A 144,179-nucleotide genomic window follows, 5' to 3' on the forward strand; every position below is an offset into this window, starting at 1 on the left:
CTGATTAAATGGAAAATAGAGTAGGAATGAGGAGTTCTGGAGGCGATCAACATTCTGGTGTCCTGGACATCCCACATAAATGAAATGCTATGATTACCTACATTTTATTTGTAGTAGCTTTCCCACCCGATACACAGATTGATTGACACAGCCAACGGTTGGTGGTAAGACATCATCATCAGTGGGAAAGATCATGTTCAAGGTTGAGATCACAATTGGAGGAAGAGATCACAGTTAATGGGTGGGGATTGATGTCTGGGGCTGAGTGGGGAGGGGGTGGGACGAGAGGCAAAGGTTGAGATGGAGAGTCATATGCACAGTGAGGTGGCTGCTATGTGTACTGACTATAAAATGTACTACAGTTACTCACCTACATTACTCTATCAGTACCTCCCAAACCCACGACTCTACCATCAAAAGCAAAGGGCATCAGGCAGGTGAGAACACCAACATCTGCATGTTCCCCATCAAGTTGCAGATCTTCCTGAATTTGAAATATATCATCATTCCTTACCTGATGCAAGATCCAAATTCTGGAACTCCTGTGGGAATACCTTCACCAGAAGAGCTGCAGCAATTCAAGAAAGTGGCTCCTCATCATCTTTACAAGGGCGATTAAGGGTGGGCATCAAATGCCGAGAAGAACGTTTATGATCGGGGTGGGATTGAAATCAGAAAAGGGGAGTATTTTCAGGAAGAGAGAGGTTGTGAGAGGGTGATCACAAAAGGGTCAAAGATCACAGTCAGAGACCTTGATCAGTGGGAAGACACTTGGAAACTTGGGTTGAAGATAGACCTCAGTGTGAGATGAACCATGGTGAGGGACCTTGGTGGATGTGTTTGTGGATTAGGGAGAGATGGTTGGGTGGTAAGATCTCTAGTGATGTGTTTGTGTAAGGAGAGCCCACGAAGAAGAAGAAATTGTTGGCTGGAGGTGGGGTGGCCAATTGTGGTTCTGGGGAGAGATCTTAAATAGGGTGCACATTGTTGGACCAACTCACAGGACGAGGGAGTGGAGGGCTTTGTGGAGGGATCACAGCGGGAGGGAGGAGATTGGAGGATGTGGGGAGGGTTTGCACTGAGAGGGAAAGGTTGGAGTAAGAGAGATAGAGATGGGAGAAAGAGATCATGAGGGAGATGAGAGATAGTACACAAGTCATGGTGTAAATGCTCCTATACTCTGATTTCTTTGGTCTCCTTTTTATCCTCACAGCCTAAAACCAATATAAAAATGGAGGCGCAAAGCATCCTTAAAGTCTTTAAAGAAATCAGAGAGGGAGGACCAGATGAAGACAGAGAGAGCCAGGGAGAAGCAGAGAGGGGCAGGGAGAGACAGAGAGAAGCAGGGTGAGCCAAAGAGACACAGGGTGAGAAAGAGAGAGCCAGAGAGAATCAGAGGTAGTTCAGGGGATCTAGGGAGAACCAGAAGGAGGCAGAGATAGCTGGATAGAGGCAGAGAGAGCTAGAACGTCAGCTCTGATGAGTGGCATTTCCACAAATGAAGCAACAATGAAATGAAGTAGTTCTATCATATACCAAATGTATTTTTATCCTCTGTGTGACTTTTAAGGTTCAATTCTGTTCTTAAGTATTTATCCAATATCTGTTGAATAAATTTGTTCAATATACAATTTGCTGTTGCTGAGAATCTATCACCCATGGGAAAATAAACTTTAGCCTTAGTGACTTTGATGCTATTTTGAAACCTAGCTGCTGGCTTTGAATACACAATGCAATGTAAATGATCTACTTGTATGAACAATATTCATTCCTTTCAGCAGTTACAAAAGCTGGATCACATATTGTCCTTATTTTGTTTCGTCTAGTGAAAGGACTATCAATTTTAAGAGTTTCTCTTGATCACTTGGAGTGATTAATGCCAGAATCATCTTTGTCACTCATCTCTTGAATCTCCTCTAATACACCATTATGTTTTGAGAAATCATTCCTAGAGCTGCATACAATATTCCAGTCTTATTTTACTAATCATGCAGATAAGGATTAGAATAACTTTTCTTGGCTCTTTTCAAAAAGCTCTTTCTTTTACAATACTATGCTTCACTTTGCCAGATGCTGACAGCATAATGCTAATATCATTATGTAGAAACATTGATCATTGAGCTAGATTACTCAATGAAAATTATAAAACTCACTCCATGAGATAATAGGAGTGTACTGGGGTAGATCATTTTATATGTCTAAAGGAAGGTGCAGGATGAACGAAGATGAAGGTGTTACCCCTTAAAGCTGATGGAAAACCTCTCACTCATGACTGAGTTTAGTCATCCCTTGTAACAGGTTAAAGAAGGCATTAGGATCTTTACCAAAATTGGTGATTGAGGATTGGGGCAGGGGTTCAGCCTTGCTCGAGATTATCAGCAGTCATTACAATTTTATCCTTGGGCTCTAACAAAAAGAAGATTTTTGTTAACATACAAACAAATACACACATTAGGATAAATTGGGGAGATGCTGAAACAGAGGGAACCCGAGAGAGGCAGGGAGATAATTAGGGGAAGGGTGATTGAAGGAGAGGAAAGTGATAGAGGGAGGAGATAAGGTATGGGGGGGGGGTTCTGATGGAAGGAGGCTGAGGTAAAGGGCGTGGATATGATCTTGTATCTGCTTCTTTGTGTATGGTGTGTGGTCAAAGTGCACATGCATGCTTGTGTGTGCGTGTGTGTGTGTGTGTGTGTGTGTGTGTGTGTGTGTGTTTGCCTGCGTGCGCACATGCATGATGTCTATACAATAGAGCTTAGACTTCAGGTGTCTTGAGATCTCCTTTCTCTTTGACCAAGAGCTCACTCTGCCAAGACTGTGTGGTAGCTGATGTGTGATGGCCACTCTACATTAAGAGAAATCACCTACAGACATCTTTTATTCCTTGTAACTGGAGTCGAAACAAGTCATCCTCGATCACAAGGCATTCCCTAAGAAAGTAATCTGGCACCACTCTCCAGATTCCCACCATCTCCACCGCACCACCTGTGGACCTACAAGAGGTGGAATGTGGATTTACTTCAGGTACAATAGATAGTGGGTAGCAGGATAAGTCCCGAAGACAAATTTCTCTGATCGTAAGAAAGCCCACTATTTTCTTTCATAGGCATCTTTTTCTGTGCCAAAATAGCTGAAGAAAACTGATCTGAGCACATTCCTAAGTCAATGTTTTTGGTGCCTACAGTGTAAATGGTCTGCAATGATGTGTTTAAAAATGTGTCTTAAGTTTGCAGAGTTCTGTGCTTAAAGTAGGAAATTAACTGTCTAATTGAAAATTCAGTGTCATTAAGCTATTTGAATTTAGCCTGGAAACTCATCAACAAGCATCCAAAAACAAATTTGCAAATTTGAGGCAATAAGATAACTTGAGTCCCTATTTGCTTTGGTCAGTCAAGGAAATCTTGAGGCTTGCGAGGGCAGATGTTTACAAAATCTCTGATTAAAACAATAAGGTTTTTCAGCTGGTCAATGTGAGTTCTGGAACTTCCTCATCCAGAAAGTATTTGCAATGTAGCTTTCATTTTATATAAGATAACTAAATTCCAGTCAACGTAGATACCTGAAAGGAAGAGACTTTGAAGACAATATAACTTCCCAATATTGTGAAGATTCCAGAAGGATTCTACAAGAAAGATAGGGAAATGATAAAAAGCAAGCTGGGTATTTATGTATAAGGATTTACACTTCAGTGAAAATTGCCTGTATTTATTCTCTCTGATGTAAGGTGGCAGAATGCATAAGTGACACAGTGTGATTTAAACAAAGGATTCTAAACTTACATATAGATTGGAAAAAGTAAATGAGTTCATGTTGAGAGGGTAATAAGTTTCTGCAATCTATACAGGTTCATTTCTATAATAATGTGCTAAATGGCCAAATTAGATTTAGTGACAAGTAATGAACCAGGTTTAGTTAACAGCTGAACAACTCATGATTGTTTGTAAAATTGCAATTGAAATGGCAGGGTCGTATTTGAAAAGGAGGAACATGAAAGAGCCAATAAGCTAAGATTCTAGAACTGGATATGGCTGACTTCCGTGCATTGAGACCACAAAGTAAACAAACAAATCTGTAAAAGGGAAAACCAAAGCAGAGCTGTGGGAGGTGTATGAAAAAAATTAGCGTGGTATAGTACAAAGTATATTCCTAAGGCGCCAAGAACTCTACTTGCCTTCTTCAAGCCTATTGCTATTTTTCTCACTGGTTTCGTGTTATTTGCAAGTTCAAAAATATGACCTTTGTATACAGTGCTGTTTGAAACTTCAGGTCCAAAATTATAAGCTGTGCTTTTAACACAGAACCTTAGCTTTAGTGAGCGTAGATCAGGGAATTGAGATAATAGTGTTCTTGCTATGGCTCTGGCCCTAGCCCCATTGATATTCAAGAGGGTCAATAGATCAATCTATTGTAAGCTGAAGAAGAAATATTTCTTTCCAGTCATGCTGCAGTAATGATCTTTGGGGACGCTGGAAAGGAATAGAGCTACCTTCTTCACAACTTCTTAATACCATGACATCTCCACAACAACCATTAAACTTTGGTGGACTGGGCCAGCTAACTCTTTGAATTCAGACTCAGGTCTGCATGTTGATTTCCTTGCTCTAATGCTTCTCGTCTAAGTATTTTTCAAGAAAATACTGGGGTCTAGAAAGTCTATCGCAAGGAAGGGTGACTAAAACAAAGGCGCAAGAGAATGCAGATGCTGGAATTTGGAGGAACTCAGTGGGTCCTGATGCAGGGTTTCGACTGAAACATCGACAGTTCCTTTTCCCCCACAGATGCTGCCTGATCTGCTGAGTTCCTCTAGCAGATTGTTTGATGTCAAAAACTTAATTGTATGCTTTGTGTATGGGTGGTGCACATCCAGATTTCTGTTCCCGTTTCTCCATGTGTATGATTTATGCATTCTGGGCATAACATCAAATGGCCAGGAAGCACATGTTTACAGGACATTCAGACAAAATTATTCTGCACATACAATGTCCGTGAACAGCACAAACCTCATACAGTGACAGAAGCATTAACAGAGTGAAGGCCTGCTTCAGTGTTAGTTAAAGGGCAGTAGCCTTGTCTGGTCACTTATGATAAATCCGAGCTGTCTATCTTTCCCCGGGTAGTTATAGAGTCATAGAGAGATACAGTATTGAAATAGGCCCTTCACCACACCGAGTCCACATCAACCATCAACCACCTATTCACATTTATCTTACATTAATCACATATTCCCATCAACTCCCCCCAGATTCTACCACTCACCTACACACTAGGGGTCGTTTACAGTGGCCAATTAACTTACCAACCAGCACATCTTTGGAATTAGAGAAGAAGCCAGAGCATCCAGGGGAAACCACGCAGTCACAGAGAGAACATACAAACTCCACACAGAAAGCACCAGAAGTCAGAATTGAACCTGGGTCACAAGCGCTATAAAGAAACAGTTCTACCCACTGCACCATCATGTGGGCTGGTAGGTCCTTCCTTATATGTATATTTCTTGTGACACTTCCACCTTCCCCCTTGATCCTCTCCTCAGCTGAACCCCCGATCGCCTCTTCAATTCCTGCCCAGAACTCTGGAACTGAAAGTATTGAGGCTGAGGTTCTCAACCTCAGACTGACTATCCCCAACCATGCTCCTGACTGACCAACATGTCTCTCCCCACAATTCTGTCCTCCCTCTAATTACCCCTCCATCCTCTTTACTGTCCCTCCTATCCTCTTTATCCTTAACATCCTCTGCATATACCTTTAGCCCTTGGCCCAACTGACTTCTTCTGAACAATCTGTGGTGCAAAGGAAAGGCCTTGGTCCATGTTTAACTGCACAAGGCTTGTCCCCTCACACACAATGCTTAGGCCCGAGTAAGTATAAAGTATCACTGCCAAGAAGCCTTGCTAAAAGTTGTTGTGGTTTCCCTGTGCAGTTCTACTTTAAGATACCTGATCAGGAGCAATAGAATTTCTAACTATTACCAATTTGTTCAGTACTTTTCTGTGTGTACAGGAAACAATTTTGAATGATCACTGATGTGAAAAGATTAATTATCTTGGAAATAATGAAGTGATTTAACATCTGACTGTATTAAAGCCAAGAGGTACAAAACTACCATACAAGAAATTGTATCTAATTAATTCAGCATTAGCCAGAGTTTAGCCTAACTACATTGGGAAACCAAATTTTAAATGTTTACAGCTAGCTCCTTAACATTTAGAGAACAATTGTGTTTGCCCATTCACTTTGAGCCATTTTCACTCAGACTCCATTCTTATCTAGCTTCTTCTTCTTTCAGCTTACTTTCAGCATATAATCGATATGTAGGATATATTGACTTGGCACCAGGCTCAATGGAAGTATGTGCCTCATAGCCAGTAATGCCAGTTTAAGTATCCTTAAAGATTTATTCATATTTATATAATGGCATTTCCAAACATGATCATGTGGTAATCTGCATGGACACTAAACATTGCTCTCCAATTGTTTTGTTCACTAATCCTTTTGTAATAACATTAGTCATTCTGTGTAGTTAACAGCAACAATTGGCTGTCCTAATTGTTGGCCGTTGTAACACACAATGCATTTTATCTGCCCCATTACCTCACTACTTGATAGGAGTTTGCCTTGACCAATTGCACTTTCTGTCTGAGACAGATTTCTGAATTTCCTCTTTCTAGTTATCTCGACCCAATCTGCTGCTGCGTCCGTGTTCACTTCTGCTGAATAATACCTTGATCTTGAATTCTTGCTGAATAATACCTTGATCTTGAATCCCACCATTTGCTTTAATGATGTAGATGCCACACAAGCCAGTTCCATTCTCTATGAATTGACTGCAATGTTGTGCACATTCCTTCTCTGTATTTCCTATTTGAGAAATTCCCAATGTAAGGGGATCACTTTGCTAGCGGTGTTCTAGTTAGCTGTTTTATGTTCCTGTATTTCTCCGCTCCTGACACACTGGTTCCTTTGAAGGAGCCGATGTGTACTGAATGGCTGCCATTGCATCTGCAGCCAGGATTTGCATCATTTGCATCTATGTGACGCAGGCTCTGATTCAGGAATGGAACCTTCACTGCTACCTTCCATTTATAAGCTGTAATTATATTTGTGCCTGATGATGTACAAAATTCCCCGGCATTTTTTATTACCACTTCCATTGAGATTGCAAGTTTTTGAACCAGGTCAAAAGTAAAATTGTGGTTAATGATTTTGCTGCTTAAGTCACACATGAACCTATCCTGCAGTACATGGTTTAAGAATTCAATAAAGTGGCAATGCCTGGATAAATACTTTCGTGCAACAATATACTAACTGAACATTTACCCCGTTCTTTAATTCCTTTTGCCAAGTTTGTCATTTTCTTCCATTTCAAATGGTTGTGAATTGAAATAATCCTTCAATTTTTGCACAGTTTCAGTCGATGAAACATTTTTGCCTTTCTGTGGGGCTACATATTAATAAGTATGCAAAATCTGTTCGAACCAACCCCCATCAATAGAAAAATGTTTTTATACATCTACAGCAAAACTTTGTGTCTGCACATTTTCAATATGACTCTGTACTTCCAAAATATTATTTGCAGTAAAGAGCACTTACATTTTCTCCATATAGATTGTGAAAGACTCATATGAACGTAGAAGAGTACAGCGCAGGACAGGTCCTTTGGCCCACAATGTTGTGCCAAACAAATTAAACCAATGACTCCTAATTTTTCTAATATTCTCCACATATTCATGTGCCTGTCTAAGAGTCTCTTAAGCTCTCCTGTGCTATCTGTCTTTACCACTACCCCTGGCAGTGCATATCCTTGACTATACACTCCTAAGTAGTCTACGTAGTCCATGTATCTTGTTTGTGCTTAAGCTGCAGTTTTATCCCCTTCCCATCTTTGATGCTGGTGCTCTCAAGACATCTCTACACTGTTCAGTTATTCCATGTTTAATTTTTCTGATTTTCAGCATATCTCTGCCTCTCTGGTCACTGCCTACCATTGCCATTGCCTGAACATTTTAACGTGGGTTTACTAACTCACTGTGCGCCAATGGTCAGCAAAACATTGATGTTCCAGGCATTTTCTCTATCCCATTTGTGGAACTTTCAGGTTAAGCATTCAGGCTGTTAATCACCAATCCATGGCAGGTTCTTCAAACAGCTTCTTCAAAAGGACCCTTTTTCTCCAGTCCCAATACGCATCATTAGTTTTGTCTTAACACATCACTGGTTTTGTCTTAACTTAACTTTCCAGTTGCGACATATTGGAAGCTTGTCTAGGTTCCAATACATCACAAAGTGGACTTATTGTACAGGTGTTGATTCATATGTTAAGTATTGGGAGGCACCTGGAGATGCATAACATGTGCTAGCTCCTTACTGAAGACTGACAACTAACTACCAATTATGTTTAGTTCACATGTACAACCCATGTCTTTATATGACATACATGTGAAGTAGTTCCATATTCACACACACACACACACACACACACACACAGACACACACACACACACACACACAGACACACACACACACACACACACACACACACACACACACACACACACACACACACACACACACACACACACACACACACCACAAGGTATAATTTTAAGGAGCAATAACAAAGACTTGCATCAATAAAGTGTCTATAATATCATGAAATGTCCCAAAAGGTTACACAGGAACATTATCAGACAAAACAATGTTACTAAATCATATTTTGGGACAGGTCAGTAAAATTTTGTTCAGGAAGATAAGATTTAAGGAACAAAGTAGAGCTGAGGAGATTTGGGAGGTAAATAGCACTGGGCCAAGGCTGTTGATGATATAGCACATACTGATGGGGCGATAAATTATGGACATCCACAAGAAGCAAGAACTGTTAAGGGCTTTGGAGGCTGGGGATGGGGAGCGGAGGACATTACAAAGATATTGAGGGATTTGAAGACAAAAGTAAAAAAAAACTCAATGCATTGCTTAACTGGGAGCATGCACAGGGATAATGATTGAACAGGATCTTGTGCAACTTCAGATGGCAACAGCATTTTGCATAAGCTTAGGTTTACAAAAGTTTAGACATTGTACTTTGGTAGTACCAGGTGATGCACACATGGTTTTCCTTGACCTTTGAAAGCATATTGTTGTTAATCAAGACAATATGGCTTTAAAGCTAAGGGTTGAATGGAGTGCCAATTTACTGAACATTGGTTCAGCCTCAGACTGTGGCCAGGGAGAGGTTTGGAACCAATGGCAAAGAAATGGTGGTAAGAATTGTAGACTTTGGCTTTACTCTTCTCAGTCAGAAGCAATTGCACTCATCCAATGTTGGATGCCAGACAGTATAACAACAGAGGCATTGGAGGGGTTGAGGAAAGTAACAGTGAGATGAGCTGAATACCCTCAATGTATGTTACAATTTCTGATGATGTTGTTAAGGGATTTCATGTGGATGGATAGAAGAGAGCCAATTTAGGATTCCAGAGATACTGTGGAGTTCCTCCAGCATTTTGCGTATTGCTCCAAATTCCAGCATCTGCAGTCTCCTGTGCCTCCTTTATTCATACTTGTCCTTTGTGCCTGCCACCACAGCCTATCCTGAAGATGTTAGCATCCACATGGATTAATTATTTGCTAAAGCAAAACCTGACTTCAACTGCCTGAAGAGTTTGCAAGATGGAGCTGATTTTCATCCCTTTGATTATTCCCCTCTTCATCTTCCCACCATCACATTTAGGAGGATTACCACTGAGAAATTACACCAGGAAACCAATGCATGCCAGAAGTGGATCTTGGGCAAAAACATAGCAAACACATAAGTGAGGAAAAAACTAATCGTGTCAATGGTAAGAATGAGACTAAAATGGCTTCAAACCTACATCCTTGTAAATTATTACATTGTAACCTTTGATGCCCAAGTATTTTGGTTGTCATTTTGTGTTCAGGTAAGTTAGTCCACTAGATGTTGTGGAACAAGAGTAAGACTCTTTAAATGCCCAAAATCAGGATCCCACGTCAGTTGTATGAACTCAAAGACAAGTTCAGCTAGGCAGAGTCTAGTTGTACCAGAGGTCGTGTTCTAACCAGATATATTTAAGTTCCTCAAAAGGGACCACAAACAGTTTTCAATTTTTGCTTTCCAGGTGCCAGGAGTTCAGCACCCTCCCTGAGACCACCTATAGTCACCCCCTTCACCCCACACAGATTCAGGCAAACCAGCTGATATTACCTACTCCCTGTTATGTTTGTATTCACATTAGCAATGTTTTTTACAGTATTATAATTCCTTTCAAAAGTAAGACTGTAATGGGATTTGTATGATTGTTGAATTATACACTAGAGGGGGGTGTTAGAATTAACTGTTTTTAAAGACTTTAATAAAATGGAAGACATTAACATGTAAAAGCATTTGAATATTGATTTAATTCATGGTTTATTTTTAAAAACTTTTTAATATTTAATCAAGGAAGGATGTTTAAGAAACCATTTGTTCCAAGAACTGAACATGCAAATGAACATTGTGCAGCGATGGTACTGAATAAGAACAAAATATGGAGGATTAATTTGCCTTCTATATCAGGCTGCAAAAGTTAAAAAAAAACATACTTCAAATGTTTGCATAAAAGCTAGGAATGAGGTTGGAAAATTTTGCATTACCTGTAGGCAGATTTCACAGGTGGAATGTGGTGGAAGAGATATAGATAGAGGAAGAGGATGCAGGAGGAAGCCCTTGACAGCCTTTTTTTGTGACTAACTCATTCAATACCCATAATTACAATCACAACACTCCATTTACCAACACCTACCTTTAGAATGTTCCTGAGCATTGTAACCTATACTTGACCACAATGTAAAAATAAATGCTAACACCACTTAATTCTCAAAACCAAAGTTATAAATTGAAGCATGCTAATTCACACAGAAATATATTAAAAAAATCACCCTTGTGCAACCCCTTAGTGTCTGTCTTCCTTGAACCTTTGCTTGGTCTTGTTGTTCTGTTCTAGTGCTCCGCCAGTCCCTGTAGCTTGGATAGTAAAAGGTTTTTGAGTCATAGAGTCACAGAGCAATACAGAACGGATACAGGCCCTGCGGCCCAACCAGTCCATGCCGACCATGTCCACCCAGCTGGTCCCAATTTCCTGAGTTCGACCCATATCCCTCCAAGCCCCGCCCCTCCATATACCTATCCAAGTGCTTCTTAAATGATACTGTTGTACCCGCCTCAACTACTTCCTCCGGCAGCTCGTTCCATATACTCGCCACTCTCTGTGTGAAAAACTTGCCTCTCAGGTCCCGTTTAAGTGTTTCTGCCTCAACCACTTCCTCTGGCAGCTCATTCCATATCCTCACCACCCTCTGCGTGAAAAAGTTGCCCCTCAGGTACCTTATAAATCTTTCCCCTCTCACCCTAAATCTATGCCCCCTAGTTTTGGACTCCCCTGCCCTGGTGAAAAGACATTTACCATCCACCTTATCTATGCCTCTCATAATTTTAAACATTTCTATAAGGTCACCGCTCATTCTCCTATGCCCCAAGGAATAAAGACCTAACTTGATTAACCTCTCCCTGTAACTCAGGCCCTCTAGTCCTGGCAAATAGAAGAATTCAGATGGCCTCAAGCAGCTCTGGACCTGGAATATTTGGTATCAAATACACCTCCTCAGCATGAGTGGCAGCAGTCTGTGCTGACTTGCTGATAAGTAGAGTAATGATTGCAGTAAGCTTGAGACTGACATAGAATTAGTTCTCCATAAAACCCTTGCTACTCTTTCAGACAGCACTTCATTAACTGTAGTTTATCTGTTCGATGTCAAATTCATGGAATGCTGTGACATTTTATGAAGTCTTTCGTATAGAGCTGCCCTGAACCATGCAGCCAGTAATGGTGCTTACACACATTTTGTCTTCTGCTTGTACTAGAGCAGAGCTGAGATATTTCCCATTGAAGCTCCATCACGATTGGGTTTCATAAATGAAGTTCCCCACCATTTTCAACCCCCTGTACAAAGTTGATGTTGGGCTCCTCCACGAGCCTTGACTTGACACATAGGCTTTTCACCAGACCAGTCAATGGGCCAAAAATTGTCATCTTATGCATTCGCCTTTTTCCTCTATTACTGTGCTCATCTGAGTTCTTTGCAGCTGGACGTGTGTGTCACCTTGGCCCATAGGAGTTTGCACCTGTATTACCTCTTTATTCCTGCTCTGGTCTCAGGTCATTTGTGTCTCGTGACTCTCAAAGTGCAGATCCCAGCTCTAGCCCTATCTCTAATCTATGTGCAGTGTCAGTATCTGAGGTAGGCTGGTGATGGTAGGTTTTACTCTTCTCGACTGGTCAAGTGGCAGTCCTTGGCTAACCAGGAGGAAGAAGTATCAAGGGTAGGGTTCTGGTAATGGGATTGGAAGGAAATAAGATATGCATGCTTGTTACATCTGCAATATCTGGATCAGAAGAGGTTACAATATGAGCAGATGAAGGATCTGAGTGGGGGTTTAGATAAGAAGTTACTGCCATCTTTAATGGTTTCAACTTTACCATTGGTCACAGACTCTGTGATGAGTGCTCCACTTATGGGGAGGACTCAGTGGGAATAAACTGATGCAATTACAACTGCCCCCTGCCAGTTAGCTGCCACTGCGCGTGATTATATGCCATCTAGTCCTTCAAAGGAGGGGAGGATATCACGCCCGAGTCTGGGTGATGCAAATGCCATGGTTGAATAGCTGCTGGCATGTGCAGACTGTAAGCAGCAGAGCTGAGTGAGTTTGGGTGAAGTAAAATATTTAAATATTAGGCACAAGTTCTGATTAATAATGCATTTTTGCTGTGTGAGCAATGTATATATCATGAATGGATCAGTGCCTGAGGCATGTGGTCCAGTTGATGAGACATAACATTTGAAGGTGCATTCATTCTATGTGATCAAGGTTGAGAAGTAGGACCTCAAGGGTAGTAATCTCGGGACTACTACCCATGCCACGTGTCAATGACAGGAAGAATAGAAAGCTCTGGCAGTTGAATGCGTGGCTGAGTGACTGGTGCAAGGGGAAGGGCTTCAGATTCTTGGATACCTGGGACCTTTTTTGGGGGAGGCAAGACCTATTTGCTAAGGATGGGTTGCACCTAAACTCCAAAGGGTCCGATATCCTGGCGGGAGTGTTTAATTTAGTTGTAGGGGAGGGTTTAAACTGATCTGGCAGGGGGATGGTAACCAGGATGCTAGGTTACAAGATGCTAAGGTGAGGGAGGAAGTGTATGGTTAGTAGTGATATAAAATCAATAGAAAAGAAGGACATTGGGTCAGAGGAAGTGGAATCCTTATGGGTGGAGCTAAGAAATAGCAAGGGTAAAAGGACAATAGTAGCAGTCATATATAGGCCCCCTAACAGCAGTCAGGAAGTGGACCATAAGTTGCAGATTGAGATAGAAAAAGCGTTCCAGAGTGACAATGTGAAGATAATTATGGGGGATTTTAACATGAAGGTGGACTGGGAAATCCAGCAAGGCGGTAGAACTCAGGAGAGTGAGTTTGTGGAATGTCTAAGGGATGTTTTTCTGGAGCAACTTATTGAGGAGCCCACCAGGGGATCGGCTGTTTTGGATTGGGTGCTGTGTAGTGAACCCGAGGTGATTAGGGAACTAAAGGTAAAGGAACCACCGGGAACAAGTGATCACAATATGATTGAGTTTAGTTTCAAGTTTGAGAAGGAGAAGCTGATAACTGGTGTATCGATATTTCAGTGGAATAAGGGAAATTACAAAGGTATGAGAGAAGAGTTGGCCCAAATTGATTGGAGGAGTAAGTTAGCTGGAGGGACGGCGGAGGAGAAATGGAAGAAATTTCTACAGGAAATAAGGAAAATGCAGGATAGATATATTCCAAGGAAAAAGAAGGTTTTGAATGGAAGGAAGGCACAGATGTGGATAACGAGGGAGGTGAAGGATAAAATAAAAGCAAAAGGGGCGGCGTACAAAGTAGCAAAAATTAGTGGCAAAACAGAAGATTGGAAAGTTTTTAAAAATCTGCAGAGAGAAACTAAGAAGGTCATTAGGAAAGCAAAGATGAGTTATGAAAGGAAGCTGGCGGACAACATTCGGAAGGATTCTAAGAGCTTTTTTAAATACATAAGGAATAAAAGAGAGACACAGGTTGACATAGGACCAATTGATAATGGTGCAGGAGGTATTATAATGGATGATAGTGAGATGGCAAGGGAATTGAATGAATATTTTGCATCGGTCTTCACCGTGGAGGACATCAGCAATGTGCCGGTTAGTCAGGAGTCTCACGAATTGGAACTGAGTTCAGTTGAGATTACTAGGGAGAAGGTGCTAGGAAAACTAAAGGGGCTTAAGACTGATAAGCCTCCCGGACCGGATGAGGTGCATCCCTGGGTTCTGAAGGAGGTGGCTGTAGAGATAGTGGAGGCATTGGCGATTATTTTCCAGGAATCGATAGATTCTGGCATGGTTCCGGAGGACTGGAGGGTAGCGAATGTAGTTCCGTTGTATAAGAAAGGTGGGAGGCAGCACAAAGGAAATTACAGACCTATTAGTCTGACGTCAGTGGTGGGAAAATTATTGGAATCTATCCTCAAGGAGGAGGTTACCGAATACCTAGAGGCGCAAGGCAAGCTTGGACCTAGTCAACATGGTTTTGTGAAGGGGAGGTCCTGTCTGACCAACCTATTGGAGTTTTTTGAAGAAATCACAGGTAGGGTGGATAAGGGAGAGGCGGTAGATGTTGTGTATTTAGACTTTCAAAAGGCCTTCGATAAGGTGCCTCACAAGAGACTGATTAATAAGATGAGAGGTCATGGAATTATGGGTAGGATAGCAGAATGGGTGGAGCGGTGGCTGGTTGACAGGAAGCAAAGGGTGGAACTAAAAGGATCTCGTTCTGGTTGGTTACCGGTTACTAGTGGTGTGCCGCAGGGGTCGGTGTTGGGGCCGCTCTTTTTTACCTTGTACGTCAATGATTTGGATGATGGAATAAATGGTTGTGTGGCTAAGTTTGCGGATGACACCAAGATAAGTGGAGGAGTAGGGAGCATAGAGGAAATAGAAAGGATGCAGAGGGACCTAGACAGTTTAGGAGAATGGGCAAGGAAATGGCAGATGAGATTCAATGTTGAGAAATGTGCAGTTGTACACTTTGGAAGCAGAAATAAGCGGGTAGATTATTATCTAGAAGGAGAGAAGATTGAAAGTACGGTAGTACAAAGGGACTTGGGGCTACTCGTACAAGATACCTTAAAAGTTAACCATCAGGTTGGATCGGTGGTTAAGAAAGCGAATGCTATGTTGGCATTCATCTCGAGAGGTATAGTGTATAAAAGTAAGGAAGTGTTGATGAGGCTCTACGGGGCACTAGTGAGGCCTCATTTGGAATACTGTGCGCAGTTTTGGGCCCCACATCTTAGGAAGGATGTGCTGACGTTGGAGAGGGTTCAGAGGAGATTTACGAGAATGATTCTGGGAATGAAAGGGCTTACGTATGATGAGTGTTTGTCGGCTCTTGGACTGTACTCACTGGAGTACAGAAGGATGAGAGGGGACCTCGTAGCGACATTTAAAATGTTGACAGGAAAGGATAGAGTAGATGTGGCTAGGCTGTTTCCCTTGGTGGGCGAGTCCAGGACCAGAGGGCACAATCTTAGAATTAGAGGGTACAGTTTCAAGACAGAGATGAGGAGAAATTTCTTTACCCAGAGGGTGGTGAAATTGTGGAACTCCTTGCCATGCACAGCAGTGGAGGCCAGATCAGTGGGGGTGTTCAAGGAGGAGATAGACAGATATCTAAATAGTCAGGGTATCAAGGGATATGGGGATAAGGCTGGAAAATGGGATTAGAATACTTTTTTTTTCCCCACCCCATTTCTTTTTCCCTTTTCCTTGGAGCAGACTCGATGGGCCGAATGGCCTGCTTCTGCTCCCTTGTCTTGTGATCTTGTAAGGTGCAGTTTCTGTAGGTTTGTCAGTGTTGTTGCTTATCAAGGCAAATACCAGAGGTAAAGTTACATACCATGTGGTACACACAAAAGCACTCTGACAATGATATGGTTGCGTAAGATCAGTGAACTTCTTGTGGTATTGCATCCAGGTCCTTGAGCCTTGACTCCCCACATTCACTGCCACAGCTACTGCCTCCCACTAAGAGTATGTGTGGAAACCCTTCTGGCTCACTGCAGGAAAAGATAACTTGTTAACTTTGCACCTCCTTCACCAGACTCTTCAGTGCACCATTGAAACTCTTGGAACCTATTTAGTCCTGTGTAATTCTGTGAATGCTTCTTTTGTAACAATAAATTCAAGAATTCCTACCAGCACACATTCTAGTCACAGAACATCTCCCCTTTAAGAGATGCAAGTAACCTTAAGTAAAGCCAGCCATTTCTGAATTTTGCCTTTCTCCCATAGTAATAAAATAGTGTGGTTAATATTAACTGCTTGCAGCAAACTTATAAATAAGCATGCAGTCCAAATTGGAATGCTCTTCTACTAGAAGCAAACAGGTTCAGGTTAATTGCACGTCCCGGTGTTTGTTCTATCAGGCTGTCCAGTTTAGACCACATTATCTACATGGGGTGATTGGCTTCCTTCTGTGCAAAAATGTTCTTTTTGCTCCATTTTTATTTCCATAAATATGTTGAGTTAGATTGAAGAAAATTGGAAGTGGGATATGTTGAGTTAGATTGAAGAAGATTGGAAGTGGGATATGTTGAGTTAGATTGAAGAAGATTGGAAGTGGGATATGTTGAGTTGGATTGAAGAAGACTTGGAAGTGGGAAGAGGCAGACACTAGCTTACATATTTCTGGTTAGTAATGATAGGTCATTAGTCCAAGTGGTAAGATGATTAAGAAGAAGGAACCTGAAAATGTATCATACTCCTAAAAACCTTTGGGAACCAAATCTTCGGAGAGGATGCAGCGAAGTTACACCTTCTGAACACATCTGTTCTGTAAGAATCCCTAGCTTTGGATTGCCAGAAATCCTTTACCAGGATCTCAGTTACATCAGGCACTTGCCCTCATTTATCATGGATCACCCCAGACATTACTCTTAATCTAACGATGTCTTGTCTAACTGATCTCTCTCAGTGCATTCTTCATACCGTGGCATGACACAACGGAGTGGGCATTAGCAGTTAAAAAATAACTTGCAGTATCACAGAGCAAAAAGATCTTACTCACTGCCATAAAGAAGAGAATTGTTTTCCAAAATACTCTGATGATGTTTGGTACTCCAAAGCCTCACAACCAACTCTATCCAGCCTATCAATCAGCAGAAATGAAACAGTAGGTCATGCCTCGCTGTACTTGGAGTATCCCCTATGGTAATATGTCCAGTCCACAGGCTGTTAAAATTGCCTTGGAGTCCTACCTAAGAACAAGACTCAGACTGACAAATAGTAATGAGGCAGCCAGCTCAGCCAACCAATATTAAGTTCACAGTGTGATGGTACAGGAGCAGGGAAAAGAGCTGCTCAAGTTTAACTTCCTTTACAAACCTCAGCTGGAGGAGATGAAGCAAATGTGCTATGGTTAAGGTTCATCTTGGGTGTTGCCAGGAACTGCTAATCAGACCTTCAACTTGTTAGGCAGTAATTTATTTTGCTATAAATGACTCAGGAAATATTTTTACACTAAAATGTTGGTAACAGTTTGTTATAATGAGGTTTGCCTGGATGCTTATACTGCATGTTGTTTCAGAACAAGTCTGGCAGTGGCACTTGTATTCCCAAGTGAATGATCATTTTAGGATTTAATTAAAGAGGATTTTAATGCAACCAGTCAGCCTGTGCAAGCAGTAGTCTGTGTAGAGTATGAAGTTCAATTACAGTTCCTCCACACTGCTTTCTCTGAATTTTTGGCACTGGATGGTCAGAACTGAGTTCTGAATTCCCATGGGTGGGTGGGATTTAGAAATATGAAAAGCAACAGCCAGATTTTGCATCTATATGGAAGGAGGAATCTGTTGAGCTACCTACTATTGACCCTGAAAATGTCTTTCAAGGTGTCTACTGTGACAGCCAACGAGAGATACTGCTTGCTGTATTCAAGGTAGTTATTTTAATGTGACATGACAGAGTTTACAGTTGAGTACAAAGTAAAGAATAAATCTTGAAATACACAACAGTTGATTCAACAAGCATTACAAAAGTACTCAAGAATATCCAATTAGTATTTCTAAAGACCAAAGATTGTAGGGTAATCTGGGTAAGGTATTTAATATTACTCTCTTTGGGTGGCACAGTGATGCAGCCAGTAGATTTGCTGCCTCACAGCTCCAGCAACCCAGGTTCAATCCCCAACTTTGGTGCTGCCAGTGTGGAGTTTGCACATTCTCTCTGTGACCTAGTTTAGCCTGAGTGCTCTGGCTTCCTCCCACATCCAAAGGGCTTGTGGGTTGGTGGTTTAATTTGCCTGCGTACATTGCCCCTATTGTGAAGGTGAGTGCAGAATGTGGGGGGAAGTAGATGGGAATGTGGGAGAAAAGGTTATAGAGAATATCAGTGGGAGAATGAACCAGCATAAACTTGATGGGCTGCAATGGTGCTCTTCTACGTCATAAGGAAATATGGAAAATATTAAAAGGATTCACTTGGTGCATGAACAGTGAATGAAAGGATATTATATCAGGGCTTGAAAATAAAAGCACACATCTTCATGCAAAGTGGAGAAGAAATCTGGATCAATAGGAAAAGGCACATTAACTCTCTAGTACAGTGATCAAGAAAGCATGCACACATTTCCACTTGGAGTTGCACATCCATATTGTTGATGCCAACCAAGAAGTGCTTCAGCTGCAAACTAAAATAACTGATTACTATCAGTCCACCACTTCCCATAACCATCTTTGCTGCTCATGGACCTGACATCCATATCACCTAACCCCAATCTCCTTCCCTCCTGTTATGCACCTGATTTCCCCAAAACTCCTTGCTCCCAGCTTCCAATTTCCTCTTGTTGTACTTCCAGAGATCTTCAGATCTCAATCTCACCTTCAACCACTATCCAGATCCTGGACCAATTCACTGAAGGCCAACAGTGTATGATCATGTGGATATACCTCTGTAGCTCCATTGAAATCAGATCCATTATCTGGACCTTGAGCTTCACTTCTTAGAGTAAGGGAGTGGGGTGGGAAGTGGGGAGGGAGGGGGCGGGCAGGTGGTCAGGGAAAGGAAGATGCAACTTATGCCCAGCACTCACCCAAAATTGATGCACCTATATTTTTGGATGATGAGTCGAAGCAAATAAAAGCTTCATGGAACTGAACAGGTTCTTATGGACAAGAAGATTAAGGGAAATATAATTCACATAGTTAAAATGAAGAGTGCAAGATATAATGTAGATTTAAGCAGTTTATTTAATTTAGAATGTGATTGCAGAATGAGAGATGCAAATGCAAACTTAATCATGTTCAAACTAGTCCAGAGATTAGAAGAAACTGCCTCATCTCCCAGCACAGACTTGGAGAAATACAAAACAAACTCCCTGCAAAAGCAGTTAATGCTGTGTCAATCAAGTGCTTTAAAAGTGCTGCATAAATCAAGAGCAGGGGGAATACGATAGAAATTAAAAGAGAGGTAGGAATGGAAAACTGGTATCATCTATAGTAAAGGGCTGGTCAAAAAGAAATGTTGGGCAGAGGATTTCACTGAGGCAGAATGCCTAGCTGATTTTCCAACCATTCATTGAATTATTTGGAGATTCAGACAAGTTCCATGGATTACTCTACCTTCAGTTCTCCTCCATGAATTCTACCTATGATGTTTTATACCAAAATAGTCCAGAGGAAATGATGCTCCCTGGTCTAAATTGTAAGATTAGGCAAGAATTATGAGGAATCACACAGTTCATTTTGATTTAAGGGCAAGGAGAAACCTCATTGACCTTTGCACCAGAGATAAATGGTCAATGTGATACAATTCTCCTTAACATCAATCCTTTCTTTAGCTTATCCATTACTTCTATCAATATATTTACAAATGAGGGATGTACCAATTTGCACTATGGCTTGTTTTAATGACATAACCATTTGAAACAGATTAGAGAGGGCACCAAATCAGCTGTGAGGCCAGTTGGCCAATATTTCATCAAGACTCTCACTGCTGATCTTTGAAGATTTATATTTCAATTGTTTTGAAATTCACTTAATAGTACTTGAGATAATACATGAATGATTAAGGACAACTTGGGATCAAGGATGCTTTGCATCCCCTCCAGTTTTGTGGGTGGCTGGTGAACCAATATGGGAACCCCAGGCTCTGCCGCAGATGGGCCAGGACATGATTGACAGCATGAGTGGATGGTCATGTGCCCCTTCTGCTGGGTTTGCTTGACCTCCTTGTGCTCTGACTGAATAGACTTGAGGTGCTCAATGGCATCACTAATGACCTTTCTCCAATTTGAGTGGTCGTGAGCCAAGGGTTTCCATGAGTCAATAAGGATGTAATAGTTTGTCAAGCAGGATTTGAGAACATCTTTGAAGCATTTTCTCTGCTCTCCCAAAATCTCTTGCTGTGATGGAGCTTGCAGTAAATTGTCTGTTTTGTGTGTTTGGTGTCAAGCATACTGTGGCATGCTGTGCTATGGTCAGAGACTCAAGCCTGGGGATGTTGATCTGGGAGAGGACAGTGACATTGGTTCACTTACTCTGCCAATTGATTTGAAGGGTTTTGCAAAGGTAGCAATGGTGGTATCTCTCCAGTGCTTGGATATATCTGCTGTAGGCAGCCTGTTTCTCCAAAGTCTACAGTAGTCCATGATCTTAGTGTGAGGTTTAAGATCGTAGAGTTGTAGAGACACACAACATGGAAACAGGCCCTTCAGCCCACTGAGTCTGTGCTGACCATCAACCACCCATCTTCACTCATCTATATCAATCCCATTTTTTATTCTCCCCATATTCTCATCAACTGCTCCCCTGTTCTACACCTCGCCTACACACTAGGGGCAACTTACAGTGGGCAATTAACCTGCCAACCCATTCATCTTTGGGATGTAGGAGGAAACCAGAGTACCAGGAGGAAACCCACGCAGTCACAAGGAGAACATGCAAACTCCACACAGATTGCACCCCTAGCCAGGATTGAACGTAGGTCTCTGGGACTGTGAGGCAGCGGCTCTACTGTTCTTTTGAAGCCAGACTAATTGTATGGTAGGCAAGATTAGAATCCTAGCTCCCTGATGCACAGTAGCTTCCTCTGGGCACATCTCTTGTCGCCTATTACTTGACCTTTGAATGATTGTGGGAAGTGTCTCCTTCTCCCCCATAACTTCTGCCTCCTTGAAGGCAGCCAAAGAGTGTGGCTACCTGTGAGCTAGCCTCTTAAAGGCTGAGGAGTTCTTTGAATGCTTTGCAACAGTGGCAGGGAATGCTCGAAATTGGGTCAAGTCTCACTGGGAAAGCCCTTTTCAGTGTTTGTAGCCAGGGTCTACCACCATTCCAAACTGGATTTTGACTAATTTTGCAACACTTTGTGGGGAATCTGACTGAGAGTTAAACTCAGTCAAATGTTACCATGACTAAAATATGTACAATTCATTTCCTAGGCACTTATACTGTAGTTGCATTGAAAATTTGTTATACCTCACTTGGAGAACTGTGCACAGTGTGGTTTCCATGTTATGAAGAGGATAGGGCATTAAAGAAAATGTAAATAGATTTACCACGTCCTGATACTAGACCTGAGAGGATATATTTACTTTACTATATTTTTATTTAGAGATGAAAAGGCTGCCAGCAAACAAAATAATGTGCAGCTTTAAAAATAAAACAGAGTAAACAGTTCTGTTTCTAGGGGAACTATTTCTAGAGTTTATAAACATAACATGATGTAGAGCACCAAAACCAGACCTTCAGCCCAATGAGTCCATGCCAGCCATCAAATACCCATTTACATTGGCCCTACACTAATCCCTATTTAACTCCCCATATTCCCATCAACTCCTCCCAGATTCTATCACTCATCTACACACTAGGGGCAACTTACTGCAGCCAGTTAGACAATTGACCTGCATGTCTTTGGGATGTGGCAGCACCAGGGAGGGGGGGGGCCCAGGGAGAACATGCAAACTCCACCCCGACAGCACCTGAGGTCAGGATTGAACCTGGGTCTCTGGAGTTGTGAGTCGGTGGTTCTACTAGCTGTGCCACTGTGTAACCCAAGGTGGCAATTAATAAATACAACAGGTAAGTCAGGATAAAAGCTTTTCTAGTGAGAGGTATCATTCTGGACAAGTATAAATTTAATTCTTGTCCCAAACCTGGCCTGACCTACAGCCATTCATACCTGACCTGAGCCTGAGGGCTTATAATTTTAACCACATCTGACCTGGCTACTGTCATAAATGCTGTTGTCCAGAGAATCTAGCCCCAGGCCATACTGTGTGGATCCACTTTACCAGCACTGGAGGCAGGAGGAAACACTCATTAAACTGTGGGTAGTGCACTTCAATATGGTGAAACATGAGCCAGAACAACCTGTTCCAAGGCCATGGAGTTATGTCCTTTTTATTGCCCTATCTAACCCAAAACATATCATCAGGTCCATCAGGCCAAAGTTGGGTGGTCAGATTCTGGCCAGAAAGAGCTAATAATGCAGAACTTGCATTTGAGCAGTGGAGGCACGTAACATTTAAAGTGAAGTCAGAAAAACACCTGATGGAGAAAGAAAGAAGACAGCAAGATAAAGCAGTGGGAGTCTCTTGTTGAGTTTGAATACTAACGTAGATCATTTGAGCTAACTGGCCTCCTTCTGAGTGGTACAGCAGATGTAACTCCACATATGTCTCTGGAGTGAGACTTGAACCACCAAACATTTGGCCTCATAGCTGGGAATGCCATGAACTGAATCATACTGATATGTCGAGGCTCATTTTACTGTAGTTAGCTTGTTCAGAGAATATTGAATTCTAAACTGCATACTCAGATAATTTTAAAACATGGTTCAAGAATGCTTCACCCACATCTACCTTCTCACATCGCAACTCTTGTGTGTTAGAAAAAGCTATCTAACTCCACGAATCAGAAACCTGCTTTTTCAGAGAAAAGAGCATATAGAGATCAACAGAGTGAAAAAACAGGCAATTAAATGGGAAAAATAAAAGAGAAACAGATAAAATATTTTGCAGTTTCAACCATCCTGATACAGATAATGTGAATTAATCACGTGTCAGAAATTCTGAGGCAATAGGAAACAAATTAAAACTCTCTGTATTTTATGAGGTTTTGTTTGGGGTGGGGGGTTGGGTTACAATAAGTTTCTGCAGAAAATGCTGTTGAATCCTGGTTCTGAATTGTTTGTTCATGATAAGAGCATCTGTATGTAGAGATCATGGCCACAGAACAAGACTGCCTCGCACCTAATTTTTGGGTGCCAATTTGCTTCTTGTTTGGCTCGTGGTGAGAATAAGCACATTTTCAGTGTGATTTGGCAAGGCAGCCATACTGAGTAGGGTGTAAAAGTTTGTGATGCTTTTGGACGTCAGGACTGTTCAGTGCAGGTTGATCATGTCATCAGTGTGTAATGCTGATTTAATGATAACACTGCCAAATCGGTCCCATAGTGGTTGCCATGTGTTCAATACCTATTGAGGAATTGCCTTTTAGCAGCAGGAAGGGTTTTGCCCCCTTCCCCACCTGCTTCTCACTACCACAGACACACACACACACACCTAAATACACACATGTACACACCTCCTACTACACACATACACGACCCTGTACACAAGCACACAGACGTCAACACACACACACACGCACACACACACACAAGCACACATATACACATACACACTCACATACACACCAAAACAAACACACACCAAAACACACACACACACAAAAACAAAGACACACACACACACACACCAAGACAAAGACACACACACACACAAACTCCAACATATACCACACTTTCTTCTTCTCAGGCAGTTCCTTGGGATGAAGGATAACTTGCTCCAATTCTGGTTCCATGAGTTCAGGATTCATCAATGTGGGAACAGCAGACTTTTCCACCAATGGAGCAGTAAGTGCCTATTGGAGTGGGTTGGTAGCTTGTGCGCTCATTTTGCTACTTACATGGAACTTCTATGTACTCTTTCTGCATGAACTCTGAATACCATCCTGCATGCTCCTTCTCCACGTTGAATGGTCATGGGCCAGAGATTCTCAGGAACCACTGGGGATGTTGTATTTCTTCAAGGAGGCTTTGAGTACATCCTTGAATCTTTTCCTCAGTCTACCTTGTCATTTCTTCCTATGACAGAATACACACAGACACAGACACACATACACACACACACACATACAAACTTGTCAATTATTGGAAACACTCAGTAAGTCAGGCAGCATCTGTGGAAAGAGAAACGGAATTAATGTTTCAGTTTATGAAGTCTATGATATGGCGTGCGCCAAGCAAAAACTTTGCCTTCACTTCTGGGATTTTACAAAACCCAATTGATTCTAGACTCAGGTGCTTTGGTGACTATTCCCCCATTGTGATAAAGGAAATAAGGAAAATGCACATAAAACAACAGAGTCTGAAAGACGAAGGAAGTGAAATTGAGGAATTGGGGAGATAAACTCTCAGCTGCAGACCCAACCACCAAGGATATTCTAAGACCAACCCTCTCGTTGTCCTCCTCCTCCTTCTTCCACATGAGAATGTGTGATGAGGCATTGATTCATTAAGGAAGTTAATGAATTAAAGAATTCATTAGCTTCCTTAATTACTGAAATATGTGTCATTAAAGAATTCAGTAATTCATTAGAGAATTATTGAAATATGACACATACTACATCCATAACAATTATCGAAAGCAGGACAGAGAACCTCTTTAACAGTGAGTAGGAGGGCCATTAACTTTTACACATGACTTTCCAGGATGGAACAGGAATTAACTGCAAGGTTTCCCAGTCTGCAGCACACTATTGCCCATGGGAATACAAGAGCTATTCTCTCAGCAGAGGGCTCTTGATTTCCATATATGTAAAATGATGCCATGCTATCTCTTACAAAGTGATTAAACAGCCATTGCGATGCTTAGGCAGTGATTGCTCTGCCTGGCCATCATTGGAGGAGCCTTGCAAAATTCAGTCCAATAGCAGGGAGCAGACCACAACAAATTTTGAACAAGTCTATGTGTTGACTGCATTCATGGCCTGTGAAGACTGACAGTATAAGCAAATTATTCGATTCCATAGTACAGGAAAATTGATCTGGAGCCATCAAGGTAGCTGGAAAATTGAAATTTAATTAAATGAATAAATCTGGAATTTAAAATAACAAGCTAGTGTTGCTAATGGTGACCGTGAACTACCAGATTTTCATAAAAACTCATCTTATTCACTTGTATGTGCTTGTGACAATAACATTACGATTGGCTTGCCATTTCAGAGCCACTCAGTTCAAAGACAATTCAGGATGAGTGATAAATGTTAATTTAGCCAGTGACATCCTGCAAACAAATAAACAAAGGAAGATTTTTATTTTGAACAACAGATTGCACAAGCACTAACAATAAAGAATTATACTCAAGCTTATATACAATTCTTCCATTGATACACTGGAAAATGTATTATACTACTGTGTAACATCTGAAAAAGGGGGAATTAAATGTGTATTGGTGTATAAATAGGAATAACATCCATTAGTCCAGAAAATCTGCTGGTCTGGCACCACCAATGTCCAGAAGATGTTGGATTATTTAAGTTTTGCTCTGGTCTTTACTTGTGAACACACCATCCACAGTAACTCAAAATTACCAGGTCAGCTCACTGAAACAGCAGCAGCACTAGATCTCTGTACCATTGTGTTCAATACACTGCTGGCTCACATGCGTAGTCTGATAAACGTTATGCAAAAGTTCTCAAAGTCAGCAGTATGACGGTTGATGTCTATGGCTGTCGCTTGATCCAAGAAATGAAGCAATTAAAATTTTGCGCTCCATTTCTGGACTTCTTTCTCCTGAACATCAACTTGAGTTTGGTCAGGATTGCTGCAAAATCCATTTTAAAGTCCGTTCATCTGTGAATACATCTGTCCAAAAGATCGCAAATTGCTATTCTAAGCAATTGGAAAGGATTGACTAGGATCTAACTTCCAGATGCATGTATATTTGTATCAGGTCATTAGTGAAAATAAGGATGCATATTATACACACACGATTGCCCAAAACCCCTTCTATGCTCACAGATTTATTTAACATTCCAACTTCAACATCAACATTTAATTTAGTAACTCTTTGCTTGCCCTTAAATGCAGGTCTTTAGTATCTGAAAGAACTATTTATTAATTAATCATTCCATTTTCAGAATCAAATGTTGCCTAATATGTAAATATATACTCAGTGGTAGAAAAGTTGTTTCTTAGTAAATCAAATGAAAAACAGCTGTCAACTGTTAAATGCTTTGTGAATTTATAAAAGAGCAGATTAGCAGTGCAGCTAATAGATTATATTACAGCATCGTTTTATGAAGATAACTGCTTCAGATTATTATCATACTAAGTTGATGTGCTTTTTTTTCTGACTGTAATATCCTAAATGGGATTTCTGGAATTCATTTTACTTACACCAGAGAAGGTCAACCAAGTGGGGAAGCATTCGTTCAACTAGAATCTGAAGATGATGTCAAAATTGCAATGAAAAAAAGACAAAGAAAGTATGGGGCATAGATCTGTGGAAGGTAAATTCAGCATTTCAAGAGTTTGTGGAAACACCTTTCTTTGCATGTTATCCGCCTCATGGTGAATTAGTACACTTTAATCAACTGCTTTGTGTTCTAAGCAAATGAAATTCCATTTAGGAGGTTGGGGAGGTGGTTGAAGGTTGTTTCTCGGAATGGAGGCCAGTGACTAGTGGTGTGCCGCAGCGTTTGGTGTTGGGACCCTTGTTATTTGTTATTTACATAAATGATTTGGATGCAAATGCACAAGACTTGATCAGTAAATTTGCAGATGGCATGAAATTAGGAGGTGTTGCTGATAGTGAAGATTATTGTAGATTACAGGGAGATTTTGATCAGTTAGGGAAGTGGGCTGAGGAGTGGTGAATGGATTTCAATACAGATAAGTGTGAGGTGATGCACTTTGGAAAGTCAAACCAGCGTAGGACTTACACTATGAATGGTAGAGCATGAGGGAGTGTAATGGAACGGAGGGAGCTAGGAGTGCAAGCAGCGTCACAGGTAGACAGGGTGGTGAAAAAGGCATTTAGCTGCTGGCCTTCACCAGTCAGGGCATTGAGTACAGGAGTTGGGACATTTTATTGCAGTTGTATAAGTTGTTGGTGAGGCCGCACATGGAGTACTGTGTACAGTATTGGTCACCCTGTTATAGGAAAGATGTAGTTAAACTGGAAAGAGTGCAGAGAAGATTTACGAGGATGTTGCCAGGACTAGAGGGCCTGAGTTATAGGGAGAGGTTGGCCAGGCGAGGTCTTTATTCCTTGGAACGTAGGAGAACGAGGGGTGTCCTTATAGAAGTGTTTAAAAATTATGAGAGGCATATATAAGGTGAATGGTAATAGTCTTTTCTTCAGGGTAGGGGAGTCCAAAACTAGGGGGCATAGATTTGGGGTGAGAGGGGAAAGATTTAAAAGGGACCTGAGGGGTGACCTTTTCATGCAGAGGGTGGTAAGTATATGAAACGAGCTGCCAGAGGAAGTGGTTGAGGCAGGTACAATAGTGTGATTTAAGAAGCACTTGGATAGGTACATGGAGGGGCATGGCTTAGAGGGATATAGATTGAACGCAGAAAATTGGGATTAGATGGGTGAGCACAGTGGTCGGCGTGGACTGGTTGGGCCGAAGGGCCTGTATTTATGCTATATTGCTCTATGAGTCTAAGTTTCCTTGATTATATATCTTAGTGCTACCAACATGTTCAAATAATAAGAAGCATCACATATCACTGAATATTCGACATTGGTCAGAATAAAAACAGAACACATTGCTGTCACAGGTCTGGAACTACTGGCGTCAACTAAATGTCATCCAAAAGGTTCCATTTAATTTAAGATAGAGCTTCATTACCCATTCATTATAAAGAACAGATAAAATATCATTTAAAAATACAAATATGCAAAAAGAACAGAAAATTATATTGATTGTTTTGTTCTTTTAGACAACTTCCCGATTGACCATAAAAGTACTGAATATAACTGGTTATCTTTCACAGTGAAGTGACACATTCGGCATTCTTACACAAAGGACAAAAGGACAGTGGAGATCTCGGCTGCTCATGAACTCCAAGACATTCACGCAAATGTTTAAAACAACATAGGTTGAAGATAAAAGATTGCCTGCAAGCTGTGATAGCAAAAAGCAGTTTGGGTCCAATCATTAGGGATCTGACTCAATGTTTGCCTCTTGTAGGATCCCCCCAGTTGTGCAGCTCCCAATGTCCTGCCAGCCTCACTACTTTGGCCGTTCTGTGAGGCTGAGCAGTCCATGACAAGGCCGCAGATGGTGGAAACCAAGGCCCCTCCATGGGCTTTTGTGATGACCTTCTGACTGCTTGTGCTGTCAAAATCATTCTACACTCTTTACAAATATCTCTGATGATCAGCGACATTTGTGCAGAGAGAAAAAAGAAAATGATTACCTGAAATTGTTGAATTCTGTACTGAGTCCTGAGAGCTGCAATGAGTTCAGATGAAAGATGAAGTGTTGTTCCCTGAGCTTGTGTTGGGCATCATTGGAATAGTGGAGGAAGTGAAAGACAGAGAGGTCAGAGTGGGATTCAGACAGTGAATAAAAGTGACACGTTCAGCAAACAGGTTTCTTTTTTTTCTCTCAACAGATTTTGCTGGATGTTTCAATTTTAACATGTTCCTTGGTTTCCTTTCTCTCTTGCCTCCAGCTTCTGGCACGTAAATCATGGAATCGGACAGAACCGAAACAAGCCCTTGCAGCCCACCTCATCCATGCCAACCATGATACCTATCAACACTAGTCCCATTTGCCTGCATTAGGTCTGTATCCCTCTACACCTTTTTATCTAAGTACCTGTCCAAATGCCTTTTACACATTGTAGTTGTATCTGCCTCTATCACCTCCTTTGGCAGCTTGTTCCAGATAATTACCACCCTCTGTGTGAAAAACTTACCCCTCAGATCTCCATTAAATTTCTCCCACCTTAAACCTGTGCTTTCTAGCTCTAGACTCCCCTGCCCTTGGGAAAAAGACCCTGATGATCTATCCTATCTATTCCTTTTCATAGTTTTATAATCCTCTATCAGGTCACACCTCAGCCTCCTTTCTTCCAATGGAAATAAACCCAGCTTATCCAGCCTTATAAGTAAAGCCCTCCATTCCCAGGCAACATCCTGATTAATCCCTTCTGCACGGTAGTGTAGCGGTTAGTGTAACCCTATTACAGTGCCAGCGACCCGGGTTCAATTCCGGCCACTGTCTGTAAGGAGTTTGTACGTTCTCCCCGTGTCTGCATGGGTTTCCTCCGGGTGCTGCGGTTTCCTCCCACATTCCAAAAGATATACAGGTTAGGAAGTTGTGGGCATGCTTTGTTGGCACTGGAAGCATGGTGATACTTGCAGGCTGCCCCCAGAACACTCTGTGCAAAAGATGTATTTCACCGTGTGTGTTTGATGTACATGTGATTAATAAAGAAATCTTATCTTTTGTTATCACATCCTTCCTGCAGTGTGGCAACCGGAAATGTACAAAATACTCCAAAGTAATGTTTACTTTGACAGCTTTGATTTGCACACTTTTACAGGCATTCTCTTTGTTCTCACCATATCTCTACAACTTAAGCGTACTTGTTTTGTTTTACTTTGCCTGTTCTGTTGAAGGGCCGTTGATCTGAAACATTGATTCTGTTTCTTTCTCCGTGGATGCCACCCAGCCTGCTGAGTTCTTCCACCAATTTCTATTTTTGTTTCGGCTTTCTAACACCTGCAGTTTTTTGCTCCAATTCATGCAATTGGATGTGCAGTTCAAGCCATTCTCAGCCCTGTCTCATTGGGAAAGATGGCTTGGCAGGTTTAGGGGGAAATGATGGAATTTGACAGGAGTCACAGATGACTCTCTGTTACACTCTGTTACACTCTTATGCTGAAGAATTATAAGATATTTATGAAGTGGTATTATTGGTATTGGTTTATTATTGTCACTTGTACCGAGGTACAGTGAAAAACTTGTCTTACAAACTGATCGTGCAGGTCAATTCATTACACAGTGCAGTTACATTGAGTCAGTACAGAGTGCATTGATGTAGTACAGGTAAAAACAATAACAGTACAGAGTAAAGTGTCATAGCTACAGAGAAAGTGCAGTGCAATAAGGTGCAACAAGGTAGATCGTGAGGTCAGAGTCCATCTCATCGTATAAGGGAACCATTCAATAGTCTTATCACAGTGGGGTAGAAGCTGTCCTGAAGTCTGGTGGTACATGCCCTCAGGCTGCTGTATCTTCTACCCGATGGAAGAGGAGAGAAGAGAGAATGTCCCGGGTGGGTGGGGTCTTTTATTATGCTGGCTGCTACACCAAGACGAGAGGTAAAGACAGAGTCCAAGGAGGGGAGGCTGGTGTCCATGATACGCTGGGCTGTGTCCACAACTCCCTGCAGTTTCTTGCGGTCCTGGGCAGAGCAGTTGCCGTACCAAGCCGTGATACATCCAGATAGGATGCTTTCTATGGTGCATCTGTAAAAGTCAGTGAGAGTCAAAGGGGACAAACCAAATTTCTTTAGCCTCCTGAGGAAGTAGAGGTGCTGGTGAGCTTTCTTGGCCGTGGCTTCTACATGATTTAACCAGGACAAGCTGTTGGTGATGTTCACTCCCAGGAGCTTAAAGCTCTAAACCCTCTCGACCTCAGCACTACCTACAACTTATGACTATATAGGAGCAAAAACTGCACAGACTGCATATTTCACTCCATAGAAGAATCTGGCATAAGGCAATAATGTTTCATCACACAAGGCAAGAAGAAAAAGAAATAATTGATGAAATTTGCATGACTTAGGCAACTTGCCCCAAATTGTGAATTTTCCAATCTTTAGTGAGTGCTGAAAATGCAGATCGTTAATGTGAAAGAATCTTTGACAGAAAGCCCTTAAAAAGGATATCAAGCTCTCCAAAATGCTAAAGTTGGCAAGATCATTCTCAATTTCAGAAATAAGAGCAGTTGTTGAAAGACAACAAGTTACTGCTTTAAATAGAGTAAGAGGATAGAATTTCTCACTCAAGCTGTCAGAGAACAATTCTCAGTATCAGCAAGATAAGCAGAGATGGAAACAGTGCTACTATTGTGATGGCAAATGCATGCACAAAGCAGCACGCCTTGCAAAGGGAAAACAGCATATTCTGAGTGGAAAACTCAACCATTTTGTTGTTGTTCAGCGAATGCCATTCATCAAAACTCAAAGCATGTAGTTAGCATTGAAGCCAATGCAGAGATCAAGAACAATTCTTTTTCAATCTTTTTATTAAATTTCAAATTAATATACATAACATTAGTGATTATACACATGGTGAGAAGAGATCAGGATAACAATAATAACAGTTGACATGTACACTCACAGGGAGTAAAATATATAATCTGAACCTCCCAATCTCTTACTAAGTGAGTATGATACAAAAGAATTTGAAAAGAAATTTAATTACATGAAAAGAGAACCCCCAAATTAAAAAAAATAAACAAAAGCAAATTAAAAACTTCAAAAAAAAGCTGGACTGATATTCCTTCGGTTAAAAAAAACATTATTATGTCGTTAGCTCTGCTCCTCTATATTCAAAGGTTATTGAAAGGGATTCGAAAAAGGTCTGCTTATATCATATGGAAAAACTGAATAAATGGACTCCAAACTTCCTCAAATTTAAGCGGAGGATCAACAGTACCACTCCTAATTTTTTCTAAGTTTAAACATGTTATAGTTTGAGAAAACCATTGAAGTGTGGTAGGAGGTATAGGATCCTTCCATTTAAATAGAATGGATCTCTTGGCCATTAATATAACAAATGGAGATATGACAAGCAGAAGCGGATAAATAGAGATCAAGAACAATTCTGATGATCCTCAGTACACATCTATCCATATAAAAATTAACATTTGTAGCTCATGGGTCAGATTATTGGATGCATATTGTCAGTATAAGGAGGAGACAAACTTTCATTGATCTTCATTATCATCCTTTAGGAAATGCCAACAGTGCAATCCTTACAATAGTAATACAACCTTGATAATTCTGAAACATTTGCATTACAAATAAATTTCAAATCCAAAGACTTAACTCAATGCTCTGTGTAATCTCAAGTGACTGTGTTTCTCTTGAGTTATGACACACCATTAGCTCTCCACATTGTAGCCATCACCTGTGCCTCTATTTCTTTTACATCAAATTCACAAATCATTTTACTAGCATTGGAAAGCAGAAAGTTAACAAGGACATTTTGCATATTGACCTCATTCATTTGCAAATTCATAAAGAAATAGTGAAAATGCATTTGGATTCCTCATGTCATTAAAGGTGTTAGATATGAGCTAATTCTATGGGCTTCAACCATAATACAGGTCGTTATGAACTTGAAAAGCCAGAACCGGATTAACTATTATATGCATGTGTGTGCTCAAGCGATCAAATGTGAGCATCATGTAATACTAACAACTATGAAATTATAACAGAAATTAATGGCTCTAGATATTTTACAAAGTAGGACCTTAATGTTGGGTGTCATCAGATTCATCTCGTGGAGGAATCTCACTATCCATCACGCAATGGACTTTTCAGATTCAAGAGGGTCATCTCAGGAGATTAGATACTTCAGAACCTTATATAATCTGGTCTGCAAGGACTTGAAGACACCCTGAACACCAGTGATGACATACCTTTCTACAGCTGTACAGAAAATGATGTGACTTGAAGCATTTTTGCAAGTTGGAAATTACAGCTTCACACTGAACAGTGAGAAATGTTTGTTCAATAAGCTTAATGATGGATTCTTCAGTAACATATTCAGCGGTGATTGTGTTTTACTGGATCCAATGTAACTTCAAGCTATTGTCAATGCTGCAGAATTAACCAATGTGCATCAATTTCACAGTTTGCTTGAGCTGATCATTTTGCAAGGCATCTACCCTCAGTGAACACTGGAAATCTTTGCTCTCAGAGGGTCTTTGGAATTCTCTTCTTCAAAAGGCAGTGAAGGCAGAGTCTTTGAATAATTTTTAAGGCAGAAGTAGATAAATTCTTGATAAACAATGCAGTGAAAGATTATGGGGGTGGGAAAGTGGAGGTCAGGTTACAATTAGATGAGCTATGATTTTTTTTGAATGATGGAAAAGGCTCAAGGAGCTGAGTGGCCTACTCCTACTCCTAATTCGTATGTTTGGATTATTAGAGCTAATATTTCAGATTTAGCTGCACTTTCAGCTCCTTGCACCATCTAACTAAAGCACTAGATATTCAAGCTGTAAGAGTAATGATTACTTTGTCTCATATCAGGCAGGGAAATTAAATGCTGCAGATTACCTTTCGTTTTATCCCTTGCCCAAAACCAATCCTACTACTTGAAAAAAAGATAAGATATCTTTATTAGTCACATGTACATCGAAACACACAGTGAAATGCATCTTGCGTGGAGTGTTCTGGAGGCAACCTGCAAGTGTCACCATGCTTCCGGCGCCAACATAGCATGCCCATGACTTCCTAACCTGTACTTCTTTGCAACGTGGGAGGAAACCAGAGCACCCAGAGGAGACACATGGGGAGAACGTACAAACTCCTTACAGACAGCAGCCAGAATTGAAGCCGGGCTGTAATAGCGTTGTGCTAACCGCTTCACTAACATGCTATTATTCCTTAAAATTGTGCAACTAAATAATAATTTTAAGTATTAGAGAAAGGAAAACTGAAAACAGGACACATGAAATGTGTGCTTATCTAAAGGAGAGAAATGGAATTGGAAAAGATTTGATGTGGATATCTTTTGCTGAATGATAAAAGAGTTTGGATCTGCTCAGCAAAATTAACCAGGCACGGGAATCCCTGACTTAAATGACGTCAAATTTGCCGCAAAGCAACACATTTCATGTCATATAGGTCAGTGATAATAAATCTAATTCTGATTCTGAATCCATCACAGAAGTATTTAACTGGAAATTGAATTAAGTTGTTTGAATCTTACATAAATCATTATTGAAAGCACATTTCAAATATCAATCACAATTTTTAGAACATTACATTCAAAAGGTCAAAGATCAGCAGATAATCATGAATGCAGTGCCCAGAACACTGATACTGAGCTAAATCAAAGTAAATGCTACAAAGTAAGGTGTTACTCGTGTAAGACAACAAATCAGTCATACAAATGGAAACCCATCATGGAAACGGCACCCACTCATGATGACACATATACACTGCAAGATACGCACAATGAACTCACAATTGCACCTACCTCAGATCTTGTGCTATACAGTTATTGCCTTGTCATCCTGCAGAATGTGTTGCAGTCACTGCTCACAAAGGCCATCAAGGCATTGCAAATACTTAACAATTGTTACAAGGGAAGGTATGTTCCCAGAAATAGACTATTTGATACAACACAAAATCAACAAATATCTCATGTGTGTCAAACAACCACAACATCATATCTTCAAGAATGAATGCAAGTGTTGGAGTTGCAAAATGTCCATCAGTTGCAGTTGGTGTTGATTTTGCAGATTTACTCTCTGGTCATTTGTTCATCTGTGTCAGCACCTGTAGTAGGTTCCTTGTTCGGGAAATTGTCAGTTCCACATCCACAAAAACTACCATCCCAAAGCCTGAGCCTGGTTTTGTGCTGTTCAGTTTTCTGCAACAGTGTGAAGGAATAATGGACCACTACTTGACCGTGATAACTTCAGGGAGTTCAGGAAGCTGGGCCTCTGAGATCGCAGAAATCACACCTGGCTGGCAAAGCACAAGTGGTGAAGATGAGAAGTTTAGGTGAATGCGGAGTTATCCATACTGCTCATCCCAAAAGGAAACAATGAAGCAAGAACTTTACCACCTCTTACAAAACTCCAGAACAACCCTGCATCCAAGAACAGGAATGCTACCAGCTGCACTTATTTTTGCACAGCCTATACATATGTTTCTTTCACTACCACTCCAGAGGATAGATTATCAACATCCTTGTTAAAAAAATAGAATGAAAGCAAATGCAGAGAAACATATGAAACTCAGGACTATGTCACAACAGCCTTGGGATGGAGCTCTCGTGAGATGTGATAACTACGTAGGCATTTGAAGTGACCATCATGAAAGGATCCATGACCACAGCAAAAAACAAACTGCTGGAAGAACTCAGAGCAGCAAGCAGCATCCCTTTGCCTCCACAGATGCTGCTTGACCCGCTGAGTTCCTCTAGCAGTTTGCTTTATTCTCCAGATTCCAGCATCTGCAGTCTCTTGTGTCTCAGTGGTCACAGTATCATGTGGTTTGCAAAGCAACAGACAAAACATAACTTTACTCACCCTCCCCCCCTCCCCCCACTGATGACCCTTTCTCATGTCTCCAACACTCCTCTTCCTCACGGACACCCCTGTCTGGCCTTTTACCCTCTCTTGACCTTTTCATTTCCAAGTGCCGACATGACATTAACCCCCTCCACTCCTCTCACCAACTCCAACCTCTCCCTTCCAAATGCACTGCTCTCCACTATCTCTGCACCAATCCCGGCCATGTCATCAAATCCCCAGACAAGATTGGTGCTGTTGTAGTCTGGTGGACTGGCCTCTACCTTGCAGTGGCCAGACGGCAGCTCTTGGACATCTCCTCATGCCTACCCTTGGACCATGACCCCACCAACAAACACAAGGCCACCGTCTCCTAGACCGTCACAGATCTCATCACTTCAGGAGATCTCCCCTCCACCCCCCCCCCCCCCAATCTGATAGTTACCCAACCCGGTACTGCCCATTTCTATCTCCTACCCAAGATCCACAGACTAGACTGTCCTGGTGGGCCCATTGTTTCAGCCTGCTCTTGTCCGACTGAATTTATCTCCTTATGCTGTGACTCTGTCTAATCTCCCCTTGTCCAGTCCCTTCCCCTGTACACCTGGGGCACCTCTCATGCTCTCCACTATTTTGACAAAATCCATTTCCCTAGCCCCCAGCACCTCATGTTTCCCACGGATGTCCACCACCTCCATCCCCCTTCAGGAAGGTCTTAAGGCCCTCTGCTCCTCTCTGCAACAAAGATCTAACCAGCTCCCCTCTGCCTGGCTGAACTTGTTCTTACCCTGAACAATTTTTCTTTTGATTCCTCTCACTTGCTACAAATCAAAGGCAGAGCCATGGGTGCTTGCACAAGCCCTAGCTATGCCTGTCTCTTTGTTGGATATGTAGAACAGAGGTGTATGTAGATGTTTTGGGTTAAGGTGCTGCATCTAGGCTGAGAGGGAAGAGGAAAGATTGCCAGTATATAACAGAACAAGGTAGGGATGGGAAAGGTGATCAATGGAAGAGGAAAACTGGGTGGACAGGTATGTGTGGGAGAAGAACACTGGGGTTGTGGGTTACCCAAAATTTGAAAATTCAATGTTCATTCAATTCAATTTCAGACCGAATGTTTATTGCAGAGAGAGAACGATCCATAATCTTCTAATGTCGCAATGAAGCTTTAGACGTTTGAGGAAACAGTTGCTGGATATGTCGAATGCTTCACTGAGTCCACATACAAGGTCCACTGCCCTACCCTCATCAATCATCTTCATCACCTCCTCAAAAAACTCAAACATATTTTGAGACATGACCTCCCACTCAGAACGCCATTTTCTCCCAAATGCAAGTAAATCCTGTCCCTAAGAACCTTCTCCAATAATTTCCCTTCCGCTGATATAAGCCCCTTCAGACACTGCAATTCAGAATCACAATGGGCTTCCACTACACCACTCAGACATTGGGTGCCTTCTACTTGTGCTGCTGTGGAAGCTGAAACAATATCAGACTTTGGGTAATGGTTAGGTCTGCAATTGTTGAAATGGAATTGGGCTCTGCTTTCATCCTGGACAGGGTAATCTCAGAGTTCTTTCTTCTCCAGTAGTAGTGTAAGGCAGTGTAGCTTCACTTGACCCTTGCTGATTTGTTGCCACTGGCACTGGCTGTCTGCTGCTTTGTCTTGAAGTGTGATAGCAAGTGACACAGAATATGTCTGGATGATCTGACTTCTGCAATTAAATAGTTGGCAGTGTGCAAAAGCTGATGTGTAGATGTGAGATGTTTACATGGTATGTGGTATGTGTTTGAGTGGGTGGTAGGTCCTAGCCCTGATTGATGGAGATTGTAGTCAGCGAATGATGGTAGTCTGTTGTGTTGATGAGTCATTGAGGCTTGTGCTGCGATTAGTGGAACATGGGATTTGAAGGTGTATTCACTGACCTTGACAGGCATGTGAAGTTATTAAACTGCATTCAGAGCCTTGTGGCAGCCCTGCTTGTACCACCTAGACATTTGTGTCTTTTTGATGTGAGTCTGGAGTGCATCCTGATTCTATCAAGAAAGCCAGCCTCCCCACCATTGACTCTGTCTACACTTCCCGCTGCTTCAGGAAAGCAGCCAACATCATCAAAGACCACTCCAGTTCCGATCATTCTCTCTTCTCCCCCCTTCCATCAGGCAGAAGATACAAAAGCTTGAAAACATGCACCACCAGGCTCAAGGATGGCTTCTATCCAGCTGTTATAAGACTCTTGAATGGCCCTTTTGTATGATAAAGATGAACTCTTGATCTCTCAGTCTACCTTGTCATGGCCCTTGCACCTTGTTTGTATACCTGCACTGCACTTTCTCTGTAACTGTACCACTATTATATTATGCATTCTGTTACTGCTTTGTCTATTGTATTATCTCAATGTCCTTATGTTTGGAATGATCTGTCCGATAGGCATAGAAACAATAGCTTTTCACTGTATCTCAGTACATGTGACAATAATAAACCAATTACCAGTTAGAAGATACCTCTTTCCTCAATTGTCTAAAGCTTCCATGCTACATTAGAAGATTATGGATCATGCTCTCTCTGCAGTGAACATTCGGTCTGAAATTGAATTGAATGAACATTGAATTTTCAAATTTCGGGTAACCCACAACCCCAGTGTTCTTCTCCCACACATACCTGTCCACCTAGTTTTCCTCTTCCATTGATCACCTTTCCCATCCCTACCTTGTTCTGTTATATACTGGCAATCTTTCCTCTTCCCTCTCAGCCTAGATGCAGCACCTTAACCCAAAACATCTACATACACCTCTGTTCTACATATCCAACAAAGAGACAGGCATAGCTAGGGCTTGTGCACCTTAACCCAAAATACCTACATACACCTTTTGCCTCCACAGATGCTGCCTGACCTGCTGAGTTCTTCCAGCGTCCTGTGTTTTGTTCCAGTATGTGAGGTCTCTTTTGAATTAATGTTCTTTCTGTGCTGTGCCATTACTTGTAGCCAGCTTATTGGAGGTCAATCACCCCAGTCTCAAGGACATCACTCCAGGAGTTCCTCAGGGCTGTGTCTCAGATCCAAACATTATCTGCTGCTTCTTCAATGATCTCCCTCCTATCATAAGGTCAGGAGTGGGGATATTGACTGATGACTGCACAATGTTCAATTCCATTTGTTGTTTCTCAGAAAATGAAACAGATCATGTCTGTATGCAATGAGATTGAAACAACATTCAGACATATAAGTGGCAAGTCAGGGTAACATTTGCTTCACAGAAGTATTGGGCAATGAACATCCCCAACAAGACAGAATCTAACCGTCTTTCCTTGACATTCAATGGCATTACCATTGCTGAGATCTCCACCATCAATATCCTGGGAGTCACCAATGACCAGAAACTCAAATGGAACAGCCACCAAATACAGTGGCTATAAGAGCAAGTCCTAGGCTGGGCTTCCTACAGTGAGTGACTCACCTCCTAACATCCCAAAGCCTTTCCACCATCTACAAGGCACAAGTCAGGAACTAGATGGAATACTCTTCACTTGCCTGGATGAGTACAGCACCATCAAATCTCAAGAAACTTGACACCATCTTGCAAAGGTTGATTCGGAGAGACTGTTAGCGAGTAAAGGGCCATCCGGGTAGTACTAGGATTTTAGGGAGAGTTCAGGGCCAATATGTTCCTGGTAGATTGAAGGGCAAGGCTGGCAGGATTCGGGAACTCTTGTCGATGAGAGATGTTGAGGCTCTGGTCAGGAAAAAGAAGGAGACATGTATCAGGTATAGGCACCTCGGATCAGTTGAATCCCTTGAGGAGTATAATGGATATAGGAGTACACTTAAGGAGGAAATCAGGAAGGCAAAAAGGAGACATAAAATATCCTTGACAGATAAAGTAAAGGAGAATCCTAAAAGATTCCATAAGTACATAAAGAGCAAATGGGTAACTAGAGAGAGAATAGGTCCCCTTAAAGTGTGGTTCTCCATGTGTGGAGCCATGTGAGATGAGCCAAGTCTAAAGTAATGAATAGTTCTCAACTGTACTTACTGTTGAGAAGGTCATGGAAGCTAGTGAGTTCAGCGAAGACAACATTGATGTCCTGAAACATATAGATATTATGAAAATGGAAGTGCTGGCTGTCTTGAGGCACATAAAGGTGGATAAATTCCTGAGGCCTGACCAAGCATATCCTAGGGTGTTGTGGGAAGCAAGGTTCATGTAAGCCATGTCTACTGCTGTGCCTTCATCAATTTTCTTAGTTACCTCCTCAAAAAACTCAATCGGATTTGTGGAACAGGACTTCCCCTGCACAAAACCATCTGACTCCTCCAAATCAGTCCCTGCCTTTCCAAGTGATCACAAGTCCTGTTGCAGCAGGTAATGCTGCTGCCTCACAACTCCAGGAAGCCGGAAATAACCCTGACCTCAAGAGCTGCCTGTGTGGGGTTTGCACATTCTTTCTGTGACCATATGGGTTTCATCCAGATATTCCTGTCTCATGTCATATCTCAAAAATATACTGGTGGGTTAAATGGCTGCTGTAAATTACCCCTTAGTGTAGCTAAGTGGTACAAATAATCAAGGGAGTGGTGAGGTGGTGGGGGGTCAGGGGAGAATGATGTGTATGTGAGAGAGAATAAGTTGCAGGGGTACAGAGAAACAGGGAGATGGGGAATTGGTTTGATGGGATTGCTCTACTGGGTGCCAGTATGGACCTGATGGGCCAAAGGGCTTTCTGCTGCTTCAAAATATGCAAGTAAATCTGTGTGAGGACAGATTGCTCTCCTGCCATTCACAGCTTTGAGGCCTGTGCTAGCAGTCAGATCCAAGACCTGAGGACTAGCTGGCTGGTTGCCAGCAAGCCCGAGATGACAAGAGTCCAAACTTCCACAGGAGCACAGGGATGTTGAGTCAGCTCTCCCGGTGCTACTCTGGAAGCTGAGACCCTCTGCCATCACCTGTGGCACCGTGGCTGGACCCACTGCTCCTGGAAATGGACGGATCATCACTTGCAGGCTGAGTTGATGGATTCCAGGCTCTGCACAATGCCTTGAGAAAGACTGGAGAAATACTGTGCAGTCTTACGCAGCTCATTGCACCATTGGAAAGACATGAGTGCACTGGAAATGATGCAGAACAGATTCACCAGGATGTTTCGTGGATGGAATATCTCAGTTATGACTAGAACCCACATAGGCTAGGTTTGTTTTCCCTGGAGCAGAGGAAGCTGAAGGAGTACTGATAGAGGTGTGCAAAATTATGTGAGGCACAGATTGGGTAGATGGGAAGAATTTATTTCCCCATGGCAGACGTGCCCAAGACCAGAAGACGCAGGTTGAAGAATCAGAATCAGATTTATTATCACTGATTTAGATGATGAGAAGTCTGTTGTTTTGCAGCAGCAGTACAGTGCAAAGACATAAAATTACTATAAATCACAAAAATAAATAAACAGTACAAAAAAAATAACAAGGTAGTTTTCATGGGTTCATGGAACGTTCAGAAATCTGATGGCAAAGGGGAAGAAGCTGTTTCTGAATTGCTGACTGAATTGGTGAGGAGTAGGAGGTTTAAAGGGGATCTGAGGAGGTGTTCTTCCACCCAGAGGGTGGTTGCAACCTGGAACACACTGCCTGTGAAGGTGGTGGAGGCAGATATTTTCATAATATGTAAAAAGCAACTGGATGAGCATTTGACTTGCCAAGGCATGATAGACTATGAACCAGATGCTGGGAAATGGGATTGGTATGGATGGGTACTGGATTGTTGGCATAGATATAGTGGGCCAATGGTCCTGGTTCTGTTCTGTGTGACTCCATTGTTCTATTGCTCCCTCATACTCCTTGACATCTCTCTTAGGATTTCTGGCAGGTCAAACATTGCACCAAACATCCAACCACATCATTCTTCCCCTGTAGGCCGTTCCGTTGTGAAGACACAAGAGATTGCATATGCAAGAATCTGGAGCAACACACAAAAAGCTGGAGGAACTCAGTGGATGAGGCAGCATCTGTGGAGGGAAATGGACGGTCAAGGTTTTGGGTCGAGACCCTTCAGCTGGACTGCTTGAGGTCTGAATCCTTAGAACAGATGTAAAATCCTGACCTCCAGCAAGTTGGCCCACTGGCTCCCCCAGCCCATGGTCCATTGGTGTTCTTTGTGTATTCCTTCCATTCTCAGATCTGTGTTAGTTCTTTGCTTCTTGGTTTGATTTTATCCAAATGTTTTAATCTGGATAGCAGCGAGCAGATTTATGAAGGTGGCCCTGCATGATTCACCTTCTATATTTCTCCTTCCTCTCTTCACACCAGGATCTGAAAATACCAGAACTCTTGCCGGCTCAGAGCCAATGACTCACATAAAAATTTGAACTTGTCATACATAGGGAAGGTGTTAAGACCGATTTCAAAACCTATTTCAGAACAAATTACAGCCTTATTTTAAACTTGCACTGGACTTTAGAACTTTCACTGAAGAAAAAGATTCTCTTTACATTGGTTATAGCTGGTACACTGGTGTCTGGGGGGGAATTAGGATATGCAGGGCTAGGAGTACAACAGTAAGGGTGGGAAACTGTCTAAAGGGAGAAGAAACATGACATTGTGAGTGGAGGAAAATCGATGATGAGGCAGAAAGGTGCATTAAAGGTTGCAGTGATACATACCAGGGTGAAGGGCATCTCATACCAGGTTGGAAGGATCGAGGAGAGAAAAGGGGAGGAACCAGTCACTGTAATCCATTTTGTGGCCAACTACTGAGGAAACAGTAGGCAAGAGTCCCTGTCCAGAGAGTCAAAAGCAAAAGAACTGCAGAAGCTGGAGATCTGAAATAAAATACAAAACGCTGGAAATACACATTATGTCAGGCAGCATCTGTGGAAAGAGAAGCAATGCTAAAAATTCAGGTCTAAGACCCTTTGTTGGAACCAGGCAAGCGAAAAATCAAGTTCATTTTAAGATGCGGAGATCATTAGAATTAGGTAGTCAATAGGGAATTCAGAAGAAACTTGACTCAAAAGGAGGTACAATGTTGAGCTTGTTACCATAGGGAGTGGTTGAAGTGAATCATATAGGCTCTGTTAAGTGAAGATTAGCCAAGCATAGTGAGAAATGAATTGAGGGCTATGCAGAAAGATTTAGCTAAGCAAAGATAGGAGGAGGCTTGGATGGAGCATAAACATTTACCGTTTGGGACAAATGACTTGTACCACATATCCTATATGATCCTATATAATGTTTTGTCACATGCTAGCTAGTCAAGGCTGGGAACTAAATATACCATATATAGAATGAAAAAGGAAAGTGGAAAATGAAGATGCTTAGGTGATTAAGGACAAAATTATTTCAGTGATGAGAGGGTCTTCAAATGTTCACATTTTTGCTAAATGAGACTAATTTTAATGTTCTTGAAGGAGAGTATTTAAAAGTAAGTCAAATTATATATTCAATTTAATAAATGTGCAGTTAATTGCAAATTAATGCTTTACCAAATGATGATTTGATGGAAGAATCAAAATTTTAACACAGCTTTTAAATGCAATAGAAGGAAATGCAGCATCATGCTGATTAGAAACATCTCTCTGCAATCATCTCAGGCTCTGCAGCTGTGCTACAGTACATTCTGAACCTTCAGTAAATGATGCATTTTGTTTTGCAGCTCCTTAGTAGGTTAATCAGATCATTTTAGAAAGCCAATTCCAGACCAGCCACTTCACCTCTCAAAACCAGCTTGTGCTATAAATAATCCTGCCCAAGCAATTGCAAACAAACTGAAAAGTCAGCATCCCCGTGTTACTATAGAACATTTGTTTTTTAACCAACAGTTTTAATTGCCTCTAGGGAGTGTTGCTGTTATCTTGGTATATTTGTCACCTTCCTGGAGAAAATGTATATTGCCTCTCTGGTACCAGAGTGAGAGAAATCATGGAAAGAATGCAGTATTGTCAGTAGAAGAAAAGGGGAGAAGCCAAAAGTTGTAGTCCATGCTGAAACCAAGGAAATAAGGAGGAAGACATTTGAAGCCCTGCAGGCAGAATTTCAGGAATAAAGAGGAAGTTAAAGCAGAATCATAAAGGTAGTGAACACTGGATTGAACTCAGTGCCAAGCTCCAGAGAGAGTAGAAATAGGAGGATAGAGACATGTTGCAGGAGGAAAGATTTCAGATTCCTGGAATATTAAAGCAAATTCTGTGGCAGTGGGACTGGTTCGCAATTCACTGTTAAGTTACACCTGATCATTGGTAAGAGAGTTGAATGTTGTGGGTAGAAACAGGTGCACAGAGTTAGAAAAAGTAATTCAATTAGATCAGTGAACACAAAAAGAGGTCGACTTGGTTTGGATTGCAAGTGTGCAAATGTATGGTTAATAATGTGTGGACATAAATAACCATGTGGCAACAACTTGCAGTGGCAGTAATTGAAACCTGGCTCATCAAAACAGGATGATTGGATACTTAATATTCCTGAGGGCAAGATACACAGGAAAAATAACTAAAAGAAGAAAAGAATGTACAGCAGATTTGAATGAGGAATATTAATCTGAGTGGAAGAGAGAAATTTTTTGAATGTTCAAAAATAGAAGACATTGTTTGGAGTTCTCTTAATAATAATAATAATGATAACAGTAAGAATAGCCATTACATTAGTTCTTGTTTCCTACTGGAAATGTAATGGAAGAACAGTGATAAAGAAGCAAATTTGCATGTATGAGGTCCCGGGTTCAATCCGCTGCACCTCCACGCTGGTGATCTCAGATTTTAGGGCAGGCACGATAGCGTAGTGGCTAGCGTAACGCTATTACAGCACCAGCAACCCAGGTTCAATTCTGGCCGCTGTTTGTAAGGAGTTTGTATGTTCTCCCCATGTCTGCGTGGGTTTCCTCCAAGTGCTCTGGTTTCCTCCCACATTCCAAAGACGTACGGGTTAGGAAGTTGTGGGCATGCTATGTTGGCGCCAGAAGTGTGGCGACACTTGTGGGCTGCCCCCAGAACATTCTACGTGAAAGATGAATTTCACTGTGTGTTTCGACGTACATGTGACTAATAAAGAAATCTTATCTTATCTTAGATTTCTGAGAGGTACAAGACTAATAAAACAGTAAGAAAGTGACCTTTCACTACTCCAACATTGAATAGCTCATAGTTTAGTTATGGGTAGAGAAAGGTCAGAAATTCTGAGCAAGTTCTGAAGAATTTTCCTTCAGAGTAACTTTCTGCCTAAAGATAAAGAGGATATTGCTGATCTAGTCTTGAGAAACAATATGTGTTAGATGGAATATGTGAAAATTAGGGTGTCATGGGAATTCTGAAGTTAAAGACCAGCACATAGAAATCCATGGTTCAAAAGCTGGAAGTGTGTGTGTGCAGAACATGTACACACCCACTTCTTGTGTTTCATCTGTGCAATGTGCTGAGAAGACATAAAGCAGGATGGAGTATTAAATGTTGAAATTATGTTGAAATGGCTGCCAGGGATAAGCATCTGTATATATGAAGGTGAGTTTTCAATAGCCATTGACATCACTTGGCCATGACTACAGATTGAAGGGGAAGTTTGCTCAGTCAATCTACAGAATAAATAGTTCTTGAGAGAAAACAAAACAGTGTCCTCACATTTCTGCTGCTGTTGGGGACCACTGGCAACAGCAAATATTGGGCAGTTTCTCTGATTATGGTCTTTTGACGTTGCTCACAAACCCAGTCCCAAGGAGAAGTTCACTCAATCAGTGGAAAATCTTCTTTTATACACATGATCAAACAACTTCCATTCATGTGACAGATCACTTCAAATCACATGACAGATCACTATAGCAACCAGCTTTAATCAAGCTGTTTACCACACACTTTACACACTGCTGCACCAGGAAATGTTATAATGTTAGTTGTACATATCAGAAAAGCTTTAGTAAACTAAGTAGAATGCTCAATATTACTATTCTAAACTGGTTACAAAGTTCTTGCCATCTTCCGCATTACATGACAGCAAGTTGAGGTGTGTAGTGTGTGGGTGATGCAGCCAGTGATAAAATATCTGTTTCAAGGTTGCATTTGTGAGGGATGATTCTGAAGGTCAGCGCACTAACCTTGAAATTCTACTGTGGCCGAGGAGTTTTTGGGTACACATTCCAGGATCTGACACATACATTCCCATTTTTCCACATCTTGCATAAACAAGTATTCCCTAGGAAATTCCCAGCAAAAATTCAAGATAAGCCTCTTTAGCATGCGATACTTAAGCTTGGCTGATATTATAAACAGGTCAGAATGAGTCTTTTTGAAAGCCTAGATTTTAGGTTCTAACAAGTTCTGAAGCATTTGCTTCCTTGCTTCATCTTTTGCAACACAAGAAGGAATATGAAATTCCCTAATATCTGATATACATTTATATTGTTCCCAAATATAATCTTTTTCAGACAAAAAATAGAATAAGAAATGATGGACTTCAATTTCTCTTGTACACTCTTAACTGGATGCCACTGATATTATAGTTTCCTTATAAGTGTCATTGGCTGTTGTTTGATCAGTAGTTGACTTTCTTTGGTGCTTCTCCTGCTATTTTGTTGTTCCTTTTTTTAACCAAATAATTTGCACAAAAATATAATTTCTACAAAACTTCCACCAAAGTTAAACTTCATGCGAGAGAACCCCAGGGACACTGAAGCCAAACACTTCCTCCCAATAAATTTTCTCTGTAGTTTTCAAAATGTGAATCATTCTGAATTCAGCAGAGACAATAGCCATTCAGACCGTCACATCCTGACTGTTTAATAGAGCTATCTAGTTTGTCACACTTCCCTGTTCTTCTCCATAGTCGACAAACTCCCTGCAACTATCCATCCTCTTTTGAAAGTTGTTGTTGAACCTGCTTTCACCACCTCTTCAGGCAGTAGATTACTGAACATAATAACACACTGTGTGATTTTGTTTTTCTTCTTGGCACTTCTAGTTCTTTTGCCAGCCACTTCAAATCTGTGTTCCCTGCTTACTGACACTCCTGCTGCTGAATACAGTTCCTCCTTAATTACTCTGTCAAAACCCTTCACGTTTGTGAATACCTCAAGTTCATCTCCCCTTATTCTTCTGAGGAGAACAACCCAACTTCTGCAGTTCTCCCTGATACCATTTTAGCAACTTTCTTCTGCACTGTCACTGAAATATTTCCTAAAGCATGGTGGTCCAAACACAACATTTCAAAAGGCACTGTAAAGATTAAAGGTTAGCAGAACTCCTTTACACTTGAACCATTTTCTGGTATAAAGGCCTTTTGAACAGCTTCTTTCTCTGGCATCTTCAGAAATAATAGGCTATAGTTTAATTCCTTTCTTTTTACCTTGTTCTTCTGATCACGTTGAGCCATGCTGGGATATGATTCAAATGGTGTCTGGTATCCAGTGGTGCCTCATCCAAATGGTCATTCTTCTTGTGCATGCCTATGTAGCAATAGCAACCCATAATCCCTATGTTCCAGCAGGAATCCCGAAGCAGCAATTGGAGGAAGAAACTGTTGACGATGTTCACATCCCTCTCTGAGACCAATTATATTTGTGGCAACTGAGATCAGTAAGTCATTATAGATAAAACCTAAAACATAAAAGCATGGCTTCTAACAGCAATCAACAAGGAACTGACCATAGTATAATGAAGACATGTTTACAAGAGGAAATTAAAACATTCATATGCTGTGAAGAGAGTCAAAAGTGAGGGAGATTGCACAGATTTAGAAGTACACAAACACAGTTAACCAGCCTTTTATGTTTACTTTTCACAGTGTAACTATTGCTTCTAAGAGGCAAAAAAAAATTAGCCTAGAAACTGGATTACATAGCACTGCTTTTTCAAGAATAAAATCAGTCTTACCTGGAGAAGATCTCATTATCAAGTGGAAATGCATCAGTTGTAAAACCGGACCACAATTCAGGCATGATCAAGATGAGCACTTGATATCCTCACAGTGTCAGGCAGGTACAGAATGATGTTACTCATTGTGCACTGCATGTTTCTGTCTGCACCAATATAAACTTTCTCAAATCTATACTCAGCAGCCATCACACAACAGTCACAGTAGAACAAGGAGCGAAGTGTGCTATGCTCTTACTTTCATTGTTATTTAAAGCAACACTCTGCTGACAGTGGGAAACCTGACTGGGCAGCCTCAGGTCTGACTGCAGACTGCACAATCACCTTCCAAAGTCTGCAGAGTGTGTTAAGTCTAATGTAGAGGGTCTTTTATGGGCAGGCATGGTAGTGTAGTGGTTAGCATAACGTTATTACAGCGCCAGAGACCCGGGTTCAATTCTGGCCACTGTCTGTAAGGAGTTTGTACGTTCTCTCGGTGTCTGCATGGGTTTCCTCTGGGTGCTCCGGTTTCCTTCCACATGTCAAAGACGTACGGGTTAGGAAGTTGTGGGCATGCTATGTTGGCACTGGAAACTTGGCAACACTTGCAGGCTGCCCCCAGAACAATCTATGCAAAAGATGCATTTCACTGTGTGTTACGATGTACATGTGACTAATAAAGATCTCTCTCTCTCTTTTTTTGTCCTCAGCATCTAGCTAGTGAGCTCAGGTGCTCAGTGGTGCAGCAGTCCTTGCTGATGGCTCACAATAGCAGGGACCTGGGTTTGATCTGGACCTTGGGTGCTGCCATTGTAAGTATTGTAAGAGCAGACCACATTGGGGAGAAGAATCCCAAAACAGGAACCAACATCATGTTGGAGGTGCTACTCAATCATTGAATGACATGGCACCTGTGAAATCGTTCCAATTATTTCACAGTAATATGTTGTGCTCCGGAGGGGTAATCATTTTGAATCCCTCACTGTGTAATAACAAGTTATTTCTTGAGGACAATGGCATGAAATATATGACATTAGTAGTCTTTTCTAAGTAAAGCATTTCAGGATATCTGCAATGCCAGCAGCTGCCACATCAGTGAGGCTCATCTTGGCACACTGAAGAATGTGGTATGCCCCAAACAAAAATACATTTGAACATTGATGATGTCTAGAGAATAATTTATAATAAAGAAAAATCATAAAACATATAAATGGAACACCATGACTACAAAGTTAAGCACCCCGCGTGTTGCCTATTTGACTAACTTGTGGATGGAGTTCAGTGTTTTAGCACTACACTGCAATGTCCCCTCCATGGTGCAAGTCTGGCTGCTATAAAGCTGTTTCCCTTCTATTTCAGTCCACACACATAACCCACAAGAAGTATTTACTGTAGATGGTTGGATTTAGATTGCTGGTCCCAGTATGGGATAGCTGACTGTGGGGCATGAGAGCGTCTTCTGCCTGGGAGGTCGTGGTGGGGGTTGAATTAGTGTCCTCACAAGGGGAAATATCAGTCTCTTGAACCTTTGCTCTAGGGGACTGGGCAGACAATGGTGAAGTCATCTTTCAGCACCCAGACCACTCCATCATTGTTTCAATCACCACAAGAGCAGTCATCTGATTATGAGTGGCATTTCTCTGTTCAAGCTGCTCCCTGCTGGAGTACTGTTGTTCCAAAGAGCTGCAGGCTACTACTATATGGCAGCGACCAGCCCCCTAGCTGGATCAGGGTGCGACTGTGTAAAAGCAGGAAAGCTTTGTGTGTTCTCTGTCTGTGCCTCCAGAAGCAATGGGTGTTGTCTGACAGGATTGTCCTCCAGCCCTTGCAAGGAAGTGTATATCACCCTGAAGAGCTTATGTCACGGTGTCCTGTCTCCCTAACCGCTTGTGGGAGGTTGAAAATGGATTCCTCCATGATGCTTGTCATCTCCTGCATTCAGTCAGGGAGGCCTGGCAACAACCTAACAAGGAATACAGTGCATCTACAACAGCTTGTTCATGTATCCCAACTGTGGTCCTCATCTGCGTCCTCTAAGGTGGCACTGATGGGTGCAGACCACACCACAACAGACTCCTTATACTTGCTGCTGTTGGATTCGACTGCTTTAAGTAGTTTTTTAACATGTATAGTGTTTAGAACATATAACGTTACAGCACAGTACAGGCCCTTCATCCCACAATGTTGTACCGACATTTTATCCTGCCTAACCCTTCCCTTCCACAGGGCCCTCCATTTCTCTATCATTCACGTGTCTATCTAAGAGTCTCTTAAATGTCCCTAATGTATCTGCCCCCATAACCTCTGCTGGCAGTGCGTTCCACACATACACCACTTTCAATACTCCTCAAGTGGCTGGACAAGGAGTGGCCGCTTCCTAGCTTACTGGTTCATCCATCATGTGAATGAATACATGTTTTCTCATTAGTTGGTTTTGCCACAGGTATCCGATAAGTTTTCTGATTGGACTATTATTAGCTAAAGAGTACCTCTTATCTCAGGTATAAAAGGTGTCTTTTTTTGTTAATCGCTCTCTTCCCCCCCCGCCCCCCCCCCCCGGTCCTAGCTCATTTTTAGTTCCTAGTAGTAAAGCTAGTTCCATGTGCTCTGTGACTGTTTCTTTGTTTTAAACTTTTCCAATGAAAGCTTTGTGAAGCACCAAATTCTTTTCAACTCATTCTTGGACTCCTGAAAGAACCTGCGGAATTGAAAATAACCGGATCCGACAGTGCTAAACTGTATCTTCTTTGTGTCCAGTGTATCTCCCCATGAAGTGTATTCTTCTGACTCTCCTACTCATCCCTGGTGATGCCAGCCTCTGACTTGTGTTGTGGGACACGAGACTTTTAGCTTCACACTGGTCATCATCATTGTCATCATTATTCCCCCTCCTTCTCCTGTCTCTCCACTTCCTTCCTGCTCCTCCATCTATTGCATCTTCTTGTGCACCTCCTGCTCATTCTCTGGATGAGTGGTAATCAGGAAATTATTCCCACATATAGGCTGCATCCAAAGCACCTTCCTGGTGATCCAGCATAATAATAAGTTTGTTGAGTGTAGATCAATTCAAAGAAGATGTAGTCATCATAATGAAGCATTGTTAATGAGCGTCCCTGGCAGATTTCACAAAACCACTGAGCAAGAGATAGTTTGCATCTATGCTCCCTCTGTCCATGAAGAGATATATCACATCACATACTTCGAAGGATCTCTCTTCCGTGTGGGTGGCCTTCTCATGTAGATGTGAGTTCCTTTGCATGACCTTACAGCTGCACATGCTCATTACAATATACGTTGGCGAAAGGTTGATGTGCATTTGCTTTACCCATACCAGTACCATCCACATATAGAAGCCTTGCTTTTAATGAATTTCGCAAACTCTGAATTAAGCTGCAAGTTCTGCTTGGTACTGATTTTAATGCCTTTAAAAGTGACCTCGCCGATTTATCTTTACTTGATGCATTCATGCATATAAACAGAGCTCAGCTTTGGAGCAAGCCTTCAGTCATAGATTCAATCACTGTCATACTCTACTCAATATAATATGCACATGTGAAATAACTAAGGTTAAACATGGGTATACAAGGCTTTCACATTCTGCCAAGCAGTCGCAATATATTGATTCTAAGTTGACTCTGTTCTCTTTTTTGTCTTAAAAAGAAGCACAAAACAAAGAAACATGATTGAAGTCCTTTTCATGATGTCAGGGCCTAGTAATGTTATGATAAGCTGCTTCAGTGACATTAATCAGTACACAGTGGGGAACTCCCACGCTCTTTTTCAAAGTAGTACTATTGGATCTCTTACATTCACTTGGGAGGGCAGAAAGAGCCTTGGTTCAATGCTTTGATAAAAGGTGATACCTTTGAGAGACCAGCACTTGCTGAGAACTATATGGACTGTTAGCCAAAACTTTCAACTCAAGTCTCCAGAAATCAGCACACAATCTACTGACTGAAGGGGACAGGGCTGTCACTGAGTAACAGGTGAAGCTTTTTGTTCTAAAACTGCAATCACTCATATGGCAAGGAAACAAGGAAGGAATTTGCAATTTATCTCATTTTTCTTGGGTACCGTTTTCAATTCAGTGTGTGGTATTCACTGCTCATAATGTGGAGTCCTCTATATTGCATTTAACATCATAGATTTGAGGATTGCTCTGTGGAATTTCTCCATTCTGTCTGAAAATTTGAACTCCAGTCACTGTGATTTCAATTCCCAGTCACACTTTCAGTTTAGACCTTTCTGTTCCCAACCTTCGAAGTGCAAGCCTAAGTCTCCTCATGGTCAGACCAAGCACGTTACAGCTTTCCAATCTCCACAAATATCAGATGACAAACATTTATAAGATATCTTTATTAATCACAGGTACATTGAAACACACAGTGAAATGCATCTTTTTTTTGCGTAGAATGTTCTGGGGCCAGCCCGCAAGTGTCGCCACGCTTCCGGTGCTAACATAGCATTACATAACCTGTACGTCTTTGGAATGTGGGAGGAAGCTGGAGCACCTGGAGGAAACCTATGCAGACACGAGAAGAACGTACAAACTCCTTAACAGACAGTGGCCGGAATTGAACCCCGGGTCACTGGCTCTCTAAAGCATTACGCTAACCACTACATTACTGTGTCTGCCTGCAGCATTTTCTGTTTTTATTCAGATGGGACTAGTTAGATTGACATCATGGTCAGCACAAACATGGTGTGCTGAGGGGCCTGTTCCTGTGCTGTACTGTTCCATGTTCTGTGATCTATTTCCTCTTCTTGGGTGATCCGTTGAGGATGGCTTACTTCTATTCCAGTGTTGTGGGTTGTGAGGTGGCTGATGAGGCCTATGGGGGACCTGGAGATTCTGCCACATTTAAGGCAAGCGGTGCTCGACAGGGCAAGGATGGGGTGGTTTGTGAGGTGATCTCACAAGTCATTGTTTGCAGTGTGCTTCTGGGCATTCCCTGCCCTTGAACATAAGGTTATCAATACCATCCTGAGTGCTTCTTCTCCCCTTTGAGTGGCCGTGGGCCAGACTATTCAATGAGTTTGTGGCATGTTACATTTTGTTAAGGAGACTTTGAGAACAACCTTGAATATTTTCCTCTGTCCACGTGGAACTTGTTCCTTTGAATAAGGTGTCAGTTTTGGAGTGTGCAATTGGGCACGCAAAAACCATGGCCTGCCCAACAGAGCTGACTGAACGTAAGTCAGGTCTCAATGTTGGGGACTTTGGCCTGGGAGACCATGTTGATGTTGGTTTGCTTTTCCTACCAGTAGCTTTGGAGGATTTTGTGGAGACAGTGTTGGTGCTCTCTCTCCAGTGCTTTGAGGTGCCTGCTATCAGTAGTCCAAGCCTAAGAAGTATACCTTAAGGCAGGGAGCACTGCTGTTCAGTAGACCATGAGCTTTATGCCAGGTTTGAAGTCTTGAATGACAGATGTTCTTTTCCTTAGGTGCCAAAGCCATACTTGCACTCTGAAGATTAGCCTTATTATTCAGACTGTTTACTTTATAATCAAAGGTAGGAGCTCTGTCTGGGCAGACTAAAGTCTATCAAACAGGTGATTGTGTGGAGCCATGAGACTGTTAACTCCTGCTCTGGAGGTGATGTACTCCTAAGGTAATACTGCCCTGTTTCATTTTAAGTCCATCTGAAATGCTTTGGCTTAATATTACATCCAATTCCTGCACCAGGCTCTGATACAGTATTCCCCCTGTTCTGTCCTGAAATGTCAACCCAGATCTCTGTTTAAATCCTGGAGAAACGGCTGAATCAACAACCTCCTGAATCAAAGGCCAAAGTCAAACCATTGAACTGAAGTAGCAATTATTATGGAGACACAAGAGATTCTGCAGATGCTGGAATCTGGAGCAACACACAAAATGCTGGAGGAACTCAGCAGGTCAGGCAGCAGCTATGGAGGGATCGCTTAATAGCAAACCAATTTCTCTGAGATGGTTATTTTTAGATGGCTTTAAAGTGCTTCACCAATGCAAGAATGTATTGAGATGATTGGTTAGTCCAAGCATTTCCAGGATTTATTTTGCAAAAGTTTGTACTTTAATATCTTTTCTCTGTTCTGAAACAGCATTTTATGTAAGGAGAGAAAAGCTTTGTATTTACTGTGCTACAAACAAAGCCTGTCCTTTGAAACAAAGGCTAAACAGCTTATAAGTAGGGTAAACTGCCAAAAATGCTGAATGTGTGTGTTATGGGCAGATAAGTCTCAACATAGCCAAATAGCAGAAGAATGGGATATATTTCTTCAATCAATGAAATTATACTGGCAAATAATATATGGAACTAAAAGGGACTGTTCTGCACTTCGAACTGAGTTATATTATTTGAAATTCATCCTGTAATTTAGCATAACACTATAGAAAAGCTATATAAAATCATTTTAATTTATTCAATATATTTAAGTTCAATATTAAAAAGAACTTGAGTGTGAATCATAAGTGGACTAATTACCGTTAGTAGTGATGGTAATCCCTAGGAAATTTGCTAACATTGGCAGCTTCTAGTTGAGCATAAGCTGTGAAAATTACGGGGGAGAAATTGATCTTTGATTGCCAGTACTAAGTGTGAGTGACAGTATCAGCCACTGGATGTATTCAACTCTTTCATGCTGAAGTGAATTGAACAGAATGTGCTACTTCACTAATTTATTAATTGATCTAAACAGTGCAAAAAAAGCAGTCAGTGAATATGGAGGAAAGTGGTGCAGAGTACATTGATGAAAAGGAAGGGAGTCCTTGGGCAACAGTGATTTCTTTGATGACTCTTCACATACAAACCAGGTGGATAACTATAAATGGAGAGCATGAAAGCCTGAGTTACGTGGCTGGGAAATATGTATGGGATTAATTATATACAGTAAAGGCAGTTCCTTTGACCCTCCTTCCTATTAGGACACAATTGCATTCCCTCAGCTTCTCAAACTCTGTGCAAATGACACTTTCCAGAGCTGAACCTCTGATATATTTTCCATTTTCTTCAATCAACGATTCCCGTCCACCAGAGTTGATGTGGCTTTTCACTGTGTCCATTCCATTTCCAGCACTTGTGTTTACACCTGTTCTCCTCTCTCCCAGAATCAGGAGAGCATTCCCCTTATCCTCACCTTCCACTTCACCAGTTTCCACATTCAGTAGATCATTCTCTACCATCTTTGACAACTCCAACATGATGCCGCCACCAAATTCTTCTTCCTTTACCTACCCCAAACTGTCTGCACTCTGAAAGAACAATTCCCCTGAGCCACACTGGGTCACTGCTCCATCTTCCACCCACCAACCCATTCCCCTTCTATCAGCAACTTACTGCTTATTGTGCAACTGCAGGACATTTAATGCCTGTGCTTTTATTCCCAACCTTCCAAATATCTAGGACCCTTAGTAAAACAATGACTTAAACAGAGCAACAAATTTTTGCTGTGGGAACTCAGGGGTCAAGCAGTATCTGTGGGAGGAAAGGAATTGTTAATGTTTTGGTTTGAAACCCTGCATGAGGACATTTATTTCCTCCCACAGATGCTGCTCGACATGCTGTGTTCCTCCAGCAGATTGTTTGTTGCTCCAGATTCCAGCATCTGTAGTCTCTTGTATCTCCAATGACTTAATTGTACCGTTTTCAATTTAGTGTACAGTATCCATTACCCATAATGTGAAGACCTCGACATTGGATTTGTCAGAGATTTGATGATTGCTTTGCGGAATGTCTCCACTCTGTCTGGAACCTTGAACCCTGAGCTCTAGCCACTGTAACTTCCTTGTCCCCACTCCCATTCTGAGCTTTCTATTCCCAACTTTCTACAGTGTTTCGGTGAAGCCCATTGCAGGCCCAAGGCTCAAGGACCAGTTGCTCATTTTCTGACCAAGCACAGCACATTGTCACTTTCCAATCCCAACAATATCAGGTGACAAATACTGGCAGCATTTTCTATTTTCATTTGATATTATCAGATTCCACAGTATTTTCCTTCGGTAATTTCACAGGGTAAATTCTACTTCTCCAATGTATTCCTCCTCTTGACCATTCTTTTCTTTATTATCTCTCCCTCTTTTACCTTACACAATCATTGCTCTTTGTCATTTGATCTCCTGGCCTTCCACCCTATTGCGGTTTTTTCTTTTTATTGCCTCTCTCCCCCTCCGTGTTTTTTCTGCATTTTAGAACCTACTTAGTGCTATCTTTTGCCAGTTTGGTTGAAAAGACCATCAATCTGAAAGATTAACCTTATCTTCCCTTCACAGATGCTGCATGGTTTGCAGAGTAATTCTGGCATTTCTGCTTTCATTATTTTCTCTTTTCATTATGTGATATATGTCCACAGATACTGCAATTACCAACACCTCCAATCCTGAGTGATTGCAGTTCTGATGTACTTAACCCTATGCTGGTTGGAACAGACGGGCTATTTGCCACATGTGACTGACTAGAACTAATTACAGGTGTTTGAAGCTCATTGGATGTGCATTGTTTACAGTTATTGCATTGTTATTGTATTCACCTATCATTGCATACAATAGTTGAGGCATAGCCTCCAGCTGTATTTGAACTGAAGACACAGGAGACTGCAGATGCTGGATTCTGGAACACAAAACAAACTGCTGGAGGAACTCACCAGATTAAGCAGCATCTATGGAGGGAAAGGGACGACCGAGGTTTTGGGTCGAGACCTTGCATCAGGACTGAGAGTGAAGAGGGAGGGTAGCCAGTATAAGAAGCTGTGAGGAAAGGGTGAGAGGGGGGCTGGTAGGTGATAGGTGGAACCAGGTGCTGTGGTGGATGATGAGCAGATGGATTCAGGTGGGGGAGGTGGTAGGGAGGGTAGACCAAAGGAGAAGAAACACAGGTGGACAGGGGTGGGTGATGGGCAGATGGAACTATGCGAGGGGAGGGTAACGGATCTAGGTAATGTTGGGGGGGGGAAGGAAAGGTGAACAATAAGAGGGAGGGAGCTTAGGTGAACTATAGGAGTGGAAATGAAACACAAGGAGTGTGGGTTATCTGAAATTGGAAAATTCATTTTTCATATATTGGGCTGTAGGTTATGCACACGGAGCACAAGTTTCTGTTCTTCTAGTTTGCCTTTGCTCTCACCGTGGTACTGGAGAAGGCTATGGACAGAGGGATGATGTGGGAATGGAAGCCGAGTTAAAATAGCATGCAACCAGAAGCTCAAGGTGGCTGTTGCAGACAGAGTGCAGGGACACTCCGCAAAGCGTTCATCTAGTGCGCACTTGGTCTCACCGATGTAGAGGAGGACAAATCAGGAGCACCAGATGCAGTGGGCCAGGTCAGAGGAGCTCCCACATGAATTCTGAACTGAATCCTAGTGAAGGGTTTCAGACCTGAAACATTAATTCTCTTTCTCTTTCCACAGATACTGCCTGACTCCATTTCCAGCAATTTCAGTTTTATTTCAGATTTCCGGAATTTTCAGTTTTTTGATGTTCACTTATGCATTGTGAAAGTTTTTTTCATATCCCTTCATTGATTTCTCTTCCCCATTACACACACTATTTGATTGCCATTCGATTTTCATATCGTTCAGATTCTTAATGAAGTTGAAATATATAAAGTCATACAGCATGGAAACACGCCCTTCAGCCCAACCGGTCCATGCCGTCCAAGATGCCCATCTAAGCTCGTCCCATTTGCCTGCATTTGGCCCTTATCCCTCTAAATCTTTCCATGTACCTGTCCAAGTGTCTCTAAAATGTTGTTAATGTACTGACCTCAACCACTTCCTCTGGCAGCTCATTCCATACACCGCCCACCCTCTGGTGAGAAAAGTTGCCCCTCAGGTTCCTATTAAATCTTTCCCCTCTCACCTTAAACCTATGCCCTCTAGTTCTAGATTTCCCAACCCTCAAAGAAAGACTGTGTGCATTCACCCTACCTATACTGCTCATGATTTTATACCCCTCATTCTCCTACACTCCAATGAATAAAGTCCTAGCCTGCTCAACCTCTCTCTATAGCTCAGTCTCTCGAGTCCTGGCAACATTCTTGTAAATCTTTTCTGCACTCTTTCCAGCTTAATGGTATCCTTCCTGTAGCAGGGTGACCAAAACTGAACACAATATTCCGAATGCAGCCTTACCAGTGTCTTGTACAACTGTAACATAACATCCCAACTTCTATACTCAGTGCCCTGACTGATGAAGGCCAGCGTGCCAAAAGCCTTCTTCACCACCCTGTCTATCTGTGACACCACCTTCAGGGAACCATGTACTTGTACTCCTAGATCCCCAGAACCCTATGTTTTCTGTGAAGGTCCTACCCTGATATATTATTTAATAGTACAATTGTGTGGTTGTAACTTATTTCCAGCACCACATACAATCTGCAATATAAACTACTGCTGACAAGCAGATGTTGCTCTTTGTGGATTATACCTTGCACCACTTTATAAAAACGTGCGCTACATCATACAACACAGCATGTATTATTCGGCTTTATAAAGTGCGGCTTTGTTTCATTTAACTTTCATTTTAAATGCCAGAAGTTTAAATATGTGATTTAAAAGTTAATTCTTGCTCGTGAGAGAAGTTTTTAAAATTGTCATTTGCTTGTAAATTCCTGGCTCCAGGTCAGAACATTGAATCATGAAACAGTTTTATTTCTTTCCACTTGCTTTTGAAAAGTGGATGTTTTAAATGCAAAATATGTATGGCAAAATACTCAAAATTTGTAGAGGTTAACAGTTCTTCTGTAGTAAGATATTCCTCCTGATGCCATGGTACAACTTGTTTGTTTATTCTCATTTGCTGATCTACTAATCTGCTCACTCAATTTTCCAGCCACTTAATTCTATCCATAATGCTTAACTTTGACTTTTCATTCTCATTTTCTATTTCATACATCAAAACTAACCTTCAAGCTTTAGTCACTATTTCCCCATTGTTCCTATATTCTCATATTGGTTATGTGTCCTATTTAATTTCCCAGGAGGAAAGCACTGATTCACGAAGACTTACATGTATTGAGAAAGATCTTTCTTCGGGTTAAGTTGGTTTAATTCAGTTTAGCTGGTTTGATGGTTCAGGTTCTACTCAAATCATTATTTATACTGCAAATGTACCCTTTGTGTATATAAGTTCTGAACATCTTGATTACATAAATTATTCCATGATGCAAAATACTTTGAACCAAAATTTGTTCCTAGCATTTCACAAATACTTCTACGAGCATTGTGGTATATGAATTATGCATGGCTTGCAGATTACACTTGGCCTTCTTGTATAGACATCATTGTTTTTATGTGACTTCAGACTGCTGCACAACCTCATAACAATATGTGATATACAATGGAGAAAAGTTTATCTCTATTTGTTTTATCCATACTATTACTACTGACAAATAGAATCCTTGCTCTTTATGAATTATGCAGACTGAATTAATCTGCAATTTCTGCATGGTATTGATTTTAGTACTGTGACAAGGATCTCACCTCTTTAAATAATCTGATTTCTCTTTTATTTTTATTTAGTCGATTAACAAGACATTTGTCCAAATTATTCAAAAACATATATAAAATTTTAACTAGGAACTGAATAATGAATTATTAAAACAATAGTCCAGTTAGCTACAAAGTCTGTTGAACATAATCACCTAAAGTAAAATAATGGTAGGAATCAACTGCAATTCATATTTTGGCCATGGCCACGTTCTAAGAAGCTAAAGTGAAAGTGGGATATAAAGAATTGATTAGCCATTTTTGCAAACAGGGTACTCAATGAGATATAATTTAGCCCTTAGGCCACTGAGTAGTAATCTCCAAACTGGATGTCAAGGTTTAAAATTTTACATCAAAAAAGCACAGTTTGCAATTCAATGAGGTGTCGCCAGTGGTGTATCGTAATATTTAATTGCTCCTGGAGGCATAAATGCAAAAATAGATGCCCTGCTTGTGCCAGTAAAATGTTCAATTACTGATGAATTGCATAGAGCTGACTTGTAGACCAGTGGCACTAAACCAAGAGTTAACATATGAAGCTTATTATAGTTGAAGTGCAGCATAATATTCAGTTAAGGTTCAGCAGAATGACTAGTTTACTAAAATGAAACTGCATTTTTGACTTGAGTGAACTATTGAATCTTCGATAAATTTCTCAGTGCCGTCAAGATATGACTGGATTGCCTTCTAAGAATGCCATCCATCTCTCAGTTCATATTCACTCATAAGTTATGGTTTGTTCATTGACTTTGACTTTGCTCTGCATGCATCAAGTTAACACTTGAAGTATTGTTATCTCAAAGAATAAAAAATACCAACAATTAAAAAAAACTAAAAGCACCTGCAATTTAGATATATATAATTAGTATTAAAAATGAATGTTTTTCTTTAAAGGTTGGGGTGAGAGGATAGAAGAATCATTTTTTAGTACACTTAGAACATTTAACATAGAACAGTACAGCACAGGAACAGGCCCTTCAGCCCATGATGTTGTGCCGAACTAATTAAGCTAGTAATTAAATGCCTAACTAGACTAACCCCTTCTGCCTACACAGTGTTCATATCCCTCCATGCATTCACATTCATGTGCCTGATTTGGAGCCTCTTCAATGCCTCTATTGTATTTGCCTCCAATACCACCCCTGGTAGCACATTCCAGGCACCCACCACTCTCTGTGTAAAGAACATTCCCTGCAAATCTCCTTTGAATTTACCCCATCTCACCTTAAGTGCATGCCCTCTAGTATTAGACATTTTGACCCTGGGAAAAAGATACCGGCTGTCTCCTCTATCTATGCCTCTCATTATCTTATACACTTCTGTCAAGTCTCCCCTCAGCCTCTCCTGCTGCAGAGAAAACAACCCAAGTTTGTCCAAATTCTCCTTCTAGCACATGCCCTCCAATCCAGGCAGCATCCTGGTAAACCTCTTCTGCACCCTCTCCAAAACCTTCACATCCTTCCTGTAATGGGGTGACCAGAACTGAATGCAATACTCCAGATGTGGCCTAACTAGAGTTTTATAAAGCTGCAATGTAACTTCCCAACTCTTGAACTCATTGCCTCGACTAATAAAGGCAAGCATGCTATGTGCCTTCTTTACCATCCTATCAATCTGTGTAGCCACATTCAGGTAGCTATGGACTTGGACCCCAAGATCCCTCTTTTAAGGGTCTTGCCATTAACAGTGTATGCCCTCTTTACATTTGATCTCCCAAAGTGCAACACCTCACATTTGGCTGGATTAAGCTCCATTTGTCATTTCTCTGCCCATATTTCTAACCGATCTATGTCCCGCTGTATCCTTTGGCAATCTTCTACACTATCCATACCACCAATCTTTGTATCTTCTGCGAACTTACTAACACACACATCTACATTTTCATCCAGGTCATTTAAGTGACTTGAATGAAAATGTAGATGGTCGGGTTAGTAAATTTGCAGATGATTCAAAGATTGATGGTGTAGTGGATAGTGTAGAAGATTGCCAGGGGATATAGGATATATACTTGATGAAAATATTCCTAGTCATCATGCTCTGGATTATAAATTAGGAAATATGAAAATCAAAATAAACAATGTATAATTTTTTATGACATGTATTTACCCAAGCTGTGCAGTGAATGAAAAGCATGTGCCTTTCCATTGTCTGAATATATTAATTTTTATACAGAAATACACAGGATTTGAAGAAATGGAAAAGATTAATAGAATTCACAACAATGAAAGGATTTAAAATTGAAACATAATGAAAATGTTGCTTAAAGAGTAAATTTCTTTTCAATGCCTATCTTTAAAGAGCACAGCATGGAACTACATGAACACTTGAGTGTGCTCACTGTTGGCGGTAATGTTGGTGCAAATACTTAGGGGTAATTTTAACTTTGACTGATGTCTCCAAAACCAAATGGTCATCCAATATGCTCTCTACTGAGGACTACAATACCTTGTGTTTTACACCATTCACCACAGGTTTCTTCCCTGAGAACTTTTGTATGAAATTCTTCTGTCCGATTCATAGGCGGAGAGGTAACATAGAACGTAGAACATCACAGCACAGTACAGGCCCTGCAGTCCACGATGTTGTGCCGACATTTTATCCTGCTCTAGTATCTATTTAACCCTTCCCTCCCACATAGTCCTCCATTTTTCTATCATTCATGTGACATTCATAAGTCATAAGATAAATTAGCTTAATAGCTGTGGATAACAGAATGCCATTTCAGCTCATTTAATATGAGTATATCCATGTCACCAATTGTAACCTTATGGTTCACTTTATGCCATAATTTTACCAAATCCCATAACATCAGCATCTTGAGGATCAAAACTGAGCAGAAGTTTAACTACATGAGCCACAGAAATGTTTTTCAGCTTTGGGGTTGAGGATGACACTTACTCTTCAGTTCCATGAGTTCTGATGTGGCTGAGGTGTCCTTTTTTGGACCCATGGACCCTGCTGTAGATGGGGCATGAGATGCTTGATGGGGAGCTGGATCGGTTCTGTGGAAGGTTCTGTGCTCCTTTCACCATCTGACAGGGATTCAGGGATCTCAGTTCCCTCTTGGATGCTTGCTCTCTCTTTTGACATTGGTTTGCTCATCCACTGGATTTGGAGGAAATTGTGGATGCAATATTAGTAGTATGTCTCCAGTTTTTGAGGTTCCTTCTGTGGGTAGTCCACTCTTTGGAAAGTACAGGAAGGCAAGGATCACTGCTTCCCGGTAGACCATGAGCTTTCTCATGGGTTTGAGGAGGCAGTGGTGAATTTTGTCACTGAAATTTGTCTTCGCTGTGAGGTGGCTCCTGAGCCATGGAAAATAATGCATGATTTCCATGTCTTGTTTTGGACCTTCATTATTGGGGTGGTGTTTTGTAGTGGGTGCAAATTGGAAGAAGACCCTTGTTCTGCAGGTGTTTAGTGTAAGGCCCATTCTCTCACCTGCTTCAGTGAATGAGATAGCAATAAGTTGGAGCTTGATAATCATGTGGAAGATGCCTTTTTGTGAGTTTTAAATGCCAGGTGGCACACCAACTATGCAGAGGCTTGACAGAATGAGGCCATGGTCCAAGGGGGAGGAAATCCAAAATGAATGGAAAAGATGATTGGAATTGCATGGACACTAACCAACAAAGGGCACACACACAAATGCCTGTTCACAGTCACAGACACACACAGACAGACACACATACATAGAAACACACACACACACGCACGCAGACACATACGCAGACACACACACACACATGCCCTTACACACTGATTCCTCCTTGGACCCCTTCCCGCACCCCCTTTGGACCACTCACAATGGAGCCAGATAAATATTTTGACTACATGCAGATCCAAAAGTTGGGTACCCTGTAGTAAGTTGCCCACCTCCATATACAAGACATATTCAGGAGCATGACATTGTATATTTTCCTGTCCACACCTTCATGACTTCAGTCTCCATGCCAAGCTCCTTTTAAGAACATAGAACAGTACAGCATTGGACAGGCTATCTGGCTCACGATGTTGTGCTGACATTGATGCCAATTTATACTAAATGTCCTCCTCCTGTTTACCATCTATATCCCTCCATCACTTTCATATTCATGTGTCTTTCTAAAAGCCTCTTAAACTCCACCAAAATGCCTGCTTCCACTACTACCCCTGATAACCCATTCCAGGCACCTACCACTCTGTGTAAAAAGACTTGCCCCTCACATTGCCTTTAAACATTTCCCCTCTAACCGTAAAAGCTTGTCCCCTGGTCTTTGGCATTTCTACCCTGCGGAACAGATTCTGACTGCCTGCATCTCATAATTTAAAAACCTCTATCATGTCTCCCCTCAGCCTCCAACGCTCCAAGGAGAACAACCCAAGTTTGTCCAACCTGTCCTTATAGCTCATACCTTCTAATCCAAGCAACATCCTGGTAAATCTCTTCTGCATCTTTTGCACAGTCTCCACATCTTTCCTATAATGGGGTGATCAGAACTGCACATAATACTCCAAGTGCGGTCTGACTAAAGTTTTATATAGCTGCAGCGTGACTTCCTTACTCTTATACTCAACATCCCTACCAATGAAGGCAAGCATGCCATACGCCTTCTTTACCACTTTATCCACTTGTGTAGCTACTTTCAGTGAACTATGGACATGGACACCAAGATCCCTCTGTCCCTGAATGCTATTAAGGGACCTACCATTAACCAGATACTTTCTCCTTTCATTTGACCTCCCAAAGTGCAACACCTCACACTTGCCTGGTTTAAACTCCATCTGCCACTTCTTTGCCCATATCCGTAACTGATCTATACCCTGCGGTATTCTTTGATAGTCCCTTACACTGTCTGCAACTCCACCAACCTTGGTGTTATCTGCAAACTTGCTAATCCACCCATCTACATTTTCATCCAAATTATTGAAATATATCACAAACAACAGAGGTCCCGGCACCGATCCTTGTAGAACACCACTGGTCACGGACCCTCAGCCAGAATAACAGCCTTTCACCCCTACTCTCTTCATTTCCCTGTAATACTTGGCATGTTACAGGGAAATGCAGCACGTGATTTAGAGGAGCAATATGTTATTACTCATTCCTGGAACAATTATGTTGTTATTGTGTTAAGGTGGGCCTGACCTGCTGCCTTAATCACCTAATTCTCAGACAACCCCCCCACCCCAATTGCCAGTGCCCAAACTCCCAGATCAAGGCTCTTACCTCTGCTGAGTGGAGCACCCCCAAATCCCAGCCTAACTTGGCTTCTCATGCAGTATGCATACCCTGAGCTCCAATAAGACTTCGATGTTCCTACCCCTCACCCACAACTCACTATCCCAAAAGACCCAACCACGAGAGGCATATATAGGATAAATAGTCAGAGTCTTTTCCCCAGGGTGGAAAGATCAAACATTATAGTGCATTAGTTTAAGGTGAGAGGGGGAAAGTTTACAGGAGGTGTGTGAGGCAGTTTTTTTTTACACAGAGATTGATAGATGCCTGGAATGTGCTGCTGGGGAGCTGGTGGAAGCAGATATGACAGCAAAGTTTAGGAGGCACTTAGACCGACATATGAACAGGTAGGGAATAGAGAGATACAGACCATGTGCAGGCAGATGGGTTAGTTTAGCTTGGTATCATTGATACTACAGACATAGTGGTCTACATGGCCTGTTCCTGGCTGTGCTACTCTCTGTTCGATGATCTATGCCTTAGAAAAGAATGCAAACATATCTGTTGAGTGACACAGGCCAATAACTAAAACATTTCTGAGGTTCCGGAGGACTGGAGGGTAGCGAATGTAGTTCCGTTGTATAAGAAAGGTGGGAGGCAGCACAAAGGCAATTACAGACCTATTAGTCTGACGTCAGTGGTGGGAAAATTATTGGAGTCTATCCTCAAGGAGGAGGTTACCGAATACCTAGAGGCGCAAGGCAAGATAGGACCTAGTCAACATGGTTTTGTGAAGGGGAGGTCCTGTCTGACCAACCTATTGGAGTTTTTTGAAGAAATCACAGGTAGGGTGGATAAGGGAGAGGCGGTAGATGTTGTGTATTTAGACTTTCAAAAGGCCTTCGATAAGGTGCCTCACAAGAGACTGATTAATAAGATGAGAGGTCATGGAATTATGGGCAGGGTAGCAAAATGGGTGGAGAATTGGCTGGTTGGCAGGAAGCAAAGGGTGGAAATAAAAGGATCTCGTTCTGGTTGGTTACCGGTTACTAGTGGTGTGCCGCAAGGGTCGGTGTTGGGGCCTCTCCTTTTTACCTTGTACATCAATGATTTGGATGATGGAATAAATGGTTGTGTGGCTAAGTTTGCGGATGACACCAAGATAAGTGGAGGAGTAGGGAGCATAGAGGAAATAGAAAGAATGCAGAGGGACCTAGACAGTTTAGGAGAATGGGCAAGGAAATGGCAGATGAGATTCAATGTTGAGAAATGTGCAGTTGTACACTTTGGAAGTAGAAATAAGCGGGTAGATTATTATCTAGAAGGAGAGAAGATTGATAGTGCGGTAGTACAAAGGGACTTGGGGGTACTCATACAAGATACCTTAAAAGTTAACCACCAGGTTGGATCGGTGGTTAAGAAAGCGAATGCTATGTTGGCATTCATCTCGAGAGGTATAGTGTATAAAAGTAAGGAAGTGTTGATGAGGCTCTACGGGGCGCTAGTGAGGCCTCATTTGGAATACTGTGCGTAGTTTTGGGCCCCGCATCTTAGGAAGGATGTGCTGACGTTGGAGAGGGTTCAGAGGAGATTTACGAGAATGATTCCAGGAATGAAAGGGCTTAAGTATGATGAGCGTTTGTCGGCTCTTGGACTGTACTCGCTGGAGTACAGAAGGATGAGAGGGGACCTCGTAGCGACATTTAAAATGTTGACAGGTAAGGATAGAGTAGATGTGGCTAGGCTGTTTTCCTTGGTGGGCGTGTCCAGGACCAGAGGGCACAATCTTAGAATTAGAGGGTACAGTTTCAAGACAGAGATGAGGAGAAGTTTCTTTACCCAGAGGGTGGTGAAATTGTGGAACTCCTTGCCACGCACAGCAATGGAGGCCAGATCAGTGGGGGTATTCAAGGAGGAGATGGACAGATATCTAAATAGTCAGGGTATCAAGGGATATGGGGATAAGGCTGGCAAATGGGATTAGAATAGTTTTTTTTTCTCTCTCTCTTTTTTCCCACCCCATTTCTTTTTCCCTTTTCCTTGGAGCAGACTCGATGGGCCGAATGGCCTGCTTCTGCTCCCTTATCTTGTGATCTTGTGATCTTGTGATGAGCAATGACCAGAGGACACAGTTTCCATGACACATTACAGTCAAAGCCATTATTCCTCTCTGAAGTAAAGTCCGCATTGAGTATCATTGTGAATCAGCAGGAAATGTTATGGTTTTCCTTTCTTCTTCTTTGGCAGTCTCTCAGGATTGAGGCTGACTTACTTCCACTCCGGGTTTGTAGGCTCTGAGGTGGGTAATGAGGCCAATGTGGAAACTGGAGACTCTGCAACAGATGGGGCAGGTGGGTGGGTAGTAAAATGGTCTGCTCCTTTCACTGGGCTTCTGTGTGCTCATTGTGCATGGCCTTGATGATCTCAATATGCTCCTAAATGCTCCTTCTCTACTTGACTGTCATGGGCCAGAGATTCCCAGGAGTCAGTGGGGATGCTGCATTTCTTCAAGAAAACTTTGAGAAAATCCTTGAATCTCTTCTTCTTTCTGCTTGGAAATCTCTTCCCATGAAAAAAACTGACTGCCAATAGCTAGCTTTAGTGCCAAAGGTTGAGGTAACATATAGCAGCTTGTCGCATAATTTTGATTTTACTGTGGCTAACAGACTATCCAAGATTTTTGTTTTTTTTTATAAAGGTTTGTTATTGAAATTGTGGATGGAAGTATTATGAAGACATCAAAATCCCTTAATAACTATCACAATACAACAAGTTAGTATCAAAATACACTCTATAATTTACTACAATGACATACTGTACATCAAGATGTCGTGAATTTTACCAAGGCCAACTAACAACGTGCAAGAATTCTTTTATGCAACTGATGGATTTTAAAGTAACAGATCATTACTCTTCTTAGGGAGTCTTAGATTATTCAATTTTGTAAATTCAGTATGACACATTTCATACAAAAATAAACTAACCATCCTTTTGCGTTCAGTGAGTGCCTTTACTTACAGTGGCACTCTGTTTTCTCAGTTGCTCCATCATGGATGACAGAAGATTGATGATCCCCAATGGAGCAGACGGTGATGATTCTGGTGGGATTGCCCCAAGTAGAGGTGGCACTAGAGAGGCTGGTGTACAGTTTTGACTGGTTTGTTAACGGCAAAAGCAACTCCACTGGCAGAGAGACGAGTGTGGAAACAGAAATGCTCACTTTGAGAAAGAACAAGAGATTTTGCTCCCTGGAGCCACTTACATTCCTTGCCAATCCTACCAATAATCATTTGAAGAAGACTTTGATGGTCAGCTGGGTGGTCACCCTGAAACCGATTTCAACAGTGATAGCTGTACCCTATTGCAGTCCGAACTTCCCTTACAGCATTCAGATCTTTGATGGAAGCTGTGACAGCAGATACTGCACCACAGATACACTGATGGACCTGATCTTATTATTGTTGAATACAGACTTAATGGTTTCTGGCAACCATCTGGTGATGTACATCCAACACCTTCCTTCTGTGGTCTGACCTACCAAGTCCTCTATATCAACATGCCATAGTGTTCTGGTATTAACCTCTAACCCCGTTCTGGCTGCACAGTGTCTCATGATGCATTCCTCTTCTCCATCACATCTTTGAAATCTGTGCACTGTTAGGGTACAAGCTGCAAGTGTGAGTTCAAGTGACGGTAACCCTCCATATTGACTATCTTCTTCTCTGTCTTCCATTGTATATGAAACCTCCCGTTTTTTGGGTGGCTGGAATAAAAGGGGGTGAGGGTTAGATTGTGGTGAAGGAAGAGGGGTAAATGAGATATATACATGATAGATTAATAGATAGAGGTAGGCCATGGAGTGTATTAAACTAAGCAGGGAATGAGGTTGGGGCTGCAGTTGGTAGCAAGTAGCAATTGCAATTGCAAGGGCAGGCACGGTAGTGTATCAGTTAGCATAACGCTATTACAGTGCCAGCAACCCGGGTTCAATTCCAGCCACTGTCTGTAAGGAGTTTGTATGTTCTCCCCGTGTCTGCGTGGGTTTTCTCTGGGTGCTCCGGTTTCCTTCCGCATTCCAAACTTGTACAGGTTGGGAAGTTGTGGGCATGCTATGTTGCCACCAGAAGCATGGCGACACTTGCAGGCTGCCCCCAGAACACTCTACACAAAAGAGGCATTTCACTGTGTGTTTCGATGTACATGTGACTGATAAAGATATAAGAATATTTCACTCACATCAACAATTCATGCCAAGCTACTTCCTGCACTACATTTATGTTCCAGAGTCAATATCTGTGGCATGGACACCGCCACCATTCCTTCCTGTGTTCTGAATTTATGTCTTGATGGCTGCTGGTGCCAGCAGTATCTGAGGAACACATGGTTACTCTCCTTGGCACCTCTTTCACTCAGATCTCCTCAAACCTTAGTTCCCACTCTCTGGCCTCCTCAGCCATTGCTCAAATAACACACCCAGAATAATTCCTGAATAAATTGTCACCATTTCTTGCAGCCACATTACACCTCACATTTAAAAAGAGCAGACTGTCTTTAGGTAGCACCATTCAGTCATGATATTAATACTCTATGCTGTGTGCAGCTAGTGTAGAAAGAGCAAGGAAATCAACTGAGTGCAATCCAAACCTTCATTTTGATGTCCATTTTCAAGAGCTGTTCAATTTCTAACCACACTGATGAAGGAAGAAGAGCTGGACATAGTATGGGCATAGATAAATTATTTCCCCTTGTATGTATCCAGATCAAAGAAGGCATAAATTTAACATAGTCACTAATTTTAATAAAGACTGTAAGAGAAATCTCCATTCACAGAGATGGGAATGGTGGGTGTGGAACTTACTGTTAGATGAATTAGTCGAAGTATCACACAAGGTTACAATTAAATGGAAGGCACGGTGAGATACAACATGGCAACAGGCCCTTCAGTGCACCAAGTCCATGCCAAACTTTGACCACACATTTAAACTGATCCTACACAAATCCCACTTTCTCTTCAACTCCTCCCAGGTTCTACCACTCACTTACTGTTGTGTGAAAAGGTTCTTCTTGAATCTTAAAGATGGAGGACTCTGGACACAGGCTTTGGATTCTAAAAGTAGTTTAATCACAAAGGCAAATGCGGGGACAGAATGAATAGGAACAGATGCACACTCACACACATGCAGGAGATCGTGAACGTGAGGGGGGATTGCTGCAGGAGACCGCGAATGTGAGAGGGGATCGCAACGAGGATGAGATACACACGCACACTCACACTCACACTCACAAACACAAAATAAGCAAGGTACAGCTTATCAAGGGATAAACATTTCAATGCCTGTTTACCTTGACCCAAACAAGCATCGGCCCTAACACTCCCTGGAATCTGACTAAGACACTCCCAAACCACGTGGTGGTGCACACTCTTATCAGTGGTCTCTGCAGCGTTGTCTCACTATTCCTAGGGCAGTTGAAAGAGAGAGACCAGGGGATTGCAACACCCTTTATAGTGCTGGAAGGCTGGGTGGAGCCTGGCCAGGTGACTTAGACAGGCCAATGGTTTGGAGGTCCCGGACAAAGGTGCCTGCCAAGGTCAATGGTCAGACAGGTTCAGGAACAAAGGTGCCTCTCCAAAGCCAATCCCTATGCCCACACATGATGGGTGGGGTGGAGCCGCACCTTGATTGACAGTGGTGTCACTTCCAATCCAAGGAGCAATGCTGTCCTCTGACCAGTGGGGTCAGTGTTGTTACGGTCACGTGACAGCCATGTGCTCTCATACTACACTTACACACACTAAGGAAAACTTACGGTGGCCCATTAACCTACAAACCCGCTTGCCTTTGGGATGTAGAAGAAAATTGGAGCATCCAGGGGAAACCCCTGTAGTCTCAGGAAGAACTCCACAAAGATAATCATACCTGCATATATAGCTATCTATATCTATATATCTATATCTATATATATATATCTATCTATCTATCTATCTATCTATATATATATATATATATATATATATATATATATATATATATCTATCTATCTATCTATCTATCTATATATATATATATATGTATATATATATATACACACACACACACACATATATGTGTGTGTTTGTGTGTGTGTGTGTGTGTGTGTGTGTGTGTGTGTTTGTGTGTGTGTGTGTGTGAGTATGTATATATATGTGTACACACAAAGGGGTAAGGAAATACAGGAAAGCTTTGCTAATCCAGTACGATCAGGACTTTGGTGGTGCTGGACTGACAGTTTTTCTGGATCATTGAATGTAAATGCTAGTAATACCGCAATTTTAATTCTCTTTGTGTAGATGTTGCACAGTATCATAATAATAAATTGTCCAATGAACCTGGCGAGTTTAAATGGAGCACAGGAACTGGGGTCCCGGTGAGTTTGAATGGACTATGCAAACTGGGGCCTGTGTTTCAAAGCAACATGGGAACCTGACCCCGATAAATTTCAAAGGAGCATGGGAAACATTACTTGGTGAGTCAGATGTCAAACAATTGGGATTTCTCAATAGTTGGAGAGCAGATTAGCATAATTTTAAAGGGATGTTGGGGGCAGATAATAGGAACGGGATGAGCCTTGTGGAATATCAGTCTTGGGGAGACTAACTGAACTGAATGGTCTGGTATAGGATCTACCACCCTGGTAGAGATCACAGTTTCCTCCCCACTCCAAGCACACTGAGCAGGAATGTATCAGGTGGTGACAGTAAACCTTCAGAAGTGTGGAACAAGACCCTGACCTTTCATTGCAAATGTGCAAGTCTGTTACGCTGATGGGAAGTGTGGCAATGCCCAAGTGGCCAACTGTGCAGAGGTTGAGTACTTCATTGACATATTGAAATAGAGTCAAAGAGACATATAGCATGGGAACAGGCTCTTTGGCCCACTGAGTTCATGCTGACCATCAACCATCCATTTACACTATTCCTACAATAACCCCATTTTTTATTCTCCCCACATTCATAGAGAGATACAGCCAGGAAACAGGCCCTTTGGCCCACCAAGCCCTTGCCAGCACCCTCCTATTTATGCTAATCACACATTAGCTCCACTTTCCCATCAACTGCCTCCAGTTCTACACCTCACCTACAAACTAGGGCCAATTAACAGTGACCAATTAACCTACCAACCTGCACGATTTTGGGATGTGGGAGGAAACCAGAGCACCTGGAGGAAGCCCACCCAGTCACAGGGAGAGCATTCAAACTCCACACAGACAGCACCCAAGGTTAGGACTGAACCCGGGTCTCTAGCACTGTGAGGCAGCAGCTCTACCAGCTGTGTCACTGTGCCACACTTGAGATTCCAAGTTGCAACTTAGACCCTTATTTGAATGAAACAACCGCTAGTCAGGTTTATCAAACATTGAGAACCTCACCAATAAAGCGGAGGAGCTGCTGACTCCACAAGGTAAGTGGCTCTTCAAACATCTTGAGTGGGCCGCAGGTGTGATATATAAATAAGGGATAAAGACTCAGCATGTTAAAACATCAGTCTTCAGTCCTGGGTCAGTTAGGAAAGGTGAATATACACTGCCCTTGCCAGAGGTGAATAAATAAATATAATGCAAATGTTAGTCAAGAAAGCCTTTGTCTTCTGATCCACCAACTGGAGCTTTTCTCTCATTCCTCCCGTTTGCCAACCTAGCCCACCCCATCCAGTCTTGTTTGGCATGATCTCTCTCCAAGACCAGATGTCCTATTTTCCTCATTGTGTGGTTCACCCAAATACCTCTAACCCCTCCATTTTGACTTTTGAGGTCTGTCCTTATTGATTGTTGAACCATCCATAAGAATCCCTGGCTGGGGTCTCCAACCCTGGTTTTCCTTTCTGGGGCAGACAAGTGTTTACTTATTTACAGAAGGAGGCTATTCAGCCTATTGAGTCCATGCTGGCTCCCAGGAGATCAATCGCATCAACTCCATTCTCCCCCACTCCTTCTTTCCCTGTACCCCTGCAACTCATTCTCTATCACATGCTCATTATCTTTTTTTTTGACTCTTTTGCCACTTACCTTCACTAATTTACAGTAGCCAATTAATCTACCATTGTGGCTTTAAGATGTGGAGTGAAACCAGACCACCCAGCAAAAGCCCACATGGTCATGGGGAGAAGGTGCAAACTCCACACAGACAGCACCTGAGGCCAGGATTGAACCCAGGTCCGTGGAGCTGTGAGGCAGCAGCACTAACTATTGCCCTACTATGCGATGCTTGATGTTCCATTATGGGAAATGGATTACAGAAGCAATAACGAATTTGGCAAGATCGCCAAGACATCAGCCTTCCCACAAACCCCTTCCCTACCTCCTCTGCATCCTCCCCGTTAATAACTCACCCCCTACAATTAAGTGAAACTGGTACCACCAAACTAATGTTGGTACCTTTAACTGACTATTGAGCAACACATATATTCACAGCTGTCAGCTGATATCAAACCATTGTTCCAGTTTCGCTGAGCACTTTGAATTATATCCACTCATGATCATTGCAGCCTGCTATTGATGGATTTAATTTTCTCACCACCCTTTACAGAAAGGTCGCTGTACCACATTTGACAGGCAGCAGGAGCACTGGTCTTGACTTATGTAAAGTAATACAACGTTTCACCTAAGAGAGACCAGCTGTCTAGAGCATTATCAGATAGAATTGGCAAATATTTGCCTTGAGATACGTACACAAACCCAAGGCATCCCATTTTAAATTGTCAAGAGTTTTTTTTAATTGCTAGTAGTTTCACAGGTTGATGCATTTTGAATCACATTTAAGTAGAAACATGTTCAGCTACACCAGAAGAACATGCTTGTAAAAAAACTGTAACATGTTAGGTGATAAATTTAATCTGGATCCTTCACCCATCTGCTAATTATTTCATGCATCTGAAGTAATTGCTTTTTATTGATCTTTAAAGTACTTTAAGATATGTTTGCTGTCACACAGATCTACAGAATTTTTTCATAGATAAATGAATATGATAATGTTTAATTAGTGTAATGCAGAATCAAATAGCTTCAGGGTTTTATTAAAAATAAAAGTTTTATTCACTTTCTGCCTATTTTACTTCCTTGAGACCAATAATTTCTTATTGTTTTTAAGACAAGAATCATTTAATGATTCCCACCTTTTACCACAAACTCGGTGACAGAAATAGCATTTTTATTAACTATTTTTCTTCTTGGAAAACTAATATTTACAGATCAATTTTGCAGCCTTTAAAATGGTCAGTTTAAAAATATAACATCAGTGCAATTGGAGGAATTTTTGAAATGCATTTCAGCCTCAAAATTGAGAAGTATTTATGACCTGGAAATGCCATAACCTGGCAAAATGTTGCCCGTCCTCTTGAGATAACATTTTACCACACCTTATGACTGCTGATGGTACATGTACACAAGGTCTTGGTGAGCTGTGCACATGCATACCTAAATGTCTTTGGTCCTCACAACTTCTCGAGAAAATATTTTGATTTGTCATTCTCAGATCCAAATCCTCCTCATATTTCTCCATGTTGCACAATGAATTTTATTTGCCGTGGTTTTGTCTACCTGTTTTGCACAGACTGCTTTGCATTTTCCTGTTCCCATCCAAAACAACTCAAATAGAATTATTTTGGAAATGTGGAGAGGAAAGCTTGTGCTTGTTTCCAACTACCATAGGCCCCAAGCATTACATTATGTATCTGTTCCTCCATTAGCTTAACTAGTAAACAGATGGTAGCAACACAAAGACTTGCCAAAAATAACTATTTTTGGTTCTTAGGAATGGAAAAGCAGTCCACAAAATCTGGTTGGTAAGTAATATCACGCAGGTTTGTGTTTTCTTAACACAGGATAATTTTACATGAGTGACTAACACATCATAACTTAAAGTAAGTGCGGTACTTCCTAAAGTGTGGCACTCCAGCTAAACAAAAACAGAAAGAGTTATTTTACTTGCTTCTATTCATAAAAATGCTTTTGGAAATTATTTGTTGGGCAGAAACTATCCACACTGAATGGAAGGTATGCTACTGTTGGTCCCTATTGATTATAATAACTTGTTCAAAAAGATCAAGGCATCTCAAATGCAGACTAAGCAAACCAATTGGACGATAGAAAGCCCATCTCTTTAAAGCAACCACCCTATCAAAAAATATTGACTCTCTTTGTAATGGAAATCAGTGAGCAGCAAACTGGTACGGACTCTCCCATCCTATCTGATTTTCCTCACTTGCCATATTGAATCTCCACTGTATTATTCCTAAAAATTGCATTTTGCATGCAAACGTTCATGAACAAAATCAAGTGAATCATTCATAATCCTCCAGTCTCCATTTTCGTCCAGTCCTGTCCTTATCCTGAAGCTTGAGTAATGCTCCATCCTTGCAATGGGCAGTGGCACAGTGAAGCATTCCTCTGGGCGAGTAGAAAGCAACTCTTCCAATCCTCACTTGGCCTTCCATACCAATGCAGCTTTGTTCTGCATTCCTCTTTCTTGGCCTCTAAACCTAAAAGGGCTAAGACTGCCTCTCAATTCCGATTTGCTTGACTCCCTGCTCCCAGTTATATGCCTTCCTACTCCAGCTTACCTTCATTGATGTGGAAAATATATATTGAAGCTGTTCTCCTGCTGAACTCTGGGTTGCAATAAATGCTATTACTACAATCCATAAGGCCAGTGGCTGCTGGAATCTGCTCATCCATGTGGGAATTATTGTTTTCCTCTGTCATCTCTCTTTTATTAGCAGAGTGCCTCAGATTATCACCCGTGGGAAGGATGTAATTGCAGAGTGGGATACAGGGCATGTCAGTTGTTTCTGAGGAGTTTTATATTGGTTCAACCTGCAATACCAGTGGACTTTCCCCCTGTAGCTGTTTTATTTGCAGAAGCAATTGTTCCTTCTTAAAAAAACTGCAAGAAACAGAGATAAATCTTTTGCATTATCCTTTACATCTGGGACCATTTTAATATATAACATTCTTAAAATTTGAAAATTGCATTACCTTGTAATGTACAATTCTGCTTTCAAGTACTTGGGACTCAGGAATAATAAGCTGGAGGCTGTGAATCAGTGCACAGGCAAGACATAGATTTCTGTGAACTTCATCCAGAAGTGCTTTTTGAATTTTAAGTGCTTCTTCTACTGTATTGCAGACAGACCCAGAAAAATCCAGAACCTGACTTTGGTTTCATTATAACCAAGACAATAAAAACATTGTTCCACACATCTTCTTTGGAACTTTGCTCCTATTGTAGCCAGTACACCAGACTGCAGACTTTGTTCTTAGCAATGTATGCGACGGACCATACAGTGCTGTGGGAAGTGGCATGGTGCAGCATTTATTAGGCACCAGAAAATAACCTTTGCATTCTTCATGTACCTGGTAGATAGTGGAACTGATTTACATAGCCAGGAGTTGAAGCTCCCAGTGCAGCTTCTGATGTGATCTTGTTGCTACAGTAATTAAGTCTGGGTCAGCTCTGGTCCATGATGATCTGTTGGAAGTTGATAGTGAGGGATTAGACAATGGTAATGCTGTTGAACATCCAAAAGGAATTGGTTAGATTTCCTTTTATTTGGAGATGGTCGTCTACTGGCACTTGAGGGCATAAATATAACTTACCACTGATCGGCCAGAAATTTATCCAGTGTTGTTGAACATGCACATGGACTGTTGATTGTGGGTCCACCATTTTGATGGAGCAGAGGCCTCAGCTGTACTGAAGGGTGATTCATCACAGCCTGAGATCATGCCCAGATTGCCATCTCTGGCCTCGTTTCTTATCCTCCTTCTCCTCTCCCCGTTGTGGGGCTTGCAGACAAAGGCAGCCACCATATAATGCTCAAGTTCTGAAAGGTGTAGCAAGTGCAGGTGAAGCAGCTGAACACCTTGGACTCCCCTGAGGGTGGCCCAGACTTACTAAGATGGCTGAGATACGGCCCAAGGATCCTAATGGTTGTTTGCATGAAGTTTCTTGTTTTGCCGTTCCTCTGTTTGTAAATGAGCCCAGCTGACATGAGCTTACACCAAGGGTCATCCATTCATTATTGCAGTGGCTAATATGTAACAGGCAAAGCAGACTGCCGCAGAATGAACTAGTCGTGGGACTGTCCTGGGCGCATGACACGGACCATCATGGTCTTCTGCTGGTATCTGGATTCTCATGGAGTCCCTAACACCATATGTGTCTGATCTATCTTACCTGAACTGTGGCTAATCCGGCTTTCTGCAAAAATCTGCATGCTCACGCTGCCTGCTTTTCTCTGCTCAAGCAGAAGATGAATTCCCCTTTGGTGGAGTGGAGGGACTCCAGGAAGTCTTGAGACAGTGATGTGCTGTAGACTGCAGGGCGTGGCAGATATCTGGTTCTAAAGCCTGAAATGATTCAGAGGCCACAGTGACCTTTCCTTTCACAGGCAGAACGGACCAGGCAAAGGTCTAGGGCTGAAGCTCTTGCAGAAGGTGATAAGTTACGGTGGCCACCAACATTGACAATTTCAGTCTTTATGTTGTTCAGCCGTACGTTGTTCCTCAAACATGGGAAGATGGTGTCTTTGCTTTTGGAAGACCATTAGAGGATTGGCATTCCTGGGCCAAGCTCACTTCTCCCTACTCATTCAGCCTCTGGCAAGTAGGACTTTCCTCTCAGAATCTCTCTTCTTGTTCGCAGCCATGGTGGTGACTTTGTAGGATCACATCTACAGGTCCCTCTTTTTGAGAGCAAAGATGAACATCACCTCAGCCTTCACCAAAATTCTCAGCCACAGGTGTGGACACAGTTACCTGTGTGTGCATCACACAGTATAAGAGCTGCATTGGCATGACCAAGCTTGTCAGACAGACATAAAATTAGCATTGTACAATTAATAATCTCACCAGTTACCTGGCCATCGATGTAAAACCACTGAAAGCAGCTAATTACTCGGAATATATGTGGCTCTGTTTGCACTCGTCAGTGGCAAGTTGGTGGACAAATGGGTCAGAGAGGAACAGCTAATTCATTTGCGTGGACTGTGAGGCAGAGCTCCTGACTGGGAAGAGGATAAAGAGTTCAATGGGCGAGTCTGAGAAGGTGCCAGTACTTGGTGCTGTTGTGGAGAGTTCTGTAATCAGGACTGGAATGAGGCCTATCATTGGGATAAGCAGCATGAGCTGTGGCCTGTGGAAAGGCAGCTTGGTGGAACAGAGATCAGTGTTTGTGAGTGGCAGTCCTGAGATCAGAACGAAGGGAATAGGTCCATGATTGATTTACCTTTTCATAGTCTCCAAGGAATACTGCAAAAGGCACTTACCAAAGCCTTACAATTCCTTGTAAAGATGTTTCTGCAGCCCTCTATTCTAAATCTCCGACATGAAATCTTTTATCTCCAGCCTATAGCTTTTGATCCTTCAAAAAGAGAGACAGTCCTCTTCTGTTCAGCTTGTTCCCATCTTTCATCATTTTAATCCCTTTCATCCCAATGGCTTTCATTGTCAATTTTTCACACTACCACACCTTATCGAACTGACAAATGGACTTAGGGATGGGTTCTTGGTGACGGTGGAAGTAACCGGGTCTGAGACCACATGTCCGTCTCAAGTTGAGCAATCAGAATCACTTCTGTCAGAATGGTTCTGAGCTCAATTTGGCCAAATAAACCCTGAGGTGGACTGTACATCAGTTTCAACCGAGATTCAGAGCTGGGTACCTGTTTGGGACATTGCAGAGTCATTTTTTACCCTGACAATTGTTTAGACTGAATTCTGGAATCATGAGTTGACATTCTTTCTTTATGTTGCTGTATCAGGCTCACTGTTGCATTGGCACACTCAGAGACCCCGTTAATGATTCTGAGGTGGGCAGAGAGTGGAAGGGACTTTCCAGATGGTAAACCAGAATTTTGTGCTTCCTGTGCAACATGTTGATGGGTTGATGGGAAAGCAGCAGTGAGTGGACTGTGGGACTTTTGATGTTTGGATCACTAGCTTTAGGGTCGCAACACAAGGAAACAATAGCTGGGGGAAGCAACTAGTCATGTGCGTCTGAATGTGGAAGCTAATCAGTTTTGTTTAGGATTTGCTTAGAATCGCTCCTGTTCCCCTGACTCCACAAACAGTACAACAGGAGCATTCAGCTGATGGGTCTGTACATCTTGTTTCTTTCAATCTGTTGTGTTTCCTGAATCTCTGGGAGACTGACTTCCAGGTGTAGAAATTAAAAGTGAATTTCAAATGGAGGTAGCAGCTTGATTGAAACATTGTCACCAACCTGCCTCCTGAGAGGAGATTGGTTAGTTGCCCTTGTGGTCTGAGTTGTACCACCTTCAAGCTCTTTGAACTCTGTGTGAAAAACATTCATGTATCTGTATACATGGAGCGAACAGCAGTAGGAAGACATAGGCCTTCGCCACTTGTCTGCCCATGTTTGGGTGGAGTGATGACATCCTTGTCGGTGTGTCGTTATTGTCTTGTCTTTGTGAAATAAAGTGTGTTCTTTCACAGCTTTCCAACCTTTCAAAAGTCTCCCAGCAGCTGGAAGAAGTGACAGGCATCTCAATGAAACAGACCACAGTAGATTACAGTATTCCTTCTTCACAGACTCAAAACATTCCACTTCACCTTCTTAGCAGGACTCGAAAGCTCATTACAAACAATGATTACAAGGCTCTCCATATTGCACAGCACATGACTACTCTACATCTTGGCTTAGTTACACAACACATTGGCATTGCATTTACTCCCACTAAATTGGATTGTGATGTTTCTAAGTTGCCAAATACAGATGATATTTTTTCCTTATAATTACCCGATACAAAAAGAGAGTAACCTAGCAATTCGTCGTATGGTGCATGTTTGAATTCATCAGGAACTTAAATTACGCACAGCACATGCTGTGACTTTCGTTCATGCAGTTCCTTTGTGTGCAATGCACATGCAACACACACACATACAAACATACACACATATGTAGAGTATGCTGGGGTGAAGCCAGTCCCCGTATGACAGCAGTTACCACCTTCACCTGCTCAATTGATCCACTGAGCATTGGCCACACACAGGAAAGCAGTTCTGAAGAAATTATACACGGGTGCAATTTAGAGGGAACTATTAGTGTAGGTTTGTTGTTGACTCAGTTGGAACTAAGTTTTCAAAGTGCAGAAGACTGTTGCTGGAAGTCTTAGAATGACTTTTGCCCAATCTGGAGGGGAAAGTGTATGAACGGCATCAAAGAATCCTTTTGGTCAACACCATGCATCAAGGAAATTACAAGGTGCACTTGTTCTGGGGCTCTCCGCTTTGCTCACCATGTATCAGATTCATGCCAGAGGGATGGATGACTGGCTCATGGAGGCAAGAGCTATTCCCTCACCTTGTTTGCTCCCCACTCCATTAAGAGCTCTGGATCAAGCCGAAGAATCCAATTAAAATCTCAACCATAAGGCCACTGAGATATTGGGGTGATTTCACAGTATGGATTGATCAGGTAGTTCCCAGTGGTACTCTCTAGGGAGGGTTTCACAACTCACTACTGACTGCTGCATCGTCCGCAATTCAGCAAACACGAGGGCACAGTATTTGCCCACTGCAAAGCAGGAGGAGGAAGAGGAGGTGACAGGCAGCCAATAAGAGACTCTGTCTCTGGATTATGATTCTCTCTTCTCTCCTCTTCCATCAGGTAGAAGATACAGGAGCCTGAGGGCACGTACCACCAGACTTAAGGACAGCTTCTACCCCACTGTGATAAGACTATTGAACAGTTCCCTTATGCAATGAGATGGACTATGACCTCACGATCTACCTTGTTGTGACCTTGCACCTTATTGCACTGCACTTTCTCTCTAGCTGTGACACTTTACTCTGTACTGTTACTGTTTTTACCTGTACTACGTCAATGCACTCTGTACTAACTCAACGTAACTGCACTGTGTAACGAATTGACCTGTACGATCGGTTTGTAAGACAAGTTTTTCACTGTACCTCGGTACAAGTGACAATAATAAACCAATACCAATACCAATACCAATATGGTTAGGGTTAGGGTTAGGGCCCCATGAGCTCAGGCCACAACCATAAAGGCAGCCATGTCATAAGACCATAAGATATGGGGGCAGAATTAGGCCATTTGGCCCATAGAGTCTTCTCTACCATTCAATCGTGACTATTTTTTTTATTCATCCCCATAACCCTTAACCCGTTTACCAATCAAGAAGCTACCAATCCCTGCCTTAAATACACCCAATGACTTGGCCTGCACAGCCCTCTCAGAAAGTCAGAATGCAGCAAGTCCACTTGGAGCCGACAAATTACCCACCTCATCACAACAGTGCTAGTAAAGATCATTTGCACAGAGTGTAAGTTTTAGCATTTCTCCTTGACAGTCAATAATATTAACATTGCCCATTCCCCAACAGCAGCATCCTGGGGATCACCTTTCACCATAGACCAGAAGACACATGTCTGTTAGACCTTGTCTTTATGGTGTCTCTGCTGTGGTGTCTGGGGTAGAACTAGAATGCGACGTGTCCTGCTGAGGACATTCCCATGAGTTATCCTTCCCATCTCAGTTGACTTGTGCCTGGTGATTCATCTAATGCAGATCCCCCCCTCCCAATGGATCTCAATGGCAGCATGGGTAGTGAGGAGATTACAGAGGTTTCAAGGGGATCACGCCTCAGTCAAGGGAATATAAACAATTTAAGTGAATGGTTAGGGATATGGCAGATAGAGCATAATAAGGAAAAATTAAAAGTCATCCACTTTGGCAGAAAAGTGGGCAGTGGAGTATTTTTTAAGCGGAAAGAGATTGGAAGGTGTTGGTGTTTAAGACCCATGGGGTCAATGTACATGAATTACTAAAATTTAACATGCAGGTTCAGCAAATAGATTGTTGGCCTTTATTTTAGTATAAGAGTGGAGATGGCTTGCTCTAATTATATCAGTACAGGGCCCTGGTGACACTGCATCTGGAATATCGTGTATAGATCAGGTCACCCTACCAAATGAAGGATATACGTCTGTCTGAGGGAGAGCAACAAAGTTCACCGGATTGATCTCAGGCGTGGCTGGTATGCTGTACGCAAAGATGTCATTGCAAAAAGCTTATTCTCTCTTTAGTTTAGAGGAATGAGAGGTGATCTCATTGAAAAACTTATCTTACAGGTTTGACAAGATAACTGCAGGGATGATGTTTCCCCAAGTTGGGGGGTCTAGAACCAGAGGTCACAGTCTCAGGATTAGAGGTTGGCCATTCAGGACAGAGACGAGCAGAAATTTCTTCACCAAGAGGATAATTAACCTTGGTAATTCTCTAATCTAGAAGGCTGTGGAGGCACAGTCGCTGAGTATATTCAAGGCACAGGCTGATATTTTTTAAATATTAAGGGAATCAAGGAACATAAAGTTTGTGCAGGGAAGTGCTGCTGAAGCAAAAGGTCATGTCCTTATTGAATAGTGGAGATGCCACAATGGGCTGAATAATCTATTGCTGCTTTTATTGTTCTTATGTTATGTTCTGTATTGTCCATGAACTGCCAAGGTTTGAATTGCATCTGACAGTCATATCCAAAGTGCATATGACTGTCAGATGCAGTGATGCTCTAGCTTCTTCCTTTTCACTCTTACAATCTGGCTGGATGGTATTTTTTGGGTATCCAAAATGAGAAAGGCACTAAGGTACTGTCATGGAGAGAGGAGGGAGCAGGTAAACCACCTGCATTATGTAAAGCAGGAATGATTGTGAAAGGAGTAGAAAGTGGGATTAAATATGAGTATCCTCATGAATTCCAGTCCAATGCTAGACTCAGCCATTTGGCGAGCTGAGCCAATGATAACCATCACCAACTCATCCAGGGCTGAGTGTGTAGTTAGAGTAGAGCCCCCCTCCAGTCTTCGCCTACAGTTTGCAGTTGCAAGCAATCCGTTTCCTGCAAGAGTAAGGGTGGGATGTTAGTGAGAGTGTTTCAATGGGCATGAATGAAGTAGATCCTGCTGTTGAGGAGGTAGATGTATAAACTGTGAGGATTGGAGTTGCAGTAAGAGTGTCTGTAGTGGATAGGTATGGTGTGTTGCTGTGTTCATTAACCTTGACCAGATCTGTGAGATCAGGTTTACATACATTTATCCCCCTGTCATCCTCCACCCATTGCCACTCAGTCCTGAAGTCTTTCTAGGCTGCCAAATGTGTAGAACCTCTCTGCAGGTGTCCAACTTTTCTGGTAGGATTGGAGTGAGTGAGATGAGGAATTTACTCCCATTCCCAGGATACCATTATTATAAGTCAGAGAGTCATAGAGTCACACAGCACTGACAAAGGCCATTCGGCCCACCCCATCCATGCCAACACCCATATTGTTGTCCATGTTCCCCAAGCTGTGTATTGGCTTCCAGCTTTGCCTCGTGCTCAACTCTTCTTGAAGAGGGGCAGGCATGACATGAACTGGAGCTGGCTGGATTCACACGGAGTGAGGGATTCCTGAAGTTATTTATGCATAATACGCTAACAGGCAAAATATGAAAATGGCGTCTAATAGAACTCAAGTCCTTGAACAAGGTGAACCTAAGAAAATCATGCACAAACAGTAAGAGGACTAACAGCATTGATTTTTATGTGCATGAAGCTCTAGGCAGTCTTATTTAGTATTATGTGGCCCTGAATGAGGTGAATAGACTTAATCTGTCTTGTGGATGAAGAAAATGCAGGTGCAACACTTTAAATTATTGGAATTCTGAGTTTTGCGAATGGCACTCAGATCATTCTGAACTGACACTTTAATAAGCCACACGTTACTTGCTATTCATGCAAGAACTCTTTTTCTTCTTCACAGGCTGTTCCTCAAGATTGAGGATGACTTACTCTCACTTCAGTTCTGAGGACTCTGAGATGGCTGATGAGACCATTGTGGGACTCATAGACTATAGCACTGGTGCTTGGTGGGGTGGGTGGGTGGATAGTTTTGGAGGTGGTGTGCTCCTTTTACACTGCACTTGTTTTGTCTTCACAAATGGAGATGAGGCTCTCAGTGCCATCCCAAATGCTCCTTCTCCATTTTATAGAGATATAGAGTCATACAGCACAGAAACAGGCCCTTCGGCCCAACTGGTCCATGCTGACCAAGATTCCCATCTATTCTAGTCCCATTTGCCTGCGTTTGGCCAATATACTTCTAAACCTTTCCTATCCATGTAACCTGTTCAAGTATCTTTTAAATGCTGTTAACGTACCTGCCTCAATCACTTCCTCTGGCAGCTCATTCCACATAACGACCACCTTCTGGGTGAAAAAAATGCCCTCTCGGGTTCCTATTAAATCTTTCCCCCCTCACCCTAAACCTATGTCCTCCAGTTAATTCACCAACCCTGGGAAAAAAGACTGTGCGCATTCACCCTATCTACGCCAATTAAGTGATCTTGGCCCAGAGATTCCCAAAATCAGTGGGGATGATACACTTTTTCAAGGAGGCTTGAAATAGTGTAACATGAAAGTGTTAATAGTATAAGAAGAGGAAATGAACGCAAAGTAATGCCAAGTGTTAAAGAGAGCAAAGAATGGTAGCAACAATTGGGACAAATAGCTATATCCAAAGGTAAATACAAGGATACATGTTGGTATGGCAGTGGGAAGGAGAATTAAAATGAAATTCAATTGGAAGCTCGAGATGACAGTTGTAGACAAAGGGCAGGTGCTCTGCAAAACAGTTGCTTAGGCTACACTTAGTTTCTCCAGTCTAGAGAAGGTCACATCATGAGCACAGATGCAGTAGACCATTTTGGCGGAGGTGCAGTTGAACCTCTGCCTCACTTGGAAGGGCTGTTTGGGTCCTAGTAAACAATTTCAGGTAATCCACAAACTCACCTGTCCATCTAGTTCGCTTCTCTCTTTGTTTGCCTTTCCCACCCCCAGCCCTCCTCACCCGCCTGGTTCCATCTGTCCATCACCCCCTCCACATCTGGTTTCGTCCATTACCCAACATCCTCTGTCCCACCCTTCCCTCAAACAGCCATATGCTGGAAATCTTTACTCTTCTCTCTCAGTCCTGATGCAGGGTCTTGACAGAAACATTGACAGATACTTTTTGCCTCCATGGCTGCTGCTTGAGCTGCTGAGTTCTTCCAGTGTTCTTTTTCTCATTTCTGCTTCCAGCATCTGCAATCTCTTTTGCCTTCTAAGGAGACAAGTTATTTGCATTGAAGTATCTCAGAAATTCATTGCTGGTTAGCAGCACTAAATGTGGTTTGGAAGCAGCAATGATTCAAACTCTGCATCCAAAATTCAGTAGGGAGAAAATGATTTTCAGAGACAGTGTTTTGCTACTGCCCACCATCCATAGAGTAAATTCAAGGTAACCACACCTATATGGAACCTTATCAGTTGCTACTGTTTGTTTACATTTTTAATGGAAGAGAATTAATATTAGCTTGAGCTAATATTAGTATTAGTATAACTGGTATTGAGATAATATTTATTTCAAGACTGGTGGCAGCCCCTACACATAAAGTACAAGACTTCTTAAAAACATATGTAGGTCAAAACCACCATTCTGCAGCAATGGGAATTAAAATTATCTCTAAAGCTTTTTTTTGAAGCAGCAAAACTTTGCAAAATTCAACATCAGAAATTCATAGAAAATCATTTGTAGAACTGAGAAAGGATACAAATGAATGTGCAAGTTGTCAAATGCGTAACGGTTCTCAGAGTTAGAAAGAACTGTGAACATTTCAAATCTAACCAGTTCCACAGCAGGAAAGCTGATAAAACGTATGCAAATGTACACAGGGATACATCACACAGACCTTGAACTGAAAGGGGATCTGAGATAGATCTCTTGTACCGTATTAATTATATGATCTGTCTTTCACTTATAGATTTAACTTCTGCATCATTACCAAGATGATAACCAGACAAAACCAAGCCAACCTATGTCATGTCAAATGTAGATTTCAGATGGGTCTTGACTTGACGTTTTTCAGGTTAATGGTTTTATTGAGTGCCAAGGTATCTTGCTTTACTTTCTTTTGAAATGCAATACCAAGTCTTCCAGGTCAGAAAACAATCAATGTGATACTCTAAATAACAACTGGAATTAACATGCTGCAGGGACTCCTATTTCAATACCTTTTCATTCCCCTCGACGCATGTTGAGGTGAAGCAACAAGAAAGTAAAACTGCTTGCATACATGGAAATTATAGGGAGTAAATGAAACAACTGACAAGAGCAATAATTGAGATTGACTTTTCTTCAGATATTTTAGTGTAGTCTGTCCTACATTTCCTCAGGTCATCATTCTGATCCAAGTCAATTGGGGTAATTTTAAATCCTGCTCCCCAATTAATAGGGAATGGTGCATACAGGGGTTCAGCAACAACAGCAATAACTTGCATTTAAATAGCATCTGTAATGTAGTAAAGGACCTCAAACATAAAGATGATGAAGTATTTGTGACACTATTCCTATACTCATCCAGCAGTTTAACAGGGATGACGTTCAATGAGTTAGTCATGCTCTGATGGTAAGCTCAAAGTCAAAGTCAAAGTCGAGTTTATTGTCATATGCACAAGTGCATCTATGCACAGGTGCAACGGAAAACTTCCTTGCAGCAGCATCACAGGCACAGAACATCATATAAGCAGCATTCATGAGGAAGACATAAATTAGCCATAAATTATACACAATTTTTCCAAGAAAGAACACAATTAGAACAAAAAGAAACGAAGTCCATTTTAGTGCAAGAGAAACAAAGGACTGCAGATGCTGGAATCTAGATGAAGAAAACAAGAAGATGCTGGAGGAACTCAGCAGGCCAGTCAATGTTTCAGAAAAACAGTCAATGTTTCGGGTCAGCACCCTTCTTCAGGACCTGAAGAAGGGTCCTGACCTGAAATGTTGGCCATCTGTTTTTCTCCACAGATTTTGCCTGGCCTGCTGAGTGCCTCCAGCATCTTCTTGTGTTAGTGCAAAGTGGTCAAAGTGATCGTCATGTTGCTAAACTGTAGTGATTAGTGTTGTGCCGGTTGGTTTAAGAACCAAATGGTTGAACGGAAGTAGCTGTTCTTGAACACGGTGGTGTGGGACTTTAGGCTTCTGTACCTCCTGCCCGTAGGTAGCAGCGAAAAGATGCTATTATTACTGGAAAGTGCAAGTAATTTTAAATCCAGTTTGATTAAGGCCCATACAGACTCAAATCTGCTAGCAACATGACTCATCCTCATCACTGATGGAACATGTAAGGGGTTTAAGTCGTGTTTTATAGAATTTTCTGGCCTCCCATCTCTCCCCTGATTGATGACTTTCCAACTGCCCACAACCCAGCCTATTGCCCCATTACTTGGCATAAATTGATGTTGAGGTAGGTAAATAAGGCTTGGGAGTTGAAAACCCTGGGTCTCAAAGTACAGGTGACTGGATGCTTTGGGCCCTGTTTTTTTCCTGTTGATGTTATGTTCACCTTATGTGCTATCCAAGTTAATATCAGTGCTATCTGAGAAGTTGAGGTCTGACATAAGTTTGTTCACAACTATGCCCCAATTTTAACCAGCCACATTTGATTCTTGAGCTCTTATTTACATCAGATATGTTTTATGTTTTATTAATTTCAGTGGAGCCTAAAACTAACCAGGGTGCGAATTAGGCAAGTAAAATGACACACACATACACAATCCATGCTAGGCACATTAGGTTACAAGCAGGTGTTAGATTTCTTTATAATTCATTAAAAAATTTCTCCAAAATTTGTTTCCTTGTTGGTACGAACCATAAAGGAACCAAACAGATAGGATGGCTGCTCAGGCATTTTCTATACCATTGAATTAGACAATGAATGATCTGTATCTCAACTCTGTTATTCTACCCTGCCCCCACAACACTTAAGCAGCAAATACATATCAATTGCTGCTTTGAAATCTTCTATTTATCTACATCATCCATGGTTGGGTAAGGGAGGGAACTAGATTCCTGCAGATTTTTGGGTGAAGAATTGGCCACTGAACAGCCCTGCACTGTTGTTAAGTGTCTGTGTCCTCATCCTGGACTATCCCACATGAAGAAATAATTTCTATCAAATCTTCTCACCATCTCAGATGTTAGGAACAGTACAATATTCACTACTTATTTCAAGTGTAAAATGAGGTCCATTTTATATTTCTCGCCAAGATACGTTTGCTGCTTTTCCCTCTCAACATGTATGCTGAGAAACTTCATGGGAATTTCAATTCATCTTGCTCTCCCCTTCCCTCAACCTCACTCTCCGTGCAAGTTATACAAGTCATATTTTCACTCAGCAAAATTCCCTACCTCTCTCTCTGCCTTTTAGTTGTGCCTTAAGCATACCTTGTCGCCCAGCCTTTGACTATCTGTTCGTCTACACTTATGTGGCTTAACATCAATTTTTAGTTTGAGAACACTCTTGTGAAGTGCCTTGGGACATTTTTGTTACAATAAAGATGCTGTAAAAAGGAAGTTGTTGTTATTGTTTTTTTGTAAAATCCTTTCATAGCATTTTGGAATCAAATTTGGGCTAACATTTTTCTTTACTGCTTTGCTTATGATTTATTTAAAAGGGAGTTAGAGTGCAATGTCGCTGCTGGTTGAAAATCATTCCCCAGGAAGCTGTCAGCTTATACATAATATATTTTAAGTCTTTTAATATAAGAATACTCTGAAGCATGAGTGCAGCACCAACTGCAGTTAAGTTTTATATTTTCACTAGCACTCTACTGAGCTGCAGTGTCACACTTTGGCAGATTTCAAATTATGTGATTTATTGCTGATGTGATGTTTAATAGACAGAAATTAAGATCTGGAGAAATGGAGGTTTATCGCCAACATTCCAGGGCTAATAAAATAAGGGACTTCAATTAACTCAGGTCCCTATTTAACATCCTGCAGATCAGAACCTTAGGCTGAGGAATCTCTAGTTATTTATCAAAGGCAGCTCTTTGCTTCAGAGAGATCCATCCTATTTTTCAATGATTTTTCCATAACTTTCAAACATCTAAGGCAGGGAATGCCATATTACCTTATTCCGTGTTATATCATTTTCTGATCATATTTGGTTCAACGTATGTGGTAAGACCACACAATAACTATGTTGGTCATGTGCACACCCATAAGAAAGTAGATCCCATGAATGAGAATATTCCCATACAATTAGGATATTGTCTACACTTCCCCACTTCCCAAAGTTTTGTATATCATTTCTTTCTAATTTATGCTTCTTGCTTAAACTTTTTGGTTTAGAGTTTGCAGTAAGGATTGTTCAGTCTGATTGGCTGAAGCACCTTGATGTTTTTAATCTGCTCAAATAAACCACAGATCCTTAGTAGAGAACAGTGAGCTGGATCAATTGCTGAAATAGAGCATGTCTGCAACTTACCACGCATGGAAACTTTGTGGACAGCAAGCACTGTTGCTCTTCCGGTTACTGCAATATTTGGGCCTGAGACTTGTGTAGATCACCACAAAAAAAATGCAACTAAGTCAACAACCCACAATGTGGATAACATTCCCAAAATTTTAATCTGCATTTTATTTTGAGCTGCCTATGTCTTGGCATGAGGACTCTTGCCAAGTGGTCAAAACCAAATTCTTAGACCCCAGGATTGGAAGGTTGCTTAAGCAAATTGATATAAGAAGACAGATTTTTTTAGCATCTGATAGCCTTAGGAAACGATGTGGCATTTTTTCACAATGTGGTGGGTCCCATGTTCCTGCACTTGAATTCTTTATTCTACTGATTAGATTGCACTGCAATGTCATGATTGTTTACTGTGGAGAAAATGTTCTCAAGCCATTTTGTGAACCAACATTTCCAACAGGAGAGATTAAAATCAAATAGTGTGGAGCAACTTGTCTGTACCTCACTGCAATTACCCAGAATTCACTATGTGTTTGTTGCTCATAAAATAAGAATCAGAAATTGATTTGCTACTTACATTGTCACTTATACCTTGTTCGGGCTCAACGTAAATGTTCTTATTAATCATTTTCTAACTAACCATAATAGCTACAAGAAAAGGTATTATTGGCTAGTAGTCAATTGAACCCATTTACTATATAGAATACATGCTAAGTTTCCTTAGTAAAAATAACTACCTTATAAATAAAAAATCTTCAAAATACAGAAGAAGTGCCACCATGGGGAGGTGAAATCTTGAATTATTAAATACAATATTAAATATAGATCACAGTATCACAAAGATAGGGAACAATGAAGAAGGCATTTATTTTGTTACACTGGGAGCTTCAGGCAAGTTCAGCCATTGTACTTCTTACAAGCAAGAGGAACAACCTGAAACAAAAGTGTCTTTGCAAAAAAAAAGTTGGTCCTTATTAGTGACAGTATATCAAAGGTAGGAAGTGAGAAAAGAGATGCAATGGACATCTATCTCAAGGTATGGTCAAGGTAAAGTTTATACTTTTTCTTTCTTTTAACCCAGTACAAATTTTAGAGGGAGGAATGGCAGTCATTGGAGTGGTATGCTCCTCCTATGAAAGGTGGGAGATCTGTAAGAAGTCAAGTATCCCTGACAACTATGTTTGCAGGAAGTGTGTCCTGCCGCAGCTCCTCTTAGACCATATCAACCAGTTGGAGCAACAGTCAGACACACTGAGGAGCATACAGGAGGCAGAAACTGTTATAGATAGGGGTTTCAGGAAAGTGGTCACACCATAGGTTCAGCCAGACAGATCAATGGGTGATCTCCAGGAGGGACAGGCAGGTAGTGCAGGACAGTTGCATCTGAACTGGAGGGGGCCAAATATTCTTGTTGGGGAGGTTTGCTAGTGCTACTCAGGAGTATTTAAACTAGTCTGCCAGGTGGTAGTGTATCAGATGAGAAAGTTGAAGCAAATATAGAGGTTCATGCAGGCAAGGTCAGTAGGCAGGCCAGGTAGGGGCAGGACAAGGGGCATAGAAGGTCTGATAGGCTGAACTGCACTTACTTTAATGCAAGAACCCCACAGATAAGGCAGATGAACTCAGAGCATGGATTGGCACAGGGGATTGTGACATCTACCGAATATTGAACGGCCTGGATAGAGTGGATGTGGAGATGATGTTTCCAGTAGTGGGAGAGTCTAGGACCAGAGGGCACAGAAGGACGTCCCTTTAGAACAGAGAGGAGGAGGAATACCTTTAGCCAGAGAGTGGCAAATCTGTGGAATTCATTGCCACAGATGGCTGTGGAGGCCAAGTCATTGGGTATATTTAAAGCGGAGGTTGATAGGTTCTTGATTAGTAAGAGAATCAAAGGTTATGGGGAGAAGGCAGGAGAATGGGGTTCAGAGGGAAAAATAAATCAGCCATGATCGAATGGCGGAGCAGACTTGAAGGGCCGAATGGCCAAATTCTGCTCTTATGTCTTATTATAGCTATTACAAAAACATGGTTGAGGGATGGACAGGACTGGCAGCTCAATGTGCTGGGTATTGATGCTTCCAGTATGACAGAGGTGAAGGTAAGAGAGGAGGGGGAGTTGCATTATTGATCAGGGAGCATCACTGTGGCACCTTGAGAGCATATCCCAGAGGAACGACCAGTGAGGCCATATGGATAGAAATTAGAAATAGACTGTAATTTTTTGTTCCAGTTGTGTTCTTTCTTGTAAAAATTGTGTATAATTTATGGCTAATTTATGTTTTTCTTGTGAATACTTCTTACATGCCTGTGATGCTGCTGCAAGTAAGTTTTTCATTGCACCTGTGCATACATGTACTTGTGCATGTGACAATAAGCTCGATTTTGATTTTGACTAGAAATAAAAAAGGGTGATTACATTGACGGGATTATACTATAAATCCCTTCAATATTCAGAGGGAATTAGAGGAGTATATATGTAGGGAAATCACATGTAGGTGTAGGAACAATAAGGTTTCAATAGTAGGTGACCTTAACTTCCTTAATATTGACTGGGACTGCCTTAGTGCTAAGGGATTTGATGGGGCAGAATTTGTTAAGTGTGACCAGGACAGTTTTCTGGAGCAGTATGTGTATGGCCTCAGAAGAAAAAAGATTACATTTGATCTCCCCCTCTGAAATGAGGCTGGAAAAGTGGTTGGCATGTCGGTGGGGGAACACTTTGGGACCAGTGATCATAATTCTATTAGTTTCAACATAGTCCTGGAAAAAGATAGGTCTGGTCGTCAAGTTTAAAGTCTTAAATTGAGGGAAGGCTAGTTTTGATGGCATCAGACAGGAACTCTCAAAAGTTGACTGGGAGGGGCAGTTTGCAGGCAAAGGATGTTTGGCAATTGAGAAGCTTTTTAGAATGGAGTCCAGGGTCAGCATGTTCTTGCTAGAGTGAAGGGAAAGGCTGGCAAGATAGGGAACCTTGGTTAATGTGGGATAGTGAGGGTCTGGTCAGGAAAAATAAGGAGGAAAGTGGGATCAAGGGAGCCATATATAAGGGAGTATATTCTTTATACTCTTGAAGAGTATAAGGAATATTGTACACGTAAAAAAGAAAGTAGAAGGGCAAAAAGGAGTCATGAGATATCCCTGGCAGATCAGATAAAGAAGAATCCTGAAAGATTTTATTAGTAAGAGTAAAGGGTTAGCTAGAGAGAGAGTAGGTCCCCTTAAGGATCAATGTGGTAACCTATATGTGAACAGCAGGGACTTGGGGAGTTTTGTTGAACAGAAAGACCTATTAGTACAAGTAGGTACTTCCCTTAAAATAAAAACACAGGTTGACAGGGTGGTGCAGAAGGTGTATGGTGTCCCTGCCTTCATCGGCTGAGGTATTGAGGATAAATTTGTACAAAACCTTGGTTAGGCCGCACTTGGAGTATTGTGTGCAGTTCTGGTCGGCACACTACAAGAAAGATGTGATTAAGCTAAAGAGGGTGCAGAAAAAATTCACAAGGATGTTGTCTGGATTGAGGGCTTGAGTTAGAAGGAGAGATTGGATAGGCTGGATCTGTTTTCCTAGGAGTAATGGTGGTTGAAAGTTGACTTGGTATAGGTATTAAAGTTATGTGAGGCATAGATAAAGCAGATAGCCAGAATCTGTTTCCCATGGTAGGGTTGTCTAAAACTAGAGGGTATAGGATTAATGAGAGAGGGAGAAGGTTTAAAGGGGATCTGAGGGGTAAAATTTTCACACAAAGAGTAGCTGGTATCTGGAATGAGCTGCCAGAGAAGGTGGTGGAGGCAGAAAGAGTAACATTTAAGAGGTGTTGAATGAGCAAGGCAGGGAGGGATATGGAATTAATGCAGGCAAGTGGGATTAGTATAATGGGCATGATGGTTGGCATGGCTGTGGTGGGCCGAAGGGCCTGTTTCTATTGTGTACGAATCTGTGACTCTATAATGCAAGATCTCCATCAAACTCCTGTGGGAAATAGCTCCTCAGATTCACCAACTTTGAATAAAACACTGGAAGCAATTCCACAGTGATAAATCTTTTTCCTAAGAAACAGACAAATCTTAACAAAACAAATAATGTTTTATTTTCCTTGTGGGCAACAACAAAAAGAACTGAAGTCCAGCAAATAATTATCACTAGTATAAAAAAAACATATAAATTCATAAAAAGAGTAGATTTGTATCACTTTCGATATCAACAAAAGTCTCTGCTTTTGATTTGAAGGATGGAATTTATTGCATTACTTTTAAAGGTTGGCTTCAGGGTGTTTGGAATCGTGTGCAAGCTGGCCTGCACTTACAGGCTGACCTCCATTGTGGAAATGTCAAGCCAGAGGGTAACCTTGCATCAATGCACTGCACAAAGGACAACAGATGCAGCCTTTTCCTCACCTCCGCCTCCAGCTTGCACTGAAATCGAGGAGTGGAGGGGGTGACCTCTTGTGGTCCTGCTCTTGGGAGCCAGTTGGAAAAAAGTCCCTTGGAGCAATGTTGGTGGAAAGTGTGTGCAGTGAAGGGCATGTGATAGGGAGGGCTCAGGGGGCTTGATGGTCACTAGAAGTTCTGCCCCATCACACCAGATCCTCAGATAGTTTTTCTGTTTGCTGGAGACCTGGTTCCCAAATGTGGGTTTTAACTCGATGTGGGTTTCTGATACAGGATTGCTCTGGTGAATTAGCTTCCCCATCCAAGGGGGGGATGAATACAGTGGAGATTTTAGTTTTGTTGTCTCATTTAAAGTTCACATTTCTTCCATTTCAAGTGAGAACTAAATATAAATGGGCACATGGTATGGAATGTGTCAACCTTGGCAACCAGTTGGCTTTCAGTTAAGTGGCAGGGCAGGAAGAAAGGGGAAGGGTAGGACAGAGTCCACTTCAGGAGATGATTCTTGCTCCCTCTGGAATTATTGGGATGATCCCTTGATGTATCCCAGTAACACACAATGTCCTTCGACCTTCCTGAAAACGATGGGGCTCCCTGACTTAGATTATGGTTAAGATGTTTAAAATCTTTTACTATACTAGAAGGACCAAAATGCACATAAAATCATGGTGATTTTGTTATTTGATAGTTCTCATTACCCTGCAGTTAGCATTGAAAACAGTGTGGGAAGCCTGAACCCAGTGCAGGTGAGTAACCTCCTCCATTATAACAGAGTTTCTACAGGATGGCAAGAGTTAAAATCAATCCCTTGATAATGACTTTATAATTGACCTACTCAGAACTGCAGCAATTGAATCATTGCCTGTGAAATGGCTTACCAGTTCAGAGATCAGAGAAATTTGTGAATAAAGGGGAGCTGTTTAGCCATTGAGGCTAATTGACCTAGAGAACCATCTACCGTAATCCTATTTCATTGCTCTTTATCACTGCTGGTACATTGTAAAGCTATAATTAAACCTAACACTTATAATGATATTATTATCCATGCAAAAAATGATAAATAGAGTGGCCCAGATTTTCCTGTTAAAATTCCAGTGAGGCAAATGGCACTCAATACTATTTGTGGGTAAATCGCACGACATTTCAGGTGGGAGCACTTATGTGGTATGATGTACAAATTTAGAAGTTGCCTTTCAAAATTTGCTGCTCAGTCATTACCTTCTCAAGTGCAGCATTTAATTCTTGGTTTCACAATTAAAATGCATTGACTGGCATAATTCCTGGACCTGCACTGCAGGGAAGTTAGGATTTTTCCACTCAGTCAAAATGCCAGGCTTCTCACTGAAGCTTTCACCAGTCATTCAAAGTCAACGTCATGGAAACCTTAGGCTTTTCAGGACCTTCCCATGAGATCTCTCTGCCACTAACCTGAATCCTGATCGCCAAGGGTTGGGAAATTTAGATCATGCCATGTGCCAATTTACATTAAGTTCGGCATCCATCTTGTTGATGGCATTTGTCAACAAGGAGGATGTGTTAATGCTGGAATTTTTCAGTGTCAATCAGTGGTCATCCCCAACACAAAATCCCAGAAATTCATCCTCGCTGAGAACAGAATGCTATCGATGTTGGTATCAACACTTGAGGAAGGAATCAGGAACTGACCAGAGACTGGAAGTAAAAAAAACTGGGTGAACCTTGTCCAGAATTTCACTGGAACATTAAGGGTGAGTGTGGCTATAACAGTTTGCACTACAGCAATGACCCTGCTCTACTCTGCTACAGAATACTGCTCTGACTCAAGGTTCTACAGCTGTCACATAAAGATCACAAGCTAGGTGTTGCCTTTAGAATTGTGATAGCAATATTTAAGTCCATTGCAAATAAATCATTTACTCACTGTGCTACTGTAGTTTGTGAGATAGAAAGAATATGAGCTACACCAATACTTGCATTCACGAAGACTTGGAAGCACTTAATACTGTCGCTGAGACTAAGAAATAGCAGTTAATTTTCATGCCAAGATGCACTGACTAATGGGATACATGTAGCTCGATGAACCAACACCTCATTGCTGATCACTGATCCAACAGCAAAGATTATTGTTTGGAACCTCCATCAGAGAGAGTAGGGGTATTAAATCTAATCCATTTTGGGCATGGACTTTCCAGCCATCTGCTTCACAAGTGGATGATGAGGGAACTTGAAGAGCAATTGTATTCATAAGTCTCAGACCAAGGAGCAGATCAAAAAGACCTACCCTCTCAGATCTGCTTTGAAAACCATCTACTTCTCCATTTGGCATCACAGGAAGTCATCAAATAAAAATCAAAACTCGATATCCTGATGAGAACTTTACTTGTCATAAAAAATACCGGTAAAAGAGACATGTTTATCAAGGAGATAAAACTTAATCACTGGCAAACAACTCTGCTGCTGAAAATTAACAGAGTTTCATACTTCAGCTTTTAATTACGTGTGGAGGTTTTCTATAAAAGAAGTATATACTTTTGATTTCTTATTCTCTTATTTTTCTCAATCCAAATCTTTGTCCTTCTTATGCTCTCTGCTCAAGAATTTCCAGTGAATTTCCTATTCCAACTGATACCTCCTTGTTCTTGCCTGTCCTGTTCACCTTGGTTCTAGATCCCCTGTGGAGACCACACCTCCTAGAAATTAGATTTCACCTATTTTTGGTGCTTTACAATATTGCTGAACTTAGTGCAAACTCCACAATTGGATCCCTGTCAAACAAAAATTGTGAAGTTAGTCAAAGTGTCATTTGGACACTTTGGTCATAAGCCACTTGAGAGCCAATAAATAGGTCAACGGAATGAAGTCCATCATCCTCGACCTTGAGGGATAACCACGATGACGATGACATTTGGACCAGCATTGGGTCGGTTTACACCCAGGAATGTGTGCTGATATGGAGACCTGCACAATTCTCAATGGGATTATGTGCAACTCAGAGGCACTGTTGATACTGGTGTGGAGCAATCAATTAAAGGTACACTGCCTGTGGCATTCTGACAGCAGCAATGCAATAAATATTACTGCCACAGGAGTCACGGAGAGGAATGTAGGAGTGCTAGTGAATGAGTCTAGGAGGGAGGTGAGGGTGGGGTGAGGAGGTGCCAAGGCCACCATTGAAAGACCCTGCGTGAGGTAACTAGAGTTGTCTACCCTCGGTGAGTCGTTAAGTGGGAAAGGTACTGTGGTGTGAAACTTTACAGACAAATGCGATGTGTTATGTCCCTTTAAAAGCTGACTTCAGAGGTAGTATCTGCTTAGCCAAGTAACAGCAGCTGTGAGAACTTGCAATATGTCAATAGATCACAGTGTGTTGAAACTAGAGGTATCAATTCCAGGTGCTATTGCATGGGGAAACCTCATAATTAAACCACATAATTAGATAGCTTTCACAAGCAGCGTTAGGGTGACCTACATTACTGTCTTAATGCCTTTAGAAGTAATGATGTAATTTCTAGCCCTTGTTTTCTACTTAGTGCTCTGCAGCAGCAGCCTGGAGTAGAATAGAAGCTTTTTGGTATTTTATTGGCCAAATGTTTGGAATGAATAACCTCTGAGGTAAACTAAAATATTCTGCTAACTCTTTATGCTGATGATTCACCACCACAATGCTTATGACAAAATAACATTATTACTGTTTATTTGCTTCTGATGGTGAGGGCTTCTATAATACACTTAGAAATAATTGAGCTTTCATTATGGTTCATTCATTTATCATTTTACTGCACAGTAGATATTTAAGTATTCAGTTGCTATCATGTTATCAATTGATTTTCAGAACCATTTACTGACAGGTGTAACATTATATTAAAATTTAAATGAATGAACGATGGCAAAATAAATATTGGCACGTGCTTCTCTGATGTACGTTAATCTATGTGATTTTATTCATGAGAACCCTTTAAAATCGTCTGGTCTATGCTTTGATTCTAACTTCAAATTAAAAATCTTTTCTTTTGTTTTCTTTTATGACAATAATTTTTCTTCATTAACGTGTGCTATGCTGTGATTCTTCTGCAATAAATTTTTCAATATTAATGTCATTTGTATGTAGTTTGATAGATATTAATAACATCCATTTGTTTTATTGATCCATATGACACTTGGAAAACCTTTTACGTAGCAGATTTCCTTGTGAGTATTTCCCCGAAAATCACGTTAATTTCCCTGAAACAATGTTGACTGCGGAGAATTGGAGCCAAAATTGGTTCAGTGGCAGGAAGCAAAGCATAATGGTTGAAAGTTGTTTCTTGGAGCTGGAAAGCTGTTCCCAGTGGGGTTCTATAGAGCTTGGTACTTTCTCCCTTGGTTTTTGTCACAGATTTTAACGATTTAGATTAAATTGTGAGGAACACAATGAAGAAGTTTACAGATGATACAATGGTTGTGCAGTTAATGGTGAAGAAGAAAGCTTTAGAATGCAGGGAGATTTAGATGGGCAAGTCACTTGGGCAGAAAAGTGACAAATGGAATTTATTCCAGATTTTCCAATAGATTTGTGTCCATGATCCACATCAGTTACATACTGATTGACATCTTTGCAGATGCCCTTGTCTCTTCAGACACTTCTAGAATGTATTCTTTGCAGTCTAAATGTCTTATGGATTTTACACCTGTCCTCTATGATGTATAGAACATCGAACAGTCCAGCACAGGAACAGACCCTCCGGCCCGCGATGTCTGTGCCGAACACAATGCCAAGTTGAACTAAATCTCTTCTGCCTGTAGATGATTCATATCCCTCCATTCCCTGCACATTCATCTGTCTATCTAACAGCCTCTTAAACTCCACTATCTACTTATGCAACTACCCCTGGCACCCCGTTACAGGCACCCACCACTCTCTGTGTAAAAAAACTTGCCCCGCACATCTCCTTTAAACTTTCTCTCTCTCACGTTAAATGCATGTCCTTCAGTACTCGATATGTCTACCCTGGGAAAAAGATTCTGACTGTCTACCCTGTCTATGTCTATCAGGTATAATCATATTCATCTTCTCAGACTATTCCATTCTATACTGCTCCTCTCCATTGCTTCCCATTTGAAGATTCAAAACACCTTGAAGCTGAGTCATAGAGTCATACAGCATTGGTATTGGTATTGGTTTACTATTGTCACTTGTACCGAGGTACAGTGAAAAGTTTGTCTTACAAACTGATCGTACAGGTCAATTCATTACACAGTGCAGTTACATTGAGTTAGTACAGACTGCATTGATGTAGTACAGGTAAAAACAATAACAGTACAGAGTAAAGTGTCACAGCTACAGAGAAAGTGCAGTGCAATAAGGTGCAAGGTCACAACAAGGTAGATTGTGAGGTCGTAGTCCATGGAAACAGGCCCTTCAGTCCAACTGGTCCATGTTGACCAAGATTCCCATCTAAGCTGGCCTCATTTGCCTGGGTTTGGCCCATATCCCTCTAAACCTTTCCTATCCATGTACCTGTCCAAGCACCTTTTAAATTTCATTAATGTATCTGCCTCAACCACTTCCTCTGGCAACTCATTCCATATCTGAGTCTGCCACAGTTGGGCAACGGTAGATTCAGCAGACATTATCAGTGTTAAACCAACCACCATCTGGTTCAAGTAATCTATTTCTTGCCTTGTATCTTGATGCTGCCACCATGAAGTCCATGCATTCTCCTCTCAGTTTGTTCAGCTCGATCTGTGAGTGTTTGACCCCTGTTGGTATAATTAGCAGCAATCTAGTTGAAAACAAACATTTTGACAACTCCACCTGCTTCAAAACAGATAATATTATCAGACTCTGCTGTTTGCTGTGATCTCATTTTGAGCTTTCTGTTAGATCCCAGTCATCCTTGCCATGGATCTAGCTTTCTACTTGTGTCATTAACTCACATGGCTGTTTTGCCTGTGTGTTAAAGGGTGCACAGCAACTTGGGGCCCAGTTTGTTAAAGGAAGCATGAGAACTGGGGCTCTGCTGTGTTAAAGAATGAGAGGGAACCAAGCCCCATTATGTTAAAGAGATAACAGGAACTGGAGCCCTGGTTTGTTAAAGGAAGCATGGGAACTGGGGCTCTGGTGTGTTAATGAGCAAGAGTGAACTAAGCTCTGTCGTGTTAAAGGGAGCCGAGGAACCAAGGACCCAGTGTGGGAACTGGAGCACCGATGTGTTAAAAGAAGCACAGGAACTGGGAGCCCAGTGTGTCAGTAGAGCAAGTATAGGAACTGAAACATTGGTACGCTAAAAGGAGCAGAGGAACCAAGGAACTTTGCAGTATTTCAACCCTGTTCCAGAGCACACGCATAACGGGACATTACTTTTCATTCGTGGAATTTGCCAAAGTTGTGCCTCGGGACGTCTTGCACCATTACTGAGCAGTCTGCTATTATACAAGTGATGCCAGGGATTGTACTGTTGTTTCAAAAGGAAAGAAGAGATAAACTCAGTAATTACAGGTTAGTTAGTTTAACTTCTGTAACGGCCAAACTATTGGCATCAAATCTGATGAACAGTATAAAATAAAACTTCACTGGAGTTTAATCAAGGCCAACTTCCAAGAATTTGTTCAGGGTAGGTCATGTTTGCCTAAATTAATAATTTTTTTGAGGAGGTATCAAGGAGGTCGATGTGGACAGTGCATTTGATGCAGTCCAGAAGTTTTTTCAGGACCAGCACAGACATGATGGGATAAATGGCCTCCTTTTCTGATTCTGTGATCCTCATCACCAGTACAGTGTGGATCTTCAGAACTATTGAGAAACTGTAAACCCATGGCTCCAACACTCCAGAGCCAAGATCACCAGAATCTCAGTTGTTGATAAATTGGTAAATTGGTTTATTATTGTCGCATGTATCGAGGTACAGTGAAAAACTTTGTTTTGCATACCATCCATACAGATCATTTCATCACTTCAGTGCATTAAGGTAGTACTTAGGAAAAGCAATAACAGAATGCAGAATATTGTTATAGTTACAGAGAAAGTGCAGTGCAGGCAGACAATAAGGTGCAATGGCCATGAAGAGATAGATTGTGAGGTCAAGAGTCCATCTTATTGTTCTAGGGGACTGTTCAATAATCTTATAACAATGGGATAGAAGCTGTCCTTGAGCCTGGTGGTACATGCTTTCAAGCTTTTGCATCTTCTGCCCGATGGGAGGGGGAGAAGTGAGAATGTCCAGGGTGGTGAGGTCTTTGATTATGTTGGCTGCTTTACTGAGGCAGCAAGAAGTGTAGACAGAGTCCATGGAGGGGAGGCTAGTTTCTGTGATGTGCTGGGCTGTGTCCACAACTATTTGCAATTTCTTGCAGTCTCAGGCAGAGCAGTTTCCATACCAAGCCATGATGCATCCAGATAGGATGCTTTCTATGGTGCATCAATAAAAGTTGGTGAGGGTTGACGGGGACATGCCAAATTTCTTTAGCCTCCTGAGGAAGTAGAGGTTCTGATGCACTTTCTTGGCTGTGATGTTCACATGGACAAGGACAGGCTATTGGTGACTTTCACTCCTAGGAACTTGAAGCTCTCAACCCTCTCGACCTCAGCACCGTTGACGTAAACAGGAATATGTGAACCGCACCCCCCCCCCCCTTCTTAAAGTCAATGACCAGCTCTTTTGTCTTGCTGACATTGAGGGAAAGGTTGTTGTCATGACACCATGTCAATGGACTCTCTATCTCCTTCCTGTACTCCAGTTCATCATTATTTGAGATTCGGCCTACTGTGGTGGTGTCATCTGCCAACTTGTAGATAGAATTAGAGCAGAATCTGGCCATGTAGTCGTGGGTGTATAGGGAGTAGGGGGCTAAAGTAGGGGGAAGTGAAGTAGTTGAGCTGTGGTATGCTTGTGCACACACAGAGGCCAAGCTCCAAACCATTGTTAACTCAACCACTAAAGAATTCTCGAGGATACAACTTACAGTTGACATTGGCAAGACAAAGATCCTCTGCCAACCTGCCCCCACTGCACCACTCTGACCTCTGACAGTGAGACGCTGAAAAAATTGAACCACTTCCCTTGACTTTGGAACAACCTCTCAGTGAAGGCAGACGTCAGTGCTAAAATTCACCATCACCATCAATGTGTCAACACAACATTTGGTCAGTTGACTAAAAGGGTATTTGGAGATCAAGACTTCAGACATAGGACAAAACTCCTGGTCTAGTGGGTAGCAGTGAACCCTGCCCTCCTTTATGCTTCTGAGACTGGGACTCCCTACAGTGGGCATCTTGAGGTACTCAAAAGAGCCATTGAGTCATACAACATGGAAACAGGCCCTTCAGCCCATCAGGTCTGTGCTGTCCATCAAGCAACTATTTCCATTAATCTTAAACTAATCCTATTTCATTTTTAACAATCTACTCTGCACCACCCCACCCCCCAACAACAGACTACCACAACCTACAAACCTGCACCCCTTTGGGATGTGAGAGGAAACCAGAGCACCCAGAGGAAACCGACGACATCACAGGGAGAATGCTCAGTCTCCACAGAGACAGCACCAGAGGTTAGGACTAAACCTGTATCACTGGAGCTGTGAGGCAACGGCTACATTAGCTGCAGCACTAATAATACTAATAGTGACTTGGCAAAGTCTGCCAAATTCACTGGAAGGATAGGCGAACCTACATCAGTGTCCTCTCCTGGGGTAACGTCCCCAGCACTGAGGCCCCGATTAAACTCGACAACTACATTGGGCAGGCCAGGCCTGACCCCAGACTACCGAAACATACACTCTGTTCTGAGCTCTATTATGGGAGGAGATTACTAAGGGGTCAGAGGAAAAGATTCAAGGACATGCAACATCCTCACTGACTCCTGGAAATCCCTGGTCCATGCCTGCTCAAAGTTTAGAAGGAGTTTTTGGGATGGGATTCAGGACCTCAAGTCTGCACATCAGGGGCACACAGAATCCCTGGATAGGCAGAGGAAGGAACACAAGCTACTCATCCACCTCTCCCGTCAGCAGCTCCCTCCCCCGTCTTTGGAAGAGCCTGCGGTTCCCACATTGGTTTCATTCCTCACCCCAGGACCCACAATACTAGAGTGATGCAAGTCACCATCAGGGACTGCCAAAGCAGATTATTTGTTCTTCTGAACTGGGCAGCAGGTGAATATTACTTCTCTCTCACTTACACACGGAGCATCAAATATTGTGGCAGTTTGTCTAAACCTAAGGCTGTAACCTGGCTACAGCAATGTTTCAATAATTAACCACATGGCTTAGCCCTTGAGATGATAGCGACCCTACTATCTTTCAAGAAACTGCACAACCATTAAACAGAAACCACGGTAACATTGGGTCATGGAGGTCAATGTCCACGTCTCAGACAACAGCTGCTTTATCATGTTGGAATCATCTTCCAAGCCAGACTTATTTTAGAGTGTATTAAGACAGCAAGGATGGCCATTCAATCCTGAAAAATACAACGTTGGTATGCCACCTCGTTATTCCTCTTTTGCACTATTTATTTTTTTTGTAACTTACACTAATTTTTATGTCTTTATGTCTTGCACTGTACTGTTGCCACAAAACAACAAATTTTGTGACATATGTCAAGGATAATAAACCTGATTCTGATTCATGAAAGAATTAGGATGCAGATGCACTCGAGGGAATACACAAACCACCATTATTGCGCTTAACTTTGGCATATTGAAGCAGCACTTCTGCTATCCTTATAGATCAAATCGTTTTCAAATCAAAGGCCTCTCACTCCCTATCTCCAAGGCTATTAGATAGTCCATAATTTACCTGTACAAAGGATGCTATTCACAGGGGAGAATACATCTGGATCCAGGCCAGTGGACGTGGTAGAGACTGACCATCAGGGTAAATCTCCAAACATATCTGTGCAGCTAGGAAGACTTGCATGCAAGCTCTAATTGGCTGAATGCCTGGGTTTTTGACAAGTACATAATAAATTATTGCAAAACGTATTGAGCACTGTCTTCATTTGCAAAAAAGTAGTACTCCAGCTGAGCTTTAGATCTGTATCTGTAGGATCTCCACTGCTGATGCTCTTGGATCATTATGCACTTCATGGTGAACTTCAAACAGGATAACAGTGTAGCCCAACTTTTGAGTTCTTCCACATTCCTAGACACATCATGTTAAATCTACTGGATAAAGGCAAGTGACTCCAGCACATGGCATAATGCAGCCTGTTTCCATAACTATGCCATCTAGGGATGGGAATTCCAATCCTTGCATTACCAGAACCAAAAGACTCCAGCTGGCACGTGATCAAGTGAAGTGAATCATGCAAATCAATACCAGTATCCAGAGCAGCAAACATGATGCCTTAATTCCGTCACCACTGCTGGACCTGCTGTGCGGAGCAGCCAGTGCAAATCAAAGGATGGTCACTGATGAGTGAGAGTTGACGACATGGCAGCTGACTGTAATGTGCAACCCCCCGCACATCAACTCAACATGCATGCAATGAAAAGCATTCTTGCGCACAAGAGTTGACAGAGCAGACCGTCAGCATGCTGCTACAATACTTCTGACATCTGGAAAGCTCTGGGCTATCTGGAAAGCCTTGAAATGTTTGGTAGGGAGGGTGCTTAGATTCGTAGTTGTCTCCTGTATACTACACAATGTTGTTGTTAAAGGGTCTCAGGCCTTGCTACTCCTTATAAGACTGAGGAGCACAAGCATCAAGAAATGGTGGAGCTAGAGGAAGAGTAGGAGGATAATCCCTTCCTGGCTGGGGTGCTTGTGAATAACTCATCCATGTTTGATTACCAGGAACTGCAACCCAATTTGCCCACTTACTGTCAATGCCACACCAGTCCACTCTGTCACTGAGCTTCTCAACTTTGCTTGAACACGATGCAAAAATGAAAGCCACAAAAACCTTAAGATTCTAACTCAAATCTATAAACAAGATTATAATTGTAGAGTCAAACAGCACATATATGGATCCTTCAGCCAACTGAGTCTGCAGTGACTATCAAGTTACATTAATTCCACACTAATCCCCTTTTATGTTCCTCACATTTCTACCACTCACCTACGCACCAGGATCAATTTACAGTTGCCAATTAAGCTACAAATCCACGCACCTTTGGGATTTGGAACACCCGAAGGAAACACACAGTCACAGAGAGAATGTCCAAACTCTATGCAGACAGCACTAGAGGTCAGGATTGAACCCAGACGTCTGATACCTTGAGGCAGCAGCTGTACCACTGTGCTACCCCAAAATCATGTCTTATTGCATACACCCTTGCACAGCTGTAGTGCTGTGTTCTATATACCTATGGGTGTTCTAGTCTTCCTCTGTGGTACTCTGTGACTGAGCAGTTCAGTGGAAGGTAGTGAGGGAGACTGAAGAGGACCTTTGAGGGCAACCACAAACACAAGTGTCGGCAATCTGGGCTGGTCTTCAAGCATCTGTTTCTATTCTAATCTGTTCTAATCCATGGCAGTCTGAGCTTGCATGGGAGCAAACTGCATCCCCAGATGTTGGGTGACTGATGCTACTGCTGCAATGGAAGATGCTGCATAATGGCTGAGCCCATAAGATTATTGATGTGGTTGGGCACTACGTGGTACTGGGCTCCAATATACTCTTAGATATTTTATGTAAGCTTCTTGGCAGGCTGCCCAATGGACCAAGTATCTCATTGTGCATACTCATTGGCCTTCTCAAGCCTGCCCTATTTTCCTCCTTAGTTCAGCCATCCTGGCCAAGCTTGACCTTGATGTTCGTTGTGGCCTACTCGCTTTCAATCCCTTGCCATCTGCAAATCCTGCGGCTGTGCTAAATTAGGCGCAATGTCAGGATCTGAGTTGTAGGCTGCAAGTGTAAAATTGACTGAAGGTGTGTCTTCATCATCACTGCCCACTTCTAGTCTCTCCATTGTTCTGCCAGGTTCCAAGTTATCTGAAAGGAGAAAGAGTGTCATGTTTACACCACATGCAGTGTGTAAATTAGAAGAGATTGGGAGATGGAGGGAGGTGGGGGTGATGAGAAGGAGGAAGAAAGTAACCAGTTTGAGAAGTTAAGGGATGACTTTAATTAGGTAAAGGTTAATAATGTCAAGGCAAAAGACTATGTATATAATAAGTGAATTATACAATGAATGGAGTATATCATGGCAGTGAGGCTCATGAAATAGTTGTAAATCGGCAGGGTGTATGGTGAACAGTGTGTGAAGCCGAATGTTTATAATGTGTGGTTGACATATAATATGTGAAGTGTATAGAACTGTGTGTTTAATGGCAGGTATACTATTAGCATTGGTGCATCAGGCATTATGTACAGCAGACTCCATTTCTAATAGATGGAACTCTAATTAGCATGATTTATCATATGCCAAGTGTATAATAGTTAGTTGAATAATTGGGAGTATATAATTGACATGTAAATAATGTAAGGAATAATTTTTGTCGATTCTAAAGTAAACGGGTGCACAATGAATAGAATGTACAACCTGTGGAATGTACTATATGGGTATAATTCATTGGGTGTACATTGTGCTGGATATGCAGGGTGGCATCTATAATGGGAGAGGTGCATTATGGGAAGAGTGAACATTGGCTGTTATGTCTAAGAGCAAGGGGTAAGTAATGGGCCGGGAGTAAAATGGACAAGGTGTATAATGGGCAAGAAATATAATCAGCATCAGCTTCACGATGCCTGAATGTCAATAACGGGTTGAAAGTCAGCCATTTCGTGACAGGCAGGAGAGGCTGGTGGTTGGGAAGGATGTTTAAATGTGAGCTCTATAGAGTCCATTCATGACATGCTGCACATGTATCCACTGCCATTGTCATAGTCAACAATATTGTGGTGTCCAAGTGGTTTGCTGTGGAGAAGCTATGTCATTGGTTAATATACTTATGCTAACTCTGTTGCACAATTGGAAAGCCAATGTGGAATTAACTGGGCTGCATGCATTTCCCAGTGAGTGGGAAACACGGTCGTGGGTGAGGTCCAGAAGCTACCAATAGAAATGCCTTTTCTGACACCTCAGGAAGAGCTGGATGCTGTCCCCAACTTTCAGGTGAGCCTACAACCTCCCTCAGGCCTCAGCCAGAGCCTCACACACACTGTAGCCCTTTTAGTCTCAGGCTTCTTGCACCAACCCTCTGAGTTACCAGCTACCCTCCAGGTTTCCTGCTTCCAGGGCACTCTACCATCTGTTGGCTGTCTGGCAGGAGGAGAACCACTAAGATTCAAATTATTCCCTGCCTTGACAATCGCAAGGGCCTCTGCGGCCCAGGCAGAGCCAGGTACTGCATCAGCTTTTGGCTTCAAATTTCTTACCACCTGTCTGAAGTGTCAGAGCCAATGTCTTTTGGCAGCAAAGAAAACAAAAGCAGAATGCAGGAAAGTTATTGAAAAGTATTTAGTTACAAAGATTCTGCTTGTACAATAATCCCCTTGTTGAGAGAACTTTGTTAACTCTGCTCCAGATGGGCAGATGGAGAAATTACTGTGCACAGTGGGAAGAAATTACACGTGCTCAGGTTAGGCAGTGGTTTAGGTAGTAAAGCAGCAAAATTGAATTCAATCCCACCTGCATTTGGGTACTGTGAGTGCTGACTTTGCTTGGATTTCTCGCACAAATTGTGTGCACACATAATTAGCTTAGCTTGTGTTTTCAGCAAAATGGTCAGGAATGAAGCATGTATGTCACTCAGTGTACAGAATAGACAAACTGTGATGTCTATCCTCCAGTCAATCACAGCTCAATAATCTAGTGAACACAAAGAACCTGAACGTTTAGTAGCAGGAAGAAAGCAGCCAACTTCACTGTTTAAAGGAATCCTCAACAACCTGCAACTTTATTGGTGATTGATTGGAAGCAGAGTTGGTGATGTAGGCTTGCAAAGGTTTAATTGAGGGATGCCAGTGGAGTTTAAGAAGCTGAGAATAAGATTGACTTACACTGTTTTTCTGTTTCACTTCAAGGAGATTGGTGAAAGAGCTGTAACTATGATGTTTATACAAAACTCCATTCCTTTATCTGTGTAACATTCAATATTTTTGTCAAGCGATTTAAAACCTCAACCATAATCTGGGAAAGTGTTCTTCATTTTCCCACAGAAATAGAGGACTCTCAAGCAGTGAGTCCTCTATTTCACATAATTTCTGGAAACTTGAACTGACGGAGAAGTCTGCTGCCTGTATCCTAACTCGTTTTGTCTTGTTCACCCATCATTCCTTTCCTCACTGACTTCATGACTCTCAAACATATCCAGTGTTTCACTCCTCTTTATCTCGGTAATTCCCTCCAGCCTAATACTTTCTACCCCATCTCTCTGCTCTTACAATTCTGGCACGTTAGGCATCATGATTTAAGTCATTCCAACTTAGAGCCATGACATCTGTGAGCCAGGGTCTCAGATTTGGAAGTCCTTTCATAGACTGCCTTTGTTTCTTTTTAAAGTGCTTCTTAGAATCTACCTCACTCTGCTAAAAATTCCTCAAGTGACTTATTGTCAAATTTGGTACACTGCTCCTCCTGTGATGTACTTCGTCAAGGGACCTATGTTTTGTAACATGAGGCTCTTTGTGCAGTTTCCTGGATATTGGAAGGGGATTCTGGATTGAAGGGAAAGTGAAGTTTACCCATTGAAGTGGTCAATGAAGCACAGGGTCATAGAATCATACAGCAAGGAAACAGGCCCTTTGGCCCACTGATTCCTTTGGCCCATCAAGTACTCATTTACACCAATCCTGTACTGATCCCATTTTATTCTCCCCACATTCCCATCAAATTTCCCAAGACTGAACACTGGGTACAATTTACAGTGGCCAATTGCCATGTCAAGTGGCACATCTTTGGGATGTGGGTGGAAAAAAGGAGACTTGGGGGAAACCTATGCAGTGCCTGGGAAGATGTGCAAGTTCAACACGTGCAAGGCCAGAGGTTAGAATTGAACTTGGGTCGCTAGAATTGTGAGGTGGTAGCTCTTCTAGCTGTGCCTCTGTGCAGCTAGTAGAGCTACAGTAACAAAATGGATTGTAGTGATAGCACCGTTGCTAAGTTTAACCAACTTCTGTATTTCAAACGACACTTGAATTACTAGGATAAAACTTACTGAGACTTTCACTTGGCTTGGAACTTCTGTAAATTTACTGGCTACTAAACTGTTCTGCATACTGTGTGTCAGTTTGGCACTACGGATAACAATTTGCTTCCAATTTCTTGTGTGAGTCACAAGTGGAGGCTTTTGGTATGTTTCATGTAATCATACAGATATCAATCCCACACCTCAAGTTTCAACAACAGCTTCTTCCCCATTGCCATTAGGTTTTTGATTTGACCAAAAAAGCCCCTAACACTACCTCGGACTGTATTTTTTTTCCTCTCTCAATCTTGCACAAGTGTTTAATTTGTTGTTTATTTTGCACATGTGTAAGTTATGTATAAATTATGTTAATGTAAGTTTATGTTGACTTATGTTTGTCCTCATCATGCAATGTACTGTGCTGCTGCTGCTGCTGCTGTGAAAAGCTAATTTTCGTGGCATTTCTACCCTGTGTATGTATGCTTATGACGACAATAAACTTGAACTTGGGTGGTTGAGGGTGCACTGCATATTTATGTTGGAAGTATGCAGAGTATGAAGCTCGTGCAACGATGACTTAACGCTGCCATTTCCAATCGGACTGTGCAATCAGGCCATGGTTGTATATTAAGCATGCACAGAGAACTCAGCGTTCAGCATCAGGAAGAACCTCCCTTAACTGCGCCAATATAATGAATCCACAGTGACTCACAGGATTGTTGGATGTGCACATGAACTGGATTTTCATTGATAGCTTGAGAAGTTATTCTAGGATTTTGTAGTGTGAGGTGGAGACTTGTATGATCCTAGAACAATTCCAGCAGGTCCTGGTACTATGGGGGTGCAATTCCACTACTTCAGCATAACATGGAGAAGAAAGAGAGAAGCTGCCCAGGAGCCCAAATCAATTTTCCATAGGAAGTTCTACATCAGCTTGACTGGATAACAATGCTTGAGTCAGAGCATCCTTCAGTACAGAAAAGGTCCCTCATCGAGCTCATTTTACTTTATTTTCCCCATATTTCCATCAACTAGTCCCTAGACTCTACCACCCACAAACACACTAGGGGCAATTTACAACGGCCAATTAACCCACCTACCAGCAGGTCCTTGTTCATGTGAGAGAAAATCGGAGCACCCGGGGGAAACCCATGTGGTCACAGGGAGAACGTGCAAGCTCCACACAGACAGCGTGGGAGGTCAGGATTGAACCAAGACCACTGGAGCTGTGAGACAGCAGCTCTACTAGATGTCCCACTCTGCCGTCCTGTTGTTCCAAGCAGATCGACAGAGACTTGTCAACCTTAAACAGTCACAGCTGCAGGCACAGTGCACAGACTAGAGCTACTTAGCCAGAGACAGAGAAGACAACCATTGTGATAAATTACATGCCTCAGGTTCTTTCTACCCCTGTGCAAGAAGTATAAGTGATGCCTTGCAGTCTGCAAGACTGCATTACGGAGTTTATGGAGGTTCCCTAACACAGGACAGCTAAATTCATCTCCATCTCCTTCGATGGAGAACCGCAGACAGAATAGGCAAGTGTGCGCATGGATGGGTAAAAATACTGTATTTCCAAATGACAGCAGGAGCTTTTGATTGCTTTTATCGTCTTGAGGATGCTACACCAAAAATCTGAAAAATGTGGTCACCTGAAGGGGTACATGCCCCTTTCCACCCAGCTCCCCTGCACCGTGTCCCAAAGTAATGCTGACAAACACCCAACGAAGAGTAGCCTGAAAGTATTCCTTACTTCTCAGAGGATATGTCTGAAGGTAGCAAAACCTCAACAACATGCAGACATGAACTGAAAAATGGGAAATAACATTTGCACCACAAAACTGGAAGAATTCTAAATTTTTTTAAAATTTTATTTACAGCGTGGTAACAGGCCCTTCTGGCCCAATGAGTCCACACTGCTCATTTTAAACCCAAATTAACCTACCCGTATATCTTTGCAATGTGGGAGGAAACCGGAGCACCCGGAGGAAACCCACGCAGACACGGGAGAACGTACAAACTCCTTACAGACAGTGACGGGAATTGAACCCCGATCGCTGGCGCTGTAATAGTGTCGCGCTAACTGCTATGCTACCGAGTAAGAAAAGAGTTTAACTGGTTCACCTGACATTCAATAACACTATCATCACTGAATTTCTACCCCTCCTTCCCCCTACCTCAATTACCCTGTCAACAACATGAGAGTCAAAGTCAAAGTCAAGCTTATTGTCATGTGCACAAGTACAGTACATGTGCACAAGTACATCCATGCACAGGTGCAATGAAAAACTTACTTGCAGAGGCATCACAGGCACATATCTTAATATAAGCAGCAATATAAACAGTCACCACTGACCACATAAATACTCCGACTACAAATGCAAGGAAGAGGCAGGATTTTCTGTGGTGTGTGACTCACTCAAGTGTTTTCACCAACTGCAAGGTACAAATCAGTAGTGTGACAAAATGCTGTCCACAGCACCGAAAACACTCAGGAAGCTTGATGTCATGTAGGACAAAACAGTCCACATAATTGGCACGAGTGAACCATGGGGGACATATGTAAAATCTGTAGCATGCATTATCATAAGGCTTCATCAACAGCATCTGCCAGATCCTCAAACTAGATGGAAAAGAACAGTAACCACAAGGTGCAACCTTCTGCAAGCTCCCTTCCAGATCATAAGCAAGCCTAACTTGGAGAAGTATTGCAGTTCCTTCATTGTCACTGGATTAATAGCCTAGAATTCCCTGCAGGACTGCAAAGGAAATGCAGTAATTTCCTAACACTTTTTGAAGGGGTGTCCAACAAATAGCATTCTTACTAATCTAGTTGTGGATAGTGTGGAGGGCTGTCGGAGCTTACAGAGGGATATTGATAGGATGCAGAGCTGGGCTGACAAGTGGCAGATGGAGTTCAATCCGGAGAAGTGTGAGGTGGTACACTTTGGAAGGACAAACTCCAGGGCAGAGTACTGGGTAAATGGCAAGGTACTTGGCAGTGTGGAGGAGCAGAGGGATCTGGGGGTTCATATTCACAGTTCATTGAAAGTTGCCTCACAGGTGGAAAGAGCAGTTAAGAAGGCCAATGGGATGTTGGCTTTCATAAATCGCGGGATTGAGTTTAAGAGCCGCGAGGTGATGATGCAGCTTTACAAAACTCTAGTTAGGCCACACTTAGAGTACTGTGTTCAGTTCTGGTCGCCTCATTATAGGAAGGATGTGGAGGCATTGGAGAGGGTGCAGAGGAGATTTACTAGGATGCTGCCTGGATTGGAGAGTATTGAATATGAGGAGAGGCTTAAGGTGCTAGGGCTTTATTCACTGGAAAGGAGGAGGATGAGAGGAGACATGATAGAGGTATATAAAATATTGAGAGGAATAGATAGAGTAAACAGTCAGCGCCTCCTTCTCAGGGCACCAATGCTCAAGACGAGAGGGCATGGCTTTAAGGTTATGGGTGGGAGGTTCAGGGGAGATGTCAGAGGGAGGTTTTTCACCCAAAGAGTGGTTGGTACATGGAATGCACTGCCTGGGGTGGTGGTGGAGGCAGATACATTGAACAGGTTCAAGAGCTTGTTGAATAGGCATATGGAGGAACGTGAGATAGAGGGATATGTGGGAGGAAGGGGTTAGGTAGTGTGAGGGTGGTCTGATGGACGGCACAACATGGTGGGCTGAAGGGCCTGTTTTGTGCTGTATGGTTCTATGGTTTTATCCACATCTATCAGTGAATAACAGACAGACAAAAAAAAGCCAGACCGCCACGATTCCCAGATTACCTTCTCATCATCCAACTGGACATTGATAAGTGCAAAATCATTTCAAATCAGCATTCCAAACCACATTTATATATCCATATAAAAGGTCTCCAACCTGAAACATTAAATTTGTTTCTCTCTTCTCAGATACTGTCTGACCTGCTGACTAAGTCCAGCATTTTTTGTTTTAATTTAGGATATTTTGCTTTTCAAGATAAAGGTATACCCAGAGTGTTTGCTGTCTATGTACCTTTCCCTGATCCACTGCCCCAAGGTGGGCTCTCTCTGTGGCTCCTGCAGAGCTGATGGATGGTGGTTAACATTCAGTAGAGGAGCATGTAGCTGGCTGTGCAGGATGATCCTACTGAGCTTTGGGCCAAGAATGCTTGACTTCTGATTGCACTCTCTCATCACCTGCAAACACAGTCTGGGCTAGACAGTTGACAAGCAACAGCAAGGGCACTGGCGGAGAGGCAGGGGTGAGTGTTGACTGCTGCTATCCTGAGAAAGAACAGCGAATTTCTGCTTTATGGAGCCACAGCTACTGATTCACTGCAAATCCTCAGCTCTCTTGGCAATCTACTGGAAGGCTGATTATTGGACTCTGTGAAAGCTTCAAATGCTTTTTGAGCAATAATACCAAGAGCAGTGATAACAGGCTTTGAGTTTCCACAACTGCCCTTTGATACTGGGTGACTCCAGCTCACGCTGACATCACCCATCAGGCACTGCATGATCGTTGCATTTACACGTAGCAAATTGCAGCTGACCACCTTACTGGAAATAATTCCTCCCATGTTCTGCACTGTATATATGACACATTGGACTCACTATACTCCTTGACATTGCAGCTTATAAATGAGGTGGAAGTGGGGATATAAGTAGGAGGATTATATATGGGTAGACCATCATCCTCAGTAAGAGGACATGGACTTTGTGATCAACACACAAAACGCTGGAGGAACATCAGTGTCTACTGGTGATGCTAGTAGTACACTGTGTTCTCTTGTCAGGAAGAGGGAAGTGCGTGAGTGGATGTCCATGCCTCTCAGAGTTGAATAGGAGGTTGTGTATAGAAGCTGAAAGATATGTGAAGTTTGGAGTAGTGATAAAAGTGTGTGTGGGTGGAGTGAAACACATGAATGTTAGGCTGGATCCCTGACAGAGATTATTGGTGGGGTGAGAGATGGGAATGTGTTGAATAAAGAAGGGGAGTTGTTTGTCACCACGCAGCCTGACAGCATCCAATGTATCTGAACCCATGGTCACTGTCGAGGATGTAAGATCAGTCATCTGGAGAGTGAACCCAAGGAAAGCATCTGGCCCGGATGGTGTCCCTGGCTGTGTGCTCAGATCTTGTGCTGATCAGCTGGTGGGGGTATTTGCAGACATATTTAACCTCTTCCTGCTTCAATCTGAGGTTCCCCCTGTTTTAAGAAGACCACTATCATCCCGATACTGAAGAAAAACAAGGTAACATGCCTTAATGACTACTGACTAGTGGCTTTGACATCCACCATCATGAAGTGCTTTGAGAGGGTGGTCATGGCAAGGATCAACTGCAGCCTCCTGGTAAACCTCGACCCACTGCAATTCACCTACCACGGAAACAGGTCTACAGTGCATGCCATCTCCCTGGCCCTACATCTCTGGAGCTCCATCTCTATATCTCCATCAACTCTGGAGCATCTGGACAGCAAAGACACCTCTGTTAGACTATTGTTTATTGACTACAGATCTGCCTTCAGTACTGTAATTCCAAGCAAACTCATCACCAAACTCTGAGACCTGGGACTCAACGCCTCCCTCTGCAATTGGATCCTTGATTTTCTGACCAACAGACCACAATCAGTAAGGATAGGCAGCAAAACTTCTACACGCTGGTGCCCCACAAGGCTGAGTCCTCAGCCCTCTACTCTAATACCTAGATACTCATGGCTATGTGGTCAGATTCTACTTTAACTCCATCTACGAGTTTGCAGATGATACCACCGTAATAGGCCGTATCTCAAATAACGATGAGTCGGAGTACAGGAAGGACATAGAGAGCTTAGTGACATGGTGTCATGACAACAACCTTTCCCTTAATGTCAGCAAAACAAAAGAGCTGGTCATTGACTTCAGAAAAGGAGGTGGTGTACATGAACCTGTCTATATCAATGGTGCTGAGGTCAAGAGGGTTGAGAGCTTCAAGTTTCTGGGAGTGAACATCACCAATAGCCTGTCCTGGTCCAACCACGTGGATGCCATGGCTAAGAAAGCTCACCAGTGCCTCTACTTCCTCAGGAGGCTAAAGAAAGTTGACATGTCCCCATTGATACACACCAACTTTTATTGATGCACCATAGAAAGCATCCTATCTGGATGCATCATGGCTTGGTATGGTAACTGCTCTGTCTGGGACCACAAGAGACTTGTGGACACAGCCCCGCACATCACGGAAACCAGACTCTGTCTATACCTCTCGCTGCCTTGGTGAAGCAGCCAGCATAATTGAAGACCCCACCCACCTGGGTCATTCTCTCTTCTCCCCTCTCCCATCAGGCAGTAGATACAGGAACCTGAGGGCACACACTATCAGGCTCAAGGACAGCTTCTTTCTTTTTCAATCTTTTTATTAGTTTTCAAATTAATACAGATTAATATTATAACATCAATGTTTGTACATGTAATGCAAAGAGATCAGGAAAACAATCATGGCATAGATAATCATAAAGAACAATAAAACATAAAAAATCCGTTGATCCAACGATCTCTTAGTAAATGAATATAATATAAAATAAAGGAAAGAAAAAGATTTATTATGTAAGTAAAAAAAAGAAAGACAAACAGAAAAATTTCAAAAAAATCAAACAAAAAAAAGACTGGACTAAAATTCCTCAGAAACAGAGCAATATTATGTTGTCAACTCCATTCCTCTAAGTTGGAAAGTTATTGAAAGGGGATCTATATCATGTGAAAATATTGAAGAAATGGACTCCAAATATCTTCAAATTTAAGCGAAGGATCAACAGTACCACTCCAAATTTTTTTCCAAGTTAAACATGATATAGTTTGAGAGAACCATTGAAAAGTAGTAGGGGGTATTGGATCCTTCCATTTAAGCAAAATGGATTGTTTGGCCATTAATGTAACAAAGACAATCATACGGTTAGTGGAAGCAAATAAATGGACAGACTCTATCCTTGGTAATCCAAAAATTGCTGTGATAGGGTGAGGTTGTAAATCAATCTTCAATACATTTGAAATAATGTTAAAAATGTCTTTCCAATATTTTTCCAAAAGAGGACAGGACCAAAACATATGTGTCAAAGAAGCCACATTCGATTTACATCTGTCACATATAGGATTTATATAAGGACAGTTTCTATCCCACTGTGATAAGACTATTGAACGGTTCCCTTATATGATGAGATGGACTCTTGACCTCACAATCTACCTCGTTATGACCTTTCATCTTATTGTCTACCAGCACTGCACTTCCTCTGTAGCTGCGACACCTTACTCTGTATTCTGTTATTGTTTTTACCCTGTACTACCGCAATGCACTGTGTAATGAATTGATCTGTACAAGTGGTATGCAAGACAAGCTTTCACTGTACCTCAGTACAAGTGACAATAATAAACCAACACCAATACCAATACATGAGGGTAGTTGTGAAGTTGATGAAGCATGCGATTTGATGATGAACACACTGACTGATAACCAACTGAAATTATTAAACTTATTCGGCACTCGGTTCTTGATGCCCAGTGTTCACCTGGTTTGCCACCTCCCATTAGCTAGAATGATTCCACATTGGAGGAGGACTTCTGTCTTTGGTTACACCTTATTGACCAGGACTCTCAGAGCCTTGCTAGAACATTAGGGTGACCATGTGTGCAATCAACTCTGTCTTCCAGCATGCCATGGAGTGATTTACTTGCAACCACAGAACACCAAACCTTTAAAGAAGAGTAGGAAAGGTTTTACTCGATGCCAGCTTACAGCAAGTAGCACTAGACACTTATGGAATTAGGCTGTGGGATATATTAAAGCCAGGAACAGCATAGTTAACCTTGGCTGGTCAGTGAAACCATGTTAAAAGAGGTCACTGCATGAATTTTGTGAGCAGCCTGTGCCAGGTCCAGTGGGCATGAGTTAATTGGACAATCCAATCCATGCGCATGTTTTCCAGCATTATCTAAACTTGCCCCCTAAATATTTAGATATTAAAAAGAAGCTTGTGTGCACAATCTACAAAAGCTATCAACTTAGGCATCAAATCACATTCTCGTTGATTTTCTAATACCTGTGTCCCAAATTCTGGCAGGAAAATGTGTGTGTTTTAATCATCAACACATTAATGGTTAGCAATTCACAACAAGTCCTTGCTTGGAGACATTAACACCTATTGGAATTTAAACTTCTTAGATTGATGTGTATTTGTTGTCTTTTTATTACTTAACTTATATTGTTTATTGCTGGATGAATGACTGAATGAGATAGGAGTTATAAATTAGATTTTAATAGCTACAATAGAAATTTTATTTCAGGTGTAATATTTACATGACAAATCTGTTGCATTTGCTTTCCAGATTAACTGGATCAATTAAGTGAACTGCAGAATTGGACAAGATGCTTGGACATGAACATTGGAAATGATATGATTAAATCACTAGCGAAGTTCCTTGACATAGTTATTACAGTTAAAGTAATTCTTTAGGAGATTCTTTTTATAGTACAGGCCTGAAGAATTTTCGTTTGAGATGTCAACTTGAACTACGCTGCTGCTATGGTGTTATGTAGGAGGCATTCAGTAACCATAACAACTGAAGCTTTGAAAAGCACAGGACAAAAAATGTAACAGACAGACTTCCCCTGATTACAAATTGATATGCATTTGCAGTAATATAATCAGTATATTTAAAATGCATTACAAGTTGTAGTTTAATATAAATCAATGTATACTGTATCTACTGCACGCAGTTACTGCATACTGCTTTAAGCCAGCTAGAGTACAGACAAGATAGCTGACAGCCAGATGTAAACAGGAACTAAGTGGCAGGTGGTTGACTAAGAGCATATGTATGACTGCAGATATTATTGGTCTCAGCCGTAATAGTGAAATAAAGAACACACAGCTATAAACAATGTAAGATATCCAAATTTGAGGTTAAAATTCTTCAATGTGTAAACGTCTTGTGTACATTGGAATTGTAAATCTGAGATCTTTGTGCATAAAATATGGGCTAGACCCAAAGGTGCCATGTTGGGAGTATATAAAGTTAGAAACCCTGAATGGAACTAGCATTTCAACTGTGCAGCAGGTTTGTCCTCAAACATTGAGTAATTATGGAGATGGATAACACACCAGTCTAATTTTTCAACCAGCGTACACATTCACAAACCACGTATCCGCACTAGAAAGCCATTGTTCGTGTATTGCCCTTCGACTGACATGGCTGTGCTTGCCCAAGCAGATTCCATTAGAAGCTCATTGCACCCAAGGAAAACCGTTGCATAATTTTCTGAAACAAGCTGTTGATTGGATTCAGATTAACTAGTGCATAAAAATGTTGCATTTCTTACAGAATTGCAAGGCCTCATAGTTGTGCTTAAAAACCAAGTTTTTCGCTTGCTGAATTCATGACCTTGATGGAAAATGCTTCTCACTTCTGAGTAAGCGTATCTTGTTCAAGGAATGGATGTAGCCTTAGGGTTAGGAAAGAGATTATATACATTTCACTTGCCTCTACACTAAAATGGAAAAAAAATCTCTCTGTCCAATGGAACAAGAAAACTACTTTTATGTTGCAAATGGTATTGATCTGAAGTGAACTGTCTGCAGGGGAGGTGGAAACAGTGACTTTCAAAAGGAAGTGTGAAGAATTCAATATATGCTTGAAAAGGAATAACTTCCTGGGCTGTGGGGAAAGGATGAGGGAGAGTGACTAATTGTGTAGCTCTTTCACAAAGAGTTGGCTGGTGCATGGCCTACAGTGCTGATTTTACAAGGTAGGGCACAACAATGAACATATATGGAGGTGCAAGGGTTGACTCCGTGGCCTTTGGAATTGGGATGGCTATATGGCATCTGTTGCTCACTCATGTTGTTGCTGGCCATCAATGGCAATGGAAGACATCGCTGACCTTGATGAATAATCTGTCCCCTCTGTGATAATCAAGTGGGGAACAAACTGACTGACCCTACAGCTGTCTGCCAGCAGATCGTCAGAAGTCAGAAGGATAAAAAGTTGAGAGCATTGACTATCTTAACCATCACTGAGGCTGTTCATAGATATGAAGCAGGTGATGCAGTACAATATCTGCCTCCTGCCACTACTGAGGCTCCAGGCATGCTCCTCAAACATCATTCCTGGGATCACAGTTGCAAAAAGTAAAATTAGTAGCATGACTGGACAATGCTTCTAGCTCAGTGACAGACCTTTATAGCTCCAGTCTATCTCCCTTCAGTACATTGGTGGGACAGGTCAGAGGCTGGATACCTTGCAACAAGCGACTTACCTCCTGATTCTCCGGAGCTTATCCACCATCTGTAGAGCTCAAGCAAGGAGCATGTTGGAATTCTTTCCACTGGTCTACATGAGTGCAGCTGCAACAAACCTCCAGAAGCTCTAATACATCCAGGACAAAGCAACTCACTTGATTGGCACCATATCCACCACTATAAACAATTGTTCCCTGGTATGCAGTGGCTGCAGTGTGTACCATCACTGGAAATTTGGGCAGTCCCAAACCTATCATCATGAATGTATGGGAACACTACGACTTTCACATCCCACTTCAAGTCACACATTATCCTGACCTTGATACATAGGTCTTTCATCAACCTGGGGTCTAATTCCAGAACCACTGCCCCCCTCCCTTTCCCCCCCACACCATACCACACTGCCAGAGTGGGAGCACCGGTAGACTGCAGCAATTCAAGAAGGCGGCTCACCGTCACCTTCTCGATGGCAATTAAGAATGGACAATAAATGCTAGACTTGCCAGTTATGCCCACATCCTGTAAATAAATTTAAAAGAATTGCACTTGTCACATTCTCTGCTCTCACAGATTTTCTAACTGCACACATTAAATGATGCTTCTGCAGATACCTCTGACTCCTGACCTACATGGGCTCTAAGGTACAAGGGATGTGGATGAGCTCAGACTATCGCTGGCTCAATGCAAGTTGATAGCAATTTCATCCCCTCCCCACCTGACAGTTAGCATTCAGTGAATAAGAAGAGCCTAAAAATATTTGTACACTGCCGTCATCTCCAGCCCATGTGCCCCCCAGCAATTTAATGACTTGCACTCAACAGGTGTGGTCTAGGACTACTGAAATTGTGGCTCTTTGTTGGATGTTTGTAGTTGGACACTGCTTTGTGCCAAGTGGCTAAGACATCTGCATTTCTGTCTGTCTGACTCTGTCTGGACTTTGGCATTTGTCCATAAAAAGACATACCACCTGTAGAAGAAATTATCTTTCCAGTATAGTTATGTTTGAACTCTGTGCACTATATAATTGGCTTCCAGGCACGCTCATGCTGATTTTGAATAATTCAGAGGCTATTAAAGCTTTTTTCTTGTATTTCTTCTTTGAAAGAGCTGTCTAATTAGTTTTTTATCATCTTTTACTATCTTTTTTATCCAAAGCCCCGCAAATTTTTCCCACCTAAGGATTTATCTATCCACTTTAAGAAGTTACAATTGAATTTGCTTTCAACAATACACTGAAAAGCCTACGTAACATGTCAAACACAAGTCACTGAAGGAGAGAGACACCCACATGAAAATCACTTTCACAGAGATATAAAGCAGAGCAGAAAAAAAGGAAATATATACAGGACATTGAGACTGTCCTGATATGCCAATAATTCAGCAGTTTCCAATATCATATGTAGAATAATGAACAGTTTTTTTACATCTTGTGTGCATTTAAAAGAAAGGGTATCATTTATATAGTGCATGTCATCTCATTAGCATGTCCAAAGTGATTTACAACCAATTAAGGGATATTTGCAGCATTGGTCCAATAAAATGTAGAAGTCCATTTTATACACAGCAAGTTCTAATGAATGTGCAATGAGCTGAATAACTCAGTCATTTTTTTAATAATGATGTTGTTTAATATATAAATATTGACCACAGGTTATAAGGGAGGACTCTCCCATTCTTTTTTGAACTTACGCACAGGGAGAGTAAACAGGGCTTCGGTTTAAAGTTTCATCTGAAAATCAGCACCTCTGACAATGTAGTGTTCCCTTAGGGTTGTGCTATAGATATTTTGGTGTCAGTCTCAGGGTCTGCAGAATCTTGGTGGCAGTGATGATATTTAATTCTTGTTTAATATTTTATTGACAGCCCTGGTGGTTTTTTGCAGGAAGTTCTTTCTCAGTAACTGCCTTGATCACGCCTACAGCTACCGTTGTCTCAAAGTCCATGGATTAGAATTTGAACCAGGAGACAAATGTGCCACCATATTTACCATAGCTGAAGCCTAGGGAATAGTACTGGGAGGGAATGACATCTGAAATAACATTAGTTGGAGAACACAACTTTCCAGCAATTGAACTCTTTGTACATTGAGTAGAACAAATGATTTTGCTCATTATTAACAATGATCTTTCTGATTATGCATACTGGTAACAAGATTTAAACTTTAACTTTCACATGTTCACAGTCTAACCCTACACTTGTGTGATGTGTGAATGTACTTATCAGAAGGAAAACAGTCTCAAAATAAGGGGTCAGCCAGTCAGTATCTTTAAGTCAGAGATTGGGGTAGGTTTGGATATTAGGAGAATCAAGGGACATTGGATTAGAGCAGGAAAATGGCACTTACTATAAGGTCAGTGTTGGAATGGTAGTGCAGGGACAACAGGTTGATTTTTTTTCTGTTATTAAATGTCTGGGTTTCCCCTTAACTTTTCTTCATCTACCCATCCCATTCCATTGGAGGATAGAATTTATTGGTTCATTGGACGAATGGATGGGTTTGAGCCTCTGGTTTGGTCAAAAGCAAAGTGTCAGAAAATTCCCCCAAGCAGGGTGGCACAGCTGGTAGGACAGCTGCCCCGTAGCTCCAGCAACCTGGGCTTGATCCTGATCTCAGGTGCTGTGTGTGTGTGGAGTTTGCATGTTCTCCCCATGACCACATGGGTTTCCTCAGGTTTCTCCTGGGTGCTAGATCCCTAAGACATGCGGGGTGAAGGAACCATGGGTGACAAGAGAGGTGGAATGACTAGTTAGGGAGAAGAAGGTAGCGTACATAAGGTATAAGCAGCAAGGTTCAGACATGGCCGGTAAGGAATATAGAGTAGTGAGGAAGGAACTTAAGAAAGGGCTGAGAAGAGCTGGAAGGGGACATGAAAAGGCGTTGGCTAGTAGGGTTAAGGAAAATCCCAAGGCCTTTTTCACGTACGTGAAGGGTAGGAGGATGGCTAGGGTAAAGGTAGGTCCGATTAAAGACAAAGGTGGGAGAATGTGCCTGGAGGCGGCAGAAGTGGGAGAAGTTCTCAATGAATACTTCTCTTCAGTATTCACCAAGGAGAGGGGTCTTGATGACGCAGAAGGGAGTGCTGGTAAGGGTAATGTTCTCGAGGTTGTAGATATCAAGAGAGAGGATGTGTTGAAGTTGTTAAATAATATCAAGACAGATAAATCTCCGGAGCCTGACGGGATTTTCCCCAGGCTGCTTCGAGAGGTGAAGGAGGAGATTGTTGAACAGCTGGTAAGGATCTTTGAGTCCTCATTGTCCATGGGGATGGTGCTGGAGGATTGGAGGGTGGCGAATGTTGTCCCCTTGTTCAAAAAAGGTAGTAGGGATGGTCCAGGGAATTACAGACCGGTGAGTCTCACATCTGTGGTGGGTAAGCTGTTAGAAAGGATTCTAAGGGATAGGATCTATGAACACCTAGAGAATCATGGACTGATTAGGGACAGCCAGCATGGCTTTGTGAAGGGAAGATCTTGCCTCACAAGCCTGATAGAGTTCTTTGAGGAGGTGACCAGGAAGATTGATGAGGGTAGTGCAGTGGATGTGGTCTATATGGATTTTAGTAAGGTGTTTGACAAGGTTCCTTATGGTAGGCTTCTTCAGAAGGTCAGGGGCCAAGGGATCCAGGGAGGCTTGGCTGTGTGGATTAGGAATTGGCTGGCCTGTAGAAAGCAGAGGGTTGTGGTGGAGGGAGTGCATTCGGATTGGAGGGCTGTGACTAGTGGTGTCCCACAGGGATCGGTTCTGGGACCTCTACTTTTTGTGATATTTATAGATGACTTAGATGAAGGAGTGGAAGGCTGGGTTAGTAAGTTTGCAGATGACACAAAGATCGGTGGTGTTGTGGATAGTGTGGAGGGCTGTCGGAGCTTACAGAGGGATATTGATAGGATGCAGAGCTGGGCTGACAAGTGGCAGATGGAGTTCAATCCGGAGAAGTGTGAGGTAGTACACTTTGGAAGGACAAACTCCAGGGCAGAGTACAGGGTAAATAGCAAGGTACTTGGCAGTGTAGAGGTGCAGAGGGATCTGGGGGTTCATATTCACAGTTCACTGAAAGTTGCCTCACAGGTGGATAGAGCAGTAAAGAAGGCCTATGGGATGTTAGCTTTCATAAGTCGTGGGACTGAGTTTAAGAGCCGCAAAGTGATGATGCAGCTTTACAAAGCTCTAGTTAGACCACACTTAGAGTACTGTGTTCAGTTCTGGTTGCCGCATTATAGGAAGGATGTGGAAGCATTGGAGAGGGTGCAGAGGAGATTTACCAGGATGCTGCCTGGATTAGAGCGTATGGAATATGAGGAGATGCTTAAGGTGCTAGGGCTTTATTCACTGGAAAGGAGGAGGATGAGAGGAGACATGATAGAGGTATATAAAATATTGAGAGGAATAGATAGAGTAGACAGTCAGCGCCTCCTTCCCAGGGCACCAATGCTCAAGACGAGAGGGCATGGCTTTAAGGTTATGGGTGGGATGTTCAGTGGAGATGTCAAGGGGAGGTTTTTCACCCAGAGAGTGGTTGGTACATGGAATGCACTGCCTGGGGTGGTGGTGGAGGCATATACATTGGACAGGTTCAAGAGTTTGTTGAATAGGCATATGGAGGAATGTGAGATAGAGGGATATGCAGGAGGAAAGGGTTAGATAGTGTGAGGGTGGTTTGATGGACGGCACAACATGGTGGGCCGAAGGGCCTGTTTTGTGCTATATGGTTCTATGGTTATTTTGGCCACTGTAGATTGTCCCTGGGTATATTTAAATGGTAGAATCCAAAGAGATTGATGGGATTGTGGAGAGAATATAAAGGACTTAGTATAAGATGAGTGTAAAATGGGTGTTTGATGGTTGGTTTGATCTCTTTGGGCTGAAGATCCTGTTTCTGTGCTGTATTACACTGTGACCCATCAAAAGCAACCTCAAAATGTGGAAATGTATCTGCATCATTCTCCCAACTGTTGTGTACCCTCTCAGACTGCTGGTTCCCCCAAGTGCAGAGGGGGAAGCCTCATCATCCACTGCTTTCCTTGCTGTTCCAACGCAACTTTAAATGCCTGTGCCTCAGAGAACCCCAATGGACACTCAAGTTGATGTCTCAAATGAATGATTATATTCTCCTCTTGATTCTTCATCTAAGTCCCCATAGCTCCAATGCTTTGCCAATTAAGTCTTTTTGGACAATAAGCTGAGGTATAATCCTAACTACTTCATGAGGCTCAGCACACAGAACTTCCCTCAACCTTGTAAATTAATTTCCATAATTTGTGAACCAGACCAATTAGTTTTGTTTAAATTGCTGTCTACTCTTAGCAGTTCAGTGTGAATGCATTTGAAATGAACCTACAGGTAAACTTGTACAAACTGATGAAAGCTAATAATACAACTGCAATACACTGTAAATACTGAAATCTAAAATAACACAGAAATTCTGAAAACACTCAGTGGGTAAGTAACATTTGCAGAGGGTGAAGTAGAGTTAATAAACCCTAATGCATAGGAATGTGAAAATTAAGAGCAGGAGTGGGCATCTGGCCCTTCATGCCCAGGTCACGATGTGTCAAGGTCACGAATGATCTTCTACCTCAGCTCCTGCTTCTTGTGCTATACCCATATCCCTTGCTTTCCTTAATATTCGGAAATTTATCCGTCTCTGTTTTGAATGAATTCAATGACTGAGCATCCACAGTCTCCAGAGCAGAGAATTCTGAAGATTCACCACCCTTTGAGTGAAGAAATTTCTCCTCCCCTCAGTGCTAAACCACATACCCTTTATTCTGTGACTATGAATCCTAGTTCTAGACTAGGAGAATCACCCTCCCTGTATTCATTCTGCCAGCCCCTGCAAGAATTTTGTAAGTTTTTATGAGGTTCTCTCAAATGCTCTAGGACACAGACATAGTCTACTCAATATCTCCTCATATGGGAAATCCATCATCCCAGTCTGGAGAACCTTTGTTGCACTGCCTCTTTGGGAAAGATATCCCTTCTTAGGCAAGGAAAGCAAAACTGTACACAACAGTCCAAGTTTCCAAGGCCCTATATAATTGCAGTAAGACTTATTTACTCCTTTATTCAAATCCCCTTGTAATGAAGACCAACACACCATTTACCTTGCTAATTGTTTGCTGCACCTTCATGTTAGCTTTCAGTGACTTGTGTACTGGACCCCTAAGTCCCTTTGGACAACAATATTTCCCAAACTGTTACCATTTAAAAAATACACTGTTTTTCTCTTTTGTGCACATATTTTGCAGCTGTTTTGCATTTTGCATTTCACATTATTCACCTGTTCTTGCCCCATTCATTCAGCTTGTCTTCATCCCCTTGAAGTCCCTTTACATCCTCCTCCCTACCTAACATCCCATCTAGCTTACAACATCAGCAAACTTGAAAATATGACATTTGGTCCCTCCGACCAAAATGTGTGAATAGCTGTGCCCATGCCCCAATCCATGCAGTATCCCACTGGTCATGCCCTGCCAAACTGTGAAAGACCCTTTCATTCCCACTCTTTGCTTCCTCGCTGACAACCAGTTCTCAATCCATGCTTGTACAAGATTGGTCAAAAGTGGGATCTTATCAAAAGTCTTCAGAAAATCTAAATGCACTGCATCCATTGGTTACCCCTTATTTGTAAGACAAGATAAGATCTCTTTATTAGTCACATGTACATCGAAACACACAGTGAAATGCACCTTTGCGTGGAATGTTCTGAGGGCAGTCGACAAGTGTCGTTACACTTCCGGCACCAACATAACATGCCCACAACTCCTAACCCGTACGTCTTTGGAATGTGGGAGGAAACCGGAGCCCTGGGAGGAAACCCTCACAGTCATGGGGAGAACGTACAAACTCCTTACAGACAGTGGCAGGAATTGAACCTGGGTCACTGGCACTGTAATAGTGTTGCACTAACCACGACACTACTGTGCCTGCCCACTTTAATGCTATTGGTTGCATCCTCAGAGAACTCTAATGGATTAGTCAAATGTTATTTCTCTTTCACAAATCCATGCTGACTCTACTCAATCCTATTATTCGTTCCTAAGTATTCCGTGTCTTCATTGTGTGGTCTGTGCCTCTCAACCCCATTGTGATCTGGACAAGACACATAATTTGGCCTTTAATACTAATTCATTGGTCAAATGAGCTAACATCTACCAAGGCATGGCCTAGAAAGTCCACCAGGCATTTGCTCCACATGCAGTATTGATTATATATCACTCCATTTGATGTCATTTTTTCCTCATACAACACACCTCATTTTTCATCGAAGATCTAATTGCATTATCCATTTTCTTAAGGATTATGTAATCCGCTTAGCAAAAAAAATGTCTGTGATTTTGTCCAGCAGGCTGAGCAGCCATGTTGAAGGGCCTGAGCTGAGTTTGACAGAGGAATTTGGATGAGAAAAAGAAGACATTGAAAAAGTAAGTGAGATGAATTAATGGCCCTTACTCCAACCGTCTGAAAATAACTGCAGACAAATCAAACAATGTTCCTACTTACTTATTCTCATTTCATGAATAGATGACAAGTATAGAACACCTTGATCTGTCTCAGTGAGATGCCTGCCAATATGTTGTTTTCCAATGCCAATATTCTGTGAAAACATATTATAGAAGATGAACAGCACAGCTCAAACAGTAATAAACCCATATCGTTGTGCAAAACACACAGTTTGCTTAACCATACATCAGACACCAGAGGAAAATTATCACTGTATTCAGGAGGCACCTGGTGATTCCAAAATCCACATCTGACTGATGTGAAGTGTACATTTGCTCTCCCAAGGGTGAACCATTGCTTACCCAAGTCAAGAGAACATAAAGATAGGTTGTTGAAATCCAAAGACTTAGGGACATCCAAATATGTACATTATTTCTCAAGTTAAACAGTTCAAACCTTGCATCTACCAGCCAAAGCACTGACATGAGTCAAAATCTTACCATAGCTAGGACACCCAGGGGTCTAGGTTAGCTCCTCCCTCCAAGGACAGTTGTGGGATCATGTTCATGATGTTTGATTACTTCCATGTCCATTCTGTGTAATGCAGGGTTGCATTTTTTTCTTACTGGCATCACATGGAGCTTGTCTGCAGCTCCTGATGTTGAGAGTAGGAGATGGTAGAACTGGGGCTTGAGCCAGTGCTGTGAAACCTTCATGAATTCAAAAAATTCCCCTTCAGAAACCTTATAAGAAAACTGCAGATGCTGGAAATCTTAAATAAGAACAGAAGACGCTGGAAACACTCAGCAGGTCAGGCAGCATCTGTATAACGCGAAACACAGTTAATGTTTCAGGTCCAATTGATGCTTCTGTTCTGAGGAAGGGATCCAGATCTGAGACGTTAACTGTTCCTTTTTCCACAGATGCTGTCTGACCTGGTGAATGTTTCCAGCACTTTCTGTTGTTAGTCCATAATTTCCAAAATTGCTCTGCAGTTCTTGGGGGTGGAGGGAGAAAGAAAAAGAGAAATCTAATATTTGCAGAGTCCAAGCAATCCATGATGGTAGCAGGAGGAGAGAACTGGGGGTTACCATTGCCTATGACTGCAGCCTCAAGGACCTGGATGCATTTTTGCAAATGCGATTACAGACCTCACTCAAGAGTGAAACCCAGTGAACACACCTCCAAAGGCCAGATTCTATCACCTACTATTTTAACCTCTGTAGACACGAGGGACTGCAGATGCTGGAATCTGGAGCAACAAACAATCTGCTGGAAGAACCCAGCAACTCAAGCACCATCTGTGAGAGGAAAGGAACTGTCAATGTTTCGGCATCCTGATGCAGGGTTTCAACCCGAAATGTCAAAAATGCCTTTCCTCCCACAGATGCTGCTCAACCCACCGAGTTCTTCCAGCAGCTTGTTTGTTGCTCCATCTTAGCCTCTGTCACTGGCCAAATGACCATATCACTCACCTGCAACAACTTCTATACTGGTACTTCACTTAGTGCTTTGGATGTGGTCCCAGTTACAAGAGCACTAATGGAATTAGCACTAAAAAGGGCCATTCCAGCACCATATACAGAGAAATGTGTTACTGACAGCACTGCCCTGCTGGAACCTGGTGAAGATCGTGTCCTCCCCCACCCCAGCACTGCTGCGTGTTGCAGTGACGGGAACCAAGGTGCTGGGAACCTAAACCGAACCCCTGCCTTCCCCTTCGTTGCATTCTGGGAACCAGATTCAAATCCCTGCTCTCTGCTGGTGACCACTATAAGCATGTTATCACAAGGAAATCTTGGGACTGGGGAGAGCCTTGTAGCCCAATAAAGAGAGAGAGAGATGGCAGCTTCTATCACACTGCTGGAGGCGATGAGAGGAATGGTGAATCATTGTGGAGCAGTCTCTGCCAGTCCGCAGCAATGGCCCACACACCCTGTGGAAATGGGGGGGGGGGGATATCCTGAGCCCTATATCTTGGTGCTGATAGCGAACTCCACCCCCCCCCACTCCCACCCCCACCAGCCCACTATCAGTCCTCACAGGCAGCCTTTTGGCACCTGGTTGTGGGTAATTCTTTGCTGCAGGAGGGCCATCATCAGGTTCCTGGATAGTAGCGCTTAGCCCAAGCAATTGCCTTTCCTGAAATACTGTGTAGGGTGTACCTGTGAGTGTTCAGACTAGAGAACCAAGAGTGTTATAATGAATTAGTTCTCTGCATGCTAGCACTACATGAGCTAATACTCACATGCTTCACTCTACATTTACCCAACTGTAAGTCTCATACATACAACTCATTGCTTGCAAAGACCACTCTTTGCTTGCAAAGAGGTTGGGCAGATTAAAGCTGAAGGGTGACCTAATAGAGGTGTATAAAATCAAGAGGGGCATAGATAGGACGAATGCACTCAGTATTTTCCCAGGCAAAATGAACAGGAAAGATTTAAGAGGGACCTGAGGGGCAAACTCTTCATCCAGAGGGTGGTGAATATATGGAATGAACTGCCAGAGCAAGTAGTCGAGGCAGGTGCAATAATAACATATAAAAATGTTTATAAGTACATGGATAGGAAAGGTTCAGAGGGATATGGGACTAGCTTAGGTGGGCACCTTGGTCAGCATGGACGAGTTGAGCCAAAGGACCTGTTTCACATGCTGTATTACTCTTTGACTCTAGGACCACAAAACTATTCGCAAGCATATCACCCAAACACATTGTACCCCATTCACTGACACACTTTCCTCTCTCTTGCATAAGAAAGTAGCACACACCTCTAGGAGCAGAAACAAGTTGCTACTTGCATGTTCTAACTCCCATGGAATAGATGATGTTGGCCATAATCAGAAGGACCATTGTCAATGCCAAAGGCAAGGATCAAAGTGAAGTTCATTGAAGCAGACAGTTACCTTACAACCTATCTTCCTTCTAACATTTCACTTCCTCCTCACCCCACGATCTATTCCGACATGGAAGCTGCAGATAGTGAAACAGCAACAAGTACAAGCTGGTGCAGTAGTAGAAGCACATCAAGAAAAAACTGATAGAAATGCACCATTACTTCTTTTCTCAGATACTGAAACACTGTGCATCTTGGACGATGGTGTAGAAATGTGTTCTGCATTCACTGAGACACCAAGCTAGCACACAGTGCAGTCAAGATAGAGGGCAATAACAGCAGGATGCCAGGAGGGCAAAATCATGCCAGACTTCTGCTGCACTGAGCAGGGTTGAGGACTTTGATGAAGCAGGTTGCGGAAGAAGGCTGGTGCATATGCACATTGAGTTTCCTTCCAGAAAACTGGCATTCAATTTCAAGGAATTAGTAGATGCATGCCATCAAACTGTCATAGGGCTTTGCATAAAACATCTTTTCCAACATGGAAGTGATGGGCAATTCCATAGACACTGTGATACAGCATCCAATGGCCATTGTTTCAACTTCCATAAATATGTTAGTGGTGCAGCAGAAGCTCAGAAAGGAGGTTATGTAAGGTCAACTTTCTGTCACAGAAGCTTAGGCTACTGGCGTGAACTGAGTCAAGGCTCTGGACTCCAGCTTTTAAAGAGGCTTGTGCGGTAGCACAGCAGTCTAACAACCTGTCCTCCCCAGTAGATTATGAGGAATGCTGACGTGTACCTCAAGAGAGAGGAACTCAAGCCTGCTATTCTTTTGCAGAAAGACAGAATTCATTCTCCCAGCCTTGTCAACCATATCACTGTCACGCAGCCCAGAACGCAGATGCCAATGATGAGAGGGTGTATTCTGCACCCAGCCTTCCACGCAGAGTTTGTTAAAATTTATCTGCATGTTCATTTGCAGTGCTCTCCTCTTAAACCCAATAGTCTCATACTAGGATGCTGCAGCATTTGAGGTACAGGAGGATAGCCAAACTCACACAGATAGCAAGCCCTAAGGGAATGATAAATTTAGTTTTAGTGTGCAATATGGCTTGAGTTTCTTATAAATTTAGTTTTCAGTGTTATTTTGTATTGTGGCCGAAAGAATTAACTTATGGCCACTGATAGAGGGAAGATGAACTGTGTGGCATCTAGTGCCTGGGGAAGTGTTTTGGTGTTATTGGTGTCATATGTGAATTATTTCTTCACATACAAACCAGGCAGAAAGGGTTTTGTAGACCTCTATCCTCCATCTATTTCCTCTTCTTCAGTTAACTTCTCTGCCTCATGAAAATGAAAGAAAAAACTGCAAATGCTGGAAATCTGAAATAAAACCTGAGCAGCATTCTTCAGGTTAGGCAGCATCTGTGGAGAGGGTAACAGAGTTAGTGTTTTAGGTCGAAGACCTTTCATCAGACTCTTCCTCATATTCTTTCCCCTCTTGCTCCTCATGTCTTGCCCCTCAATTTTTTTCTCTATTAAATGCCAGCTAGGACTGATCATTCCTGGTGGCAACTTGTGCAACATGCAACATACCACCCCAAATTTAGAAATCAGCTCAGATAAGTACTGTAGGCTCCTTACAATCTTGCATCCAGACCTTGAAGCTAAATTAAGATAAGATAAGATAAGATGTCTTTATTAGTCACATGTACGTTGAAACACACAGTGAAATACATCTTTTGCGTAGAGTGTTCTGGGGGCAGCCCGCAAGTGTCGCCACGCTTCCGGCGCCAATATAGCATGCCCACAACTACCTAACCCGTACGTCTTTGGAATGTGGGAGGAAACTGGAGCACCCGGAGGAAACCCATGCAGACACGGGGAGAACATACAAGCTCTTTACAGACAGTGGCTGCAATTGAACCTGCTGGCACTGTAATAGCGTTACGCTAACCGCTACACTACCGTGTCTCCAGCTTCTTCCTGTGTCATCCAGGCAGCAGAGTTACTGCTTCAGCACGTCAAAGGGTTGCTTCATCACATCCCTTGGGGGAACATTTGTATGGGTTGCTAACCAGACTCATTATAGTTCCTTTAGATAGTGAGGGCTAAAAATTGGTGGGATGGTTATTTTTATTAATGACCTCAAGGAGGGAATGAAATGTAAAGTTTGCAAGTTTGCCAATGCACAAAAATAGGTGGAGGTGCATATTGTGATGAGGATATCGTAGCCCCACAACAAGATATTGATAGTTTGAGTGATTGGGCAGAAACTTGGCTAATGCAGTTTAATATGAGGAAGTGTGAGGTTTCACACTTCAGTAGGAGGAATCTAAGGACAGATTATTATCTAAATAGAGGGAGACTGCAAATGAGTGAAGTATAGAGGGAGCTAGGTGTTCCAGTGCATGAATTATCAAAAGCTAGCAGACAGATCTGACAAGCAGTTGAGAAAGGAAGCAGCATATTGACCTTCATAGCAAATGGGTTGGAGGTTAAAAATAGGGATGTTTTTTACAATTGTGCAGGCCGTTGCTGAGGACACACGTGGAGTACTGCGCGCAGGTTTGGTCCCCTTACTTTTGAAGAGATATGATAGTATTGGAGGCTGTCCAAAGGAGATTCATCAGGTTAATTTCTGGGATGAAAGGGTTGTCCTACCAAGAGAGGCTAAACAGTTGGGGTCTATATCCCTTGGAGTTTAGAAGAATGAGTGGTGACCTTCTTGAGATGTATAAGGTCCTGAAGGGGCATGGCAAGTTAAATGTAAAAATGTTTTCACTAGTGGGATTGTCTCAAATGAGGGGACGTACATACAGAGGGTGGTGAATCTCTGGAATTCTCTTCCACAGGGGGTTGTGGAGGCTGGATCATTAGGGTAGAAGTGAAGGTAGATATATTTTTGAAAGATCAAGGAACTGGAGGCAATGGGGAACTGGTACAGAGGAGGAGTTGAGGCCAAGGTGGATCAGCTATGAACATACAGAATGGCAGGGCAAGCTAGAGAGACCAGGTGGCCTACTCCTACCCCTATTTTCTTGTGCTCTTGTGATTACCAAAGCTTGAAGGAATAATGACTCCTGCCAGAATATTGGGCCTTGACCAACATAATGTGCTCCCTGTGGTCACAGAGCAACTGCACTTAAGGAAGTTGGAATCCCTGTTGGTTTGTGTGGGCTTGTGGCGGCAGCAAATCAAAGTGCATGAAGTCAATGGCACCCTGCCTCATAGGACAGCCTACAGTTTTAATCTACTTGTATCAGGCAAGAGCAGATGGAATGAGTTTGTCACTCTTCGAACTTAACTCAGTGAAAGCAAACTACAAGATGGCGCTCATGTCTCCTGCACCAGTCTGGAAAATGACAGGAGCATGCAGGCCACAGCCATGGCTCCTTTCACAGCCACTGATCCTGCATTGCGCTGAGATTGGGTTTATAGCTATAGCAGTTAGCAAATTTCAATGATAACCTAATTGAAACAACCTAGGAAACAGCAAAACTGTGGCACTGTAATGACAATCAGAAGAAATCAACCAGCAACTAAATTATAGGTATTTGATGGTGCCTTTAATTAGTACTGATGGGATGAGGGATAATCTTTATTGTGTTTAGTGTATGCTCAGCTGTGCAAGTGTAGGAGTGAGTGTCACTTAGAGCAAAATGGCAGTGGTGGGTTCAGTCATTCTTTCATACTGATTAGCATAACGTTTAAGTTTCTCGGCATGCTTCTGATGGACCCTAATGCCTTTTTCAAGTTGATGTATGATGAGCTTTGCATCAAGAGTATACATGCATTCTGGAGATGGCATTCCTGATTCCCAGCATTTCACAATGCTCAAAAATTAGGCTAATAGAGTCCAATTTCTAACACCTTATCAACTTCTCACTCCTTTCAAAACCACTTCCTCAATTCTTATTGATTTCTCACTTCTTAACCTATGTCCGCCTATGGAGTCATCTGAATCTGTGTGAGGACTCACACCCCTAATGACAAGCTACTTCTTGCAGGTCTCATCAGTGAACTAGATTGGTGGGATGAGACCATATATGCTAAATTAAGATTCAGACTGAGTATGATTTCCAACCTGTTGTTCAATGATCCAGAAAATTATTTCATGGCTCAAAATAATTGGATGCATCCATAAATAATTTCCTAATGTTATTCAGTAACTGACATCATAATCATTATTTTAATTTCCTGTCTTAGTCCATTATGATGCTACCTGTTATTTTTGATCTTGGAACTGTTATTACTAGCAATAATTACTTTAATGCCAAGTCACAAACCATCCACATCATTAATTATATGTTAAAATTAAAACTTACATAATGGGTGGCACACTGCTGCAGCAGGTAGTGCTGATGCTTCACAGCACCATTGATGCTGAATTTTTTTCTTTTTCAATCTTTTTATTAGTTTTCAAATTAATACAGATTAATATATAACATCAATGTTTGTACATGTAATACAAAGAGATCAGGAGAACAATCATGGTATAGATAATCATAAAGAACAATAAAATATAAAAAAAATCTGTAGATCCCACAATCTCTTAGTAAATGAATATAGTATAAAAGAAAGGAAAGAAAAAGATTTATTATATGTATAAAAGAAAGAAAAAAAATCCCCAATTCAATAAGAAAAGTTATAAACAATACATCAAACCAAACTAAACTAAACAGAAAAATTTCAAAATAAACAAAAAAAAAGAAAAAAAAAAGACTGGACTGAAATTTCTCGGTAGAAACAGAGCAATATTATGTTGTCAACTCTGTTCCTCTAAATTGGAAAGTTATTGAAAGGGGATTTATATCATGTGAAAATATTGAAGAAATGGACTCCAAATATCTTCAAATTTAAGCGAAGGATCAACTGTACCACTCCAATTTTTTTCCAAGTTTAAACATGATATAGTTTGAGAGAGCCATTGGAAAGTAGTAGAGGGTATTGGATCCTTCCATTTAAGCAAAATGGATCATTTGGCCATTAGTGTAACAAACGCAATCATACTGTTAGCGGAAGCAGATGAATGGCCAGACTCTATCCTTGGTAATCCAAAAATTGCAGTGATAGGGTGAGGTTGTAAATCAATCTTCAATACATTTGAAATAATGTTAAAAATGTCTTTCCAATATTTTTCCCAAAGAGGACAGGACCAAAACATATGTGTCAAAGAAGCCACATTCGATTTACATCTGTCACATATAGGATTTATATGGTGATAAAAACGAGCTAGCTTATCTTTTGACTCATGGGTCCTGTGAACTACCTTAAACTGTATCAAAGAGTGTCTGGCACACATTGAAGATGTATTAACTAAATGAAGAATCTTCTTCCAAGTCTCTGTAGGTAAAGATGTCTGGAGTTCGCTTTCCCATTCATTCTTAATTTTGTCCAGTGATTCTGGACGTATTTTCATAACTAAATCATAGATTATTGCTATCAAACCCTTCTGATAAGGATTAAGACCTAAAATTTTTTTTCCTAATTTCAGTTTTGTAAAGTGTCGGAAAAGAGGGTATAGTAGCTTTTAAAAAATTTCTAATCTGCAAATATCGAAAAAAGTGTGATCTAGACAAATTGTATTTGTTAGACAGTTGTTCAAAAGATGAAAAACAGTTATCAGTGAATAAATCACGAAAACATACTATTCCCTTCCTTTTCCATATGGAAAAAGCTGAGTCAACTCTGGATGGATGAAAGAAAAAATTAGATTGAATGGGACTTGACAGGTTAAATTTATTCAATCCAAAAAATTTATGAAATTGAAACCATATTCGTATTGTATGTTTAACAATCGGGTTAATCATACCTTTAGTTAATTTGGTAAGTGCAAAAGGGAGTGAACCTCCTAAAATAGAAACTAATGAAAATCCAAGTACTGATTGGTGCTCAAGGTGTACCCATTTGGGACATTGAATTACGTCTGAATCTTGTATCCAAAAAATTAAATATCTGATATTAATTGCCCAATAATATAATCTAAAGTTAGGCAGGGGCATACCACCATCCTTTTTTAGTTTTTGTAAATATTTCTTACTTAACCTTGGGTTTTTATTCTGCCAAATATGAAAGAATTTTAGAATCAATAGTGTCAAAAAAAGATTTCAGGACAAAAGTTGGAATCGCTTGAAATAAATATAAAAATTTTGTAAAATATTCATCTTAACTGCATTAATTTGGCCTACCAATGTAAAGACAATGGGGACCTATGCTGAATTTCTGTTGCTTTCTGTGTATATTGAGCATTTTCTCCTTATTAATGCATGGGTTTCCTCTGGGTACTCTGGTTTACTCTACATCCCAAAGACATGCTGCTTGGTGAGTTAATTGGTTATTGTAAGTGACTCATAGTGTTGGGGGGAGGAAGGAATTGATGGGTAAGTGACAGGGAATTGGTTACAGAGAATTAAGGATGGGAATGGGATTGGTCTGTGAGCTGGCATGGACTCAATGGGCTGAATGGCCTCCTATGTTGTAAGAAAACATGAAAATATAAACACATGAATAACATCTTGTTTTTCAATACTGAATTAAAAGCCTGTGATCAAGTATTTACCAACTCATATGGTACAAACAACTCAGAATATTTAGCAACGCCATCAGGAAGCTACCAGATGATCAAGAATCCTACCACATACTCAATATGTGACCACAAAAAACATTGGAAAGATGCCATATTAATATTTTAAGAAAATTTAATTTTGAGAGGAGATGCTCTCCTCCAGATGGAAACATTTCCTCCTTGAAAAGTTCAGATAACTCCTGTGCAATGAAGTATGGAGCTGTCTACTGTCAGATACATCTTTACCTACAGCATAACCTTCCTGTTTAATGGAATAGACACAAAGAAATCCTAACCGATTTTAATTAGGCAAAGTTAGCACTTTAAAAAAAGTATGAAGAGTCCTGTGTTAAAGGGTTCTTTGAGATACTGTATAAGGCATAGTACACTTTATAACAATTTTATTTGGCTCTGGCATATTAATTTATTTACTTTATCGGGACGCAGTACAATCATGTTTAAGATTATTTAATGCCAGCTGAATATTCAATTGCAGGCAGTTGCATAGAAATTGGATTTCACTCTTTCTTGGCGTGTTAAACCTGCGCTGCATACGGCACTGATGCTTCATTGGATCCTTCACAAAACAGTGGGAAAAGCCATGAGGAAGAGCATTGGGGTGGTTCATATCCAGAAATATGTGTTAAAACAGGGCCCACGTGGTTCCTAACTGGACCAGGTTCAACAGAACGTACCTTCCAAAACTTTGCTGCACACTAATTCGAGAAGGAATGCGCTCTCCGGACGGACACCAGCAACAAATGCCAGGGTTTTCACGGAGGAGGTAGAGGTTGCTGGGTCAGGAGACTAGAAGGAGCTTGTCTGGGTTGTAGCTTCAATCATCCTCTCTGGGTGTGAGAATCCCCACTCATTTGAGCAATGCAGAAATATATTTCACATCCTCACGGGAGGTGTCTAGATCGACTGCACACCACTATAAACAGTTGCAATGAGCCATTTCTGTATTGGATCAAGCATTCATTCATTGTCCTGATATAATCAGTGCAGTGGTCCTGTGAAGGAGGATATGAGGGATTATCATGTGTGATCTGGGCACCATAGGTGAACAATGTCGGTTTGTAATGTGGAAAGGCTCACTTTGTCCGCATTGGGCATGATGAGTTAATAGGCTCCTCATGAAAAGTGTCTCTCTATATGGCCGTCGCTTTTATTCTGTATAGTCAATGTCTCACTCCTCCACTCTGCTTGGAGAAGAAGTTGTTGTAGTTCAGCTTGGACATCTCCCTTCTTTGCCATTCTGCTGCTCTTTCAAATGCTTGTCTTCAGGTTGTGCCTCATGTCCCTAACCCTGCACTTCCTCCAGCAATGGCTACTGTCTTCATATGGCTGAGTTGTATAGCATTTAGCACACAATGATGAAATTTCCACACCGACTGGGCATATGCTGCAGAGTGGCCCTGGACTGATGCAGACTCTAGAGTCTCATTTTTAGACTATTGACAGGTTCTACAATGTTTTTGGCACTTGCATTGTTCTTGGCGCTCAGCAGCTGTAGTAGCAGTATGAATTGCTATAAATGGCCAGGGAGGTAGAAGGAAGACCTTGTCTCCTTGGATCCACACCCCTGCACAGAGTTGGCTGCAGAAAATATCTGGTAGTTTGTTCTCCCAGAGGATGAGGGTATTACATGTATTTCCTGGAGACATGCATTGACGGTGGGGAAATGCTGATGATGCTCAACCACTTGCACAATGAAGGAGAGGAGACAAAGCAGATGAAGTCACCTCTTGGTGAAGACATTGACTGTGTTCTGCTCTGATGCAGCAGTGAGCAGCAAATTAGGAGATGTGGCTCTGGCATCTAGGCAAGATCCAGCTTAAGTGTCAAGGTGACTTTGACCTCCATGAAGAGAGCAGTCCAGGCTCGAAAGTGGAGTTGAAGGTCTTCCCACAGAATGTCACATACCTCCATGGTGACAGCATTGGAAAGCAAAAGCCTATGAATATAGTGTCCATCTGAGGTAGGTAGGATATGATCTCTCTGAAGATTCTGAGATTCGGCTCGCTGAAGTTGAACTGGTCTTTAGCACCTGCCTGATGCTCTCAACTCAGCCTGCGTGGTCAGTCATTGTTATACCAGTGCCTCCAGTAGCAGGGTGAGCCCCTGATGGAATGAACATCTCGGTAGCTGTGTGCTGGAGAATGCATGCCATGTTGTAGCACAATTTGTATCTTCAGAAGGTGTTTGAATAACATGCAGTCAGGTCTGAAGCTGCTCAGGCAAGTCTCCCAATATCAGCAATGCTCCTTTAAGTAGCAATGACATGAACTGAGTAGCACAATGTTCTCCTCATTGTAATGGGACTACTCAGTGATAGTTATGGAATGCAGCATGGAGTTCCAATTTCCTCCAGTAGGAACATAAATGGAAGTTACATGAATATTGATGCCATTAGGTGTACATCTGATGCCAGAAAATTATCAGGAGCATGAATATCTATAGCATATGAAAGTGCCTGGACAAATTTCCTGATGGGTGCCATTTCTCCCGGACTTGATTGGTAATGTGATTTAGTTCAGGTCAAATTGACTTTTACATGATTTTCCCATCAGAAACAAATCTACCTGATTACTAGGCCAATATGTGTTCCAGTCCAGTTTGCAAAATACGTTAATATATTTCAATATTTTGCTGCTATGGAGCAAAAGGAATATGTTGATACCTGTTGGATCCAAAGACCAAAGGCTATCTTTTGTTACATTTTTTATAGTTACTTCAATTTGTAGTTACTTGCAATTTCCTGCATTCACAGATCAATCAGAATGTTTGAGACAAATCAATAGGTCAAGACCTTCCATTGAATTGTAACCACACACTCAGGATGGGTACAAAGCCTGTGTGATTGACAATTATATTTGTGTGCATGAACCACCCTTTTGAATCCTCTGAGTGACCTAAATCTGCTGGGTCGTACAGTTTTAATGCAATATGTTCTGGTTTCTCTTCAAAGGAATTTTGGCTTTATTTCAATTGAACTTCAGGGTTTTATACCTTGTCGAGGGACTCTGTGATGGTGACAGGCTGCATAAAAAGCTTCTCTTATTCATTCGTGGGATCTTTGCATCACTGGACAGCATTTATTGCCTTTCCTTAATTACTCCTGAACTGAATGACTTGCAGGCCATTTAGAATCCACTATGTAACTGTAGTCACAAGGAGGGCAGTTCCGGTAAGGATAGCAGATTTCCTTCATTCAAGGACATCAGTAAACCAAATGGACTTTTGTGTTTCAAGATCACTGTTACTAACACTCATATGTTATTCCAGGTATATTTAATTCCTCAGATATAATTCCCCCAAATGCCTTGGCAGGATTGAAAACTGACATTTCCAGTCCAAGAGTGCAGACAGTTGGAAACTACTTGAGCAACTCAAGCACTTTACTAATCATAGCAAAAGTTAGCGATGGCTCTTTCAAAGGCAGCTTTATCATAAGGATCAGTTTAGCAGACTGACATTCATTGTTTGTGGCATTTCAAGGAGGCTCGTTGAAGTGTTGTAAGTGTACTGTTTGCATTGGCCACTATTTATTTATCTGCTCAATGTCAAATAAACTTGTCCGTATGTTTATAAGCTGTTGACGTGCTGTTCTTCTGCTTACAGATGTAGAGGAGATCTCAAGACAGCAATGATCAGACATGCATCTTTCAAAAGCTGGAACTGATCCAAAGCTCTGCCTGTATTCTAACTTGCAATAGTCATTCAACTATCAGTCCTGTGCTCACTGACCTACACTGGCTCTCACTCCAGTATTTCCAAAAGTCTCATCATCATTTTAAATCTTCCATGGATTCCCCCAATACTTATCTGTGGACCTACATCCAACCCTAACATCCTCCAATTCTACTGAAAATCACTTCGCTCCTACAATACTAGAGTGCTTGGCACACTGATTTTTATCTTTCAGCCTTTGGGGGCTGGGAGTTGTCTTCAGCTATCATGTCCCAAGCATCAGAAGTCCTTTCCTAAACCTTAATCTTCTTACATCCAACTCCTGTCCTAATAATTTTTTGCGTACTTTGGTGCTGATCTTTTTACAACCATGTCACTGAAAAGTGCACTTGGACATTTTATTACAGAAAGGAACTATGTAAAATTGGATTGCAGTTGTCAAGGGGTCCATGTTTCGTTACATGAGGCTCTTTGTGCAGTCACCTGGATATTGGAAGGGAATTCTAGATTGAAGGGAATGTAAGGTTTGCCTAATGATGTGGTCAATGAAGCAGAACACAAAGAGATTTCCTGGCAGAGACATCCAAAGACATGCCAAATGGGACAATCAAAGTCATTAGGCATACAGATTCAGATGAATCTATAGGAAAACATAGGCTATTTCCTTCAAGAAAAATTTAGGGGTTTAAAAAAACTGACAGAATCTGGAGAAACAAAACAGATCTGAAGTCACATGATCACTGCAAAGTCTTAACCAACTTCTGTATTTCAAATGAAAATTGAATTCAAGGATAATATCTTATGAGAATTTCCTTTGGGTTTGAATTTCTGTAAAATGTGCAGGCTGCTAAAATGGGTTATGTACTGCTTGTCAAATTGGCTCTACACATGCTTATTTGCTTCCAGTTTCTTGTGTGCTCCATTCCATGACATACTGGAGAGAAAGAGTGAGCGAGTGAGAGAGAGAGAGAGAGAGAGCGAGATGGAAGTGGTTCAGTCTAGGAAGCTACACCCACAAAGAGTTCTCTGGGAGCACTGCTCCTCCACTATCTGCAGGTTTGAGGAGATCTGTGGCACTCCAAGAACTATTTGCAATTACTGTTCATGTCTCCAGCTCTTTCCAGACATTGGTAACATCTCACAACTTAGGTGTACTGCTGCATTAATGAGGTTGCAAAAGCATTTAGTGAGGGCTAAGTTCCTCTCCTGAGTAGAACAAGAAAAGCAAGTGTATGAATTTTCTAGGATTGCAGATTTCCTTTAATTGCACCCACTTTTGACGGTCCAAACCAAACCATTAGAACTAAAGGGATAACATTCATTCCATGAGAGACCATGATAGTGATCTCTGACCAATACTCAGGGAGAAGCAAAGACTCCTTCACAATCCGACATTTCGCTGTGCCCAATAATTTGCTGTTACTCTGTCAGAACAAATTAAAATCAGCTGACACCTGGTGCCTATAAACATCTGAAGTTTCTGTGCATCACACAAAATCCAAGCTGCCACTTGCAACATTCTAAACCAGATAATCAGGTTCCTTAAGCAGCTCTTCTGCTACCTGCACCATGTGGAAGACACCACAGGCTAATGCAGAGCATGTGTCCTAGGTCAGTGCATGTCGTGTATTCAGATTTTCAAAAGGCTTTCAATGAGGTCCCATACAGGAGGCTGGTCAACAAGGTTAGAGTACATGGTATTGGAAATAATAAACTGAAATGGATTGAGAATTCAGTATTGTACAGAAAACAAAGGGTAGGAATAATGGATCCCTTCACGTGGGGTACAGCAGGGATCAGTGTTTGTGCGCCAGCTATTTTCTGAGGGGACCTAAATGTTATATTTTCAATTTTGCTTTTGATACTGAACTTGGCAGGACTGTGCATTTGAAGGATGATATAAAGAGGCTGCAAGGGGATATGGACAAGTTGAGTGAATAGGTGAGAACGTGGCAGATGGAATATAATGTGGAAAAATGTGAGGTCAACTGTGTTGTTGCCCAAAACAGAAAAGTAGAGCATTTGTTAAATGGTGAAAGAAAGAGCAATGTTGATGTTCTAAGACCTGCTTGTACACAAGTCATTAAAGGCCAACGTGCAGATGCAGCAAGCAATGAGGAGGAAAAGAACATAGAACATAGAACAGTACAGCGCAGAACAGGACCTTCGGCCCACAATGTTGTGCTGACATAGTTAATCCCTCTTACCTACAGAATGCCCATATCCCTCCATTTTCCTCTCATTCACTTGTCCATTCAAGCCACTCTTAAAAGCTCCCAATGAATTTGCCTCCACCATCCTGTCAGACAACACATTCCACGCATCCACCACTCTCTCAGTAAAAAACTTACCCCTCGCATCTGTTCTGAACCTACCCCCCCTCACCTTAAATGCATGCCCTCTGGTATTGATCGCTTAGTTATGGGAAAAAGATATTGCTTGTCTACCCTATCTATGCCCCTCATAATTTTATACACTTCCAACAGATCACCTCTCAGCCTCTGCCGCTCCAGAGAAAAGAGTCCAAGTTTGTCCAGCCTCTCCTGATAGCGCATGCCCTCTAATCCAGGCAGCATCCTAGTAAACCTCCTCTGCACCCTCTTGAAAGCCTCGACATCCTTTCTATAGTGAAATTACCAGTATTGCACGCAATACTCTAAATGCGGCCTAACCAGAGATCTACAGAGATACATCATAACTTCTTGACTCCTATACTCAGTACCTTGATTAATAAAAGCAAGCACTCCATAAGCCTTCTTAACCACTGTATCTACCTGTATAGCCACTTTCAATGAGTCATGGACTTGTACCACAAGGTCTCTCTGCTCTTCAACACTGTTAAGGGTCTTGCCCTTAAGAGTGTACTGCCTCTTGACATTAGGTAATTTAGCATTTATTACAAGAAAGTTTGATTACTGGAGTAAAGAAGTCATATTGCCATTCTAAAAGACCTTGGTAGACTGTATCTGGAGTATTGTATATTTTAGTCTCCTTACCTAAGAAGAGATGTACTTTCTATGGAGAGTGTGCAACAAGGATTCACCAGACTAGGTCCAGGGACAGCAGGTTTGCCATACAACTTTCAGTACATTGGGACTGAATTCTTTTAGAATTTAGAAGAGTGAGAGAAGAGCTCATCAAAACTTATAAAATTCTTAAAGGGCTTGACAGGTTGAATAGAGTGAGGATGTTTCCACTGACTGAGGAGCCAGGGACTGGGGACACAGTTTGAAAATAAGAGTTGACAGTTTAGGACTGAGAAGATGAGAAATGTTTTCTCTTGAGAATGGTGAACCTTCAGAATTCTCCACCCTCTGTCATTGTGTTTGATTAAAAGGGGGAATTGATGAATTTTAGGTCATTAGGAGAATCAACAGTTATGGGGATGGTGATGAAAAATGGTCCTGAGGCAGTAGATCAGTCATAATCTTGCTGATTGGCAGAGCAGGCTTGATGACTGGATGGTCTACTCCTGCTCCTACTTCTTGTGTCCATATATGCCCTTACGTTCACTGTTACCTATTGAGTCCGTACATCTTCGGAATTGGGTGGACTCAGCTTATGCCATCAGCTGTGGTAAAGGGAATTGAGAGCAAGAGGAAAATGAAGAGTGGTTGGTGGTGTGAGGTGGGAGAAGGAGAAAAGGAGGAAGGCAGGATGTGACAGCAGGAGCCTTTAACTGACTGCACAGCAAGGCTGAGACTGATAGCATTGTTCTTTCAATAAACAGCAGCCTAAATTAAACCACTGCTCCTCGAAGAATGAAGCAGTTCATGGACAACATTGGGTTGATAAGCTTCAAGTAGCATTAGTGCCACACAAGTGTAAAGCAACACTCAGCTCCGACAAGATAGAGTAGGTAGATATTCTGTTCGTCCTCTCCTTGTGTGGTGCAGAAGTGGCATGGGTCACAGGTGAGGCTTATGTCAATTCTTTGCGATGAAGTGATGCATGTATTGCAGTTTTACCAGCTGCACATGACATCCCTTTCCAGGCATTCAGAAGGCAATCCAAAATGGAGACCTAGTCTGATTTTTATACCTTTGCATTGGATTCAAGAACATGAGAAATAGAAGCAGGAGAGCCCTCTCATGCCACACTTGACCACTCGCAACATTCAATAAGATTAGACTGACCTTTTACTTCCGTGCCACTGTCCTGTGCAGTTTGAATATGCAGGAATGTAAGAAACTGCAGAGAGTAGTGGATTAAGTCCAATACATCACGGGCACATCCCTCCCCACCATCGGTTATATCTACAGGAGGTGCTGCCTCAAGAAGGCAACATCTATCATCAAAGATCCCTACCAACTGGGCCAAGCCATCTTACATAGAACATTATAGCACAGTACAGGCCCTTTGGCCCACAATGTTGTGCTGAGATTTTATTCTGTTCTAACATCTATCTAACCCTTCCCTTCCACATAGCCCTCCATTTCTCTGTCATTCATGTGTCTATCTAGGCGTCCCTTAAATGTCCCTAATGTATCTGCCCCCACAACCTCTGCTGGCAGTGCGTCCACACACCCACCACTCTCTGTGTAAAAGATTTATCTCTGACATCCCCCTTATATCTTCCTCCAATCACCTTAAAATTATGCCCCCTTGTGTTAGCCATTGTCGCCCTGGCAAAAAGTCTCTGACTGTCCACTCGATCTATGCCTCTTATCATCTTGTAGACCTCTATCAAGTCACCTCTCATCCTCCTTCTCTCCAAAGAGAAAAGCCCTAGCTCACTCAACCTATCCTCATAAGACGCGCTCTCTAATCCAGGCAGCATCCTGGTAAATCTCCTCTGCACCCTCTCCAAATCTTCCACATCCTTACTATAATGAGGTGACCAGAACTGAACACAATACTCCAAATGTGGTCTTGCAGTTACCATCGGGCAGAAGGTACAGAAGCCTGAAATCCCACACCATCAGGTTCAATGACAGCTACTTCCCTTCAACCATTCAGTTCTTGAACCAACCGGCACAACCCTAATCACTACAGTTTAGCAACACTATGACCACTTTGTTCACTTTAGACTTAAAATGGACTTTTTTTGTTCTAATTGTGTTCTTTCTTGTAAAATTGTGTATATCTTATGTTTCTCTTGTGACTGTTGCTTATATGATGCTATGTGCCTGTGATACTGCTGCAAGTAAGTTTTTCATTGCACCTGTGCATACATGTACTTGTGCACGTCATTAAACTCGACTTTGACTTCCTAATTGACTTGATTCCCTTAATATCGAAAATCTATCAATTTCTGTCTTGAATATGCCTAGCAATTGAACATCTACAGCCATCTTACTCTCTGAATGAAGAATCTCCCTCTTGTCACTGTACTGGCCAATTCCTTATTTTGAGACCATGTCCTCTGGTTCTAAATACCCCAACATTAATGTTGCATGAACTGAATTGAGCCCCTATAGGAATTTGGAAAATTGGAATGTGATCACCTCCAATCATTCTAAACCCTAGAGAGTAGAGGTCCCCCTTTGTGAGGCAAACTTGCCATCCCAAGGATCAGTCTGGTGAATCTTTACTACATTCTCCCCTCTGAGTGCCACAACACTGGATGCCTATTTACCTTGATCAGTTTGATGCTTCCATCCACAGCCATATGTTATCTTCTCCTGCAGTGGAGAGGAAAGTATATCTGTGCATGTGATGGTTATGTTTTTGTCATTGTGTGTAACTATTGGGGCTGTATTGTAA

This window comes from Pristis pectinata, chromosome 12, assembly GCF_009764475.1.
Source record: "Pristis pectinata isolate sPriPec2 chromosome 12, sPriPec2.1.pri, whole genome shotgun sequence".
Lineage (NCBI taxonomy): Eukaryota > Metazoa > Chordata > Chondrichthyes > Rhinopristiformes > Pristidae > Pristis > Pristis pectinata.